The sequence below is a fragment of the Haliotis cracherodii genome, unplaced genomic scaffold (assembly GCF_022045235.1).
Source record: "Haliotis cracherodii isolate W230 unplaced genomic scaffold, xgHalCrac1.p SCAF_2, whole genome shotgun sequence".
Taxonomy (NCBI): Eukaryota; Metazoa; Mollusca; class Gastropoda; order Lepetellida; family Haliotidae; genus Haliotis; species Haliotis cracherodii.
Genome location: NW_027266275.1, coordinates 75,775,108 through 75,906,732, shown reverse-complemented (window position 1 = coordinate 75,906,732; position 131,625 = coordinate 75,775,108). Strand labels below are relative to the sequence as shown.

The 131,625-nt window shown below is 42.8% G+C and overlaps 2 protein-coding genes across 2 annotated transcripts; both read right to left on the bottom strand.

Annotated features, from left to right (window-relative positions):
- Positions 1-13,457: 13,457 nt before the first annotated feature.
- LOC139467806 (serine/threonine-protein kinase Wnk-like) lies at positions 13,458-32,268 on the bottom strand. Its single transcript, XM_071249312.1, has 2 exons — positions 30,148-32,268; positions 13,458-13,757 (listed from the first exon to the last, which is right to left on the bottom strand). The coding sequence occupies exons 1-2, from the start codon at positions 32,266-32,268 to the stop codon at positions 13,458-13,460; spliced, it is 2,421 nt and encodes an 806-aa protein (XP_071105413.1).
- A 34,658-nt stretch (positions 32,269-66,926) lies between these two features.
- LOC139468527 (bone morphogenetic protein 3-like) lies at positions 66,927-121,994 on the bottom strand. Its single transcript, XM_071250539.1, has 3 exons — positions 121,269-121,994; positions 84,748-85,730; positions 66,927-68,303 (listed from the first exon to the last, which is right to left on the bottom strand). The coding sequence occupies exons 1-3, from the start codon at positions 121,564-121,566 to the stop codon at positions 68,112-68,114; spliced, it is 1,473 nt and encodes a 490-aa protein (XP_071106640.1). The 5' UTR covers positions 121,567-121,994; the 3' UTR covers positions 66,927-68,111.
- Positions 121,995-131,625: the final 9,631 nt, after the last annotated feature.

Here is a 131,625-nt window from a genome sequence, read left to right as displayed (position 1 = left end):
GACCTGACAGGGAACAGTGACAGGGTGTTGAAGCATTGCCCGACCAGACAGGGAACAGTGACAGGTTGTTGAAGTATTGCCACATCTGGCATGGAACAGTGACAGGTTGTTGAAGCATTGCCACATCTAACAGGGAAAAGTGACAGATTGTTGAAACATTGCCACATTTGACAGGAAACAGTGACAGGTTGTTGAAGCATTGCCCGACCTGACAGGAAACAGTGACAGGTTGTTGAAGCATTGCCACATCTGGCATGGAACAGTGACAGGTTGTTGAAACATTGCCCGACTTGACAGGGAACAGTGACAGATTGTTGAAACATTGCCACATTTGACAGGAAACAGTGACAGATTTTTGAAACATTGTCCGACCTGACAGGGAACAATGACAGGTTGTTGAAACATTGCCCGACCTGACAGGGAACAATGTCAGGTTGTTCATGCATTGCCCGACCTGACAGGGAACAGTGACAGGTTGTTGAAGTATTGCCACATCTGGCATGGAACAGTGACAGGTTGTTGAAACATTGCCCGACCTGACAGGGAACAGTGACAGGTTGTTCATGCATTGCCCGACCTGACAGGGAACAGTGACAGGTTGTTGAAGCATTGCCACATCTGACAGGGAACAGTGACAGGTTGTTGAAACATTGCCCGACCTGACAGGGAACAGTGACAGATTGTTGAAACATTGCCACATTTGACAGGAAACAGTGACAGATTTTTGAAACATTGCCCGACCTGACAGGGAACAATGACAGGTTGTTGAAACATTGCCCGACCTGACAGGGAACAGTGACAGGTTGTTCATGCATTGCCCGACCTGACAGGGAACAGTGACAGGTTGTTGAAGTATTGCCACATCTGGCATGGAACAGTGACAGGTTGTTGAAACATTGCCATATCTGGCAGGGAGAACACACACCCGACCGGGAATACGAGGATATGTTATCACTGTTAAAGGATCTAGGAACATTTAGAGTCGTTCAGGAAATATCAATTCTACAAACACAAATGGTATTATGCATATCAATCTAACAGTTAAGTGCAATCTAATTACACAGAAGCAAATGTCACAGTTTCATAGTTACAAACGCTAGTCATTATCTGAAAGTAGGCTGATGACAGTGGAGGCCTTCATTAATTGGGTACAGGTGCGTGGGGTTGTTTCCGGAAAAGGCCATGCATTAACTCCATGCAACCCCATGCAATCTAGACCAAATGAATGAAAGATATACATAGCCGCCCGCTCCCAGTGTGGCAATAATATTTGTCTCACCATGATGCTAACACCCTTAACGTGCTTGCTGACATGGGAAAAAGTATATATTTTAAAGTTTATTCTACCATGACTTTGCAAAATACTCAAATTAATTCAAAGAAAAGGTAAGTTCCAAACACTATAATAGACCCCTGACTGAAGCAGGTTTTTTTCATACAAAACATGTGCAGCTTCACATCACAGTTTATGCCAACCGCTACAACGTTTTAAAGTTGTATACTTTTAAAATATATTATTCCTCAAAATGCAAGTGCCTTTTTAAGCTGATGAACACAAATGCAGTTGACTCATTTCCCAAAGTATTTGCAATGTTCTGATCGGACATTTTGACATTTGAAACACCCGGCTAACATCGTGGATTTCAAATAAATCGAAAATCAATAACATCCTCAAGTCTAAAAAAAATCATCTTTTATCCCCTAAATAAATCATTTTTATAGTCCCCTGCTCTCTACTTGATGGTGGCAACATAGGATGCCGTATGCTCATCATGGCGGCAAAACCATCATTGGTATGCAGGTAGCATTTACATGATTTTGTTATTTTTGAAAGAAACTCAATATTGTCCACAGGTGAACGTTACCAAAACTTTTAATGAGTTAAGCTACTCCCAGAAACAGAAGACATTTCATCTACACTACAACACACAACAACCGTATTAGCATTGCAATTGTACAGACAGTGTCCTCAGGTCATACACGCTCGTAATACGCTTATATAATGGAGCTGAACATTGTTAAAAACACATATGTGACATTATGACTGATAGCGCTTGTGGTTTATGTGAAATATTCAGATCATTCTTGATTTGTGCCAAAAGAAATGGATCTCTCTTTAAAAGTGTATCGACATTATGGAATACATAATTGCCAAAACGCCTTTTTAGTGGGAAACATTAAGTTTGATTTATACTGCTAAAGCTAAATAGCATGAGGTAAATTCAGCATATGTCTCCAGATCTGTCCCTAAGGAACGCATTCGTGCAATATGGATAACTAAACAACACGTCAAACAAATAACACAGACATATAGACTATATCCCTGTATTTGCTTGTATATTTCATGAGCATACAAGTATAACCAAATGGAATTCAATGTAACATTTCTCGCTCGAGGAGCCACTATATAAATTTATTTGCATTCAAACGAATAGCAACACAATATTGGACCACAACAAGCGTGGGTTCGAATCCTGGGTCTCCTAGGTTAGTATCATTGGTTTGTTAGCGCCTTACCCGTGCTCTTAGGTTTCACCGAAGTTTTAAAATTCGACTACTTGTATCTCCTCGGGCTTTCCTCTTTCCTTTATTAATCTAATTTAGCCTGCACTAGTGTGTACATCAATAGGTCGGATTCTATTCAGGGAGTCATCAATATTAAAATTTGGGTAAATATTTTTAAAGCTTGTACAATTCATGAATGTCCGTAAAGAGGCTGTACATACTGTTGATATTTTATAAAAGAAATAAACGACTCGAGGTCGTTGTTTATTGTACAATAAAACACTGCAGGGAGAATAAACCACTTGAGGCTGCGCCCTTCATGGTTAATTCTCCCTGCAGTGTTTTATTGTACGATAAACAGCTCCCACTCGTCGTTCATTTCTTAAATGTAGGTGAGACACGGGCGGCCCATTCATCCTAGGGGCAGCAATTTGCTGTGTTCCCTGGGAGTGGAAACCTAAACTTGCAGGTTGGAATACCACGGCGCCCTGATTATGTTTCTGGGTTTCTGGACACCAGATCAAAGCTCGTGGGTTCACCAAAGACCTGTATTACTTCCAACATTATGATGACACGCCTTGATGGGACTGAAATACGTTTCAAGTGATGTTAAACAAAACTCACTTACTCATTTCTAGCCTGGTGTCCACATAAACTTGCCCTGACAGGAAACAAGGGAGTACACATTCATCCTGCAGAAGAGTGTCCATGCTGACTTCAGTGCTGTGGCTCCTGACATCGACATAGGTCTCGTCATGTAGAGTGAGTGAGTGAGTGAGTGAGTGAGTTTTTACGCAGCTTGTATTAATATTCCAGCAATATCACGACATGAGTACCAGAAATGGGCTTTACACATTGTACCCATGTGGGGAATCGAACCCGGGTCTTTGGAGTGAAGAGCGAACGCTTTAACCACTAGACTACCCCACCCCCCCTCGTCATGTAAACGGTCGGTTGGGGTAACCTAGGGGTTAGTGTTGACTCGTCATGAGAAAGCCCCGGGTTCAATTTCCCAACAATGTGTCCACTCCATTTTTGTAATATGGCTGGAGTATTTAAATTGCTAAAAGTAGTGTATAACTATTTTCACTCACTAACTCACTGTGTCGCATGCTAGTGTTGGATGTGTTTGTTACAGTGCAGTCTGGATTGAGGCTTAGAATAAGCCCCTAGTTCTGTAGTGTGGGTCATTACACATGGTCAGGCGGCTAGAGGCGAATGGTCAGGTCAGACCCCTTGGAATGTTACTCTTTCTTTCAATCACTAGTTTGGCTGACCAAGAATAGATTATTTATAGACCGCCGTAAGATAGCTGGAGGGAGCTGAAACCAACATCCAAACAAATATTTACAGAGCAAGCCAATCCTTTGCTTTAGATCCATACACAACGCAAACAAAAATTCGATATATAGATGTTCCATTATATAACTATAGACGCCATTTGGAACACATGCTGCTTCTCCGTGCGACCTTGAAGATGTTTATGACAAACACGCTACCGTATCAGTTAACAAAAAGTCACAGTTGCAGGATTACGCTTAAAGTGCATAACTCTGGGATTGGGGATTTAAATGTCATGGGCAATTCTTTGTCTGGAATAGTTTTTAGAACGTGGCAATTATTCATAGAAACGCATCTGGACACAAAACCCCATTGCGTCAAACATTATTACCCAAATAATTCTTGCGACATCATACAAACACATGAATGCAAAATATTAATTTGAAATTCAAATATTATCTCCAGGAATATCAATGGTTAAAATTTTATTTCATTTGAAGCATTGCCAGCAGTTAAGAGCCTATCAATGGCACATTACATGGAGCCCGACGTCAGCCGGAAGGACAGTCATTTGTAAACAATGGTCGTCGTGTGGCCGTGGTATCCCCATGTCTATGGAGTAATGCAAATATCCAATCACTTGTCAAATTAACGTCAAATCCGTACGTGTAATTGCAGAGGAGATAACGACGGTGCAATAACAGCACGTGTGTGTTGGTCTTGATAAGATTTACGTAATGCACTGCGGGTTTTTTATTCCCGTATGTCAATGAAATGGAATCTGCATGTTCTGGAATGTCTTTAAGGGCACCGGTTGCATGAGATTAATGCTTAAGTTCCGTTCATGTCGATGTTGCAATGTGCTAACACCTCAATTACTTCTGGTAATTCCGTTCGCTGTCACTGTAATCCCCCATCCCCAACTAGCAGTGGAGGACTTGACGTATAAATCGCCTGTCGAAGAGGAGACTCAGTCTCAGGCATTTTGTTTTCGAATGGCCAGACACGCGACCAAGGCATGTTGCCGTTGTTGTCACGCCACTAACGTATTAATCGTCGTTGTTACACCGTCGTGTTGTCCCGGACGCCGGAAACACCACTGGTCAAAGGCAGCAACATTCAACACTCTCGTGTTGTCCCCGACCACGAAATCACCACTGATAAAAGTCAGCAACATTCAACACTCTCGTGTTGTCCCCGACCACGAAATCACCACTGGTCAAAGGCAGCAACATTCAACACTCTCGTGTTGTCCCCGACCACGAAATCACCACTGGTCAAAGGTAGCAACATTCAACACTCTCGTGTTGTCCCCGACCACGAAATCACCACTGGTCAAAGGCAGCAACATTCAACAACCTCGTGTTGTCCCAGACCACGAAATCACCACTGGTCAAAGGCAGCAATATTCAACACTCTCGTGTTGTCCCCGACCACGAAATCACCACTGGTAAAAGTCAGCAACATTCAACAACCTCGTGTTGTCCCCGACCACGAAATCACCACTGGTCAAAGGCAGCAACATTCAACAACCTCGTGTTGTCCCAGACCACGAAATCACCACTGGTCAAAGGCAGCAATATTCAACACTCTCGTGTTGTCCCCGACCACGAAATCACCACTGGTAAAAGTCAGCAACATTCAACACTATCGTGTTGTCCCCGACCACGAAAACACCACTGGTCAAAGGCAGCAACATTCAACAACCTCGTGTTGTCCCAGACCACGAAATCACCACTGGTCAAAGGCAGCAATATTCAACACTCTCGTGTTGTCCCCGACCACGAAATCACCACTGGTAAAAGTCAGCAACATTCAACAACCTCGTGTTGTCCCCGACCACGAAATCACCACTGGTCAAAGGCAGCAACATTCAACAACCTCGTGTTGTCCCAGACCACGAAATCACCACTGGTCAAAGGCAGCAATATTCAACACTCTCGTGTTGTCCCCGACCACGAAATCACCACTGGTAAAAGTCAGCAACATTCAACACTATCGTGTTGTCCCCGACCACGAAAACACCACTGGTCAAAGGCAGCAACATTCAACTTTCTCGTGTTGTCCCCGAACACGAAATCACCACTGGTCAAAGGCAGCAATATTCAACACTCTCGTGTTGTCCCGCACGCTGCAAATACCACTGGCCAAATGCAGCAACATTCAATACTTTCGTCTTTAGATCTGTGTATTCAAAGTGACAAAAGTCTATCCACATGAATGTATGACAGAGCGATAACTCCGCCATTATGTCGAGCAATAGCAAAGCAGCTCCAGTCTTTGGTATTTTGACTTCACAAACTTTGAGGGACAATCGAGCATGCAATTTCAGAGAAAATTTCAAAAGAGCGACTCTTTCTTAAAAGTTGTTTGATAAGGGTAACACATCCAACGCCTTACAAAAACATTCACACTTTTTATATGAGACATGTGGACGCCATTTCCAAATTTTACGCATCAGTGACGACAATGAGACCCGCTCTAAATTCTTAATTTTTCTAGTACCATATGTTCCCGTGTTTATGTTATGATGGGTGTCACGGGCGGGCAGGATACACTCATCTCTTACATACACCTGGTATCGCCAATTCTTGCAAGTGATTCATAAACACATGCTCATTATATAGTCGGAATCGTACAACGGCTTTTTTCCAGAGATTTCTTATGATTATGGAAAGGGTTTTGACGTTTTTTATTCCAAAGTGGAAGCATTTAATTTGTGCATAAATTGTGTTTGAAATGTATTGCCTAAGCTGCATTTATAATTGCTTTCTACGTACTGTTTCCACCATATCATCTTGCGGAAGGGTTACAAGTACACGGTCAACTGGATGGGATTTTCGAATTACTCTGCTTGCGAACCATGTGTATACCAGGATGTGATCAGTGTCAAAGACATGAGCTGCCACAAGCTTCGGCATTAGTAGTTGCCATTGTCCATAGCTTTACAGAACGTAGCTCTAAATGTGTTCCATCATGGAATCGTGTTGGCATCTCGGCCATCCTGTTCACCGTCAACGGGGGATATAAGGATTGTTGACTCATCCATGAAATACAAGAAGATGCATAGTGTTGGAATTCCCATCAGATAGAACCAGACATTGACTGTTACCAGGGAAGACATCTACTGCGTATATACAGACAGATAAGCTTTCAAGTGTTGAATCATTATTTATAACTATTCTCAAAAGAATGAAACATACATCTGGAGTTCATAACCCGTTTGAAAACTGCTCACAATAACCCAATCATGAAAACGATAGAATGAATCATTGTCACGTCGGTCAGTTATGCAGAAATTACAGAGATAGACCAACCAAGAGCCTGCTCTTGGACTTGAAAACTATCAACTTGTTTAAAACTGTTTATTTCAGGCACAAGTTGAAACAAGTCACGGATATTTCATAAAATATATTCTGAAAGGTTGTAATCGCGGAATAACCAAAAGCAATAATTCAAATTCTGTATATATCATACGTTGTTTGTATGTCAGTTGGAGATGCTGGCTTCAACGTAGACAGAGACTGTCATCGCCAGCTGCAGATCTTGACGACATCACTGCGACGTGTTTCCCATTTCCCACAAAGCTGTTGGCTACCGGTTGTACCTTCTGCCACCGAGACCCTGCCTTCCCCACCCCCGGGCACCTGTCTGACCCCACGTGACATCCCAATCTCCCCGGGCAGAAGAACTCTCAGCCAAATACTGCTATTCCACTCAAGAACAAAGCAACCGAGAAGGGAACAGTCTGACGAAGCTGGAGCATCACAACGAGGCTCCATCCTGGGTCAGAAAACATGGAGTATTCCTCATTATATTAGGCTCTGCACGCCCGAGGAAGCGCGGTAATAAGGAGCAATACAAACTATTAGTGGAGATTAGAAACTCTAATAGATATGGCCTTTAGTTCAGTGCCAGCTATATTGCCATCATCTACCTCGGTGAGCAGCCTCCTTGGCCAATGATTCACTATCCAGTGATGTTTCTACTTGGATGATAACGGAAATATGGCCATTTCCGAATTTGGAACACGTGATCGGCCAGATGACAGTCCCAATGCTAGCTATTGATTATAATGATTGCTACTTTATCAATTAAGTATAATTATTAATATACCATTTCACTTCACTAACACAGTATGTCGTGTGATCTTGGAATATTATTGTGGGAGGACATAGGATATTCTCATAAAATAGAATCTTATAGGATCGTAACACACGTCTCTCAGAGAGTGCTTATGAACTAGGAATGCAACACCGCTATTGGCTACCGCACATTTTGGTAAGGCCGAACTGGATTGGTTTTATTTGCGTCTTGTTTTTGCTTTTCTATAAATATTAAATTATTGAAAATGAAAATTCTTCAATATTTCATTATTTTGTATTGATATATTTTAATTAAGCACTTTCATAACGTTGGAGAATGCTCTAATATGATCGACGAATCTGAGGCCACATTTCAGATCACAGTAAAATGCTTTAGACTTAAGCACTTGCAATTTTTTCTCAATCCTTATCGGTGGCAGATTACTATACTTGTATTTACAAATGTAGGTTACGGATTTCCAAGTCATTATCTCTAAAATATTTAAGGTATGAATGGCAATACAGTTCAGGGAGAGTGTTAGGCATGCAGTAACCTCACAGAGTGAAAGTAGGCGCTCGTCCCCTTCCATTTGTCACGTCAAATGCATGAATGTATTTCTGGAGACGTTTAAACGCACCCCACATTAGCACTATTCGTTAAGTTGAATAATTGGCTTTGGCAAATGACAAACATGTCTAGTGTCTAGTGTTGTCCTCTTATGGTCGTGGTGTATCTAACGTTTGTGTAGGCAGTATTGACAACGCGTTCTTCTATGTCGCAGCCTTCTACCTGCCCGTTTTAATACATTTTCCCGAGGTAAGAGAGTTCACTGAGTATAAAAGTCCAGTTTCCACCCTTGCCGAACTAGGCTGGTATTATGGAGTTACATTTGGGCTGGACTAACGAGTCTATGCATAGTTCAATCAAAATCGCGCAACGAAATCGAAATTCGGTTCGTAAACTGTCGTGCCGATTTCGGTGAATTGCATGTGCACAGCCAAATCGTTGTCAACAAATATTTTCCAAATCTTTTCATTTTTTTAATCAAGTTGCTCACGTGACTTGATGCATTTCGCGTTAAGTAAGACCTGTTTTATCTCAATATAGACCTTGATTATCGATCAGATCGTCCTAACTGGGCGCCGCTGTTTTGTTTGTGTCAAATTAAGTGAGAGTTGGAATCTGATTGGTCCATAGGAGAGGTTTAGAAGGGACATAACTCGTAATAGCCACTGGTGGCGCTACGATCGAGCCCAGAAATTCCAACCTAATTCGGCAAGGGTGGAAACTGGACTTTTAAAGTCAGTTAACTCTCTTGCCTCGGAAAAATGGTTTTAATATGAACCCACAGTTGAATTAAGAACACATTCTCTTCAAGGAGCTACTGTGTACCGATGCCAAATATTTCTCCTGGTTCCTGAAGAAAATGGAAAATGTCGAATACGTTCTTAAAGTTGCCATATTCTTTGAACGTTGTGTAAATGTAATTATGACTACTCCAGAATGTCCAACAATTTGGGCAATCCTAGCACGTCGGTTGTAAATAATAGCTTTCTCACGCGCCCGGCTCAAGGCCTTCAGTCAACATCATCAAGGTCCACTAACAGTTTATACAAAAAATGATCATCAGTTCTCGGGCCTCTGCACTTTTTGAACCAATTAATTACACATGGCCTCGTGTACGTCGTTTGTAATGGGTGTCGCATAGTCCCGAGTGAGTGAGTGAGTGAGTTGGGTTTAACGCCGCTTGTTAACATTATTCCAGTTATATCTGTGAGCTTAATGTGGGAGGAAAGCCCGAAGTGATTCAGGTCTCAGATGTTTACCACTTCGGTGAAACCCACGAGCAGGGTTATTGTGCTGACAAACCTAGAAACATAATCGGGGCGAAATGAGATTCGAACTCATAAGCAAAGGGACACAACTCTGCACAGCGAATTGTGGCGCCTTAGCCCCGAGGGTACAACAGTGGCCCAGTGATATAGAGCGGTGAATCGTGATCCACCCTGATTACTGACCCTGCTGTGTCAACACCACACCCGTTCTCGTGGCACCCACGTCTACGATCCGCACAGTTCAAGCTTTTCGCCCGCATAAGGGGTGGCCGTGATATTCTGCGGTAAGGGTTGGGGTTCGGGTGGGGTGGGGTAGGGTGGGGGTGTTGCTGGAAAACATTATTTGTTCGATGTTTCGCATGAAAAAAGGAAGACGTGTTGGATGTTATGTGCTGGAGAAATAGTGTGTTGTGGGTATCAGAGAAAATAGAATTCTGTCTCAAATGAATATAAAATGGTTATTTCTCTCACCTCACAAGAAGGATCATAACTGAACTGTGTTGAAAGAGTCGGTTGAATGGGTAGGGGTGTCACTGGATAAGGGTGACATTGGTAGGTATGTGACTGGGTCATTGGGTACTGGTATGAATGCATAGGGTATCATTGGGTACTGGTGTGAGTGCATAGGGTATCATTCGGTACTGGTATGAGTGGATAGGGTGTCATTGGGCACTGGTTTGATTGCATAGGGGTGTCATTGGGTACTGGTATAGTGCATAGAGGCGTCACTCGGTACTGGTATGAGTGCACATGAGTGTAATTGGGTTCTGGCATGAGTGCATAGGGGTGTCATTGGGTACTAGTATGAGTGCATAGGATGTCATTGGGTACTGGTATGAGTGCATAGGGTGTCATTGGGTACTGGTATGAGTGCATAGGGTGTCATTAGGTATTGGTATGAGTACATAGGGTGTCATTGGGTATTGGTATGAGTGCATAGGATGTCATTGGGTACTGGTTTGAGTGCATAGGGGTGTCATAGGGTTCTGGTATAAGTGCATAGGATGTCATTGGGTACTGGTATGAGTGCATAGGGTGTCATTGGGTACTGGTATGAGTGCATAGGATGTCATTGGGTACTGGTATGAGTGCATAGGGATGTCATTGGGTACTGGTATGAGTGCATAGGATGTCATTGGGTACTGGTATGAGTGCATAGGGTGTCATTGGGTACTGGTATGAGTGCATAGGGGTGTCATTGGGTATTGGTATGAGTGCATAGGGGTGCCATTGGGTACTGGTATGAGTGCATAGGATGTCATTGGGTACTGGTATGAGTGCATAGGAGTGTCATTGGGTACTGCTATGAGTGCATAGGAGTGTCATTGGGTACTGGTATGAGTGCATAGGAGCGTCATTGGGTACTGGTATGAGTGCATATGATGTCATTGGGTACTGGTATGAGTACATAGGGTGTCATTCGGTACTGGTATGAGTGCATATGCATAGGGGTGTCATTGGGCACTGGTATGAGTGCATAGGCATAGGGGTGTCATTGGGTACTGGTATGAGTGCATAGGATGTCATTGGGTACTGGTATGGGTGCATAGGGTGTCATTGGGCACTGGTATGAGTGCATATGCATAGGGGTGTCATTGGGTACTGGTATGAGTGTATAGGATGTCATTGGGTACTGGTATGAGTGCATAGGATGTCATTGGGTACTGGTATGAGTACATAGGGTGGCATTGGGCACTGGTATGAGTGCATAGGCATAGGGGTGTCATTGGGCACTGGTATGAGTGCATAGGATGTCATTGGGTACTGGTATGAGTGCATAGGGTGTCATTGGGTACTGGTATGAGTGCATATGATGTCATTGGGTACTGGTATGAGTACATAGGGTGTCATTCGGTACTGGTATGAGTGCATATGCATAGGGGTGTCATTGGGCACTGGTATGAGTGCATAGGCATAGGGGTGTCATTGGGTACTGGTATGAGTGCATAGGATGTCATTGGGTACTGGTATGGGTGCATAGGGTGTCATTGGGCACTGGTATGAGTGCATAGGCATAGGGGTGTCATTGGGTACTGGTATGAGTGCATAGGATGTCATTGGGTACTGGTATGAGTGCATAGGGTGTCATTGGGCACTGGTATGAGTGCATAGGCATAGGGGTGTCATTGGGTACTGGTATGAGTGCATAGGATGTCATTGGGTACTGGTATGAGTACATAGGGGTGCCATTGGGTACTGGTATGAGTGCATAGGGGTGCCATTGGGTACTGGTATGAGTGCATAGGGGTGTCATTCGGTACTGGTATGAGTGGTTTGGGATGTGAATGGGTAGGGGCTACTACCTGCTTTAATTGTCAATATTTAGCAAGTAGGTGTGAGGATATTGAATAAATGTTAGTTATTAGTATATGTAAGGTACGAAATCCTTTGTACAAATGTGCAATAAAGACGTGATTCCCTTTGAACAACACTCTCACGCAACAACAAATCTAATGTTTCAACAAAAGTGTGACTTATCTAGCCTCAAAGAACAGCTATGCTAATTGAACTTCTCTGTCAAATATTTTTTGACACGAGCAGCGCTAATGACGTCATACCAGGCGTTAAAGCGAAGTTGTTTCGAACTCATTTGCAGCAATCGGATTTGTTCCTTGTTATGGCGAGATTACATCTATTTTTTATGTCATAAAACTATATCGTAATACACACACTTACTCATACCGTATTGAAATGCGTCTGAAAATGCAAAGAGTCTTCACGTGATACCCAAAAGCCTATGAAATAGTTCATGATTAAGGATTTTAGTCGTTATCCTATCTGAGCTCATCTTCAGATTTCTTCATGATCAAATTACGTATTCATGACCGGCTGTATGATATGGCTTCAATATGGCGTCCAGACGGAACACGATGAAACAATGTAATTACAGAATAACATGACCATTCCTGGTAATCCTGGCAGTAAGACCAGAGTTGTGAAGTCGGTGTTCATCGCGGCGGTTTCAGCCGCCAGCCGCGAAGGGGAGAAAAGTAGCACCATTTCTCTGAAGTTCCTATTCGACCCAGTATTGATTAGCTGTATAAAAGACAAACGATGACAGTTATGTGTCGGTGCCAATGAGTTAATCTCCGTGAGGAGCTCAGCCGGTCGGATAGGACTTGGGGAAGGATAACCGAAACCGGAAGTGCCTCATTCCTAGTCTTCGCTGGGGCTTTGTATGATCTTATTCTGCTGGAACTCTAAGAACACGGCAACAAGAAGCACTAGTGGTATACTTAAGAAATATCACATATTTTCCTTTGAAGTTTCAGACTCGATCCTGACACGAAATGTGTTGAATTCAGCGTGATCAATAGACAGCTTATTTCATCGTTCGTTTATGAACCTGTGGAAATGCAATGTAACATTTTGGAATGGCCCTGTTTGGAGGCGAGGTATTTAAGCGAAATTGCCGCTCATGCTCTCCGGGTTGTTGAGACGCTAGTGAAACTATCGCCCATATAAACTATCATTTTAGTTACACGGGAACCAAACCCTCGGGACCACTAAGGTTTCGCAACAAGGAATCCCTCAATATTGTGTCGGTGATATTGGACTCCTTAGAGCAGCTCTTTAATTACAGTCTATCGTTACTACCGCCAATGGGTGTCTAGGGAATGGACAGGACAATATGTCTTTACCCAAAATGAAGTCGGGATTGCGGATGTCACATCTCATGATCTCAGACCAGCTCTAAACCCATAGATAAAGAAGCAAGCATGAGCACTATGACGTCAGGTGCGATCACATTCACTTAGAATTAAGTAGATTGGTGAATGGCAAGAACGACCAACAACCTAATAAAGATGTTTCGTCATGTCTTGTCAAGCTACTGTTGGGCACTATTCTCTTGTCAGTTGTGAGAGCACACGCCATTGTGTAATAAAACTGTTCTGACGCATTTAGTTTGCGCATTGGCTTTGATGTGGAGGCGATGAAAGTTGCATGGACAGAGAATTGCTGATTGGTCTGAGCTTGATAATCTGATCTGAAAGACGCTCGTGGCTGGTCGGACCCAGCCTCCGGCTTCGCATTTGTACTGTTCTTCTGCTGTAATTATCCAAGTATTATGGTGTCAAACACACTCCATGTTTTGCTAAATTGTCCATTTATTCCACTGAAAGAAGATTTACAAAACATCTAAGCTTAGAAGATTGGAACTTCCACGTCTTGACAAGGATCCCTCTTAAACTGATGACAGACGTGCATAATGATACTCGTGGTCTTCTCACCGAGCGCGTTCATGCTTGTCGTGATATATTTAGCTTGTATGGAATTATGTAAAATTGCTAAATTGCAGTAGATGATAGAATCGTTTCTGCACCACTGTTGACATACTAAATACAGTGTCCTCATTGTCTCAAAGTTGATATACAATAGACGTGGTCCACACTCCCCAAAGGTGGCATACTATAGACAGTGTCCTACTACCCCACAGTTGACTGACAACAGACAGTGTCTCCACTACCTAACAGTTGACACACAACAGTGTCCCAATATCCCACAGTTGACTGACAACAGACAGTGTCTCCACTACCTAACAGGTGCCACACTACAGTGTCTCCACTAACTAACAGTTGACACACTACAGTGTCGCAATACCCAACGGTTGACACACTACAGTGTCCCATTATCCCACAGTTGACTGACAACAGACAGTGTCTCCACTACCTAACAGTTGACACACTACAGTGTCCCAATATCCAACGGTTGACACACTACAGTGTCCCATTATCCCACAGTTGACTTACAACAGACAGTGTCTCCACTAACTAACAGTTGACACACTACAGTGTCCCATTATCCCACAGTTGACTGACAACAGACAGTGTCTCCACTACCTAACAGTTGACACACTACAGTGTCCCAATACCCAACGGTTGACACACTACAGTGTCCCACTATCCCACAGTTGACTTACAACAGACAGTGTCTCCACTAACTAACAGTTGACACACTACAGTGTCCCAATACCCAACGGTTGACACACTACAGTGTCCCACTATCCCACAGTTAACTTACAACAAACAGTGTCTCCACTACCTAACAGGTGACATACTACATTGTCCCAATACCCAACAGTTGACTTACAACAGTGTCTCCACTACCTAACAGTTGACATACTACATTGTCCCAATACCCAAAAGTTGACTGACAACAGACAGTGTCGCCACTTCCAAACAGTTGACATACTACAGTGTTCCAATACCCAACAGTTGACTTACAACAGACATTGTCCTTACTATCCCAAAGTTGACATACTACAGACAGAGTCTCCACTACCCAACAGTTGACATAAATCAGACAGTGCCCAAAGTTACCCAAAAGGTTTCTACGTCCATATTATAATTACAATGGACGAAATATTTCACTACTATAATTCATCTCTGCGTGAATACTAGCAGGGGAGAGGAAAACCACGTTTGCTACTGAATTAATCCAAAATATATTCAGTCTATAGATTTTGGCAGCGTGTGTTTGGGGAACGTGAAGGTGACCTGAGAACGATTACATAGTTCCTCAAGTAAGTCATCACTGTCTGGACCATACGTTACCTATTACCCTGTGTTGGGCGAAGATCTATATGTACTGGCCTGTAGTATGCGATAACACACTACTAAATGTTAACATACATGGTTTATGATGAGGAAGGGTATTTTAGCCGGTTAATATTCTCAAACTGATAGCATTTTACAACGCATGGCCGGCAAACAGAATTGATCCACGCAGCACCATTTCGGCTACATATCTAAATCTTTTTGGCGAAACTTTAATTGGTTGGATTGGTTATCGATCAGGTGTCCTGTGAATGAGGTGAGAACACTCCTCCCTCTACACCCCCTCTCCTCCGAGCGCCCTCAGACCCGACCCATCCAACAATCACGTTCTCAAGCCTAGGTAAACACAGCCAGCTAAATTACACCCTTGCTTCTAGTAGCAATCTACGGAGAAATTTCCGGAGATCGGGCGAGTAAGACGTAAAGTATTAAACTGAGGCTGGCATAGATTCAATTACTGATCGGTCCCTTCTTTACCGATCTCAAATAAAATAGGGCCGAGCCATCTTCATTAGACGTCGTCTACTTTGAAGCGGTTGACCGTTCCAAGACGCGAGGCGCAGTCACCACTCTCCAAGATAAAAAGACCTTTCAAGAGCCTGTTTGAAGCTGTAAGTATCGCAATGGGACATACTCTCCCTTGTAATTCAGCTTCGTCGGGCTGAAAGAGTCTGATGTGGAACGCTCATGTCAAAGAAAATCCTTCAACTATTACTGACGCAATAGGTGATTCTATTTTCATGTTAAAGTGTTTAAGTCTATTGATAAGGTAATGACAGGTCTAGCGTGTTGTAGAGATCGTTGTTAGTTAAACGTAAACAGGAAAATATAAGACTAGGCGTTTTTTTTAATATCCTTTTCAAAAACGGGGACAATGCTCTTGTGATTCCCTGGGAGCCACCCTTTCAAGCTTGTATGTGAATCCCCGTGAAGAGGATGATGAATGAGAGTCTGAAAACATCTAAAACCTCGGCAACAACAAGGAAACACGGTGGTGCTTTAATGGTTTGTATCGTCGAAGATAATAACAGAACGCCTGTGTTCTTCGATAAGTGAGTGAGTGAGAGTAGGTTAACGCCGTTTTGAACAGTATTGCAGTTATATCACAGCTACATGTAAGAGGAAAGACAGACATGATGCCAGTCCTAGACGTTTACCGCTTTCGTCTCTCAACTGTAGCAACATTACATACAACCACACAGGCAGCATGGAGTGTATACCTCCCAGGGAACTGAAAATGAAAATCGAGTGTACAATGATCCAGTACAGGGATAGTATAATGAGTCATGAACATTCGCTTGGTGAATGGAATTTGGCTCATTATTAATTATTACTCCTAAGTAGAAGTAGTATTGTTGTTGCTGTTCTTCTTCTTCTTGGTCGGTCGGATAGCCTAGTGGTTAAAGCGTTCGCTCGTCACACCGAAGACCCGGGTTCGATTCCCGATGTGGGTACAATGTGTGAAGCCCATTCCTGGTGTCTCACTCACTCACTCACTCACTCACTCACCCACTCACTCACCAACCCACCCACTCACTCACTCACTCACTCACTCACTCCACTCACTTACTCACTCACTCACTCCAGCTATCTTACGGCGGTCTATAAATAATCTATTCTGGGTCAGCCAAACTAGTGATCGAAAGAAAGAGTAACATTCCAAGGGGTCTGACCTGACCATCCGCCTCTAGCCGCCTGACCACGTGTAATGACCCACACTACAGAACTAGGGGCTTATTCTAAGCCTCAATCCAGACTGCACTGTAACAAACACATCCAACACTAGCATGCGACACAGTGAGTTAGTGAGTGAAAATAGTTATACACCACTTTTAGCAATTATAATGTTCCAGTTATATTACAAAAATGGAGTGGACACATTGTTGGGAAATTGAACCCAACACTAACCCCTAGGTTACCCCAAACGACCCTTTACATGACGAGGGGTGGTGGGGTAGTCTAGTGGTCAAAGCGTTCGCTCTTCACTCCAAAGACCCGGTTCGATTCCCCACATGGGTACAATGTGTAAAGCCCACTTCTGGTACTCATGTCGTGATATTGCTGGAATATTAATAAAAGCGGCGTAAAACCTCTCACTCACTCACTCTTCTTCTTATTATTATTATTGTTATTGTTATTATCATTACAATAATACCTTGATTTGGAAGATCAAGTTCGTATTTACGCGTTGTCAATTTCAGAAATCGAACCGAGCTTTCGAGTGACGAGAAAACGAAATAAGAATTTCGTCACCATTTTTACATCACTAAAACTGATAATTGTCCATGGATACACATGCACGGATTGCTTTTAATAATCTAGATCCATTAATTTCATTTTAATACGTGCCTGTTTTATGTTCATCATAACGGTTCTAAAAAAGACAATATGAGATAGCGATTGGGTGTGCGTCATGAGAAGGCACCTTCCAATCTATACACCCATGCTCCACCAGACGTTCCTGCATTCGGTGTAATTGCAAACCATTCAGGCAGGATTCCTTGCTGACTAAATAGCAAGTTTGCGTGGAAAAAGTCATTATTGTTAAACTTGTATTAACCTTCCTGCGTTTTGAAATTGCATTTCGCAAGAAGCTGAATAAGAACTGATTAAATGAAATTGGGATCGGTAACATAGAAAATAGAAGATGACATGTGAAAGCTCACGGGAGTATGTTGAACACAATATCAGACCGTGATTCACGTCAAACAAATCAGTATCGTAACACCATATCCAGCCGCAGTTAGAGTCAAACATCTCCAGGCACGTCTAGCCAGGGTTATGTAAACACCATGCTTGGCCCCGATTTACGTCAAACATCTACAGTGGTGGATTTATACGGTGTCTAAACTCCATATCAAGCCCCGATTTACGTCAAACATCGAAAGTGGTGGATTTATAAGGTGTCTAAACACCATATCAAGCCCCGATTTACGTCAAACATCGAAAGTGGTGGATTTATAAGGTGTCTAAAAACACATAAAACCCCGATTCACGTCAAACATTGAAAGAGGTAGATGTTTCAGACGTGTCTTAACATCATATCTAACATCTTAAGAAAAAAAAAAAACTCTTGACGTGGCCTTGACTGTGAATTACTGAACACCAGTAAAGGACCGAGTGCAACTGAACGGTACGAAGGCTTCAAGGTTGTCGTCCCAAGTTGTTACCAAAGAGACATCAAAGCAGATCCATCGGCAGATGCATGACTGGAGTCTCGGAGTCGCCCCGGAAGTCTGGACGACTGGTCTGACAGGTGGTCAGTGATATCTGCTGGTAATTGATATCAGCATCACCGGGGCTTATAACATCAAGAAGGGATATCACCACGACCAGGGCTAAGCCTATTATAAGCCGTGGTGCGTGAGCAGTACATAATTGACACTTCCATAAAAGATCAATGTATTGATTTAGTCAGATATGTTTTGTGGTGGTGCAGAACAGTTCAGTGAGAGGGGTCCTAATATTTCCGAAATGGGAAAAATACTGATTTAGTAACATCATTAGTAAAAGGATGACATCCTCGATAAGCCAGTGTCTTATTTCGCCGTTCCAATACGATAAGTACCCTTGATCCATTCACCACCATGGCACCGTCTCAAATCATTAACACTGAAGTTCTTTCGCTCATTATTTGATTGGATGTCTATTTTTACCGTTATATCATTTTAATCGGACTTTTTGTTGGAGAATGTGTTTTTCGGTCAGCCCTTCAGGACAAGCCAAACAATATTCGTCGAACTACAAAACATTACTTATCAGAATACCTAACATGTCCTAATATCGAATGATCAGCACCCATCTACAATACTTACTTACTACCAACAGAGACCTTGATAATACTCTGTTAATTCAAGACTTAAAGATTATTTACGAAGACAGACTATTTAATCAAAATCATTAATCTTTGAAACATTTTTTTCATGTCTATTCAAGTAGCCGTCAAGAACTACGCCCGAACCCATCCTTCCTTGTGACGAGTATGTTTGAGAATTCCATCGCACGTATTGATCAGCATGGAGCGATGCAAGAATGTTGCTAGGTTTTTCATTACGAATATACAGGTAACACATGCTCTTCGTCAGTGTCACTGTCGACAAGACAATCAATACATGTCATTTTCTCAAAGAAACCAGTTTCTCACGCCAGCAACATAATATTTACGCTAAAACATAATATCGACTCGACAGTAAAAAGAGTCGTGTGCCACTGTTTGCTTACGGTCGAACTATTTTCTACTCGCTTAATGTCATCACGACCTTAAAAATGTGTTCGGTGAATTAAAAGTTCTAAACCGTGTAGCGATATTATGTAAACGCGAAGACAAACACCGCTAGCCGCCATTAAATGAACTGTGCACCACTCTCGCTGTGAAGACTTCAATTTCGGGTTCAAAGCTGACAAAAACAGGCAGACAAAAATCAATGTGGGAGCTAAATTGTAAACTGTTAAGCGAATCATGTTCAACCGAGTCAGGTTTGGGCACCAACTAAAGTAATAGGGATCGTCAAGCCTCTTCCCCTATCTGAGACATATGGCGGACCTACATGTATGCTCCTCCCAATGCTGTCGGCATCACCATGTTGCAATCAATACATGGCACACTGAGAGCTCTCGTGAAGGTACATACGCATCCTAATGCTCTCATCTCCACCACTAGTAACATTACTTTGCCGGTTTCGTGAAATTGGAAACCTTTTTATGTCCTTTGAAGTCAGCTGGGTGAATTAACGCATAACCCTTCTTGAAGCCTATAGGAATAGGAAACCTATATTACTTGCGTTATTGCCCATATAACTGCTAAAGTGAAAAACTTTTCAAAGTTGGTATGGAAGGAGATGGGGTTATTAAAACCTATGGTAAAAAAACTGTCCTTTCACTTTGGCCAACAAAAAACGGTTAAAAGAACCGTCATGGTTTTGTAAGAAGAACAGCAAGGTGAATCAGGTAAGGCATTTTCCCCACGGTAATTCGTTGCAGTAACTCCGACGCATACAACAGCCAACAATAGCCCAGTCACTCGTCAGGAAATAACTTGGTGGATCCGTATGGATTTTCCTACCGTGTAAAAATGATTAAGAGAAAAACTGTCTTCTATTTTCAAATTCGAATGATTGTACATCAGCAGTATAGAGAAGTCGCCACGTGAAACAATATTTACATTTGTCAGCCATTCCGGCAACCAAACTCTTTCATTGCACATTTCTGTTATCAGTATTTTCACTTCAACACAACATTCCCTGTGCTGTGTTCAGGCAAAGTATCACTACCCTGTGCATTTCAGCATAAGAGAAAATATCGAAAACAGTGGACTAATCCTTTGTAGGGAGCATTTTGGTCAATTTGACGTGTGTGTCAGTTACACTTGGCTGGTCAAAACGTTCATTACTTCGACAAATAAGGCAATGGCAAGAGATCTACAGCCCTTCAAAATTTGGTAACATTCTTGTGACGGACAACTTGAAGCTGATCCTTGCAATGGAACGCTCTTAATTCGAGCCTTTACCATGCTTTTGTATAACTGCTCCTCCTCTGATACTTCTCGCCTGATAAAGCTGAAATTATGAAGTTAATGTTTCTTCTTATTAAGACATCTCATTTTGTTTTATTAATTGTGAACCTATTTGAATGTTTTTTGGTTACAAATTGGGTTTGTTTTACTTTAAAATTTAGAAAAGGTTCAAAACGTTTAAAAATAATATCGTGAGGTACCACAATGCAATGAAAGCTGAAGCGGTTTATGAATGATAGTGTCCTTTAGATCTCACAATTGATGCATTTCTTTGTATCCTAAGTTCCTGTAGTTCAGGTGAAACTTGACATGCATTTGCATGTGTTTATAAGGGTGCCATCCTGGGGTAGGATACGCCCATTTTATCGCGAAAACCTGGTATCATCGCTGTTTGATTGTGATTCATAAACATATGCTTATGACGTAGTTAGAACCGTACAATGGACTCTGCTTTTAGCGGAGATGTTTTTATAATTATATGGAAAGGGTTTTGTCACTAATTGCACTGTAAAATCATCTCCTCAGAAACTGCTGTACTAATGACATCAAAATGTGTTTGAATCCGGTATGCAATACGACCACCACAGCAGCCATATTGAAAACCTATTTGTTGCCATTACTCGGCCATTTTTATTCAAATGAAACGAATTATTCTATAATTGTAGTTGGTAGATGATCCCAAAACTTATGTTCCGTTTTTTCGCAGTATCAGGAGTTGTAAACCTGTTTTGACCATGCTTTTAAAATAAATTTGTGACTTCTCTTCCCATTGTCAGACTGGGGAAGTTGACCTCTGGCATCTGTTCCTTCTTATGTTGACATCATATTTTGTTGGATTTTAGCGTGAGTTTTTATTATATTTTAAAGTCCTCAACAACTTTTGTCAAGTACCCATCATTGTATATTTGTCATTACATATTCAGGTGAGCTACAGTGTTTTTAATGTTATATTTTTACCTTGTTTTTATTCACCGATGTATTCACATGTATTCCACTATAAATTGTAAGAATCCCTGGTTCCTCCGCTCTCAGAGATCCTCAATGCCGTCAATGTAATCCGCTGACAAGGGCTTTAATGAATAAGAGGATTCCACTTCCTGTTTTGATGCTAATCTTCCTTTTTGTATAACCCTAGTTCCTTCGATTGAGTTTGTCAGAGATCTAGAAGACCGTGTATATGTGGTACATGACACTTATCTCCCTTGCGTCATTAGCTCCCCGGATATAGTTTGCGTGTAAAATTAATCGACCTTAACAAACGGAAAATCGGATTTCGAATAAAAATAATGTTGTATTGTATAACTGTTTCCGGGTGAAACGAGTCTGTCTTTGTTGAAAGTATATTCGACAACAGCAAGACATTGATCGGAGAACTGCCGTTTATCTTTCATCTTCTTGCAGACATAGACAAAACATTAAAAAATCACCGTTCCTGGATACTCAAGAAAATCTAATCATTCCCATAGCCGCCAATGTTTACTCCCTCAAACAAACAGCAATAGCTGGAAATTCCAATGTCAACTGTAACCCCATCACACAGATGATGTGGGAAGTTTGTCTTCAAAGGACGTGTTGATGATGAGTGTCCTCATCGTCGCTTTCCGTTTTTACAACATTTTATATGCATGGAATAATTGCCATTTCACAAAAATATGTGTTTACTAAAAGGAGGAAGCTTGTGAGGCATGAATCTTTTGATCAAATATTTATGAAAGGACTTCTGTATACCATCGATGTTCATAACGATCATCACAAAAACACAGGACATAGGGAGTGTTGTTTGTTTGATCCGAGGACCGCGAGATGGAAATTAGTTGTTTATTGTGTGTGAATATATACATCTACATGTTGTAACCTGAACTTAAAAACAATAGAATGTGCAAATAAGTAATTGTAGATTTCAAGACGAGTTCCGTGGTAGTTGTGTATTGATATAATTTTCAGTCTCATTTGATGGTGTGTGTGTGCGTGGTATTTGACTTGCAGTCTTCTTTTATTCTGATAAAGGATTCAGGATTCATGATAAATGTCATCCTCAGTGTTTGGTGACCAACTTTAGAGAGTGGGAGTCAGTGACTGGGTAGATGTTGGCTTATGCCCCCTCAGGCAACAATATTGCAGGAATATCTCGTGTTTTGGGGGTACGTTCGTGGTGTGTGTGTGTGTGTGTGTTAAAATAAATGTTCCCTCCTTTTCTTTCACAAGAGAAAAGTAATTGTTCGATTTATAAAACCAACTATATCTTTATCAAACATGTCAAACATCGAGACTAAATTCAAATACTTTTCTTGTGTGTCAATACATACGTAAACTCGACCGGCGCCTAATCAAGCTCCATGTGACTGCAACGACCTTACAGATTTTGAAACTGCCATCATTTATCGTTTCATCTATCATTTTACGCTTTTTTGGACCTTATCAGTTTATGATCGTTTTACATTTTATTACTTCATTACACTACCGCAATAAGTGAATTCCCGAATCATGTAAAAAAATCCTATTTATAATAACCAGGTTCTTGAATTTGTTCCTTGTTTCGAATGCCAACCTCACGCACGGGCACAACTCTTTGAAAAGTAAATGCGGATGCAGCAGGTGACGGTATTGGTGGATATGTTACTATAACACGACTATGGGGTACAGGTGGCCAAGTCATCTGAAGAGCGGAAATGACAGAGTTGTGTCCCTTAGGTGTACCAGGTGCCTATGGTCGTGGGTTCGAATCCCAGATTGTATGCCTCTTTGATAATTCCCGGTATATGAGTATATGACATTATGATAATTCCCGGTATATGAGTATATTATATCATGATAATATATGGGTAGATGGCGTTATGATCATACCTGGTATATGATTGTATGCCTCTTTGATAATTCCCGGTATATGAGTATATGACATTATGATAATTCCCGGTATATGAGTATATGACATTATGATAATTCCCGCTATATGAGTATTTGACGTTAAGATCATGCCTGGTGCATGGGTATGTGACATGATAATGTCTGGTATGAGTATATGACGTCATGATAACACCTGGTTCATGGGTATACGACATGATAACACCTGGTTCATGGGTATACGACATGATAACACCTGGTTCATGGGTATACGACATTATGAGTGTTGTATGACGTTATGATACTTCCTGGCATGTGAGTGTGTGCCATCATATAGTTCCTGGTTTATGAATATATGACGTTATGATAATATATGAATACATGACGTTATGATAATGCCTGGTGACCGGCTGGATAAGAAACAATAAACACCCAGTTCCTGCTCTCATATAACTTGTGTGTCAACTCACAGACGAGCACCTGCCCCAAGGTGTAGGTGACGCCACCCCCGGAATCAGTTCATCTACCCCTGGGACACACCCAGTGACGGGGCACACATCAGTCCAGCAAGGTGGAGATATATATTTTCAATAAATCTCCACGAAACATTAGCCACCTGTGTATTCGCCAAACACCGCATTGTCTGACGTCTCCTGCTGATCAGAAATAACATTGCTGGACTAAGCATACATCACCCTGCGAAGGAAATGAGCGCAACCTGCCTCCTGCCACCTGCCACCTGTAAACCTGGCTCCTGCTACTTGCCACCTGTTGCAAACCGACGCGTCCGCGTGTTGAATAGGTGCATATTTGCGTACGCGTGTTGACTGGATGCACATTTGACGTCCGCGTGTTGACTGGTTGCATAATGCGTCCGCGTGTTGAATGAATGCATAATGGGTCCGCGTGTTGACTGAATGCATAATGCGTCCACATGTTGACTCTCATGCATGATACGTCCGCGAGATGTCTGGATGTATAACGTGTCCGCGTGTGGACTGAATGCATATTTGCGTACGCGTGTTGACTGGATGCACATTTGCGTCCGCGTGTTGAATGAATGCATAACGCGTACGCGTGTTGACTGAATGCATAATGCGTCCGCGTGTCGACTGGATACATAATGCGTCGGCGTGTTGACTAGCTGCATAATACGTCCGCATGATGACTGGATGCATAATGCGTCCGCGTGTTGACTGGATGCATAAGGCGTCCGCGTGTTGACTGGATGCATAATGCATCTCCGTGTTGACTGAATGCATAATGCGTTCGCGTGTTGACTGGATGCATAATACGTCCGCGTGTTGACCTGATGCATAATGCGTCCGTTTGTTGACTGGATGCGTAATGCGTCTCCGTGTTGACTGGATGCATAATGCGTCCGCTTGTTGACTGGATGCGTAATGCGTATCCGTGTTGACTGGATGCATAATGCGTCCGTTTGTTAACTTGATGCGTAATGCGTATCCGTGTTGACTGGATGCATAATGCGTCCGCGTGTTGACAGGATGCGTAATGCGTATCCGTGTTGACTGGATGCATAAAACGTCTGCGTGATGACTGGATGCATAATGAGGACAAATGTTTACTAGATTCATAATGTGGCTGTGTGTTGACTGGATGCATAACGGAGGTAATTGTTGACTTCATACACAAACACGTGTAGAAATGTAGCACTCGCACCTCACACACGCGCGGGCACACACACACACACACACACACACACACACTTTCACTCACTCACTCACTCACACACACTCTCACACACACTCTCACACACACACACACACGTGCACTAATGTAGAGCTCGGACGTGATCTACACACGTGTACTAATGTATGTATGTATGTATGTATGTATGTATGTATGTATGTATGTATGTATGTATGTATGCTGACTATTGTGATGAATGGTTAAATGTTTCTATAGCAATGTCAATTACATGTGGAATATTTCAACTGAAACCGAAATAGAGGCTGAATGTCCTTTGTAATTAAGCGTTCAGCACTAATACGGTCTCGGCAGTCACTGAAGCTGTGGTACAATCTATTAATATTTCATTATTCATACATAGTTGAGAGTGACTTTCAATCAGCCCGTAGATTGTATCTATGTTGTGCGAGAGGTTATGGCAGTAGACGGAGGCTGATCTATGTGGCAAGTACTCTACCGAAACTATCAGGGGAACATTAGCCAATAATTAATGGCTTTTTTAATCCCGGTTCCAAACTGCACATTTAAAGTATGATCAATAAAGATGATGTATGTGTTGTATAATGCATATATACATTGCGTGCCTTTAATCATACACATTGTTTGGTAATTTCAAGTTTATCGTCTCACGATTGCTCTTTTTGTCCCCAGAATGGAGTCTCGTCACGCAACGTGTGGGATTATAGGGCCGATTCTCTCAGTTACTTGGGTACTTTGAATGCATTGTTTGGTGTTTATCTTCAGATACAACTTAATATTTTCACGGGGAGATAAAGTCTTCTTAGTAATGGATTTTTTTTCTCTCTCTCTCTCTCTCTCTCTCTCTCTCTCTCTCTCTCTCTCTCTCTCTCTCTCTCTCTCTCTCTCTCTCTCTCTCTCTCTCTCTCTCTCTCCAGTGTGCATTAAGTAGAATTGGCATTAAGTGTAGAGACCAAAAATATGTGAGGACGTTTATTTTATTCGGGAAGAGGTTAGATTTCTATCGTCAAAACTATGTAAAGAAAATATACCTCAATTCATTTTCTTGATTCTTTCACATTCACAGCAAAGAAAAAAAAACACTGCTGAACGGCAGTAAAGAAAAGTCTTTTCATTCGCTACTGACGCACCCAGAATGTATGAATTCACACTAGTTTCTATCGACGTCAAATCCAATAATGTAGTACTTAATCATGAGAAAAACGTTAATTACGTGCATGAAACAGTACAGATTAATTTGCCCTGTGTAAGTGTTGGCGCTATTACTGGTACCGAGCGAGGTCGCGTTGTTCAATAATCTGGCATCGATTTAAAGTGCATGTTTAATCATTTACTTGTCGAACCGCCCAGGCCGCGTGTGGTCATCCGTTACGCGGTGTGCTCTAAAGTTTCAACATGCGCACGGACTCGACCGCCATTTTTGTAACAATATCAATCATACTAATGTATTGTAATACTTTCACAATACTGATTGGTTTTGGAAAGACAGTAGTTAATGTTGAATCTTTTATAAGACGTTGCGTGACGCTAGAGTTGCCGTTAATATTAGTTCGGTTGAATGGTCCTAACAGCTTCAATCTTTCCTGATGAACAACCATTGGATGTGGCTAGGTTACGGGCAGGTGTGAGAATGCTGTCCACATAGATAGGTCTGTCACGACTCACCCAGCTGATTATGTCATTACACTGAGTGAGTGATCTTATTACACTGAGTCAGTGAGTGCATGAATGTGGTTTTACGCCGCTTTTGGCAATATTCCAGTAATATCACGGCGGGGGACACCAGAGATGAGCTTCAGACATTGTACCCATGTCGGGAATAGAACCTGGGTATTTTGCGTGACGAGCGAACGTCTTAACCACTCGGCGACCCTACCGCCCTTTCTAAACTAAGAGTGAAGAGTTGATATTAACAGCTGGATGTTTGATGTGTTCATATATGTCCGCTAGAGGGTGGTCTGGTTGCTGTGTCGAAAGAACTGAAATTACTTCCGGTCATGCGCACATCTTTGAAAAGCATCCCTTTCTGCCAAATTGTGCAAATGTCTTTGCATTGATCTGGCCATTATTGGGGTACGTGAGACCAAGTTGCTGTTACGTTGGCTTAACAGGCATCACATTGTGCTGCTGAGAATATTATCTCCTCCGGGAGACCTGGGCCCACTTGCACAAAGCGATCTTAGCGCTACAATTATTGTAAATCCTTAAGATCGCGATCTTAGGCTTCGGCTACAATCGTCATCCTCTTGCACAAAGCGATTGTAGGCTAAGATCATTGTAAGCTACAATCGAAACTTACAATTGGTCCAGACCAATCTTAAGTAGCTAAGATCGTTGTAGTCCCTGAATAAGCTTGACAAAATGGCGTGCAATGTTTGGTCTGTTTCACATGAATAATCTGCTTTACGTTCAAACATTGCCTCTTTATTTTGTTAAACTTTATAATTCGAATCGACACTTTAACAACATGAAGAACGCACCACAGATTTAACGTCTGACATATTGTTAATTACCATAGTTAAACACGTAACTATCGAGTCGATAGCTAAAGGAATATTCCCATCCGACTCAATACTGAAAGAAATGTGAAACAACATACCTTTTCGCTAAACAAGGGAAGGATAAAAACCTAAGTCGTCCCGCAAGCGATGTGTAACGTCCGTGACATTTTCGATAAATCAAGGGCAGCTGATCTTAGTTTATACTCTAGATCGGAGTGGTTTCCCTTTGTATAAGCCCGTATATCTACCTTACCCAGTGTATCAATGTTGTTGAATCGCTGAGCTCCTCCTATATTTCTTTTGGGTCACATTCGTGTCAGTTATTTTGTCTTTAGTTTATCATTACATTAATCTACAAATAAATACAAGCTGAAGAGCAAATCATACATGTTTAAATCTAAAATCAAATGGAACGGGGACAAGCGGTTAAATATCAGAGTTTAAAAGAAAGAAAATACAAGTATTCATCGGACAAGCAAATATACATTATGAAACATTTGAATTTTTTGCAAAATATCCCATAAATAGCAAAAAAAAAATTCACATTATTCATTAATTCTTATTTCCCGTCTATGCGTTTTTGAAAGTTCCCGTCTTTCTGTGTTTTGAAATGGTAGTCATAACATCCTTTGCTGTAGCAACGAAACGAAAACATGAAGGATATATTTAGGATTTTACGAAAAGCTCCCCCAAATAGATGACGCTCATGCATTTACGCGTTATGGTTTTAGGAAATATTATTATTATTATTTATTTTAATTTTCATAATAATTGTGTTACTAAATAATGTATTTAGATTCTGTTCGTATTTCAATACTTTGATAAAAACATGATTAGGTATTTATCTTGTTGAAATAGAAAACAATTCCTAAATCACGACAGTGTTAATGCCGACAAGAATATATGCCTTCGGTCTAGTAATCGTTTCCTTCAAATAATTGGGACCTTTCTTGAAACTGTGCAAAGTGCGATGGAGGGAGGTACGTGTTGCGTGTCTTTACCGGTTCCACTTATTGTATGCGCAGCAAACTATGCGCGTTTGCAGACAACTCTAGACAGGAGACGAGTTTAAAATATTCGTACCTCCACCGTTGAAGATTTCAATCTTAGCTAAGATCGCGATCTTAACTTCAAGCCGTCTTACAATCGCGTTAAGATCGGTTTGTGCAAGTGGAATAGGACAATTATATGGTGATTTTAAAGTTGATTGTAACCGCCTAAGATCGATTGTAACTAAGATTGTTCTGTGCAAGTGGGCCCTGGACACAGTCTGTTGTTATTTGTCAGTAGAATGTATTGTTAAACAATGATTGTAACTGTGTTACATTGTTTCTTTTGAAATTCAGTAGAGGTTCATTGCATTGTATTTGGACAATGATTAGTTGTCAGGAATATAGTACTATTGAATGTAAGCAGTGGTGAGGAAGTTATTATTATATTTAGATGCTCGAATTATATGTAACTTCCGGAATATCATGGATGGATGTCAAGCTTTATAGAAACATAGGGAATATTCTGTGATGTTTAAGTGACACTTGGCCGATTTGGCACTGTGTAGAAAGCTGGTTAGACTACATAAGTAGATCGGATGCGTCCCTGTCTCATCTCACATTTCATCTGACATTACATCAAGACCAGCTTTTGTGTGAAGATCACTTTTCACCCTGATGTCCAGCCTAGGCCTGTCTCGGAAGCTTTGCCACTGTTACGGTTAGGTGAATATTATTATTTGAATATCACTGAACTTGTATAGAATATTGTACTACCACTCTATTGCATACTACCATTGTTATTACAGTGCAATAAATTTGTATTGATTTGTATACCTAGTTAAGTTATTAATACAATTGTTGACTGTATACCATTTTTTGGTTGTTTGTTGGTTTCACACTAAGTTTTCTGGGTTAACATTTTGTTTCAATTTAGGAATCGACACGTAACAGAATTTGGGGTCTCGTCCGAGATCGTCATTTAATGTATCACAAACTATTTGTCAAAATTTTTGGACATGTTTTATTATTTAACATTTAGTGAAGAAAACCATCACTAAGGTGTTTTGTGTAGAATTCATTACCCAACCTTCAACGAAACAAGTCTTTTGTGCTAAAAACGTCTGAACTAGTCGAATTGGCCAAATATTACAAACTTGACATCACATCGGTTATGCTTCAGTCTGATGTCAAGAAAATTTTGATAACTTACCTGCTTGAGGAAGAAATTTTGGATGATGATGCTTTGGTTTTGATTGAAGAAAAAAACTGATGTTTTGGCATTGAAGAAATTAGAATTTCAAAGAGAAAATTGGCTAATGAAATTGCGAAAGAAATTCGGCTCACCAAATAATTCCCCTCTTCTATTAACTGTTGAGGATGGGGAGTGCACATCTCATACATTAACTGTTGAGCATGGGGATTGTACATCTCCTCTTCTATTAACTGTTGAGCATGGGGAGTGTACATCTCCTCTTCTATTAACTGTTGAGGATGGGGAGTGCACATCTCATCCATTAACTGTTGAGCATGGGGAGTGTACATCTCCTCTTCTATTAACTGTTGAGGATGGGGAGTGCACATCTCATACATTAACTGTTGAGCATGGGGAGTGTACATCTCCTCTTCTATTAACTGTTGAGCATGGGGAGTGTACATCTCCTCTTCTATTAACTGTTGAGCATGGGGAGTGTACATCTCCTCTTCTATTAACTGTTGAGGATGGGGAGTGCACATCTCATCCATTAACTGTTGAGCATGGGGAGTGTACAGCTCCTCTTCTATTAACTGTTGAGCATGGGGAGTGCACATCTCATCCATTAACTGTTGAGCATGGGGAGTGTACATCTCCTCTTCTATTAACTGTTGAGCATGGGGAGTGTACATCTCCTCTTCTATTAACTGTTGAGCATGGGGAGTGTACATCTCCTCTTCTATTAACTGTTGAGCATGGGGAGTGAACATCTCCTCTTCTATTAACTGTTGAGCATGGGGAGTGTACATCTCCTCTTCTATTAACTGTTGAGCATGGGGAGTGTACATCTCCTCTTCTATTAACTGTTGAGGATGGGGAGTGCACATCTCATCCATTAACTGTTGAGCATGGGGAGTGTACATCTCCTCTTCTATTAACTGTTGAGCATGGGGAGTGTACATCTCCTCTTCTATTAACTGTTTAGCATGGGGAGTGTACATCTCCTCTTCTATTAACTGTTGAGCATGGGGAGTGTACATCTCCTCTTCTATTAACTGTTGAGCATGGGGAGTGTACATCTCCTCTTCTATTAACTGTTGAGCATGGGGAGTGAACATCTCCTCTTCTATTAACTGTTGAGCATGGGGAGTGTACATCTCCTCTTCTATTAACTGTTGAGCATGGGGAGTGTACATCTCCTCTTCTATTAACTGTTGAGGATGGGGAGTGCACATCTCATCCATTAACTGTTGAGCATGGGGAGTGTACATCTCCTCTTCTATTAACTGTTGAGGATGGGGAGTGCACATCTCATACATTAACTGTTGAGCATGGGGAGTGTACATCTCCTCTTCTATTAACTGTTGAGCATGGGGAGTGTACATCTCCTCTTCTATTAACTGTTGAGCATGGGGAGTGTACATCTCCTCTTCTATTAACTGTTGAGGATGGGGAGTGCACATCTCATCCATTAACTGTTGAGCATGGGGAGTGTACAACTCCTCTTCTATTAACTGTTGAGCATGGGGAGTGCACATCTCATCCATTAACTGTTGAGCATGGGGAGTGTACATCTCCTCTTCTATTAACTGTTGAGCATGGGGAGTGTACATCTCCTCTTCTATTAACTGTTGAGCATGGGGAGTGTACATCTCCTCTTCTATTAACTGTTGAGCATGGGGAGTGAACATCTCCTCTTCTATTAACTGTTGAGCATGGGGAGTGTACATCTCCTCTTCTATTAACTGTTGAGCATGGGGAGTGTACATCTCCTCTTCTATTAACTGTTGAGGATGGGGAGTGCACATCTCATCCATTAACTGTTGAGCATGGGGAGTGTACATCTCCTCTTCTATTAACTGTTGAGCATGGGGAGTGTACATCTCCTCTTCTATTAACTGTTTAGCATGGGGAGTGTACATCTCCTCTTCTATTAACTGTTGAGCATGGGGAGTGTACATCTCCTCTTCTATTAACTGTTGAGCATGGGGAGTGTACATCTCCTCTTCTATTAACTGTTGAGCATGGGGAGTGTACATCTCCTCTTCTATTAACTGTTGAGCATGGGGAGTGAACATCTCCTCTTCTATTAACTGTTTAGCATGGGGAGTGTACATCTCCTCTTCTATTAACTGTTTAGCATGGGGAGTGTACATCTCCTCTTCTATTAACTGTTGAGCATGGGGAGTGAACATCTCCTCTTCTATTAACTGTTTAGCATGGGGAGTGAACATCTCCTCTTCTATTAACTGTTTAGCATGGGGAGTGTACATCTCCTTCTCCTCTATTAACTGTTGAACATGTGCACATCTCCTCCGCCGAGGTCGATTAATTATTACATGTCTTAAATTCATACTATTCAGGTTCGAGTCCCGCTGGCGACACATGCATTCCTATAAAATGTGAAATCATTCACTTGTGTATCAAAAGTAAAACAGTCCGTCAATTCCAGGAGTACATTAATTGAAATGTTGCTTCAAGATAATGAATAATTGACAACCAGCTGTCAACACATTGGCCCTTTTAAACAGTGGAATTGCGTCACAGATGTTTTTAAAACGTAAAAGCCGTCATTGTTCAATCATTTGTAAATATTTCCTCGGATTCTAGTTATACTATTGAAGGTCATGTTAACTTTAAGCACCTGTCAAGCGAGCTGGGGAGATTTTGTTGTAGTGTTAGACCAAGATCGTCCTTCGTCTCAATTGCATGGTACTTCAATGGGATGGTAAGACACAGAATAGCGCAGACACAGGGGTGAGCAGTGTTGTTTGGAAAAAAGATGGGTACAGTGTTGTTTGTAGAAAGGGGAGTACTGTGAGGGGTGGTGGTCGAGAGTGATGCACGTAAAATTCGTGAGCATTGTGCGCCTTTTAGCCGAAAATTAGTCAGAGTTAATGTTATTTTTGTTGAAGACACGTCACCAAATAATTTAGTGTAGTCAACATGTTGACTATGCTTTAAAAGGTTGGGAGTGTTGGGTGACCCCAGCACCCCTGCATCCTGGTGTGCACAGTATTCCCCTCGGCCCCAGGTCGCCCGAACTCCAATCATTACGCCTACTACTACATCGGCAAAGCTACGTGTACGTCTATAAGAGATTCTTAATCTTTTTCTCTTCACAATACGAAATAAAAACAATTAAATCGTCGCATCTCAAACCCCCAAGAGAAAGAAAGATTGTTCTAACTGATGTGCTTAAAACGGCGTGGTTCATAACCACATTTATTGGATTACTGAAATGATAGAAATCCATACAAAATCGGTGAATTATGACAATGAATCGATAATTTGAACATACATATCATGATGAACATTAATTTCGTCGACAGAGGGGCGATGGGGTAGCCAAGTGGTTAAGCGTTGGCACGTCACGTCATTGGCCCAGTGTGAAGACCATTTTCCGGTGTCCCCCGCCGTGATATTGCTGGAATATGCCAAAAGAGGCCCGAAACCATACTCACTCACTCACTCCGATAGATGCCAAAAGACTGTGTCAACTTTGTAAATATCGCTAAGCTGTAAACCACGGTATTACTATTGCAAACCTTTATATAAGTGAGTGTAGTTTTGAAATCAAATTAAATGAGAAAGGCCTTTAGGCCATCATCTCTGACACCAAGAATCTGCTGAAGCCATACATACATCTGAGTGGTAAAGACTGCCTCTACGTCTGACCACACTTCATGCCAGTGTGTTTTAAGCATGACATTGCTCCGTGTGAAGTAAGATCACCGACCCATTCATCCCCATGCAAGCGTTATCTTCACTGACATCTCTCAGCCTGCCCAGACCACGACTAGTATCTCTGCCAACACACAAGACAGCTAGTCGATACTAGCCAGTTGCACTTTCCTGGATCAATGGAGGCCTTCAGTCCTTGATATATTACTTATCCGCCGTATACAGATGACGTCAGCATCTCGCGCTTTCTCCCGGGATCCCTGCCTGCTTAATGTCAACAGCATGCTAGACTTAGTGTTGAAGGGAAAAGAAGTCAGAATAATCCTACCGCAAAGCTTTTAATAAGCACATGTATGTGTATGTAATTCGTAAGGTCATTATACCAGGCGTGTATTATATTTTCAGATATGCAGTTGCCCCACTTTAAATTTTATTTCTCAATGTTTAACACACTGTTCAAAGTTCACATTTTGGACAAAAAGTCCTTCCAGACATATCCTTCCACTCTTCGTTCAAGGCAGACGATTATTTCTTTCATTGCGTCGGTTGACATGGTACTTGTCGAAGGAAGGCTTATATTCAAGGCAGACGTTTATTCAAGGAAGGCATTTATTCAAAGCCGGCCCCTATTTGAGCCATGCGCTTATTCAAGGTAGGGGTGTATTCATGGCAGACGTTTATTCAAGGCAGGCGTTTATTCAAGGCAGACGTTTATTCAAGGCAGGCATTTATTCATGGCAGACGTTTATTCAAGGCAGACGTTTATTCAAGGCAGACGTCTATTCAAGGCAGACGTCTATTCAAGGCAGACGTTTATTCAAGGGAAACGTTTATTCAAGGCAGACGTTTATTCAAGGCAGGCGTTTATTCAAGGCCGGTCCCTATTTGAGCCATGCGTTTATTCAAAGCAGACGTTTATTCAAGGCAGACGTTTATTCAAGGTAGACGTTTATTCAAGGCAGGCGTTTATTCAAGGCAGACGTCTATTCAAGGCAGGCGTTTATTCAAGGCAGACGTTTATTCAAGGCAGGCGTTTATTCAAGGCAGACGTTTATTCAAGGCAGACGTTTATTCAAGGCAGGCGTTTATTCAAGCCGGTCCCTATTTGAGCCATGCGTTTATTCAAGGCAGACGTTTATTCAAGGCAGACGTTTATTCAAGGCAGACGTTTATTCAAGGCAGGCGTTTATTCAAGGCCGGTCCCTATTTGAGCCATGCGCTTATTCAAGGTAGGCGTTTATTCAAGGGAGGCGTCTATTCAAGGCAGACATTTATTCAAGGCAGGCGTTTATTCAAGGCAGACGTCTATTTAAGGCTGGCGTTTATTCAAGGCAGACGTCTATTTAAGGCTGGCGTTTATTCAAGGCAGACATTTATTCAAGGGAGGCGTTTATTCATGGTAGATGTTTATTCAACGCAGGCGTTTATTCATGGAAGACGTTCATTAAAAGCAGGCGTTTATTCATGGCAGATGTTTATTCAAGGAAGGCGTTTATTCAAGGCAGACGTTTCTTGTCGGCATGCATTTAATTCGGGCAGATGTTTATTCAAGGAATAACGGTATAAGCTGTCAACCTATGCATCGTGTCAGAACTTGCAAAGAACTCGGCTCCTTGTGAAGTGGGAGAAGAACTTGCAACACCACCCCACGCATCAAGAACCTTTAACATTTACAAGCTGCATAAGCAGTATCTGAGACAGTTATTTTCGCTTTTCTTTTGCTCGGCGAATGATGAAGTAATTGTTTGAATGAAACATGTTCATTTGAAATGCAACACCCAAGTAAATGAATCCTCAGAGGAAACCAAATGGATATGGCCTCTGGTAGTTGTAACTACTTGTCAGCACGTAACAGTGGCGTGATATGTAATTAACTTTTACTTTTAATAATGTCCTTCTAGGCCCACAGTTTATTGTGGCATTTTTGAATATTTCCAGGTTAATGGTCACCAACATGATGGCTGTGTAGGACTCTTGACCCGCATGTCCGATGTTGTATATATACTCAAGATGAAAAGAAACTATACTATATATTTTAGTGCTATCAGGAATATATTCGCTCATATACATTCGAAGGTTTCCAGAAGACTAACGTCTATGCATATTTGTGCAACTCAAATAAGAAAAGACACAGGGCCCACTTGCACAAATCGATCTTAACTCGTAACTCTTAACTCGTGATCGTAACTCCCATACTTTAACATAGGCTTACGATAGTCTTAGCGCTACGATCGCTTTGTGCAAGTGGGCCCAGGTGTTTTATGATGAAGCCAGCAAAATGGGTATAAAATCAAGCTATTCCGCCACAAAGTGACAAAAATATGAAACATCCACTCCAACAATCTCCATTATCAGCTGAAACAGATTCCATTGGCAGACTAGTAGTGAACATTATATGATTGGATCACCAGTTGTTCGCGAAAAGGGTAAGCATTGTCTGGTAGCACCCGCAAATCACACAATTAACTTAAAAAATAAGTGCTTGTTTGTAGCATTACGCCGCAAAACTGTACTCTTGCCACACAACGGCGGCCTGTAAAAAACTGACCAGACAATCCGGTGATGGATCAGACAACCAAGTGACACGATAGTGCGTTTTCTGATTGTGTTCAAACTGAAAACGACATGTTAATTTTGATTACGTCTTCTTCTTACAAGTGAATATAAACACTATCGAAATATGCTAAACTTTGAATGTGGATGTGATTTTTGTAAGAAGATATATTTTATCAGCTACTGCAGGAAAACATGTACAGTATTTAGTTATCTTATCTATGAGCCTAAATTCTTTCATTTTTAATAACATCTTGCAACAATATGTTTTTTGTTGTAGGCAATTTTCTTTATTTCATTGGTCGGAAGCATAATTCTATTTTTTCCGCATTTTCCAAGACAATTTTTTCTCTCGATAAAATACCCATTGCTTCTTCCTGACAAAAATAAGACAGACGGGATACCTTCGAAAGTCACGAAGGACATTGTGAGTGAGTTGGTGAGTTGGTTCAACACCGCTTTGAACAAAATAAACTGAGGGTTTAAATAAAATATACCGAGTTTGTATTTTATGTAATTGAAAAATGAAAGAATTGTTGAATTTAATTATGTTCATTTAACCATCACTCATGCCTGCAACCGTAATCTTTTGCTGGGTATTTTTTGTGAAAACACTAACAGGATTAATGGAGACTGGGGTAAGAAATGAATTTAAATGACCACTATCATGTTTGAACTGTTATAAATTTGTGCTGAAAAAAACCAACAATTTATTGATTTTCAAAGATAAGATGTCTAAGATACCAATCAGCAGTTGTGTATTATGCGAAAATATTTTTTTAAAGTTTAAAATCGAATTATATTTTAAAACTTAAAACATGTAGAAGTATTATTTGAGTGCTGAATAAGTGTCAGTGCAGTTCTTTTTCAGAATATAATATACACTGAAAGGCAAAAGAAACGTCACTTCTGAAAATACTGATAAAACTTAACAGACACTGGTAGTTACATGTTCTGTGGTCAATACACTCATTTATAGTTCTACTGCTTCTTTTTGTTGCTTTCAAGTCCATTAAACAATTGTGTTTAAAATGGAGTACTTTGCCCAAACGCAGCCTACATAGGTGCAATGGGACTCAGTTGAGGAAAAGTCTTGTCAAAAACATGATGCACGTGCATACCGTGGATGGTATGGGTATAAAAGACACCCAAAACTGTTAAGCTGGCTTTCGTTATTTCGATTCATCAGCTAGAGTGCACAGGTCGTTGCAAATGCATTCAATGTCAACGGCAGAAAGACATATCGTTTGCAACAAGGCCACAACACCACCAACACCACCGACGACCGACCACATAGTGGTCGTCCTAGAGTCACTACTCCCAGACAAGATCGGTTCATGATACGCCAACATCTGCAGAACCGATTCCGAATGGCCACTGAAACAGCTCGGCAAACCATTGGTAACCACCAGCGTGCCATCAGTGATCGTACAGTCCGACGTCGCCTAACTGCCAACAACATCTCGTGCCACCGTCCTGCTCGTGTACACATCCTGAGAGATCGTCACCGACAGGCCCGACTGCAATGGGCCAGGCAGCATCAAAATTGGCGTCAACAGCAATGGAGAAGAATCATCTTCACTGATGAAAGTCGCTACTGTGTTTCTGTGGATGGCAGAGTCAGGGTCTGGCGAAGGAGGGGCGAACGTTATGCTGATGCTTGTGTTATGGAACGAGACCCGTGGGGCGGCCCAAGCATCATGGTTTGGGGTGGAATCGGACTGAACCAGAGAGTGGGACCTGTGGTCTTTCAGAATATTGGTCCAGGCAGGGGTAATTGCATCACAGCTCTCCGCTACATTGACCAAGTCCTCAGACCCCATATCGTGCCTTTTTTTTCCCGTCATCAAAACCACACCTTTCAGCAAGACAACGCCCGTCCCCACACTGCCAGAGTCACCAGGGACTTCCTCCAGCAGCACAACATCCAAGTCATGCCTTGGTCTGCCCTCAGTCTGGATTTTAATCCCATTGAACACTTGTGAGATGAGATCCAACGCCGACTCAACGACGGACGCCCAAGGCCGACAACTGCAGCAGAACTGCGTGTAGCGTTCCTGAAAATATGGGCCCATATCCCAGTGGCCTTTATCAACAGGCTAGTCCACTCCATGTACAGGAGATGTGTGGCTGTAGTCAACGCCCGTGGTGGCCACACCAGCTACTGATTTTGAACCCCCCAGCTGTGATGTCTTCTGGTGCCTCCCCAATTTCACAATTCGCAAAAACATTCCCCAGACTGTTAATTTCATGTAGGTCAAACACTGACTTTTTCCGATGTCTTTACTTACATATATAAGCATTTGAAAATAAAGATATTTATATGATACATCCACATGACGTTTCTTTTGCCTTTCAGTGTAGCTAACTCAAGATATTTTCAATTGGAACTCAAACATATGATATAATCAACTGAGAGGTAAGATTGCTTTTGCTCCTGATTATACAATCCTTGGTGTCTACATTTCACAGTCGAGCATGCTCTTTCTACAAAGATTTCAAAGCGTCATACAGCTCTTGCTCACATCTTTTTAAATCAAATTTACAACATTCAAGGCCTCAGTAGAGCTTTCCAAACGTTTTGAGGTTGACATATGGAGGACATTTCACAATTTGACGCATCAGTGACAAAAATTTATGTGCGATGCAATTCCTTAATTTGACTTGTACCATATGTTTCCGTGCTTTTTTTTTCAGGTGAACAATTGACTTGCCTTTGAATGTGTTTGTGACGAGAACCACCGGTGGGGCAGGATACCCTCATCTTTTCGCGAACACCTGGTATCATCACTATTTGCTAGTGATTCATAAACATATGCTGATGATATAGTCGGAATAGTACAATCGACTTTGTTTTTGGCAGACATTTCTTATGAATATGAAAGGATTTGCCGCTTTTATTTATGTGGTGGTGACAAACTAACGGATCCGAACCCACGACTATATGTATCTAGCCTAATGGACGCAACTCTGCCCCCGTGTCATGACGAATAATAGAACACCGATATCCATTTTATGCTGCAGTTTTGAACACACCTAAAAGTCTGAAGGAATGAGAATCGTTCGTCATACTGCCATTATATCTTTCACAAGACCAGTCCAGACTTTTCAGCAGTCTATTGTATATGTGTATCCCCTAGGTATCTCTTTCTCAGCCGAGTATGGTAGTCCGACACTTGGCGTGTCGTCATCTACAAAGAAGGAAATCCCAGGCTTCATTACACACTTGCTATCTGAACCACTTCCCGTTATTCCCCTGGCAGCGTCTTTGAGACCACATGAATATGCTCCATGTAGAAGGAATCACTTCGCCCACACGTCTCCTGACCAGGAGCTCTACACAGAATAATGTCAATATACCTATACATATACACATACATATACTATATTAAAGTTGAATATTTGACAACTGTACTCTGTATTTTGTCACAAACGTGCCGAGAGGGGAACATTTTTACCATAAATTGGAAGGACGGGAAATAGCGTTTGGGAATTGTAATGAAAGCTATTAGAACTCAGGATTGGCGTTTATTCATCAGCTCGTGCGTGTTTTGGACTTCTAAACACGCTGAATTCAGAACGAACTTATAAAAATAAATCTTTTTATATATCTACAAATAGTTTAGTACTTGCAGAGACATGACCAAAAAAGTGCAACAATAAGGATGGAGAGAGTACATTCCATTATCTCATAAACTTGCATGTCTCGCGATAATCTAGCTCTGTTTGAAGCTGATCTACATATATTCTTGCAACGATTTGTGATTCTGGATGCAATCTGGTTTCAGTACCAAACAACAAGCCCGTTGCTAAATATGTGTCCATTTTCCAAAGGTCACAGGCCCCTGCCTTTTATACTGACTTACCATGGCATAACAATTTGCTCGGATGACTCCAGTTGTTTCTGCATATATCTCTATGATATGTAATGTCCACAAGAAAATATTTTACTATTACCCAATCCATTTTGTGGTTTGTTTGTTTGTTGTTTAACGACGCACTCAGCAATTTTCCAGCTTTTTGACGGCGGTCTGTAGGTAATCGAGTCTGGACCAGATAATCTAGTGATTGACATCATGAGCATCGATTCGAGCAATTGGGATCGATGACATGCATCAGTCAGCGAGCCTGACCACCCGATCCCGTTAGTAGCCTCATACGACAAGCATAGTCGCATTTTACGGCAAGCATGGGTTGCTGAAGACCTATTCTACCCCGGATCTTCACGGGCCCCATTTAGTTTGAGGCTAAGGACTTATCAATGGACCCTGGCAGATGTTGTATGTGGAGAAGCTCCAAGCATAGATGGTGCTGTAGGCGTGTTATGTCGGTACACATTGCCGTTCTTACGCGGATATGGTTATATCAAGTCAATGTTCCATATATATGTTTATTCCGTCTTTTAAACATCCCCACCCTTCATAGTGACCACAGGTTTTTAATTTCTCAAAGGTTTTTCTTGCAATAATACATGGACAATTATATTTTGAGTTCTTATATATTTAAGATTGATGTTTTGTGAACTTATGGCGATGATCGTATATGGACAAGAAGGGTGTGGATGGGTGTGAGGGTCGCGGGGAACGTTACAGTGCGGGATATCGTGAAGAGAAGGCCACAAGAGTAGTCTCCCCTTCAACAAACGTTCACACCCGCAGGCAGCAGCACATGGACCTGTGTCTCCGCGGTTGGTTGGTTGGTTTGTTGTTTAAAGCCGCACTCAGCAATATTCTAGCTATATGACGGCGGTCTGTAAATAATCGATCTGGACCAGACAATCCACTGATTAATATCATGAGCATCGATCTCCAATTGGGATCGATGACATGCGTCAGCGACCCTGACCACCCGATCCCGTTACTCGTCTCCTACGACAAGCATAGTCGCCTGTTACGGCAAGCATGGGTTGCTGAAGATCTATTCTACCCCGGATCTTCACGGGTCTATCTCCGTGGAGAGCTGTTGACATTAACAATGTGGATTTACTCACTCCCTATTTCATCAAGGCATTCTATATATAACATATTCATAATTATACAATTACCCATTTATAATACCAACCATGAATAACCTTCATGCCTTTATCATTCAACTGACAATTCAATTCAGTCGTCGATTACGGAATCGCTAGCTTTCGGTGAGACAGCCATTCACAGCACGTCATTGTGTACATGACTTGATACGTCACCTGACTGTTTGGACTACTTTATCACAATTTAGGAATGTATGGAAGCCCCACTATGACAAGTGATACTTACGTAGAGCAGTAATTAAAGTTGGTTAACTTTGTTAAAACGGCGAAACTTGAAGGGAATAAGGTTGGAACTCCTCCATACAGTATTAACAGTCCAAATATGAACGGGTTCTTTTCCAGCCTACTCTGCTGGTGGCCTGCATGGTGAGGTGAAATGGGGTTTAACGTCGCGTCCAAGATTATTGCACTTATATAGCGACGTGCATGCACGTGTGTGTGTCTGCTTGTACTAGTCCGGACTGATGCCGATTTATAGTGCTAGCTAACTGAAATACCATGCCGCAGTTTAACATGAATACCCCACTCAGACACAGTATACTGACTCCGAGCCGACCAGTACCCTCAATGCCGAGCGCCAGACAGGGTAACAACAAGCACAATCTTTTAACGTCTTTTGGTATGACGTGGCCGGGGATCGAGCCCCTGACCTTCCGCTCTCTGGGCGGACGCCCTACCACTAGACCACGGAGGCGGTTCGCCATCATGGTAGTACACGACCGGGGGAACAAACTGTTTCATGCCGTCTCGGTACACGATTGGGCACATGTGACCCATTAGTCTAATGGCGCCGGAATTCACTGTGCAGAGTTGCGTCCCTTGGGCACCCTGAAATCTATAATCGTGGGTTCGAATCCCGTTTCGCCCCGATTATCTTTCTAGTTTTGTCAGCACCAAACACCAAATTTGTAAACTTCCGAGACCTCGATCACTTCGGGCTTTGCTCCCAAATTAAGCTGACACGCCGTGATGTAACTGGAATACTGTTCGAAGCGGCGTTAAACCAAACTCATTCACTCACTCAGGACTCGCACGGGGGATGCATATTTAAGATGGACCCTGTGACTGAAACTGTCGAGCATCCATTGTCTCCGGAATGTCAATACTAACGATGAACACTGTGCAACCACCTCTGGTTGAAACCAGCCGCAGAAGCAGCATTTCTCGTCGTCATGGATGGGCGTGTCTTCAGTGTCACTGTCACTCACGTGCGCGTTCAAACCGAACGATCTAGGTAAAGGTTCCATATTTTGCTTCGAATTGTAGCCGTCGGATGCTTGGCTTTCCTTTCCTCGGTAGCTGGAACAACTTTCCTGACATACTTGACTGACAGACTCGTGTACATTTATTGCTATGAACCTGTGAATATCCGGGTTGAAATAGGTCTTCAGCAACCCATGCTTGCCGTAAAAAAGTGGCCATGCTTGGCGTAAGAGGCGACTAACAAGATCGGGTGGTCAGGCTCCCTGACTTGGTTGATACATGTCATCGTATCCCAATTGCGTAGATCGATGCTCATGATGTCAATCACTGGATTATCTGGCCCAAATTCGATTATCATCAGTCATATAGCTGGAATATTGCTGGATTCGGCGTTACACGTCGTGGTTTTCTTGGCTTCCTTGTAATGGTAGCAACTTGTCAGCACAGACACCATTCTCGTTCAGTTTGTCTCGCATTTCGAGATCTGAAGTCGGAACGTCTTCTGGTTGGATGGTGTAGAAGAGTGTTCAAAAACTGATCTGTAAATTGGGTTCAAATGGGAACACGCCCGTTCTCCTGAAAACCGTTTGCATATTCCACTGTGACGAGACTGCAACGTATGCGCGCGCCACAGAACAAGTGTTGTATTTGTTGGTGGTGCCCGAGTGAGATTTCTGATATTAATGACGCTCCAAATTGTAGATCAAACGGACCAACACACACAAGAAATCCAAAGATGTGGATGAAGAATCTCATCCGTGTAACGTTGTGCCGTTAAATTCCCAAGAAGTATGTTCAACCAGTGTAAGAGATGGCTGCCCACATCATCACACTACCACCACCAAATCTGTCGCATTCACGTATGCAGTTTCGTGCATAACGTTTCTCGCGACGCCTGTAAACATGATGTATACCATCCGCACGGCGACGCATAAAGCTTGACTCGTCACTCAACCAAACATGTCTCCATTGCAGTTATGGCCATACTCTGTGACGCTCCGAATTGTAGATCAAAACATCCAAAGTCCACCAGCTGCAGTACGTGACTTGGGTGGGTGGTAGGCAGGACAAGAAGGATAATAAAATGTGCCTTCGTCCAGTCAAAACACACGGCGACATTTTTGCTCTGTGCCTATCATACATCAGCAACAAAGGGTGAGCTTGACCACCTGGACCCCGACCCGGTTCCAACAGCCTCGTACCCGTGAAGATCTGGGGTAGAATAGGTCTTCAGCAACCCATGCTTGCCGCAAAAGGAAACTAAGCTTGGCGTAAGAGGCAACTAACGGGATCGGGTGGTCAGGTTCGCTGATTTGGTTGATGCATGTCATAGTATCCCAAATGTGTAGATCGGAGCTCATGAGCTCACTGGATTATCTGGACCAGACTCCATTATTTACAGACCGCCGTCATTTAGCTGGAACATTGCTAAGAGCGGCGTTAAACAACAAACAAACCATCAGCTCCGGCGGTACAGTCATCAAAAAGCTCAGTTTGCATCCTTCCTCCAGGAAACTCAACACTCCGGGGGAATCTCACTTCCCAGGCCTTCCCGTTTCCCAATACAGTCACGATAGAGCATCTTTCCGCAGATATATCATAGGGACAAGCGTCTTCAGCACCAACGGGGGAACGACGGGGGATGGGATTGACTGATACCTTTTTCATCGACATCATAGATGCGTTCTGGTTTTGATTTCAAGTCTCACTCGGTCAGGATTCTATCCAGTTCCCTGAAGTAACTGTTGACGCAGATATGGCCTTGGCCCGAAGTTCTGTAAGAGATTTTGCTTTCCGTACTTTCGAGCCGTGCCAACGGCCAAGGGTGTCATACAACCAATGGACAGGTAGTGGCTGGTCTTTGTCCCTTTTCTCAAGGTGTATAGCTCACTCAGAGACTGAATGATCTCTGCCCTGGCGTACCGTGTCCAATAGCTGCTTTTCTATGATGGTGACAATTCGTTTTTCCCCCTCCTCTTCGCAAATAGGGGATGCGACTGGCTTAACAGATTTGTGCAAATTCTCCCATCCTTTGGCCTCTGAGAATCTGTTCTGGCACAGAATGCTCCCAAGCTCACTTACATACTGAATTACACCAATACTTCCGTCCAGATCGAGCTGATGATGCCTAAAATATAGCGAAAATTATATAAGAGATGGTCCGAAAAGGTTTCCATACATATTAATTTTTCACAGGGTGTCACCTGTTTAATCATGTGATCTATGTTTACGGAAGTCAAAGCAAACAGATGACAGAGTGTACGTGGCCAGAGGCCTTCTTTTACGACACAATTAGGTATTTAGTCAGTTTGTTTATTTTTATTAATTACTGTTCCACGTGTGCCATATGGAACTTGAGTCAATGAAAATGGTGTGTGCTTATTTTGAACAAACGATTACATCTGTTGATTATTTATATGAAACATCTAAATGTCTTTTGCGTTTCTATTTTTTGCAGTGTATGGTGCTTGGTGCTACGTGGAAAAAAACCTGGCTACAGCTAAAGATGATTCTCCTGTCTGCATTAGCGTTGTTGCGTTGGGTTGGACTTCCGTCAGCAGTGGCATGTTTTTCCTGTTCACTTGCTGTAAGATTGTGATAGCATGCAAATCAAAACCCAACGTTTTCATAGCCCAACATGTTGGTGTGTTTCGGCGCCACGTCGTCGTGTTTTTGTGATTTTTCCATCTTTTCACCAAATTTCTTCTCTTCCACATTTGTATTTACACAAAACAATCCCAATCTATGTAGAAATAGCCAATTCATTTGTGGTATTAATTTTGTATTGATGTCGGCAAACCCTAGCAGATATTTACGGTTTTACTACTTTTGCGTTTCTTTCTTTTTCTTTTTTTTTTGCAGTATATATACTGATGAGAAGGGAAAACTCGTTGTGGTGAATTGACAATGTCCTTCTGTGTTTGCCTGTATGTATGTTTTGTATTTGTGTGTGGTATAATGCTCGCACTTATGGCTTTGTATATGGGTCTGAGGCTTTCATGCAAATAATCGTCAGCTCCTTCAATGTGCAGAATGGCGAGGATCGCAATGTCACCCGCCAGTTCAGAAAGCAGTGAGCAGTAATTTCTAGACATTTTACAGACACTTCAATCACTACGACATCTCGTCCGAGGCTTAGATTTACTCATTTTTACAACAATCTATAATATTGTTTGACAGGCATTACTTAGGAGTTGACGGATGACAAAGTGGACATAATTTATGGATAACAACTTCTTTAATTACTGTAAAGGCGACAACAGTATAAGTATCTAAACCGAAACTTCGCCTTTTCAGTAATTAAAGAAGTTGTTTTCCATAAATTGTGTCCACTTTGTAATCTATAATATACTGAACAACAAAAGTTCCTGTGACATTGAATAAGATTTAATGCAAAGTTAAAACAATTTCGGTTGGCAACAGTTAAATGGTTTAATTTGCCATACTGACTTCAGAAAATGCGTGATTTCATTAAAAAAAAACCATGAACATGCCAAAATCAAAATGCCAATTTACAAATCAATAGCGTGTGTGTTCACCTCTGGTTGCGATGAGAGTAATGGACCAAGCGTCGCACAAAGTCTTGTGATATATCTGTCCATATCTGCTGGAGCATGTTTCGAAGTTCCTGGAGTGTCTTTGGAACACGTGGTTGACGTCGAAGGCGCCGATCCATCTCATCCCGTGGTGAGAGATCAGGGGAGCGAGACGGCCAAAGGATGACATTCACGTTGTTTTGTTGAAGAGTATCCTAAACAAGTCGAGCAATATGAGGCCGGGCGTTGTCATGTTGAAAGGTAATGCCTGGGCCATGACGACGCAAACACGGTAGAACAACAGGGTCGATGATCTTGTCGCGGTAGCGCTGTCCATGGAGATTTCCCTCTACCACTATCAAACGGGTCCTCTGTCTTGCATTAATCCCACCCCATACCATAACGCTACCGCCCCCGAACCGATCTTTTCCATGACACAATGATTGACGTAACGTTCACCTCGACGTCGGTACACTCGAATCCGTCCATCGCTGTAGCTGAGGTGAAAACGAGACACGTCAGTGAATAGAACTTGTCCCCACTGCATGGCCGTCCAGCGTAGATGCTGTCTGCACCACTTTAGACGTGCTTGACGGTGTTTTCCTGTCACGTCTGGCGGCGTCTGACGGGTCTTCTGGCGACTATCCCTGCACATCTGAGGCGACGACGTATGGTTTGTGAAGATATTCGTCGAAGGCTAGGGATGCTTCTTGCAGTCACTGTTGCTGGCTGGAATCGATTTCGTAGGTGTGTTGTTCGAATCCAGTTGTCTTGTCGATTATTGGTTACGCGTGGCCTGCCACTCCGAGGATGGTCTCTGACTGCATTCGTCTGTTGCCAACGTTGCCATAAACACTAAATGGTGTTTCTGTGGACGTTAAATTGTCTTGCAACATCACGTTGACTCGATCCTGCTTCAAGCATACCAATGGCTCGCTGACAATCATTTTCGGACAGGCGTGGCATTTCTTCATGTTGAATAATTGCTTAATTTTGTTGCTTTCTGAGTGGTTGTGGGGTGGAGTGGAGTGGTTCAGCACGATGCTTAACAATGCACGTGGAATGCCGTTAACGCACATGTTTTTATAACCATTCTTGGGTAGTGAAATGCATGGGGCTTACATAAAAGTCAACTTTTGCATGGAATGCATGCTTTTCTGTAGCAGTTGCGTTTTTGTGACTTGATTCCATATATGTACTACAATATTGAAAACCAAACTTTACTTGTTTCAAAAACGATAGATGAACTTCATTTCCCTCAAAGATGGTAGATTTGGTGAAATTTGCTGGAGGGGGTGATAGATTGGGGAGGAGATCCCGATGTACACCCTGTTCACCATCACAATCAAGGGGAAATGTGTCCCGTGTAAATAATCGTCTTCACGTGACAGTGAAGAGAACAGATCTAACACACTTGACAGCGAGATCTAACACACTCGACAGTGAAGAAAAAAGATCTTACACACTCGATGGTGGAGAGAAATTATCTAACCCACTTGGCATGGGAGAGAACAGATCTTACTGACTTGACAGTTAAGTCAACAGGTTAACCCACTCGATAGCAGAGAGGAAAGATCTTACACACACGACAGTGAAGAAAAAATATCTTACACACCCGACAGTGAAGACAACAGTTCTAACATACTTGAGAGTGAAGAGAAAAGATCTAACTAGCCTGACAGTGGAGATAAAAGATCAAACACGCTTGACAGCGAAGACAACAGTTCTCATTTACTTGACAGTGGAGAGAAAAGATCTAACCCGCTTGACAATGGAGAGAACAGGACTAACACATTTGACAGTGGAGAGAAAAGATCTAACACTCCTGACAGTGGAGAGAACAGATCTAACACGCTCAACAATTGAGAGAACAGATCTACCTCGATTGACAGTGAAGACAACAGTTCTAACATACTTGGCTGTCAGGAGAAAAGATCTGACACACTCCATTGTGGAGAAAAAAAGTCTAACACACTCGACAGTAAAGAGAACAGATCTAACACACCTGACGGTGGAGAGAGCAGACCTAACACGCTCGACACGGAAGAGAAAAGATCTAACTCACTTGACAGTGGAGAGAAATTATCTTAACCGCTTAATAGTGGAGACAACAGTTCTAACATACCTGACACTGAAGACAAAAGATCTAACTCACTTGACAGTGGAGATAAAAGATCTAACACGCTTGACAGTGAAGACTACAGTTCTAACATACATGTCAGTGTAGAGAAAAGATCTAACCCGCTTGACAATGAAGAGAACAGATCTAACACACTTGACAGTGAAGAGAAAAGATCTAACTCACCCGACAGTGAAGACAGCTGTTGACATACTTGACAGTCAATAGAAAAGTTCTGACACACTTGACGGTGGGGAGAACAGATCTCACACGCTCGCCAGTGAAGAGAAAAGATCTAACTCACTTGAAAGGGAAGAGAAATGATCGAACACACTTGACGGTAGGGGAGAACAGTTGTAGTATACTTGACAGCGAAGAAAAAGATCTAACACACTTGACAGTGGAGAGAAAAGATCTAACACACTCGACAGTGAAGACAAAGTTCTAACATACTTGACAGTCAAGAGAAAAGATCTGACACACTCCATTGTGGAGAGAAAAAATCTGACACACTTGACAGTGAAGAGAACATATCTAACATACTTGACGCTGTGGAGAACAGATCTAACACACTTGAAAGTTGAGAGAAAAGACCTAACACACTCGACAGTGGAGAGAACAGATCTCACACGCTCGACTATGAAGAGAAAAGATCTAGCTCACTTGACAGGGAAGAGAAATGATCGAACACACTTGACAGTAAACAGAACAGATCTAACACACTTGACATTGGAAAGAACATATCTCACACGCTCGACGGTGAAGAGAAAAGATCTTACTCACTTGACGGTGAAGAGAAATGATCTTACTCACTTGACAGGGAAGAGAAATGATCGAACACACTTGACGTTGGGGGAGAACAGATCTCACACGGTCGACTGTGAAGAGAAAAGATCTAGCTCGCTTGACAGGGAAGAGAAAAGATCTTACACACTTGACAGTGGAGAGAAAAGATCTAACACACTCGACAGTGAAGACAAAGTTCTAACATACTTGACAGTCAAGAGAAAAGATCTGACACACTCCATTGTGGAGAGAAAAAATCTGACACACTCGACAGTAAACAGAACAGATCTAACACACGTGGCGGTGGGGAGAACAGATCTAACGCGCTCGACAGTGGAGAGAACAGATCTCACACGCTCGACGGTGAAGAGAAAAGATCTAACACACTTGACAGTGGAGAGAAAAGATCTAACACACTCGACAGTGAAGACAAAGTTCTAACATACTTGACAGTCAAGAGAAAAGATCTGACACACTCCATGGTGGAGAGAAAAGATCTAACTCACTTGACAGTGAAGAGAACAGATCTAACACACTTGACAGTGGAAAGAACAGATCTCATACGCTCGACAGTGAAGAGAATAGGTCTAACTCACTTGACAGGGAAGAGAAATGATCGAACACACTTGACCATGGGGTAGAACAGATCGAACACGCTCAACAGTAGAGAACACACAGATGTCGCATATAAGAAACAATTGACCCTATTCGCAGTACAGATCTCAGATCTAGTCTACAAATTTACAAATTTCCCAGTTTACAGCTGAATGGAGATAACCCAATGGTGAGCCATTCACAAGTCATTAAGTTAGATTTTAAGGCGCTTTAACCACTTTTCAAGTGCAGGAAGATACATCACTGACGATGGATATACGTACGTCTTCACAAATAGCGTAAAATGTTTCAAGCACAATTAATCTTCAGTCCTATTTGTTAATAGACCTACTCATTTTTCAGTTAAGATTAATTGAGAATACTCACAATGCAGATAATATAGAAGGGAGACAACTTTTGGTGCCCTCGGTTAAAAAAACCCACACGCAAATCACGTGTAAAATAATTTCATAATTCGCTCTGTAAATTCGTGCTTTGATCAGCATATGTATCTCTCTATGAACAAAATGGGATGTGGCTCAAGTTACACATGTTTAACAATGCAAATAATGTGTTCGCAAAGACGTGTTCTAGTATTTGAAGTCAACCAATGTTGTAAATGTAAATGATGTAAATCAATATTATACTTTCAAAAAGCGACTGCGAAAGAGATATATTTAGCCAGAAGAGTACTTCCGAACTTCAAAGAGCTGGGTTTAACACCAATCGGACTGGCTCACGGTCATTGTATTTACAGCGATTCTTATTTCTTCAAGTTATCTTGGAATGAAATTATTTTGAAAACGAATGAGAATGATTAATTTCTTGATAGAGATGTAACTAGCTAATGTGTGAGTTTAACAAGATCATCCACGAGCTCGTCAAATTATTGATTTAGTATCTTTAACATTCGGTTCATGATTTCTTCAGCAAAATGTGTTCTCCAACTGTGAATACCACTGACACGTAATTCATCAGGGCCGCTTCTGAATTAGTTCAGCTTTATCACCATTGATCAGTTGTCCTTGAAAGTGGCACGCGCACTGATGTGCCGGCACTGGCACACTCGTGCACACTCACACAAACACATGCACACGTGAGAACGCACGCACGCACGCACGCACGCACGCACGCACGCACGCACGCATACACACACACACAAACATACACACACAGATGGATTATTTATGGATTGGCAGTGGCACATACGCCTTGAATTTACTGAATAATGCTGACTGCGGCGTTACACAACATTCGATCACTCCCTCCTAGACATCTCACACATGTTACTAAACTTCTTGTTTCATTGTTCCATCCAGATTGCTCACTTCCGATATTCAATCAACGTTGTTGCAACAACCCCTGGCCCAAGTAGGCTGGTATCTATATATTGCTTGTGATATTAAAACGTCGACATAATGTGGCAGGGATATCGTTCGCGCCCATGTTCAATAGGAGATTTCTTTACACAAAGCATTCACACATCACCACATCAGACGCCATGTATCCTGGTACTACCGGTGTCAAATACATGGTTACATATGTCATTATTGTAGGCGGTGCTCGTTATTTCGGGGTATCAAACCATCACAACACCATCTACATCTTAAATCGGCATGGCAAAGACCACTAACCGGTATGAGTATTGATCCTGAGTAGAAACATAGCTCTTATTCAATAATGTTTCTAACTACAGAAGAAAGCGAGGCCATAAACAATTTCTTCATTTCCTTCCTCATAAATACTGGACGCTCATAAAACGCAAAAGTAGAATCATCTTTAATAATTCCCCTCATGTGCATGACAAATAAACTAGGATTGAGTTAGTTCTTTCCATTCAGATCACTAACACACGAAGCCGGCCGGATTTAACGCAATTGATCGGCCCTGAGAATTGAGTTATGTCGGAGCGAGTGATGCCAACTGAGGGGTGCCTGATATGGCGGAGCTACTTTACAAACACTGTAACTCGGTTACCGCGGAGGGATCATCGATGACAATAGGGTCGTGATTTGGTTCGAGATGTAGTCGTAACGAGCTGCTTGATGGGAAGCAGTGGTCACGTGGTCATTTAGACACGGTGGACGGGGAATTCGATTCATTCACCTGTGAGATTCACCGCTACATACCTGACAAGTCAACCCTGATCAATACTCCAGACACACGGAGGGGGAGGGGGGGAGGGATGGGGGAGAGGTTGATGGGGAGAGAAAACAAAAAAGAGAAGATCTGGGGGTGGAGAGAGAGAGAGAGAGAGAGAGAGAGAGAGAGAGAGAGAGGGGGACGCATTATTTACACACACGTGCTTGCGAGTGTGTGTGATATCATTTCTATGTTGAAAAACAAAATATACTGAACACATTATGTTATCATATTGTAGGTTATAAATCTAATATTTCCTGTTCGTTACTGTAATGTACACCAAGACTTTATCTCCCCGTGACGCTATTAATTTGTATCTGAAGATGAACACCAAACAATGTATTTCAAGTATTAAACGTCTCTGAGCTATTTAAACCGGTAGTGAGTTGTGAGCAGAGGAGAAGGGATTGGTATCGTTGCGTAAAGAGAAGGTAAAGGGAGAAAGAGAGAGAGAGGGCGTGTGTGGAAAGAGAGAGTGTGGAGAAAGAGGAGAGAGGGGGAAGATATGGAAAGAAAGAATAGGAGAGAGAAAAAGAAAAGGAGGAAAAGGTGGGAGGGTTTGACAAATAATATAGGTGAGTAAGATAGAGACATAAAAGGTAAGAAAGGAGAGAGAGAGAGAGAGAGAGAGAGAGAGAGAGAGAGAGAGAGAGAGAGAGAGAGAGAGAGAGAGAGAGAGAGAGAGAGAGAGAGAGAAATTAACAACGTGTTCTAGATCAGTAATACACCAGGACGTGACCGGAACGTTTCCACATACGCGGTCATTTAATTATTACGGTTGTCCTTGCAGATTGTGTTCACAAAATAGAGAACTCTTTAATTTCTCTCATTCGTATGTATCTGTTTGGTTTTTTAGTTTAATGCCGAAATCAGCAATATCCAAGTTATATGACGGCGGTCTGTAAATAATCGAGTCCGGACCAGACGATCCAGTGATTGACACCATGAGCATCGATCTACGCAATTGGTATACGATGAGATGCATCAACCAAGTCAGCGAGCCTGACCACCCGATCCCGTTAGTCGCCTCTCAAAACAAGCATAGTCGCCTTTTTCGGCAAGCCTGGATTGCTGAAGATCTATTCTACCCCGGGCCGTGTCTTCATGGGTTTCATTTGTTTGTAAATATTGATCATAACACACGGTTTTAGTATATATAGCGAGAGTTATTAATAGCAAACATCGATCATCATCTGCTCCTAGTTAGAAACCCACTCAAGACACTGCATTCACACAATGCCACAACTCATCGTGCTGGCAACACAGAGTTCATGTATTATTCTGTTATCACGGTAGAATGGGGGAAAATACACCATTTTGTGTTTTTGGCGAGTGTTATCTTGCGCATTTGATACCTCTAAATGTAGTTTGAAAAAGAATGCTCCAGCTTAAGGTTACAAATGTATATATCGGGTATCAAATCAGCAGTTATGACCACATACTTGTTTACACCCTTAGTTATCCACTCTCTAACTAGCTGTGGCCACGTGTTCGGTTGGTTCTGGGCCCACTTGCACAAAGCGATCTTAGCGCTGAGATGATCTTAACTCCCATACTTTAACATAGGCTTAAAAAAGTCTTAGTGCTAAGATCGTTTTGTGCCAGTGGCCCCTGGTAATGTCGTCAAGAATTTGTGAAGAATATTGTTTAAAATGCCTGTTTTAGTTCTAGTGTTTTGGTTAAAGTTCAGGGCTCGGTTCAACAAAGCGACCTTAGTCATAGGTCCATAGGTCCAACGAGCAGGGATTGTGATAGCCTTGAGACTAAACTTGTTTCGTTGAACGGTGGCACGTTAAACAGTACTTGCGAAATCAGATGAAGTGGTCCAACTGACGGGGATAAGGCACACGATACAAGATACAAACGTTCCATGTAGAAACAGTGATAATCTGCTATAAACTATATAAACAGGTACAAAACACAGTGATAAGTCAGGATAAGAATACAAAGTACCAATATAAAATCTTATGTTATGTTATGACCTTGGGTTATCTATAATAAGTCCTTCAGATTTTAATGAAGTTGTGTACGTGATAGCAGATGGTTTCTATGTTAGTTTGTTCATTATTTGAAAAAAAGTAGACTAAACATTTCTGTGATGATAAGGCTTTCAATATTTTTTTAAAGAAAGAGAATTATGTGAAGTGTATTTCATTTCGTTTATATTTTAGCATTACGTGGGTTTCTCAAGTCACGGAGTGTCCCAGTCGTCTATGGCGCCGCGATTCGCTGTCCAGAGTTGCGTCCCTTTCGCACGCCAGGAAACTATGATAGTGGGGTCGAATTCCGGTTGGCCCCGATTATGTTTCTAGGTTTGTCAGCACCTTACCCGTGCTCGTTGGTTTCACCGAAGTGGTAAAGTAAACGCCTGAGACCTGCATCACTTCGGGCTTTCCTCCAACATTAAGCTGACACGCCGCGATATAAGTGGAATACTGTTAAAAGCGGCGTTAAACCCAACTCACTCACCCACTCTCAAGCCACACTTACACACGTTTATCGTCCTGCATCCCAACCAACGAGGACTTCGATATGTAGAGAATATAGTTGGCCAAGTCACAGCATTGAGGTTCCGTCGGCTACACACATCAACACACACAGAGGTATCACAGAATCTGCGTACACTCAGTCTAGGCGGTTGTAAGGAGTTTTAGGAGCGACGTGGTACGTGAAATTCTCCGTGTCGGGACCGTTCTCACGTCACAATTTCTTTCATGGAGCGAAAACTTTTGATTTCATAATTTTAGGAGAAGTATATCACCATGAGAAACCGCCACCCTCACCGGTTATCTGGCTCACATATCTTTATTAGCTTTGTGTGCAAAACTGGGCTCCTTAGTTCAAATCTTTTCACAATTGATCTGATAATGATGCCTCTGTAAGCACTAAATAACCGCTATAAACCGCGCCGACACATAGCATAGCTCGCCGTGGTGAGACTCTTGATCACAGTGGCGAGGGACGAGTCGGGGTCGGGGGAGAGGGGAGAAGGGTAGGGTTGGGTGAGGTAGGAGGGGCGATGAGGAGGACGGTGGTGGGGGGAGACATCAGGAACACCTGTTTCCATCACTGTGCCCGGCCCTGGTTCATCTGTCACTTGCATCTTCATCGGTGCCATGTACAACTAGGTTTAGTAGAAGATGTATGTGTACTAGGAAAACCCTGTGGCCAGTGCATTCACAAAATATTCACAAGACATGCACACGACATTCACAAGGCATTCATAAGGCATTCACAAGGCATCCACAAGACATTCACAAGACATGCACAAGACATTCACAAGACATGCACAAGACATTCACAAGGCATTCACAAGACATTCACAAGGCATTCACAAGACATGCACAAGACATTCACAAGACATGCACAAGGCATTCACAAGACATGCACAAGGCATTCACAAGGCATTCACAAGACATTCACAAGACATGCACAGGGCATTCACAAGGCACTCACAAAACATTCACAAGACATTCACAAGGCATTCACGAGACATTCACAAGACATACACAAGGCATTCACAAGGCATTCACAAAACATTAACAAGACATGCACAAGACATTCACAAGACATACACAAGGCATACACAATGCATTCACAAAACATTCACAAGACATTCACAAGACATTCACAAGGCATTCACAAGGCATTCACAAAACATTCACAAGACATGAACAAGACATGAACAAGACATGCACAAGGCATTCACAAGGCATTCACAAGACATGCACAAGACATTCACAAGGCATTCACAAGAGCCTGGCTCGAATCCTCTCATATACAATACTTGAAGTTCCTTCTTGATTGACATCAGCATCTTAACCCCTCGCCCTTTCGAACACTCATCATACAAGCATTGTTGAACACACACTATAAAAACTGACCAAGAGTATCATTAGCATGCCGCTCTTCATGGTATCCAGTAGACACAGACAATAACATGCGTGCTTTAGACATGACAGTGTGACGAGGTAAGAAACATGAACATGTAGAATGCTGTGTGGCGGTTGTTTCGGATGTAAATACGTCCATTAATATGTTGTGTTGTGCCTGCGACCTTCTGTCATTAACACACCATCTTGGATATTTACTTCATCGAAAGTGAGTTTTGGCAATGATAATAAACAAAACATTTAAGTGTTGTAAGAGGCACTGTGTTATGTAATAAAGACTTGTTGGAACTTGGCGTGTTCTGGGAATGACAAAACCTTTCACGAGAACAAGTTGCCGGCACAGGAGAACAAACACATTGAACGAATATTTAAAATTCTCGCAATTGTTTGTTAATCAGTCGGTAATCGGCATTTATAAATCAGTTAGCGGTAGACAGGGACTGAAGGTGCCTGGCTGACTTAAACGCCGTTGACGCTGCTTGTTAGAGATGTGACCTATTGTCGAGGAGCCGTGGGGGGGGGGGGGGGGGGGGGGGGTGGTGATGCAGGGGAAGGGGTCTGATGGTGGCACTACTGTTACATTGAACAGTCATAGAAGGATGTATTGTAATGACATATAGACATTGTATTGTCAGATCCATTGTCTGATTGTCTTCTGATGATATACGATTTTATTGCATTGTCAGACCTGTTGAGTGATTGTTTTGGGGTGAAATACGCACTCATTGCATTGTCAGATTGATTGTCTGATTGTATGATGTACATAAGCAGTACTTTATCCAGTGTAAAACATGTAGAATAAGCTGTGTTTTCTCTAGTGTAATTTGTATAGCATAGGCATTGCTTTACCAAGTGTAATATTATTTTAAGCAGTGCTTTATTATTACATCCTCCAATATATATAGCAATAATAATAATAATAATAATAGTAATAATAATCATAATAAGGCTATCTGAACGACCACTGCATCGAGTTTATGTGCAGTGTGTTGAGAAGATCAGCAATCCTGCAGAGTCCTTCGCTTAGATGAAGTCGTCTGGCTTGAAAAGTGAAACAGAAGGCTTTCTGTTTGCTGCTCAGGACCAGTCACTTTCCACTTGAAACCGTCAATGTGTGATTTTGCATCAAAATGTAAATATAAAATGTAGATTACGTAATGAATTTAATGAGACTGCCCAACACATTGTCAGTGGATGCCCAGCTTTGGCACAAACACAGTATCCTAAACGACATGATGGTGTAGCTCGATCATTTTGTTACCGTCTTCGTCATGCTTGTTGTTTTGACACAGAGGTCCACCCACGTTACGACCCGGAATATGTAGAGGGCGTCATAGAAAATGATAAATGCAAAATTCTTTGGAATAGGCCCATTTACAAACCTGATCTTGTCCTTTTTGATAAATCCAATGAAATTATTTATATCATTTTATTTTCTGTTCCCTTTGAACCTAATGTGATTGACAAGACTGAGGAAAAACATGGCAAATTTGCGGACCTCGCTTTCGAAATGTCACGCTTGCATCCCATGTACCATGTTGTCCGACTCCCCATTGTTCTCGGTGCCTTAGGTTTGGTACCTCCCAATCTGTTGACTGGCATTGGGAGAGTACCCGGGTTTGCTACCAATTCTGACAATCTGGGTAATGCAGAAGGCTGCAGTGTTGGGTAGTCTTCACATTCTCCGAAAATTTCTTGGTGGGTTTGACTAGGCATCGCTTCCTGGGAGAAGTCCCATTCGCTGTCTGGGCTGCGTGTAGAGGGGTCAAGGGCCCTGAGCTGATGATGAGCCTAACAAGCCTGACTGTGCCAGGATCTCCCAAACCCTCTTTGCTGCATTTTCTATTTTAAATGATGATGATGATGATGATGATGATGATGATGATAATAAAAGCGACAAAACCCTTACCCCATATTTAATAGAAATCTCTGCTAAAAGCATTGTACGATTCCGACAATATCATAAGCATGTGTATATGAATCACGTTCAAGTAGTGACGATACCAGGTGTTCGCGAAAAGGTGAGTGGCACCCGTCACAAACACATGCAAAGTCAACTGTTCACCTGAAAAAAACATGGGAACATATTTTACAAGTCAAAATAGGGAATTGCATCGGACATCATTTTTGTCACTGATGCAGTGCTTTACCCAGTGAAAGCAGCTCGTCATTATCACACCCGCGCAATATGTATAGCATGAGCAGTGCTTTACCCAGTGAAACGCGTATGTTCTCACCTTTGCATTGTTGCACTCATTCCAATGCTGTGTTCCACCTGGAGCTAATGTGATAGTTCCAGCCATTGAGACCTCATTAAATGCTAGTTGTACCTGAGCGTCTCGCGTCAACGCCGAGTCTTTCTGTGATGTTGCCCTGTGCCGCAGTCTTGAAACATCCACTGGATCCCGACCCAGACAGATGATCTTCTATCCTACAACCCCCAGGTTTAACCCGGGATAAGGAGAGATGGAATGAGGAGGAGGAGGATGGGAAGCGGGCGGATGCCCTCAACTACCTCTAGATTGCATCTTTCCGTCTCCTACCCCAGATTTGACGAATACGCGCAACATACTTCATTTAGAAGATCTTAAACATGTCTCGCGAGACTGCCGCCTATTCGCGTGAATCCACGATGATCTGTCGCCACTGTAGTTTACCGGTGGTGACATTAAGGGCTATTTATTCCGCTCGAAAAGACGTTTAATTAAAACCTGTCATCTTTATCGCAAACATATTTCGTTAATTGATTTGAAAGGATTTGAAGAAAATATTTTATATGCAAAATAGTTGGGATGTAGACGCGTGGTTCGGGGAGTAAACAACCCTACACCTCCCACCTCCACCGATGTTTACACGCCCAGAATCCCCCCCCCCCCCCCCCCCCCAAAAAAAAATAGATTTAATTTTTTTTTAAATTAACAATAGTTGTTAGGACATCGACTGGTACATACAATTGCGTTTTTCCCCAATAGACGTGCTTCAATATGAATATGCACCTATGAAAAGTCCAGCACAGGTTACAATAAGAGGAGTGAGTGAGTGAGTATGGTTTTACGCCGCTTTCAGCAATATTCCAGCAACATCATGGCGGAAATGGGCTTCACACATTGTACCCATGTCGGAAATCGAACCCGGGTCTTCAGCGTGACAAGTGAACGCTTTAGCCACTAGGCTACCCGACCGCCCCTTACAATAAGAGGAAACGTGTTTGATAGTACCGAGAGCCTTGCCCAGTCGTCGAAGCCAATTCCTTGTGCATTATCGCGTCCCACGCCAGAAAACTATTATCTTGGGTTCGAATCCCGGTTCGACCCGATTATGTTTCTAGGTTTGTCAGCACCATATCCGTGCTCGTAGGTTTCATCAAAACGGTAAACGTCTGAGACCTGCGTCAGGTCGGGTTTTCTTCCCACGTCAAGCTGACATGTTCATTCACTTACTCCCAGATAGGCTCTTACAGCAAGCATGGCACTGGTCACCGATTCTGTCCCACAGTGGTACATGTTCCCGACTTAGCCCCAACAAGCGCTAAATGCTACCATGGTTCTCCACATACCCTCTGTTTGACATCATTGGTTTAGACCCGACCCGACAAGGAGGCGTCCATGTGTGAACCAGTATAGTATATACACATGCAATCCTGAAGCCTGGTACTCAGCAGTCCCGGAAATAAATGTGCATTGCTGCCATGCATCCAAGTGCAGTATCGGAAATAACACGGGCTATATTTAATATATCTCACTGCTTATTGGCACATCCATTGATCTACTCCCGGCAGGTGCGACACCGACTTCGTAACTGTATGTTACGTCACAACGCCCACCCAACGTCAGCAGTAATGGCAGACCAATTGCTGACCAAAACTGGACTAACAGTCTTTGAAATGAGACTATGTAACAGGAAAAACGTTGTGAAATTATCTTGATTCAATATAATAAAAATGTGCCCAGAAAACTCTCTTCATTTTCAGACCAGAACTGCCGTAAACCAGACTTGACAAATATTATAGACTTGCATGGGCGGTATTGGATATATTTGTTTCAGGGTTTCGCGTACAAGATGTGATGCAATGTTTACTGGAACTATTTTAGAAGGTCACTGACTTTTTATATTTTCCGTTTGTCTGTCTTGGTAAATAAGATATGCTACCTGCAACAACTATGTTTAACGTACATAAATAACAAAAAATCTAGCCAATATGTATGTGTGTGTGGCGGAAGGAGAAACTTCGTGATAAGGGTGCCTCTAGGTCTTCCGGCTAATCACCGGTTTGGCGCAGTAATATACACTAATAGAATCCTGATGTATTTCCCCTGGTATCAGGAAGTCACGATATATCGGTCACTGCAAAGCGTGTTATCACACACTTGATTATTTAAATACAACATGTTTATAACATACACTGAGGCATATCACCGTGCATGTAACTGTGTGTGGCGAACATCCATAAGAGGCGGAACTTTCAGCCAGCACGAGGGCCGTGACATGAATTCTCATGCTGGCTGATGTCCTCTCAATTTCGTTATATTACTGGCAGATATGATTAACCGCATTCCGGATGAGATCAGTTTAATGCACGAAATCTATTTAAAGAATATGTTGATACACGAATTACTAAAACGGAGTTTGGTTTCACAGTCTCGATGAACCAAATCATACCACCATATAACTTCGCCTTTTACATGATTATATTTCTGCTGGTGGAATCTTCAAAAATTGAAACTTTGATATATATTTAGGCGATGTAATTTTGTTGCCCCAGAGGAACCCTTACCGTCATTATGGTAATAACCACGTTGGGGTTCTGGTTCAGATAAGGTCTACTGTAACCTGTACTCGTCGGACGAGGTGATGAGATGAATCGGATAGTCAGGCCCGCTGACTTAGTTGTCAAACGTCATCGTGACACCGATCAGTGGTTTGTCTTGATTATTTACAAGGCCACGGAGGTACATTGCGACCCTAAGCAACTAACTATGGTGTTATATTGACATTTGCTTATCTCGAACTCCGGAAATAGCAATGTATGACCGCTGGGACCTATTGTCACAGTATATGCTTGAAGGATTAATGTTCGCACGGCAGCTATGGATCTTGTTTAGACGTAGTTTAAAATAACATGGCATATCTCATCAAGACGTTTAAGTCACTGACATTTGATGTTCGGATTTTTTTTTACTTTTTTTCATTACAGATTTAAAAAAAATTCACCCAAGGTTTTACAAAAAATAATTGGATGCATATCATGGATGTCCTGAAAATGTGTGATGAAAAATACTTTTATATATGTTTGAATGGTGAAAGAATAGCCTGTCTCGGGCAAAATCCCATACCAGAGTTGTCAATGGTCAGTGGCTTAAACTGTTTTCATTGGGCGTAAAAGGCGAAATAGCGGGGAAAATGATATTATGTCATATCATCAGTGATGTCACCAGATGTTCACGAATAGAGTAAGCCTACTGGTAGCGCCGCCAATCACACAGTTTTCATAGAAACGCACGTTTGTTGCCTGACACCGTAATAAATGCTTGGGAACGTCACTGAAGTTTTCTATGTCACACAGCCCCGTCTGGTACAGCCTTGCTTACTGTCCCATTAACCTTAATTGAGATATATCTGTCCATCGTGCTGACTAGCAGGTTGAACCTCTCGCTTACAATTCACTCCCATCCATTCACGAACGCTCCTCACAAGTTTTGCGAGCACCACGTGTTAATCCCTGACCTTCATCCCTGGCCAAGACGACGTACTTCAAATGCAACTCGGATCACTTGATCTGGTTTCCTTTAATAAATATATCTAAATCAAGCAGTGCCAATCCAAATTTGGTGATGCAATGTACTGACGTAGCCTCGGTGTTAACCAGACTTGCTGAATAGTTTGCGTTCTATACTGCGAAAACTCTTTAGGACCCTTCATTCTGACCAGAATTTATGGACGCAAAGTCGACGCCAGTAAGAATGGATGCATATATACTTTAGTTATATTCAGAAACCAGTTCCGAATTCTTGCTTCTAAGAATTGCTACTACTTCGAACAATCTGAAACCCATTGCAGTTGTTCCAGCTCTGGTCAGCCTTCATTCTTAACGCTACGACTACCGAGGTCAATGTAAGATATGTAAGAGTGCTGGTGGGTGTCTGTAAAGAGGTTATCGCGTGAAACCTACATCACTTCGGACTTTCCTCCCATTTAGTTGACTCGCCCTGATCTACCCTTCAATGTGATGTTAAACCAAACTGACGACTCATGCCCCGTCGGGGTTTGTTTACTACAAAGCCTTCCTGTTTAAGAATTAAGGAAGAGAATGTATGGATGTCAACCTCTTTATTATGAGGAACCCAACGTTTCGGAGTATATACTAACTCCATCATCAGGTGAATGGAGGAGTGAGCATATACTCCAAAACGTTTGGTTCCTCATAATAAGATGTTGACATCCATTAATTCTCTTCCTTATGTGTATCATAAATGCCTTTCAAAGACTTGTTTAAGAATTGTTCAGAAATTATTGAATCAAGCATGGTTGTTTATAAATAAATCTGAGGTGGTTTATTGACAATGCTTACAAAGATATGTCTACTTACAAATATCCAGAAGCAGTTTGGTCGATGTAACCAGTGGTAACGAACAATGGAACGAATAAACCGCAATAAATATCTGACCATCATAGAGCGCCATTAAGAGCTTGTTTTCCCGTATTTGTCCATGCGTTCGAGAAATTAAAGAGTTGTCATTAAAAGATTGATTCGTGCTTTTCTATGGGAGTTAGTTTTCTAACGTCTCTTGTTGAGTTAATGTGGCAAAGACGTCCTGAGATGACATCCAGCCTCAAGGGCCTGTCTGCACAAATAGACGGATAGGACCCTTTGTCCGCCCCGTGCCTACATTGCCTGTATGATACGATGACCTGGCATGAGGCAATGCTAGTCCAAAGTTTGATATCAATAAAATAAATGTAATGGGGGTTTTCTGAAGATTTTAAATGTGACCTCTATGAAATGTACCTACATTGTATCTACTACTCAACAGGGGGATTAAGAGCGTCCAGATGGAGGGGTAAATCTGTCCGGTTGTTTGGAAACGTTGCACATATACGATGCATGGGCATGGAGCTGACGAACGTTAAGCTCCATATCAAGCAATAATACACAAAAGTGAAAATATCTTGTTGTCTACCGACTTTCTTGTTAGTGTGTGTGAGTGAGTGAGTATGGTTTTACGCCGCTTTTAGCAATATTCCAGCAATATCACGGCGGGGGACACCAGAAATGGGCTTCACACATTGAACCCATGTCATGTGTGTGTGAGATTGCATATAGTATCTTTATAAGGAGTCTATTAGTATTGTTTTTGGTCACGTATTTTTGAGTGAATTTGAATCTCATTTCGTTGTCGTTTTGGGTGTAATGTGAAGCCTGTATGCAGCATACATTAATTTCTATCTATCCAGTATCTCAACACAAACTACAGTGGACTGAGACGGACACCCGGTGTTTAAACTATATAAAACCTATTGTTATGTGGCAGTATATATTGTAGAGAGAATATGTCCCAGAATGTCGGGCCTGTGGGGTAGCCGAGAGGTTAAAGTGTCCCCCGGGTTTGGCTCCCCACATGTGTACAATGTGTGAATCTCATCTGGTGTCCCCGCCTTCATATTCCTGGAATATTGCTAGAAGCGGCGTCAAACCACAATCACTCACTCATAGAATATCGTCAGCTGTTGTGACTTGGTATCTATTTGGTGGCATGCCCACGCAACTTGAAATTTAGAGTTACATCCCTCAAGCCTAGCTTTCATGCACTACTTTGCTCCAGGGGTAATGACACCCCATAGGGGTACGAAATTTGCTCCACCTGCCGAGTTTGGGTATTTAACCCCTTGGGGAAAATTTAAGAAACATTTTTCCCCCTGAGGTGAATGTGTGCATGTAAAAGAGCCTTTACATGCGGTCGTGTTCTGTTGTAGATTCATTTCCGTGACTGATTTGATTGTTCGAGCTGTTCTGCGAGGAAGCAGTTTCTAGAAGGCTGGCTGTTCATATATAAGTGAGAGACGAGGCGCATTCGAGCCCCCCTTTTTCGATCTTTCTTGCGACTTATCTACATTACCAGTGCGGTTGCGATTCATAGCGGTAAACATCGATTTACTGCCAGGTTCAAACAGCTTCTTTGATCCAAGAACGGAGCAAGATTCAAGACATACGACTGTGACTAATTCTGTTCATTCAGAAGTGAACCTGTGCTACATGACTGTACCACTGCTGCCACCTATTAGTGCCATTGTATTGATTTTATGATTGTAGTAAGTGAGTGGGTATGGTTTTACGCCGCTTTTAGCAATATTCCAGCAATATCACGGCGGGGGACACCAGAAATGGGCTTCACACATTGTACCCATGTCGGGAATCGAACCCGGGTCTTCGGCATGACGAGCGAACGCTTTAACCTCTAGGCTACCCGACCGCCCCTTTTATGATTGTAAACTTGATCCTATGTGTTTGCAAAATGCAAATAATATTCATTGATCTTGTGTGGTTATTTACCGATTTCACAATTTAGTTCGATTTAACATTCGCCTTTCAAATTAGAAAAACGCCATTGCGATATTGTCGAAATCTTCTAAACATCACACGCACGCACGTACGTACGCACGAGCACACACATCCACCTCAAGTCGGCTGACTTAAACTTACAGAAAGTCTGTCCTCAAATTGCCATTCAACAGTGCTACGTCGTATTTCTTCACCTGGCTTATAGAGGCATTTCATTCTTGTTTTGTGTTAGCATTACAGAGGAGAGAGGTGAGGTGAAATGGGGTTTAACGTCGTGTCCAAGATTATTGCACTTATATGTATGTGTGTGTGTGGCTGCTTGTACTAGTCCGGACTGATGCCGATTTATAGTGCTAGCACACTGAGATACCATGCCGCAGTTTAACCTAAATACCCCACTCAGACACAGTATTACGGACTCCGAGCCGACCAGTCCTTGTTTTAGCCCCTTAATGCCGAGCGCCAGACGGGGTTACAACAAGTACCATCTTTTAACGTCTTTTGGTATAACGCGGCTGGGGATCGAACCCCGGACCTTCCGCTCTCCGGGCGGACGCTCTACCATTAGACCACGGAGGCGGTCTCAGAGGAAAGAACATATTCAGGAATAAGCACCTCTTAAACACAAGTAATATTTCTCTAACAACAGGCTAATGCTGTGCTTGTATGTAACATGCAGAGCATGATCGTGTCAATATCCCCCAATTAAGTCCTAGGTAACAGGCACATTCCTCATACATATTAAGGCATCGCATGTAATTAGTGAAAGACCTCTTTTAGAAGATTCCTTTCAAACTACCATCGTGAGCGACGTACAATAACCTTTATCATGTGCCTCCAAGGCTGATATAAAACATGTTAGGTAGATACATGACTGCGATCTGACTCACGTGGCTTAACGGAAATTGATATGTTTAATCGCTGATAACGATCTAATGTTTTCTGGATTAACGTGCACATCAGCGTTACTCGCAGCATGATAGCAGGAGATACGGTGTAGGTTGATAGACACGTAGAAAAAGGTTAGCAAGTCCCTAGTGTAGACACTTAACGCCTCCAGTAGCCACCATGCAGTGGTAACACGGTCCGTACCATCGTGAATGTTGTCCAACGCAGTCCGTACCATCGTGCTTGTTGTCCAACGCAGTCCGTACCATCGTGCTTGTTGTCCAACGCAGTCCGTACCATCGTACTTGTTGTCCAACGCAGTCCGTACCATCGTGCTTGTTGTCCAACGCAGTCCGTACCATCGTGCTTGTTGTCCAACGCAGTCAGTACCATCGTGCTTGATGTCCAACGCAGTCCGTACCATCGTGCTTGTTGTCCAACGCAGTCAGTACCATCGTGCTTGATGTCCAACGCAGTCCGTACCATCGTGCTTGTTGTCCAACGCAGTCAGTACCATCGTGCTTGATGTCCAACGCAGTCCTTACCATCGTGCTTGTTGTCCAACGCAGTCAGTACCATCGTGCTTGATGTCCAACGCAGTCCGTACCATCGTGCTTGTTGTCCAACGCAGTCCGTACCATCGTGATTGTTGTCTAATCAGTCCGTATCATCGTGCTTGTTGTCCAACGCAGTCCGTACCATCGTGCTTGTTGTCTAATCAGTCCTTACCATCGTGCTTGTTGTCCAACGCAGTCCGTACCATCGTGCTTGTTGTCTAAATCAGTAAGTACAATTGTGCTTGTTGACTAAGACAGTCCGTACCATCGTGCTTGTTGTCTAAATCAGTCTGTACCATCGTGCTTGTTGTCTAAATCAGTATGTTCAATTGTGCTTGTTGACTAAGACAGTCCGTACCATCGTACTTGTTGACTAACACAGTCCGTACCACCGTCCCTCTTGACTGTCGGTGTTCGTATCTTCGTGCTTGTTGACTAACAATTCGTACCATCGGCATGTTGCCCAAAGCAGACTGAACCAATTTGTTTGTTGTCCAACGCAGTCCGTACCATCGTGCTTGTTGCCAAAAGCAGTCTTTGACACTGTCCTTCTTGACTGACGCACTCTGTACCATCGTGCTTGTTGACTAAAACAGTCTGTACCATCGTGCTTGTTGACTAGAACAGTCTGTACCATCGTGCTTGTTGACTAAAACAGTCTGTACCATCGTGCTTATTGACTAAAACAGTCTGTACCATCGTGCTTGTTGACTAAAACAGTCTGTACCATCGTGCTTGTTGACTAAAACACTCTGTACCATCGTGCTTGTTGACTAAAACAGTCTGTACCATCGTGCTTGTTGACTAAAACAGTCCGTATCATCGTGCTTGTTGACTAAAACAGTATGTACCATCGTGCTTGTTGACTTAAACAGTCCGTATCATCGTGCTTGTTGACTAAAACAGTCTGTACCATCGTGCTTGTTGACTAAAACAGTCCGTATCATCGTGCTTGTTGACTAAAACAGTCCGTACCATCGTGCTTGTTAACTAAAACAGTCTGTACCATCGTGCTTGTTGACTAGCCAAGTTTGTAACACAGTGTCACTAGAAGACCATACCAGACAGATTCAGTATGACAAAGTAGACACAATTTATGAATAACAACTTCTTTGATACTGTGAAGGCGACGTTTCGGTATAGATCCTTATACCGTTGTGAAGCAAGACTGTTGTTATCCATAAATTGTGTCTCTTTGTCATCCGTCAACTTGTTAGTAATGCCGATCAAACAAATCAGATCCAGTATGCTGTGTAATTCCCTTACTTTGACACTACAGACACTACAACAGTAGTCTATCAGAAATAACAAGATATACCAGTGTACAGATACTGACGGAAACGCTTTATTGACAACACAAATGCCATATCAAGATTTGTTTGGCAAATAAATTCAACCCGCAAAATGACAGAAGATAGGGTCACGTACGTAAAGTTGTTTAAATAATAGTAATTTTGTACAATGATAAATGTCGAGGAATATGTACATCACAAGTCCGACCTATCGGGTGTCACGTGACACCTTGAATTATGACACGTGAAACAAACTATGAAAACAATCAAACAAACATTGATTTCAAATACACCACGTCGTCCTGTACTGCGATTTATTCTGACCCAACTAGCTTGGTTACTAGCCATACATTAGATGACTGTCAGTGAATAACGCGGATGTGCTCAGGTGAGCTGTGATCAGGTCGTGATATGTATATTCATACACAACCTCAACTCTCATCTCGGCTTTGTACACAAATGCAAGCTACTGCTCGCAAAGAGATGAAAGTGTTAATGCAAGATATATTTAATAGTCTTGTGTGTCTGGACCTTGACCATAGGTCAAAGCCAAACAGTATATAGAGGTAGATGTGACTGACAGACAACTGTCCGTCTGTCCGATTGTCCGGCCTTTGCCGCAGGAAACGCCAGGACATATGGTCTGTATAGGACCCAGAAAACAGTATGTACACGTGGTGTAACGGCCAGTTCATGATAGATCCCCAACACGAGGGAGGGAATCAGGCAGCATAAACGCCCTCCTTACTCCATTTAACAGGTGCTCGTTGTTACCGCGCATGCGTAATGATCCCTCTTGTCCCAGGAGTACGTGTTTCTTCACAAAGGGGATTTCTATAGGCCTGCTGAGTCGAGCATCAAGGTCGCTTGGTTCGTGGTACTGTGCCTTATAATAGCATCGTGATGCTTCCATGAACATGCATCACAAAACATCGTCCTATCTACACACTTGTCTTCACGCATCCGGCGCTGACATCATGGACCGACCATCAGTAATTATGCAATACATACACTATGAAGTAACACTGCATAAATTATATGCCTATTATACATATATGTCGACCAACTATTACCAACAATTACAGTCTAACAGTCACAGCAGGATAACCTCTGTCTGCATCCCTTGCCTCTCCATCAATGTAGTACCATGGATAGTAACTGTTGATAACGTGCTCTGTGCAATCTTGGAACCGTCGACAGTAACCATGCCGTAATAACGCTTCCTCACGGCGCTGCAATCCGTGACAAGGTCGAAGTGATGACGTCACACACAGCGCCCCCTATCGACATGCGCACGACTGTACTGTCATCCCCGGGTAGTTCTTCAGGACGACGTTGCGGTTCTCGTCGAAGTAGAGCAGCGTTACAGAGGACATGGCGTCGGGGACGCAGCAAGGGGCAGGGACATTGGAGTAGATTCCTATAGCGTTTACAATGCTCTGTATTGTCGCATGGTTGGATGGTCGGAGGCGCTGAAAAGAGCAAGAAAATCTATTGTTAGACATGGGTTCACCCACAACTACATCACAAATAGAAGTCAAAAGTCAAAATGATAATTCAACCATAATGGCAACGGTGCGACTTGCCGCTTTGTGGGCTGTGAAAGGATGGGGCAATAAGTGAGGGATAGAGCTGGTTAAAGGGGAAACTATTGACTGGTTATATACTGAGGACAAAGACGACGGACAGTGACCATAACTCCGTTAACAGATGGTGTCGCAATCTCGTCGACTTCAACAACACAGTCGCCTTCTGAAGGAATGTTCTCGTTAAGAACAATTTTTCAACAACAGCCATTCTTACACACGTAAAGAAAGCCTTGAACTAATCGGAGAAATGTATGTCTCAATCACGATATCCACGGGAGACCAACACGATGTACTAACATCACATAAATAAAATTCCACTTTTCTTTGATATCGTACAAACGCGAACAACATTTAATTCAATTCATGCTTGATTTAGCACGCGCCATCCAACCAATATGGGTTTGGGTAGTTAAATCTGTTTGTTTTGAAACATTAATCAATGTACAAAAGTTTTTTTAAAACACTACAAAGCATTGTTATAAGGCTTGTCCTCCTTTTTCAATACTGGTCACATGTTTCCCAATTTACCACTCTTAGGTCGTAACGGTCTGGCGTGAATAAAACTGTGATGAAGTAATTCAACGCTAAGATTCATTACTCCCGAGGGTTCAGAAATAATTCAGTCTTTGAGCAATAACTATTAATTTTCATGCTTTGAAGCACGTATGAATACAAACGAGAACTGTTTCATTACAGCTGCGCAGTGACCTTGAAGTGACCTCCAGCATCTCGCGCGTCGTCTGCTACGCCATGGTGGGGCACGCAGAGCACAATGTAGAAAAACTTCATTAAAAACTACTCAAATATGGATAATATGTTAATCAAAACGTAGGCAGCGTGACACGTGTCACGGCAGTAGATAACAAAGGACATATCCCTCCGTGACCAACACATGATTCCCATCCTCCGCGCACCTGTTTTCATGTTACGAGTCTAATTCCCCCACTGTAAGCCAGTAATATCTTTGCAAGATCATTTAGTATAAGTATGTGCGTCTTAAAGGTGTTTCTGTGTCACATTAGGTATGCTGGCGTGACAGACCAAAGCCAGCTATTGTGAAACGCTCACAATAAAGGGTGACTGATAAACCTTTAGCAAGTGTTGGATTCTGTTTAAATACAGTGAATCTCTTAACACTGCCTTTTCAAACAATTACCTACCCACGCGGCGTTGTATTAACCATCCGCGCGTCAGGAATTCACCTATCTATGAAATACGACCCTCCAATGAGATCCCAGGGATCTCTTTGACATACGCGAAGCCACCGTAAGCCGGTTCGTCCAATATCATTGGGTTTAACTGAACCTCGCTCCTTCGTTGCCCTCTTCCCAGCCCTGCATTGTCCTCCTCACCCACAGGGGGCTCTCACACCAAAACATCAAGCTTACATGGCCTGTCCTCGCTAATACCCGAGGGCAAGCTAGAACCACCCGCATAGAAGCACAGCGAGGACGGGAGGGTCACAGACTGACGTTGCGATACGTCTCCATGGCGGAGGTAGGGTGTCTCTCATCTGGACACCTCCAGGAGACGGGCTGGCCACGCAATCTCTCCGTGCATTGTGTCACTAGACCTACAGACGCTGAAGGCCTCTCGCCAAACAAACTACACATGAAAACATCGGACCCGCGTTGGCGACGTCCTGCGTTCCTTTTGATTGAAATTAAACGATGATGGATCTGTGGGGCAAGCCACCAGGTGGGGGAAATCGTGCTGGCACCTGGCTGGGAACAGCTGACGGTGTCTACACACCTGCTGCAGAAGCAGTGGGGGCATACACAGAATGGCCTTGATTGTTATATCAACGCAATATGTAGCAGAGACATTCGTAAGAATACTTAAAGAACATCTATTGTTCGCAAGAGCATAGTGACGGGGAATACTGATCCACACACCCACTAAACGTGGACATATGTAAATTGCGCATGCACGACCCAAAACCACTCCGTATCCTGTGCAGTGAGTGAATATTTTTTTCAGCCGCAGTCAAAAATGTTCAGGCTGTATCACAGAGGGTGTAAAGACATCTTCCCGGGGCAAGGGAGTTAACTGACTACAAAAATCCAGTTTAAACCCTTGCCAAACTAGGCTGGAATTCCTGAGTTTTATTTTGGCTGGACTAACGAGTCTATGCATCTAAATCGCGTAAATCGTCTAAATCGCGTAACAAAAACGAAACCCGATTCGTAAAATGCATTGCAGATTTCGATCGATTGCAGGATTTGCAAAGCATGTGTACCGTCCACTCGGCGTTGACAAATATTTTCAAAATATGTTTATGCTTGCAATTCAGGTGCTCCAGTAATATGATGTACTTCGCGAGGTAAGACAGGTGTTATTACATTATTACCGATCTTGATTATCGGACTTCACTGGGCGACACCATTTTATTTGAAGCAAATGCAAGTGATATGAGAGGTGGAATCTGATTGGTGGAAAGGAGGGACACAGGTGGGACATAACTCGTAATAGCCACAGGTGGCGCTACGATCGAGCCACGAAATTCCAGCCGGTAGTTCGGCAGGGTGGAAACTAGAGTTTCACAGTCAGTTAACTCCTTTGCCTGGGGAAGATGCGGAAAGATAAATCTTGAGAAGGAAAACCAGTGAATAACAACTTGACCAACGACTAACATCATCGGGGCACGGTGATTCACACGATCGATACCATGCATTACGTTGTGGTGAGAAACATTCAGCTACGTACAATGGATGCTCTGTGAGAAGCAACTGGTTTCCAAAATGTGGGAAGAGTTGTACCAATAAAGATCGAGTATTTAATTCAACATACATATATAAAAAAAACTCAATAACATAAAATCAGATTAACATATTTGACGTTGGTGTTTCAAGGCCAGATTTGCGATTTCCATTGACGTTCGAAATAACAATAAGCCAGATACTGGCCAAAGATGGTCCAAGTGATAGCCAAGGTAATAACACTCACTATAGGATCACGATAAAGAGGTCAAAATGCGCGCAAACTACAAAAATAATATCACAGTAACCATGGTTATAGGTTATATTCCTCAACAGCGACCAAACTCATAAACATAAGCAGTAAACCAGTGGACAATCTGGGCGATGGCCTCATACCATGTGAGATATTATTTTTATGACTTTGTATTTCCAAGAAGTATTCCATCTGACTAAACACCTGTGGACAAGCCCTGTCAGAGCTATGGTTGTTGCCCTGGCCGTGGCATCCAGGTGGGCGGGTCGTGTCTGGCCAGAAACACAAGTTTCCAATCTCCCATAAACCACGTGATTAATACGCCACCTGGCGGGAGGTCCTCCATATTGCTACCGGAAGTACAGAACGACTGCTGGTATTTATAGTGTTTCATTTTCGGCATGTCGTGATTTTACGTCTTCTTTAACACGACTGAAGTCGGACCACACAGTAAAGGTGGGTAATGAAAATAGGACACTGTTTACTTCTTTAGAAAGCTGATGTCATAAACTTGGGCATAATTTAAGAAAACCACAGGCATCACTATCAAACGTATATCTGTTAACATGTGGCTGGTTATACTTAACATGTCTACGACCTTGACCCTAGGTGTATCATACTGCGTCAACCCCTAAGTGTCAGTGAGATATTTATCAACTTCTTTCCATATCGTGATTATGATGTGTCGCCGACAACGATGTTGTGTCATTCATGAAGTAGCACTGCCAACTGACTGTACTTGAAATCATTTTTCATTCCGCTAGAGAGCGCCACCTGCGGCTAATGATGAGGAGGACCTGTTGACTTGGGGATTTTCTCCGGCTTACCCGGACTGACCTCCGCTCTCAAGGTCACGGGGGGTTAAAGATAACGTCAGCCACTGTAGCACAACGTGGTTTCGTAGGATCGCCCAAACACAGGAACTTCCGCTCCCGGTTTGTCCTCCGGGTAACCGGGCCAGTTTTTGGCATGTTGTACTTAACCTAACACTACATAATCTTTGGAACAACACAAGGGATGACATAAAAACATGTGCAGATTACACATCTCCCGGTGTATTTAGTCAGATGGGGGTTTTCACACTTAGTCTGTCTAGATGTTTTGTGGCAAACGTCAGCAAACTGGTCTCCGGACCTCACCGGACAGTGGGTCGTTTCTCCAGTACACCGGCTCTGTAACTACCCGAGGTCGTCCAACTTTCTCACGGGGATGTACGCTTAACCAGCCTCTCCATCTGTCGTCCAACCTTCTCATGGGGTTGTAGGCTAATCCAGACACCCAATCCATCGTCCAACCTTCTCCTGGGGGTGTAGACGAATCAAGACACCCCATCTATCGTCCAAACCTAATTCCGAATTTATATGTCATGTCATGTGTCTATAAAACGAGAAATACAAAATGTTTACCTCACAAACGTAAATATTCAGTCAGTGCCTATGCTAACTCTATATTGATGCTAACACACCCTCGCATGTTGTTGTATGAAAGACATAGACCTAGGTATTATCAAATTGAACGTTTTAAATTCTCGTTCGTTCAAATTCTCTTTAAAACCATACTACAACGATTAAAACATATTCTATTACATGAAAGACAAAGGGATCCGACTGACGTCGCCTCGCTTGCATGACCTTCACCTTCCACAGTTAATCATGACGTTGACAGCATAATAGAAACAGAAGGAAAACAAGAGTATATACTATTTCAACAATACCATACATTGTGTATATGGAAGGAACACTATACACCCTTGCTTTGGACAGTTCGGAATTGGCAATATGAAACCTCACCACCAAGAACAACCTTTCTCGATTATTGGGTTTAATAGGTGAGGTGAAATGGGGTTCAACGTCGCGTCCAAGATTATTGCACTTATATAGCGACGTGCATGTACGTGTGTGTGTTTGTGTGGCTGCTTGTTCTAGTCCGGACTGATGCCGATTTATAGTGCTAGCACACTGAGATACCATGCCGCAGTTTAACATGAATACCCCACTCAGACACAGTATACTGACTCCGAGCCGACCAGTCCTTGTTTTAGCCCCTTAATGCCGAGCGCCAGACAGGGTAACAACAAGTACCATCTTTTAACGTCTTTTGGTATGACGCGGTCGGGGTTCGAACCCCGGAACTTCCGCTCTCCGGGCGGACGCTCTATCACTAGACCACGGAGGGGGGTTAACAGGCAAAAGAGCGGTGAACATTATAAGAATGGATCACTGAATATCAGTGATGAATGTTTAGAACGGAGCTTGACCTCTCAGATGATGTTGTCCATAATGTGTTTTCACGGAATAAATAGTTTTTTCTTCGTATGCCTGGAAAGAACAGGAAATGCAGGCTTTTTTCCACGTGTGAGGTGGCCTTTATTCTCAATTATCCTAAAGTCCAGTTGCTAAATTTTTACGACTATTCCGTAATGTTAATTGATTCGGATTGCAACGGATCTGGGATGGATTTATGTTGTCTTGTCTTGTCCAGATTATTGTCCAGGTGTGGATAGGTCGGAATGGTTGGAATGACAACATTTCCACTAGCCCTACCCCACAACTGGGGAACATCTGACTTAGATTTAACCACACGTCTTGATGATAAAATTAAGCAAGTCCAGCTAATATATCAAGCAATATATTTGTTTCCAAGTTTAAACAGAGAAATTTATTGTGTAATAAAAGATTTTACAGACAGATACTATTAGACTAGTCTGTCATAAAGACCCTAAAGCAAATACATGTACATCCAAGGAGTTACAAGTACCTGTACACTAGGTGGCAAGTCTAGATTACTGCAGTTTCTGAAAATGAAGAGAGTGTTTGGCTTCCTTTTTATGATGTTTTATTGGGATAATTTAATAACTGTCCTTTCTGTAAAATATTTCATTTCGGAATCTAGGTGTCAGTCTATTATTTGACCAGCACTGTGGGTCACCTGCAGGGACAGGTTGGAGCAGCCGTGACCCGGAATATGGCGACAGCGTGGCTCCTCTATATTCTTCACACTGACTGTCGGTCACTTTTATGTGTCCTGTAACCTCCCGTGTCCGACCCGGACTGAAACATCCCGTGTATGTCCAGCCCCGCATTCCTCAGCCAGCCAGGCCAAGCCGATACATTCTGCAGCATAGTTCCTCTATCTCCTATCATCGTGTAATCCAGCCTAGCTTGTATTCATTCCTGTGACATGAAGATCATGTTGTTTAAAGGAAAGCCTGATTCGCTGTCGACTAACCATATGCGTCAACTTCCTACAGCGCGTTATTACATAGCGACGCCTGAATGGACGTGGAATATAAACGTTTATGGCTTTCACTGTCTAAAATAGATAGTCATTCATATCAATCCCGCTCCCCTGCCGTATGTAAATAAGCAGTCATTCTTCCAGCCCGGCCCCTGGCTTACAAAGACAATCTGTTTCGCCGCTTGCTTTCTTAAAAACACACCTTTACCTTCACAACGTTGTATTCATAATCTTTATGATTATTCCTTAAACAATCTATTTATCTGATTATTGACCAAAAAAACCCCACAAAAGCCGGCTTGTCGGACCGTACAGACATCATGACGTCATGATGATTGACATGACGTCAGTTGCTAGACACGTAGCAACTGTCACACAGTATATAGATCTAATTGTTACACACACACACATTTCCCCGTAGATAGCTCGTTAAAATCGTAATAATGATATATGAGGTTGTGCAAGCCAATTCAGCTGATAAAATCCCGTACACCCATCTCATTTTATACCGAGGTCCACTGCCAAACTTGTACAATCCTTTACATCGCCCTCCACTGTCTTATATGTACAATTCTTTACATCGTCATCTACCCTCTAACATGTACAATCCTTTAAATCGTCCTCCACTTTCATATATGTACAATCCTTTACATCGTCCCCCAATGTCTTATATGTACAATCTTTTACATCGTCCTCCACTGTCTTATATGTACAATCCTTTACATCGTCCTCCACTGTCTTATATGTACAATCCTTTATATCGTCCTCCACTGTCTTATATGTACAATCCTTTACATCGTCCCCCACTGTCTTATATGTACAATCTTTTACATCGTCCTCCACTGTCTTATATGTACAACCCTTTACATCGTCCTCCACTGTCTTATATGTACAATCCTTTATATCGGCCTGTCTTATACGTACAATTATTTACATCGTCCCCCAATGTCTTATATGTACAATCCTTTATATCGTCCTCCACTGTCTTATATGTACAACTATTTACATCGCCCTCCACTGTCTTATATGTCCAATCTTTTACATCGTCCTCCACTGTCTTACATGTACAACCCTTTACATCGTCCTCCACTGTCTTATATGTACAATCCTTTATATCGGCCTGTCTTATACGTACAATTATTTACATCGTCCCCCAATGTCTTATATGTACAATCCTTTATATCGTCCTCCACTGTCTTATATGTACAACTATTTACATCGCCCTCCACTATTTTATATGTACAATCCTTTACATCGTCCTCCACTGTCTTATATGTACAACCCTTTACATCGTCCTCCACTGTCTTATATGTACAATCCTTTATATCGGCCTCCACTGTCTTATATGTACAATCCTTTACATCGTCCCCCACTGTCTTATATGTACTATCCTTTACATCGTCCTCCACTGTCTTATATGTACAATCCTTTATATCGTCCTCCACTGTCCTAGATGTACAATCCTTTATATCGTCCTCCACTGTCTTATATGTACAATCCTTTACATCGCCCTCCACTGTCTTATATGTACAATCCTTTACATCGTCCCCCACTGTCTTATATGTACAACTATTTACATCGCCCTCCACTGTCTTATATGTACAATGATTTACATCGCCCTCCACTATTTTATATGTACAATCCTTTATATCGGCCTGTCTTATACGTACAATTATTTACATCGTCCTCCACTGTCTTATATGTACAATTATTTACACCGTCCTCCACTGTCTTATATGTACAATCCTTTACATCGCCCTCCACTATTTTATATGTACAATCCTTTACATCGTCCCCCACTGTCTTATATGTACAATCCTTTATATCGGCCTCCACTGTCTTATATGTACAATTATTTACATCGTCCCCCACTGTCTTATATGTACAACTATTTACATCGCCCTCCACTGTCTTATATGTACAATTATTTACATCGCCCTTCACTTTCTTACATGTACAATCCTTTAAATCGTCCTCCACTGTCTTACATGTTCAATCCTTTATATTGTCCACTGTCTTGCATGTGTAATCCCTCCTATCGTCCACTGTCTTGCCTGTGTAATCCCTCCTATCGTCCACTGTCTTGCCTGTGTAATCCTTCCTATCGTCCACTGTCTTGCCTGAATAATCTTTCCTATCGTCCACTGTCTTGCATATGTAATCCTTCCTATCGTCCACTGTCTTGCATATGTAATCCTTCCTATCGTCCACTGTCTTGCCTGTATAATCTTTCCTATCGTCCACTGTCTTGCCTGTGTAGTCCTTCCTATCGTCCACTGTCTTGCCTGTGTAATCCCTCCTATTGTCCACTGTCTTCCCTGTGTAATCCCTCCTATCGTCCACTGTCTTGCATGTGTAATCCCTCCTATCGTCCAATGTCTTGCATGTGTAATCCTTCCTATCGTCCACTGTCTTGCATGTGTAATCCTTCCTATCGTCCACTGTCTTGCATGTGTAATCCTTCCTATCGTCCACTGTCTTGCATGTGTAATCCCTCCTATCGTCCACTGTCTTGCCTGTGTAGTCCTTCCTATCGTCCACTGTCTTGCCTGTGTAGTCCTTCCTATCGTCCACTGTCTTGCCTGTGTAATCCTTCCTATCGTCCACTGTCTTGCATGTGTAATCCTTCCTATCGTCCACTGTCTTGCATGTGTAATCCTTCCTATCGTCCACTGTCTTGCATGTGTAATCTTTCCTATCGTCCACTGTCTTGCCTGTGTAATCCTTCCTATCGTCCACTGTCTTGCATGTGTAGTCCTTCCTATCGTCCACTGTCTTGCCTGTGTAATCTTTCCTATCGTCCACTGTCTTGCCTGTGTAATCCTTCCTATCGTCCACTGTCTTGCATGTGTAATCCTTCCTATCGTCCACTGTCTTGCCTGTGTAATCCTTCCTATCGTCCACTGTCTTGCCTGTATAATCTTTCCTATCGTCCACTGTCTTGCCTCTGTAATCCTTCCTATCGTCCACTGTCTTGCCTGTGTAATCCCTCCTATCGTCCACTGTCTTGCATATGTAATCCTTCCTATCGTCCACTGTCTTGCATGTGTAATCCCTCCTATCGTCCACTGTCTTGCATATGTAATCCTTCCTATCGTCCACTGTCTTGCATGTGTAATCCCTCCTATCGTCCACTGTCTTGCATATGTAATCCTTCCTATCGTCCACTGTCTTGCATGTGTAATCTTTCCTATCGTCCACTGTCTTGCCTGTGTAGTCCTTCCTATCGTCCACTGTCTTGCCTGTGTAATCCTTCCTATCGTCCACTGTCTTGCCTGTGTAATCGCTCCTATCGTCCAATGTCTTGCATGTGTAATCTTTCCTATCGTCCACTGTCTTGCATGTGTAATCTTTCCTATCGTCCACTGTCTTGCCTGTGTAATCCTTCCTATCGTCCACTGTCTTGCCTGTGTAATCCCTCCTATCGTCCACTGTCTTGCATGTGTAATCCTTCCTATCGTCCACTGTCTTGCATGTGTAATCCTTCCTATCGTCCACTGTCTGGCATGTGTAATCCTTCCTATCGTCCAATGTCTTGCATGTGTAATCCCTCCTATCGTCCACTGTCTTGCCTGTGTAATCCTTCCTATCGTCCACTGTCTTGCATGTGTAATCCCTCCTATCGTCCACTGTCTTGCCTGTGTAATCCCTCCTATCGTCCACTGTCTTGCCTGTATAATCTTTCCTATCGTCCACTGTCTTGCCTGTGTAATCCCTCCTATTGTCCACTGTCTTGCCTGTGTAATCCCTCCTATCGTCCACTGTCTTGCCTGTGTAGTCCTTCCTATCGTCCACTGTCTTGCATGTGTAATCCCTCCTATCGTCCACTGTCTTGCATGTGTAATCCCTCCTATCGTCCACTGTCTTGCCTGTGTAGTCCTTCCTATCGTCCACTGTCTTGCATGTGTAGTCCTTCCTATCGTCCACTGTCTTGCCTGTATAATCTTTCCTATCGTCCACTGTCTTGCCTGTGTAATCCTTCCTATCGTCCACTGTCTTGCATGTGTAATCCTTCCTATCGTCCACTGTCTTGCCTGTATAATCTTTCCTATCGTCCACTGTCTTGCCTGTGTAATCCTTCCTATCGTCCACTGTCTTGCCTGTGTAATCCCTCCTATCGTCCACTGTCTTGCATGTGTAATCCTTCCTATCGTCCACTGTCTTGCATGTGTAATCCCTCCTATCGTCCACTGTCTTGCCTGTGTAATCCTTCCTATCGTCCACTGTCTTGCATGTGTAATCCTTCCTATCGTCCACTGTCTTGCCTGTGTAATCCTTCCTATCGTCCACTGTCTTGCCTGTGTAATCCTTCCTATCGTCCACTGTCTTGCCTGTGTAGTCCTTCCTATCGTCCACTGTCTTGCCTGTGTAATCTTTCCTATCGTCTACTGTCTTGCATATATAATCACTATGCCAGATGGCTTTTAGAATACAATGGCCGGGGACACCAGGACGTCCCACAGCTGGATGGAAACAGAAGCAGGCTAGCACACTGCCCACTTGGCTCCTCAAGCACCCCCTTACTCTAGTCATACCATGTCTAAATCTCTTCTGATTCCCTTTGTCAAAATCTGGCATACAAAGACAAATATAACATTGAAGCAGTTGTTGAAATATTTTTGTTTAATCTTCCCCAGATTGGATTGACTCACGGTATGTAATGAGATATTTCATTGATTCTACAAACCAACGAGGGGACAGTTGAATGCCTAGCTGATCTCGGGACATGGGCGTTGATTCGGGGACTGAATGTTTAAATATTAAAACACATTACTGATGACTGAGTTCCGTTCAATCATGAGCCGTCTTCCGTGGCTTTACACTGCCAGCCATGTTTAAACGTCGTGTAATGAAATTCCCGTAATTCCAAACTGTGTGTGAGATCCGTTTAGCAGTGAATATCATTTGAGCGCTCATCTAGTTTAGGATCGCAAATAATTGAAATTTTGTGCCTGACAGATTTCTAAGAATAACAATAATTGCTAAAACGCCTTGTCTGTGCGTGCCTGAGGCGTGTTCTTAACATGATAATCCCTTTTCTACACAATGAACATGTTCTACACATGAACGTGAAGTTTCGTCTCCTTGTTAGAAAACTTCTTTTTTTTCAGTCAGTCATAACATTTACATTGCCAATATTTTCGGAATTGACGTAGAGTTCATTTGAAGTCGGATGCATGAAATATTAAATAAACGTACTCTTGTAGGGCAATGTTTCTACCGTGCCTCTCTAAGCACCTCTTATCATCCTGACAGTGGCAGACAGACACTAATTCTAGAAGTCTACGCCCATTAAACCACGGCATGACAACCACTTACAATACACTGGCCTAAATCAAAACAAGCACCGGTGCATCCCCACTAATTGCCTTGCTTGAAGAACAGCGTAATCTGCAACCTTTTGCCATTACCTATCGAATGTTCTTAATTACGCTTACATATAACAAATACGCTTACGCCTATTAACTCCCAAACTACCATTTGTCAGCATTGTCGGGATGGTGTGTGGGAGTAGGAACCGATATGGTAAACACGGGAGAAAGAATCCAGGGGGGTGTTGTAGAGGCTGTTTGACATGAGAGGCTGTCGGCCTAAGCCTGCTGAATCCTTCTGGAACCTGCAGGAGCCACTGTGTCGTGACAACAAGCGAGGTAGTAGAGTCAGAACAACATCAGCAGACACCAGTATCCACAGTAGCATCTGTGTCGTGAAAACAAGCGAGGTAGTGGATTCAGAAGAACCCAAGCAGACACCAGTATCTACAGTAGCATCTGTGTCCTGACAATAAGAGACCCGTGACGATCCGGTGTAGAATAGGTCTTCTGCAGCCAATGCATGCCGTAAAAGGCGACTATTCTTGTCGTAAGAGGTGACTAACGGGATCGGGTGGTCAGGCTCGCTGACTTGGTTGATGCATGTCATCGTATACCAGTTGCGTGGATCGATGCTCATGATGTCAATAACTGGATTGTCTGGTCCAGACTCGATTATTTACATACATATAGCTGGAGTGAGTGAGTGAGTGAGTGAGTGAGTGGGTGAGTATGGTTTTACGCCGCGTTTAGCAATATTCCAGCAATATCACGGCGGGGGACACCAGGAATTGGTTTCACACATTGTATCGATGTCGGGAATCGAACCCGGGTCTTCGGCGTCACGAGCGAACGCTTTAACCACCAGGCTACCCGACCGCCCCCTCACATATAGCTGGAATATTGCTGAGTGCGGCGTTAAGCAACAAACAAACATGACAACAAGATAGAACAACAACGCCAGACACCCGTATCCTACGGTGCCAGTGAGTTTAATGCCGTTGTCAGCAATATCAGCTGCACCAGGGAAGCCGACATACATGAGCATTATAAGATTATTTAGGGGTAAAAACGATGCAGTATCTTCCAAAAAGCGATAGCATCTTAAAGATTAACGAGCCACACAGTGAAAGTAATAAACCATTTAGAAAGCGTGAAAATATGCTGACACAGAGGTCATATGACTGGATCCTCTTGAGATTGTATTCAAGATTGGAGTCGCTGTTGAAAGACGCACAGTACATGTTTGACACAACATGCATGAAGAGGACGGGCATAGAGACATCATTGCAGGATTTGTGTTCCTGTCAGAGCTCGTAACCCATGTGATGGCACTGTCTTGAGAGACTCGAGGGCTCCTAGGCAGGGCGTGTTCAGTTCCAGTGGAGTCACTGTCTTGAGAGACTTGAGGGCTCCTTGGCAGGGCGTGTTCAGTTCCAGTGGAGTCACTGTCTTGAGAGACTTGAGGGCTCCTAGGCAGGACGTGTTCAGTCCCAGTGGAGGCACTGTCTTGAGAGACTTGAGGGCTCCTTGGCAGGGCGTGTTCAGTTCCAGTGGAGTCACTGTCTTGAGAGACTTGAGGGCTCCTTGGCAGGGCGTGTTCAGTTCCAGTGGAGTCACTGTCTTGAGAGACTTGAGGGCTCCTTGGCAGATCGTGTTCAGTTCCAGTGGAGTCACTGTCTTGAGAGACGTGAGGGCTCCTTGGCAGGTCGTATATGGTCATTTGGAACCAGTTTTGAGACTTTTTGATGGACTGAAGGGGAATTATTTTCCCGTGATCCTAACAAGGCAGCTTCATGGTGCAACCAAACATTTTCTTTCCACTTAACCACAATGAACTTGTGCATTACTTCAATAAAATCATTTCTAGGATCACCATCCTCCTCCCTTGACAAAGCTATGGTCATGTCTCTACCTGGCTAAAGGGTTTCTCAAATCAGATGGTATACAACTTCCTACACACAGTATATAAATATAATTGTTCAAAAACAAAAATGTTCCTTGGACTAACGCCTCTTTGCACAATACTTCCGTTATATCGCGACGTGTCAGCGTAGTGTGGGAGGAAAACTCGAAGTGATGCCGGCCTCATACGTCCCTCGAGGACGGGAGTGGTGCTGACAACCCAAGAAGTTAATCAAGGCGAACCGGGATTCGAACCAATGGTCATAGATTTCTGGCACGCTTAAGGGACGCAACTCAGAGGCGCCTTTGACGACTAACCCCCAGGCCCCGTCACAGCATATGTTTGTCGAGAGATGGGACTAAATAGAAAGGGATGTCAGCTCGGTGACTTGGTGTGGAATCTTGTTCATAATATCAATCACTGGTTTGTCTGGCCAAGACGCGATTATTTAAAAACCGCTGTGATATAGCAGAGGTATTGCTGAAATACTATTGCTGATGGCCACCATTCTCAGCTTCTGTTTAAAACACCCATACACAGACGATAAAGGTATATATCGATCACAAACGGCTTGAGTGTGGAACAAAAGCACAGGGCACTATACTATGTTTACTCACTTAGTCCCTATTTGCGGGGTACGTTTTATCAAGATGTCATGCTGCTATCGTGAGCACAGAGAGAATTCAATATGACGATAGTCAGGACACGTGTTACATTAGGTCTTCCAGCCTTCTAGTATGGCTCGATGACGATCTCAAAAGAGGCGTAAATGTACAATAACTAACGTTCAAAATGCAGCATATCCCTATGGCTTCGTCGACATGTGCTTGGTTCGAAACTCGGTTCGCCCTGATAATTTCAGCTCGTGGGTTTCAAAGTGGTAAACGTCTACCTGCCTAACTTTGGGCTTTCCTCCTACATAAAACTGACACACCGACATATATGAAAGGAAATACTGTTCAAAGCGGCGTTAATCCCAACTCGCTCGTCGACATACGCGTTGCGTTGACCATCTTTGACATATGAGCAAGTATCAATGGGCAATGCGCTTTATGTACAAGTTTCCACAGACCCCCGACTTCAGCCGAGTGTAAGCTGTATGTAAGCTCGCTCCGCTACGATTAATATAGACTTCTGCACTACTCACTACGTGAAAGCGAACAGCCAGGAATAGGTTTACGACAATAACAGTCGCCGGAGCATCCCCCAGTTCCAAAAACAATAGCAGAATGGTGCCACCGCAAGTGTCTGCAATTTACGATCAAAGGCTCGCATATAGGTGCGACAACGGTCTTCCACACACAGAGGTGCATTGCGTGCAGTGCATTGTCGTGTTCAGAAGCACAGGGTTCTGCAGATAGGGCGTGCTCTGTTGTTCTCATCAACACGTTACCGAGTTCTGTCATAAGTCCAACATCTTAACCCACTCTATCAAGTATGTAGACTTTAATATGCAGTGGATAGACTTGCATCTAGAGTTAAAGCACATGTAAGGCTTTTATCATGACCTACATCAAAGATCAGACTTTAATATAGATTTAGATCACAGGTAAAGCTTTTATCTAGACCTATGTCACAGATCACACTTATTATAGGTTAAGAACACAGGTAAGGATTTGATCTAGACCTACGTCACAGATCACACTCTAATACTGATTTAGATCACAGTTAAGGCTTTGATCTAGACCTACGTCACAGATCACACTTTAATATAGATTTAGATCACAGGTAAGGCTTTGATCTAGACCTACGTCACAAATCACACTTTAATATAGGTTTAGATCACGGGTAAGGCTTTGATCTAGACCTACGTCACAGATCACACTTTAATATAGATTTAGATCACAGGTAAGGCTTTGATCTAGACCTACGTCACAAATCACACTTTAATATAGATTTAGATCACAGGTAAGGCTTTGATCTAGACCTACGTCACAGATCACACTTTAATATAGATTTAGATCACAGGTAAGGCTTTGATCTAGACCTACGTCACAGATCACACTCTAATATTGATTTAGATCACAGGTAAGGCTTTGATCTAGACCTACGTCACAGATCACACTTTAATATAGATTTAGATCACAGGTAAGGCTTTGATCTAGACCTACGTCACAAATCACACTTTAATATAGGTTTAGATCACGGGTAAGGCTTTGATCTAGACCTACGTCACAGATCACACTTTAATATAGATTTAGATCACAGGTAAGGCTTTGATCTAGACCTACGTCACAGATCACACTTTAATATAGATTTAGATCACAGGTAAGGCTTTCATGCAAACGTTTATCACATCCAGACTTTCATCTTCAAGTTGGGCTAACAGTTATTGTTTCAATTGGAATAATATCACAGGTCAAATGTACCAATATCCTTATCAAGGTCAAAATGTAAGCTTCCAAAGTTTATCTTATACCAATTTGTACATAGTTTCAGTGATTTGGCGGTAAGACATTTATATGTCGGAGGAAACCAACGTTCTCGTCTTTGGAGTGGACAGACAAAGGATCATAATCTCATCGAATCTGGGATTCGAAAAAACCAGCGGATCCTGGTTTAGCCATAGTTGCAAAGACAGTTGTGGCGCCTAAAACCAGACGACCTCCAGTGTCGACACGTTCATACACTTCCAGAACCGGATTAACTTCAATGCCCGCCCTTTCCAGTGAACCTTGTTGTGAATCCACACACCGGCCGTTTGGACTTGAGGCAATCAGAAAGAACATGCGTCACGTTATACAAACCATATGATCTACTGATACATGCTTAAGGCTCCAGTAAATATAGGCCAAGAAATATTTGCACATGATGTCCGAATGATAGAACTCACATTTCCCCATGGTGCCTATCATATTCTGATGGCCGAGGGCAGTGATGAGACGTAAAAACAATGTGAAAGGTTAAATTGGTAACGTACCTTTGTCAGAGGGAAGGGGCAGATACCGGCACAGTAGTGAGCTTCAAAGGATTTCGGGGAAATAATCCACTCTCCCCAACCGATATCGGCGAAATCCACAATTAGTTTTCGTTTACTACACACATTATTAGGGCTGTTGTCAGTGCTGGCTGTGTTGTCATGGTAATCCTCCCATTCTTCCGGAAGCTTCAAGCGCCGCTTATTGGGCTTCTTGTTCTTCTTCCGGTTGCGCCTTCTGTGTTTCCGCTTCCGCTTTTTGCGCTTCTCGGAGGGATAGGGGATTAGCTGATTGTCCGTCAGCTTCGTGTGGGTCTCCTTCCTAGCCTGCAGAATGCCAGGGTGTGTTTGTGGAATGTTGAACTTGGTGTGTAAGCGGTTATAATCGGTAGCCTCCTCTGGGATCTCGTTGTTGAAGATGGACCTCTTGGCTCGGACTGCAGACTCGTGTCGCGGACTTTCGGTTCCAGACACAGACTTCAAAAGCGGAGAGCTCTTACTTGGAGCAACTGTTGAATGTGTAACGCTGTGCCTCTGGGTTTCTTTGTTTTTAAGTGACTCTGCAAGTTTATCCAACTGGTCCAGATTAATGCTCCTCGTTTCATTCGAATACACAATAAGAAACGGCATAGAATGATGCCGAACAAATCTTTTTAATGCAACTGTCCTTTCTTTGCCGTTTGATTTTTCTGTTTTGAAACTTAGGGCAAAAAGATGAGGGCGTGGCCGCCTTGCGGCTAAGCAACTAAGCACAGCGTCCGTAACGTCATACCACTGCCAGCCATATGCTGAGTTTCTCATTGTTATTTTGCCATTTTGGCTTAAATAATGTGGGGCTATTTCATATATATGCACATCAACATCTGTCTTTTTGTGCCAAGGTTTCGACCTTCTTTTATATAAATGCACTTCTGCACTCAAAACTTTTTCTGTTGGTGCTATTGATGATAAGTTAAAGATGAACATGGCCTCGTCATTCACTTCACCTGAAACACAAAAATTGGAACGTTACAGCACGTGGATATATTTAGTATGCAACATATTTGAAACTGTACTGGACTCAATAGACTTAAATTGGTGTATAAGGTTCATTCTTTGGTTATAATCACATTCAATCACGGTAGAAAAACCGGCTTGGCAGTGTTAATTGCCAGGGTCTTATACCGATCTACCAGTGTAATGCTTCACAAAGTGCCAAGAAAACACGATAACTCATTTTGTTTCTAAAGATATTATTCATACGACTGGGTCAGATTTTCATGTGAAACTTTCCTATCTCTGAATCTCAGCGGGTGGCTAAACGCACGCTCAACACGCAAACGCAAATCATTATAAATAATCCCAAAATGTCGTATCTTATTTGATCGGAGAGGACTGAAAAGCGCTGAAAATGTCTGATAACATGGCACGAGTTTTGCATGACGCCGGAGACGTATGTTGGAAGATGGCACGGTAAGCGTGGGGCTCCCCTCCTGTCGCGTGTGAGAAGAGATGGCCAACATTTGCCGGAGAAACATTAGTCGTGTCGGTACACAAAGTTTGCTATCAACGGAAACGGAAGTCCGCCATTTTGATATTGACCGCTTGATTAAGATCAGAATCATTAACCTTCCTATCTGCACGTTTACGGTCGCAACCTGAAACTGCTTCAAGATTTCAACTCCAAGACGATGTAAACTACTTTTAGAAAATAATGGGCCACTACCTCAATCGTCGGAGGGACGGTGATAAGGGAGAGCTCTATAACATAAGAATTTCTTTTTCATCTGGCAATATATTTTTTGTCAAAACGGCGAGAAAACTGGTATTTTCAGTTTTTCATGGGCCAGGTTATTTTTGTAGGAAACATTCCAGCTCCCCAAAATATAACAAATTGCCGATCTTACACCTCAACTCCCCGGGGAAGGAGTGTATTTTGTTTCAACAACGCTGCTTTTGGCTATTAAATCATCTATCAGAATTACTGAAACCTTTGACCGCGTGTACTGACACATGAAACCATTATCTGTTCATATAAATGTATTCTCCAAGGCCACGTGGATGCTTTCTTAGGGCCCTCTTGGCGGTGCCAAGAATAATCTTTTCCATTAATCTTCTCGTAATTTGTCGGGTTTTTTAATCTGTATATATATAAACAAGTGATAAGATGTCATCTGTCTCCCGAGTCAATGCATTACAGCGTGCCCGGGGCACTTGTTCTGGAAATGAATGTAGTTTGCATGTAACATACATCGTTGTCATTAAAACGTTGGTAATTACATGCTAAACAACCTGTGAAGATCCGGGTCAGAATGGTCTTCATCAACCCATGATTGTCGTAAGAGGAGACTATGCTTGTCGTAAAAGGCGACTATGCTTGTCGTAAGAGGTGACTAACGGGATCGGGCGGTCAGGCTCGCTGACTTGGTTGAACCATGTCATGGTATACCAATTACGTAGATTGATGCTCATGATGTCAATCACTTGATTGCTGGTCCAAACTCGATTATTTACACACCGCCGTCTGCAGTGCGGTGTTAAACAACAAACATGCTAAACACGTGCTCATACTCACCAGACATGACTACTAATATATGCCAGTTTTCCTAAACATATTAAAGTTTTCTACATATGAAATTGTAGATGTCGATTTCGGTTATATTTCGAATTTCCAGATCTCGATTTCCGTGATATATCAATGTTTTACGCAATAAGAACTTCTAGATCTCGATTTCCGTGATTTAGCAATGCCTTACCCTAAATGAACTTCTAGATCTCCATTTGAGTGATTTATCAATCTACTAGTCTGTCTTACAGACCCTGATACAAATATATATCAAATACAGCCCATGCAAGTCTATAATGTTTGGCAAGTCTAGATCACTGCAGTATCAGAAAATGAAGAGAGTCACTGGGCTCCTTTTTATTATATTTTTATTAAGATAACTGAACAACTGTTTTTATGTACGATATGTTCATTTCAGACACTAGATTTTAGTCTATCAATCTACAGAAGCGTACATTTTAAGTTGTAATTTATACAAATCACTTTATGTGAATGTCGATTGCCGTAATGTATTGATTTTGTTCTACATATGAACTTAAACTAGACCTAGATTTGTGTTATAGATCAATATTTCGGCGATATTATAAGAACTAGATTTCCATGAAACATCAAATTATGTTTTACATCAAGATCTTGATCGTCATTTTTTTCTCAGTGGTTAATTTTGACGCGTTGCTGTGAGTAACTTTATTTATAAAAAAAATAAAGCCCAGCCTAGCTGGTGCATAGGCCAGTAGTTTGGGAGATAGAGAAAATCTGCCGATACACGTGTTAATCTCGAATAAACCAGGTTTGCTGAATCAACAGTAACTGGACATCAGACTTTTACAATCTGAATGCCACTTTCAATCAGTGCGATTCACACCAAGCGGCCTGCAACGCATGGGTGTTACTGGAATGTTCATATTTTGTTTGAATCTCCGGAAATGAACGATGACATTTAATGAGAATCGCACTTGGAAATACACGTGGCATGCTGCTGTACTTCAACGCCAGGTACGTCATTCTGTGAAGGATCCTCTCGCCTACCGCCTACAACACCATACTAAATCTATATTCGACCGGAGACAAAGTTACGGGACAGAAAATAATGTATACATTTGTTATCATGGTGCGCATTCGTCTTATCCAGTAGCGGTAGTGGTGACTCTGCCATGATAGTGCCACCAAACCAGCCTAAACATCCGCATTGCTTCAGCAGCAAAAAAACAGATGGAGAGCCAAACAATTTAAAGATATAATTGACATAAGACGATGAAGAACCTGTGTTATGGGTCGCTAGAAGCTAGAAATGGCTTATGAGCGATCTCCCATTACGTTGGTCCGTACGTTATCTGATGCTAATGCAGTAAGCCTCGAGTATGGCAACATCACGGCGCTGATGTAGCAATTACATCGTTCAGCGACATCGTGTCCCCAACGACTACGGCATAACACATGTGTTATGTGATGGATGCGTGTTCATCTCGAGACAGACATGCCCCACACCTCCACACAGGTGCACGTCATCAGTAATGAGGATATCCCTCCGCGCTCCGGGGTGCAGCACTTAGCTGTAGTTAGGTCACAGGGTCATGTCGTGTGCGCCTGACTCTACAAAGTAGATCATCCGTTTACCAAGCAGGATATGTATGTATACCGAAAATCACGAATAGTATTTCTCTGTTGTCTTGGACACGAACCAAATAGTTTCTTGCAACGATTTGGCACTGGTGGTAAATTAGCACCGCAGTGCATTGTTCACGAGCAGCGCTATCGCCCTTCCATATTCTAGCTGTGAGTTCGAATCCTGAATTTAGCTTGATTACGAACCACGGGCTCAACGGTTCACAGGAGCCGTTAAAGCTCATCTTGAAAACCTTTCTCATAAATGGATCTGTATTTCTTTTCATATTTGCAAGATATTAGAGAAAATGCTAATTGATATCAAACAAACATTTGAAAAGATCAACCGTACACATTCACGAAAACATTATAGATTTAGAGGCTATAAAAAAATACATAAATACTGAATATCAAAAGTCAAAATCAAAAGACAGTACATAAGTAGCTGAGAAAAACTGCAGTTTCAGGTTGCAGAGCTAGATTCTAGATTATAAAGAACAAGTCGACAAATGGTGACAGGCGGGTACACTGTGACATAATATCGGTTCAGGTGAGCTAAAACACCCTGGCGTATTCGTATAGTAGACCGCGAGCCAAACACTTGGTATTGGTGTGTGGGAGGCGAGAGGCTCTTATTTGCTCTTGGGATCAGCCATGATCAGCGCTACAATACCGTTATTTTCTTTGAAAAAAAAGCCAAACCACCACCACCTATTTCTTTCCGAGTATTCAGCATGATACATTAGTTTAACTTGTTACCATGAGGCACTATACATTTGTATAACTTGTTACCACGAGGCGCTACACATTAGTATAACTTGTTACCACGAGGCACTATACATTTAGTATAACTTGTTACCATGAGGCACTATACATTAGTATAACTTGTTACCATGAGGCACTATACATTAGTATAACTTGTTACCATGATGCACTATCCATTAGTATAACTTCTTACCATGATACATGTCAGAATCAGCACGTAAACAACCGCGATAGATTCAAGGCCCTCTGTACCATGTTATTTTGCATGTCTCGTACATGTGTCTTAATATTGGACGACAACCATATTTGACAGGAGAATATAATAAACATGGAATTCAAGGCTCATTCCTCGAGAAAGTCAACCTATCTGCTACTAACTAAATTTTCATTTTCCACCACATGCCAGCCTTTGTTTTGGCGACCACATATTACTTTCATTTAGATGTGAACATGTTGGCTCAAGATTGGCGTTATTGATGTGAGCTCGCGGAGTGACCAGGGCCGGGAGTGTGCCTTCCATTTCTCCCCCGTCGGTGTGGCAGATCTAAACACCTCCAGACGGGTAACAAGGCAAGCGTTTGATGGTACCCTGTAGTCTAAATCAGAACCAGGCCCTAGAATGTGCCTTTAACAAAACTCTTGACACAGTTGTCGCCAATTTTGACCACATGCACTTCCACGGCTGTCAGGCCAGGTTCAACGAGTGGAGTGCGGCTTCGTCGACCTGGGGGATGTTGAGGGTCCTGGATGGACTGAGGGATTTAGGGGCCTCGAGGGGTTTAGGGACCTAGAGGGACCTGGGGATGAACGATGGGGGGGGGGGGGGGGTTAGAGAGACCAAGTTGGATCGGGAGAGTTTAGGTCCGAGAGAGATCTAGAGAATTCTAGCCTCCAAGTGATATCTTGAGAAATCTAGGGCCTGAGTGGTATCTAGGGAATTTAAGGGTGCAAGAGAGATCTGGAGATTTTTAGGGTGTAAGAGAGATCTAGAGAATTCTAGGGTGTAAGAGAGATCTAGAGAATTCTAGGGTCCAAGTGATATCTAGGGAATTCTAGGGCCCAAGTGATATCTAGGGAATTCTCGGGTCCAAGTGATATCTAGGGAATTCTCGGGTCCACGTGGGAGCTAGAGATTTTCAGTGACCTGTAGGAGGACCTGGCAATAAAACAGGGACCAAGACGGTAATCAGCGACTTCATCGTCGAGTCCCCGGGGTCGGATGGACATAACTAGAGGCATTTACTGCACGGACAGCGTCAAGATACCACTAATTTGCAGTAACTGTGCTCAGAATGTAGAACCTCGACTTTTAGTGCAACAGAAAGGATCTCTGAAGTTATAAAGCGGTCGTTACACGCCATTGAAATACGGCACAACTATGTTCTCACACTAAACTGTGGCCATGTCGCCTCTTTTCTGGATTCTGCACCAAGAGTTATCTCCAGAGCCGCGGCATTTCACTGGAATATTATTGCTTTAGACGTACATATCAGCTCTGGGACAATACGCATAAAATAAGAATCAAAGCCGTTATTATTTGTTAGATGTTGTACCAACCACACGGGGTGCTCGAGATTGATTAACACACTGAGATAAACCTACCCCATTGTTTTGTATTTCAACACAGCAGCGCCACTCAGTGCATACAATCATAGTTACACATCAGCAGGTCAACTGTCGAGTGTATACGCATTGTATATACAATATATTGCATGTCAGTGTAGGAAATGACTCGGAAGGCGCCTTTAATCTTTCTCCGATATACCAGTAACAATGATATATGGTTTACGTATCTAGGAGAAATGTTTAACAAATTCTGGGAAGTATGATCATAAAATCTCGTAACCTTAAGTGACAAGTTACCAACGTAGCTAAGTGTCAATCAAAATATATATTTGCAAATAAAATGTTAAAATATCACTTAAATTGTAAGTCTGGTGTTTTGTCTGTTAAGCCAATGCAGTGTAGACTTGCAAAAGTCTCCAAGGAAATGGTTATCAGTTTAAATCATATCCAGACAGATTGCATAAATAATAAGATCAGGTTGTCCCTATAACAGTATAACGGACTGACGTCCCGTACTGTCGTCTGATCTAGACTTGCCAATTATAAGGATAGGGTTGCTATATATCCACGGACATAAATCCAGTAAAGCCTTGCAGCAAGGCTTGTGGCAGTGACAGGGTCTGGGATGGGATGCCCAACCAGGTAGGTCCCTGATGATCGCGATGCGAATAGGCTAAAATGCTTGGCGGGTCAGGAGCCAAATCTGCAGACAACCATTTAATAGTTCTACAAATAAGCACCTGACCTTTATGCCTTTACTTATAGAACAAAAATGGCTAAGAATCTCTGTTCATTATTCCCTAAAGAACAGCGTCAAGTGCCGCTATGACTTCCACATTGTGAGGGCGTGTACCTCACATGTGTACTGACATCTCTTCATGAGCGCTTGTTTTACATGACTGGTGAAAACAGTTGTATGGAAACATGTATCTCTCCCGTGATATCTGAAGATCCCGGAAAAATATATGGTTGTGATTCAAGTCGATGAGTAATCGCATGCTTAAATATACGATTCCGGAACGTGTTTCTAGCAAGATAGATAATATTTATTGCAGAATCGTTCCATTACGGGACAGATGCAATTTTAAGAGACAAAACATTATGATCAATATAAACATATATACAGACATACATAATTTACATTCCTGTAGACACAAACAAAATAATCAATATTATATATGTGATGATATTCTTTTTTATACATAAAATTGTCAACGGTTGATTATGGAGGGGTATTTATTGTTTGAAATTATAGATGTGGAAACAAATGCAGTTGATATTGACTGCTTCATTATTTGATAGGATGTATTGAAATAATTTATCTTCATGACTGTGGACATTTACATTTACATTTTGTCTAGATAATTTTCCAAAGAGTATATTTCTTTCTCGAGTGTGTTTAATACAGTGAAGTAAGTAATGTTTTTCGTTATCAATGATTGAACATGTAGAGCATAGCCTCTGATGTAGTGGGGTTGGTGGCTTTGTGTGTCTTCCAAGTTCAATATTTAATTTATGGTTACTTAATCTTAGTTTAGAAAAGTGAACTCGATATTTTTTTACTTTACAGTGACTGAGATAAGGTTCTAATTTTATTTCATTTTTAACTATCCTATATGTCCTAAGTTTGTTTCCTGTGCCTCTTGTTGTATTTACATCTTGGAGAGATTCCTTGAAGAGGGAGTTGAATTTAGATTTGATTGTCTCTTTAAATATCGGTGATAGGAAAGCTGAAATGCTCAAATTGTGTTTTCCTAAGAATAGATTTAGCTGGTAAACCCATCCTAATCGTTTTTTCACCAAATATGTACTTTCTGTAAAAGCGTTCTGAAGTATTATGTTTTTGGAAGAACAGACATGGTGATAAAAATTTGCTATTTTGATTAATACTGTGTAGATAAGGGGGTAGAGTCCTAGTTCAGCTCGGCTTGCCCAGTTATGTGTTGTTTTGTTGACACCTAATATGGATTTACAAAATTTGAGCTGCAGTTTTTCGGGGATAAATGAATCACAGTTGTTCAGTAGGATTGATTCTACACCCCAGATTTCACTATTATATAAAATTACTGGCTCGATTAGTGTCTTAAATAGTTTGCAAGCAAGAGCTATTGGTATATCTTGGTTAAAAATGGTGGACTGAAGCTTGTGGTAGGCCCCTAGGCCTTTTTTCAAGAGAGGTTTAGCGCTGTTTTTAAGTTTACCATTTGCTTCGAAGCGTATTCCTAAATAGTTATAACTATTTGTAACTAGTATTTTTGTATCACCCATGGTCCAAGTATTCTTTTCTTCTGTTTTAATTGATTGTCCAAACACTACAACATTTGTTTTATCACTATTAATCTTTAGGTTATTTGTGGCACAAAATACGTTTAGTCCATCAAGTAACACTTGTAGTTTTGGGGGGGAATCGGCAAATAGAACTAAGTCATCGGCAAACAACAAATGACAAATGTTGAAACCATTGAGTGTTATATTATTGCTATCAGATTTGATATAATGTGGAAGGTCATTGAGGAATATATTAAATAATGTGGGAGACAAAATGCACCCTTGTCGTACTCCAATGTTGGATTTAAAGGATTGTGAAATGAAACAATGAAACATGGCCAAAACTCATAATCCAGGTATGCGGAAATGTTGCAGAATTATATTTTTCAATGGGAGTACGTCACGCTGGATTGTCACAATCGTGACGTTCATTGTTTTGGAAGTATCTTTGGCCAAATAGCGCAGCACTTTTGGGTTGATTGGAATGCATGCATGCTGAAGGGCACGTTAAAGTGAACAAGTTTACAAGTGATTGTAATCAGAGGCCATATAGTGTCCCTGTACAGAGAGTTGTAACTTATCAGGGCATATCAGGGCATTTAGTAAATTGTAATAGGGCCGAGGCCATAGAATCTTAAAGCTTTCAGACAGTATACGATATAACAGATGTTATATTTGGGATAACACTTTCTTCGGGTTGAGTCCTGTCCGGTTTTCGAACCCACACCGCCAAAGTGAGGCACCTAATCACCAGCACACAAAGTCAGCGATCTAACCCAGTCAGCCACCGAGGCTTCCACAAAAATCAAAGTCCGACAAGTATATATATATGTTAGCAGCTAGATGTGTTGGATGGCACATTGGGGTTTCACTCACAAGGAAGTATTTAGTCACAGGCTGATGACACAAGAACCCAATGTAATACACGTGTACTGTGCTGGCAGCTCATGGATCATAATCGGGATGAATCAGTGATGTTCGAACCCACAACCAGTGGATCCTGCAACGCAAGGACGTAAGGGTACGCGGCGAGCTTCACAGCTTGCGACCTTTGACCAATGGATTCCGTTGCTCTCTAGCACGTGGATCGGAGGTCAAGCAGTGTCTTGGCTGGTTGCGTGCCACAGCAACCAGACAGCAGTGAGTGAGTGGTGTTTAACGCCGCTTTTAACAGTATTTCAATTATATCTCGGCGATTAAGCTTAATGTGGGAGGAAAGCCCGAAGTAATGTAGGTCTAAGACGTTTACCACTTTGGTGAAACCCACGTGCACGGGTATGGTGCTGACAAACCTAGACACATAATCGGGGCGAACCGGGATTAGAACCCACAATCATAGGTTTCTGGCGTGCCCAGGGGACGCAACTCTTCACAGCAAATCGCGGCGAGTTAGACGACAGGGCCACCCGTTCCCTAACAACATGGATCGATGCTAATGTTTTCTTTGACTGGCTTGTCTGGTCCAGACTCGACTATATACAGTCAGCCACTCGTTATGAGTATTTTAACATAGCGATGTCATATATATTAGGTATATCGTTCATACTATACATGTTCATGTGAAGGCGTTGACACACTCTGTCATAAAAACTACGTTTCAGATATGTTCACCATTGTTGTTCACGCTTTGCATCATGGGACGCCAATTTGTCAGATATAAACATAGCACACCTGATGTATTGTAGATTTGGTTCTACACAGCACAGGGATATACTCTGGTGTGTCCTCTATGTCGGCGCGGATTCGTCAGCATGTTTCCTTCACGGGCACACCCCTGCGATGTGTTTACCGTTTACTCTCGTGAGAGTGACGCGAGAATCTTCACATTCCCAGAATGCAATAAAGATGCGCTTTATGTCGCGCGCTGCTATAAAACCTCATAAAGCCCGGATGTGGATGTAGCAAAATGGCGAACACTGGGCCGATTTGTCGGCTTGATGTTATCATCCCTCGCCATCACTGCTTCGACGCCATGGCGGCACACCGCAAGACTCCGACCTGACGGCCATATTTCATACACTTGCTTTTGTTGGAATCAGTTACACTGGGTAGCACATCAAAGACGGAGACGACCACACAGGAAACGTCTTCGCCAAATAGTTTCGGTGATATACGGTGTTTAAATATATCAAACTCCACGCTGAGACTTTATTTGTAATCATTGAACTTCCGGCTACGTTGTATTATGGGTAAAACTTGAAACGTTTAGTATTCAATGAAACCTGCTTGCGAGGGCGTTGTGATGTTATCACATTTATATACTCGCTGTTGAAATGATAAACTCAGGAACACAATGCCTGAGTGAATTAAAATAATATCCCACCCCCATCCCCCACCCACTCCCAACCAACCCCCTGCGACAGTATTTGAGCCATATTTCTCTGACAGGAGACGCGAAACATTATTTTCCCTCAGCGCATTTTCAGAGCATCCACCATGTCAAGGGAACGACTTTTTTTCTTTTGTAATTTTTTCATCATTTTTTAAATCAGATAATATTTTTTCCAAACAGACCCCAATCATCATCCACTCCTCAGAATATTAAATAGTCGGCCCCTAAACAGTCGTTGAGTACACTTACGTTGAACGGGTATTGTTAAAAGCTCATCCGATAATAAAGGATGCATAGAGAACAAATTGACAGTGAGGGAGGATGTTTTGTTCCAGCTAGTACCTAAACACTACAACCCCATGTCTCTCACTGGCCATTACAGCCCGTTATACACCGGGCAGTTAGTAATTGTTGGTATAAACACTGCATTACTGGTTGCGGTAATTACTATTACTGAGCGGTTATCTGTACAGGGGACCTATTAGTTTCCAGAAGAAGACAATATATTGCCGGTAGGTGGCGCCTAGCAGAGTACACCAGTACACAATATTTAGACAAGACCGGGTCTACCAAACAGCCAGCACAATCTCCTCACATCAGTTATTTCCTAACCGATACCGACCCTGCTGTCGAGCCTGGTTCAAATGATTGAAATTCCATTATCTTTCATAATCAGCAATCGTACATCTTGCCAATTTAAGTATTATATCGACACATGAACGGATGAATGGGTTTTGAACAAGTGGGGTTTTAATTCGCCTGTATGAAGAAAGAGTATGCGGGTTAGCTGTAATATAGGGCTCATTAAGGGGAATCTGGCGGAAAGCAGCAGAGGGCTTTACTCTTGGCGGGGCTCGTGGCAGGGCAACACCGCCTCAATCTCCCATGTTAATAAACGTTGTTATATCTGTCAGCATGGTGCCAGAGAATGGCTCCACTGGTTCCACCACAAGTATAAACGCTGATGAATCACGTGATTACAAAGCACTTGATGATAGTACCCTAACAACTATAGTAGCTAATCGCCAGGGTTAGTCGCGACGTTCCACTACATAATCAATTTCTGAGACAATTTAGGCAAATCCTGGTCGAGTGGGAGACACCTGGTTTTTTTTGGTACAGTCTAACCAACATTGAAGTCTCCATTCAGAGTACGACAAGGGTAGCACATCTTACGATGGTCCAGTTGTAGCGCAGACGCGTTAACAGACGGCTGGATGAGTGGAAGAGACACTCTCACTGAGAAGCAAGCCTTGGCTGCAACTGTCGCCAAAATATAAGATATGATATAGAGACGCGCCTTGTCTACGGGTGTTCCTCAACCCAGCCCACTCTACCTCCAACGCTCTCCACATTACTGGACGCCAGAATGTGCCTGGATCTTGACTGTTTGAGGGTAGGCGGCAAGGCCCAATCTCACAAGCAAATGGCGACTGCCTGAATCACTAAACTACTTAATGAGTCTGCCCTTCAAACATAATATTTACTCTAATTTTACGGTAGGACCCGTTTAATCTGCCTTGTCTATGGTAGCCGGTACATGCGAGGCAAGAGGTGGAGCTTATCTTGTGTTTACTGTGGCGAGACTCTCCGTCCTCGCTGCCAGGTTCCAGCGGACAGTCGCTGCCAGCAAACACGCTTTTTCAAGTGGTCATTGTGAGACGGACAACAAAGCTATAAACTTCAGGGGCTTAACCCTCCTTAGGCGCCAGGACTCTCCCCTGGGTGCTCCTGGCTTAGATAGGAGACTTTAATACTCGCCAGAACACCGCATGGTCAGAGGACGGCAAACACTGGACCCTGAGCGGGAGGGGGGTTGAGGGGGACGATGGTAGCCGGGAGACAGTTGAGAGATTCAGACGATAGAAGCGGCCCTTCTACATTAACCGCTATCAAAGACGGCGACTCTTTACTGAGTGTCTTGTCTCAGCTGTTGTGGAGTTTAGGGGGGTTTTATGACACGGGTCTAGTTAGAGTTCCCTTGCTAGTTCAGTTCGTGTTACAGTACGTGTATTGTGCGGCTCGTGTTGTGAACAGTCAAATCATGTCAAGTATACCTGTTGCCACAGTCCCGTCAAAGCGTTGTCTTCAAGCTAGTGGTTGGTGGATGACGGATGTTATGTAGCGGGCTGATTAAACATGGAGTGGCCATTTACAATGGCCATGAAAATTAATACTACTCAAAATAGTAAAGGATCCTAACTATAGTCAGTTAGTAATAGGATAAACAAAAGAATCCGGTGATCCTTAAGGTGTTTGAGTAGCAGAGTAGACAATCGGTACCATAAACCGATATTCGAATGGAAGTTTAAGCAATCACAATTCGATAGGTGAGTCAAGTAGGTACAGATATGTTGTGTTTTCTGATTGGCTGTGTCATGGCAGAGCATGGGGCAAAATGCATACAGGTTTCTACAGATATAAGCCCCTTGGTCCTTCCTACATTACTTGTAACGTGACGTTGAAAGTGCCAATGCGGTATTAATCTGAATGTGTTACGGAATCGTTACGGTATATCCAGGGACTTGTTTAAACTGAAAGGGTCAAATGTATATCAGTGTCGGTACAATATTTATTTGATCTAAACCTATCTATGTACATTGTTGGTTAAATGTAAAGATATCGTGGTACAGTGTCAAAGCGTCGAATGCATATCGAAAACTACCAAGGTACAATGTGTGTCAAATGAAACCGCTTAAGGTTAAATGTTTCTTAAATGTACTAACCTATCTGGGTGTAATGTTTGGTAAATCTCACCTATCTAGGTGCAATGTTTGGTAAATCTCACCTATCTAGGTGTAATGTTTGGTAACTCTTGCCCATCTAGGTGTAATGATTGGTAAATCTCACCTATTTAGGTGCAATGTTTGGTAAATCTCACCCATCTAGGTGTAATGTTGGGTAAATCTCACCTATCTAGGTGCAATGTTTGGTAACTCTCGCCCATCTAGGTGTAATGATTGGTAAATCTCACCTATTTAGGTGCAATGTTTGGTAAATCTCACCTTTCTTGGTGTAATGTTTGGTCAATCTCACCTATCTAGGTGCAATATGACTGTGTTAAATGTAACCATTCTAGGTGTAATGTTTGGTAAATCTCGACTATCTAGGTGCAATATGTGTTAAATGTAACTATTCTAGGTGCAATGTTTGGTAAATCTCACCTATGTAGGTGCAATGTTTGGTAAATGTAAACGACAGCATCATACTTATTCGGGAACAATGTTTCAAACGAGATATTGTTTGATATCACAAAGTACAAAGAGTTGCCCTGATCCCATTGTTTGATAACAATTCATAAAGAGAAACGGTCCCTGAAAGGAGAACGATATAATCCAAACGGGACAAATATTCGAATTGAATGTACCGTACAAATGACAACATTGCACTACTAGTATTCGATTCGAGAACGAGACATCCAATATACGCCGGTGCCAATCGAACAGTGCCCGCCTATCACCGGAACATATTGACAAACCTGGATACCCGTATCACTCTGAGGGCAAATTACAATGGCGACCCTTCCTTAGAGCACCCTAATTGATTTTATATTGTTATCTGCCAATGTAAATCAATATGATTTATGAATTAAATTGATCGGAGCACTTAGCTTCAGCTTAGCTGGCGACTTGGAGAGGCCACGACGCGGAATACAAACATGGTTGTAACACAGTTGCTCTTGTCCGGGTGCGCTGGGGTGGGGTGAGGGTGGTACTGGAGCGGGTGAGAGGCTCCCCGGCTAGACGGGGTACCAAGAAGGAGCTAACACGTGTCCTGTGGGCCAAGAAGGTTCATTGGCAGAGACGCGGCCTCTCTAGGTAAAAGGTTTTTGGTAAACTTGACACTAGTGATGTGCGTAGAGGGGGTTCAATGGTAGAGTTAATACGGCATCTCTGGTTAAATGGGATTTTATGGTAGAGTTGACACATGTGATGTGCGTAAAGGGTGTTCAATGGTAGAATTTTTTTACGGCCTCTCTGGGTAAATGTGGTTTTATGGTAGAGTTGACACAGGTGATGTGCGAAAACGGGGTTCAATGGTAGAGTTAATACGGCCCATCTGGGTAAATGGGGGTTTATGGTAGAGTTGACACAGGTGATGTGCGTAAGGGGGTTCAATGGTAGAGTTGACACGGGTGATGTGCGTAAAGGGTGTTCAATGGTAGTGTTGAGACGGCCCCTCTGGGTAAATGGGGGTTTATGGTAGAGTTGACACAGGTGATGTGCGTAAAGGGGGTTCAATGGTAGAGTTGACACATGTGATGTGCGTAAAGGGGGTTCAGTGGTAGAGTTGACACGACCTCTCTGGACAAATGGGGTTTTATGGTAGAGTTGACACGGGTGATGTGCGTAAAGGAGGTTCAATGACACAGGTGATGTTGGCGAAGAAGGTTCAAGTGTAGAGTTGACACGGGTGATGTTGGCGAAGAAAAATTAAGGGTAGAGTTGACACGTGTTCTGTGGTCGATGAAAGCTCAAGGGTAGAGTTGATACGTTTTCTGTGGTCGATGAAGGTTGAAGGGTAGAGTTGACAGGCGTTCTGTGGGCGATGAAAGTTCAAGGGTAGAGTGTACACGTTTTCTGTGGTCGTGAAGGTTGAAGGGTAGAGTTGACAGGCGTTCTGTGGTCGATGTGTCACAACAGTAGAGTTGGTACAAGCGGCTCTGTGTCTGTTGTGTGTGCGGCTGCTCCATAAATGGGTACCGGTGGGGTCCGGCACATTGGTATGAAAGGAGCGGCTAGTCAATACTGGCGCCAACATGGGCAGTACTATAAAAAAAAACAGCAACATTGCCCACCACTGAATGTTCGTAGCATATCTATAGTGCTATAGGCACGTGGTCATTGTGCTATTTCAAGAGTATGATCAAGACATTGCCAGAACTTAACACCGCAATTCAAATACACGAATTACTTGATCCTTTAGATCACTTTCCAGGAATACCGTTTCATTAATAATCATCCTTTGGTGGTACGAAGAGTTACCGGACCTCAAATTTACACAACACGCCTCCACTGAACAACGCTGTTCGTTCAACACAGGTTGACGTTTAGACCCCAAAACCCAGTTCCCTGTATTTGAAGTCCGAAATAACAGTATTTATATTAAGAGGACCAACAAATGGTTGGTTTGCCAGGCTATGACCTACAGGCTTTCATTGTATGTCACTGGCCATCGTGTTTGCACGGGGAACGCTGGACTGGCTTGTACCATAGCGGTGTTGTCTTTAAAGCGTGCACTGAATGGTTCCTGGGGCACACGCCCATCACCGGCTCCTCCTTGGGTAAATTTGTCCGTCGGAGAGTCACGGCCTGCGTGCTGGCCCCACGCCGGCCACTGTTGTACCACGCGAGGTGAGCTTGATCAACAGAATGGTGAACGCACATCCCCGTTTTTCTGTAATTAACAGGTATACGCCGGTTTCATCAACATTCTGGCGTTTTTTTAATATGTTTGTAAAGATTTCATCGTTTTGTGTTATCGCAACTTGTGTATTACACAATATAGTCTCTACCTTGGTGGGAGTGAGAGTGGATGCGTGTGAGGGTATGGTTTTACGCCGCTTTGAGGAATTGTCCAGTAATACCACGGCGGGGGACACCAGAAATGGGTGACCCATGAAGGAATGAGCCGTGCTACGGAAGGAGTGATATTTTCCGTCAGGTATTATGGTCACATGGGCTTGTAACGCAAAATATAGCAGCAAGAACCCGGAGCTTCGGCGCGACGAGCTTTAACCCCCGTTAACCATAGATCACAATTTACCTCAACCCCATACTGCTTTTTAAAGCGTAATCGGTGCCTACCCACTCACTCACTCACGAGGCTAAACACAAATATAAGTAAATGGGAGGTCACTAACATGCTAAGCCTATGAACCCGAGCGACTGTGTTGAATGCGTCTTTTGCATACAACATCGTCTCGGTGGCTGAAGCTTTGAAGCGAGGCCCCTCCGTGTATAAAGCCATCATGTGAACAATACGGTAGATCACGGCGGTAATTAGTCGTCATTGGAGGCTGTGTGGGGAGGCTTGGGTATCAAAGACGGGCGGATATGGAGGTAGCTGGGATGAGAGTATCTCACGGAAATCACGGACAATGATGAGATGACATCAAAGATGCAGATAAGCTCAGACACAGCCTGGATGAAATCATTTGCCTTTTAAGTAATTGAACAGCACAGTCTTGTCGTGGCTTTTTTAAATATATATCTATTACAGGGTCTCGCTGCCTACCGATCGGGTCTGGTACTAATTACTGACTTATTGCTTCCAAGAGGAGGATAGCAGTATGATACCCACCATGTGTATACAAATGTCGCTGATGGAGAAACGTGTAAATATCTTGTTCCTAACTAGTTGCTTCTGATGTGTGTAGAGCCTGAACGAGTAATTTCACTGAACGAGATACTTGGTGCCTTTCATCACTCGGTTCTCCGGTGCTTTGGTTGGGCTTCCCCAGCAAACATATTTAATTAACTTCCTATTGATGGCATACACAATACGGCATAATAATTTTAGTAGAATTTTATAGTTATATATTGTTTATTTATAATCATTGCAAAAAGAAATCTTATCAATACATATAAACTTGTTTGAAATTATGAATGTTCGATATGTTTTTTTTATTTATTTAAATCGTTCATTTCATTCAAACATATATTTTCATAAGCGAACAGAAAATGCGGGTGTCGGTGAAAGGCAATTGGTTGAAACAATGACGATGTTGCTGCGAGGTCGACGATGACGTGCTGCTGATTCTGGCGTTGCTGTTCATAGTAGTTGCGTTGCAGACTTCCTTCGTCTCAGCTCTGTGGAGTTTAAACGTTTCTAAATGAGCTCTCCGCCATCTTCCAAAGCGTATTAAACCAGGTATTGCGAGCGTAACAAGTTCTTTTTGTGCCACAAGAGTGTCATGGTGATGTTATTGCAGAATGGAACTCTATTAGTTACTAAAAAAAAATTAGGCCATCGATTGTGCAGACAGGATTTGGCGGGAGATGGTGGTACAACACAGCGCGGAGATTCCGTCACCTTCCCTCTGCCGCGGCTAACCACCGTCTGTCCCGACCTCAAACAACGTGTTTACTCTATACTACGTAAGAAAATAAACTTTCTTGAAGAGAAAAACGCTCCTCACTATACTCAGAGCCCCGGCATTTCAACGGAGGCGAGTCAGCGCCTGTAGTAATACTGTGTCGATATACAGGAACACTGTATCTTGATTCATGGTTCCACAAACATGTAACGGAAGCTGGTGGACAAGTTTTCGTGACACAAAGTCCGATATTTAAACTATTGACGCTAAATGTACCATTTACACAAGGTTCAATGTTAGGTTAAAGTTATTGTACAATATCTAAATTAAGAAACAATTCCATACAAAGCCCAGTTTCGACCGAAAGATGCCACCAGAATATAGGACTTCACACATTGGGCTGGCATTTTATATGAAGGTATTTTTACATCTATAAGACTGATTGATAAACTGTAGACAAACCGGAACTTTGGACTGTGGACGTCCCGGGACTTTTCTCGTGGCTACTGATTGTTAAACTGTGGACGTCCCGGGACTTTTCTCGTGGCTACTGATTGTTAAACTATGGACGTCCCGGGACCGTCCTCATCGCTACTGATTGTTAAACAGTGGACGTCCCGGGACTCTCACACTCTTCAGTGATAAGGATGTCGCCTGGTACACTGAGATATGCATCTAGTCCTAGATAATAACAGACTACTGCGAGAAGCTGTTTAGCTAGATCAGCTTACAATATCGAAAATAATTAAGTGAATTAGCCCTACGCTGTGCTTAGTATTACAACAACGATATGGAAGTCGATCATGGCCTCTCTGACTGACAAGGGACGTGCAATCATGACACAGGAAACTTCAACCGTCAATTTCCTCAACTGAAATACAGTCCTTTTTATCTCAAACGCAGCAGGATTTCAAAGATACCTTCTTAATAGGCCCTACTCATTTCAATACTATACGTCACGTGATGTATTATCATGTGCACGTGACACGTGCAGCTAACTGACAACCATGTCAGGATTAGACCTGATTGACGCATGCCCAGCACGGGCAGGAAACACAGTGACACATACAGCACTGATAATAGCGAAGGTGCAGGTAGCCTCAAGGGTGCCTGTTAGTTGTCATATTACATGACAATTAAGACATCCCAGTTCACCGAACGATCGGACATTGAATTAGAAATCCCTACATTCCCTGTTTTTTCTTCAATATTAGGTCACAAAAAGTTAAATAAAAATGTATCATCGCACAGGTTATGTAAAACATGCCAAGCGAACTATTCAGGGCGAGCCTTTGCTTTTGGTTTTGACCGGTACACACATCGGTTCTTGTAGATTATAAATTGTCCGGAATTTACTGATAGAGTTATCTTTCTTTGCCTAAAATGACGCCATAGCATTTAGTTGGAAGTAGATATCTTAACGAGCTAAGAAAAAACCCGCGTGGGTCCGCTTGCACAAAGCGACCTCAGCTACGACTAAAGTATTTCAGCTACGATTAAAGTACGATACATTGCCGTTGCGAGGTTAATTGTAACTCGCTGTTTGTTGGGAAACATGTATTTTGAGTTCATGTCTAACTCGGATTTGGTTCTTGTGTTTTAGTGTCAAGGATGCAGCCTTGTAGTGGTACGGAAACATCTCTTAATGGGGATTTGATAAACGAGCCTTGAACAGCGAGAAAACACATTACCGTCTTTGATACCAGGGGGTATGTTCTGGCCCCAAGCTCGCAGCGTGTTCCTCGTAACACGTAAATGAAGACGGTGATATTCACACGAAATTTGATTGACACCTGTCTGTTACATGAGCGTTAAGGAGCAGATCATGCTTGTACCTTGCACCATGTAAATTACACCAGCATCAACCTCCGCCTGTCCTTGCTTGGTCCCCGACATGCCGAGCCAGGAGGCGTGGTAGTGGAGGCATATACACAAGCAGAAGCGACATCACAATGACTGTTGTCACTGTCCACGTCGTTATCTGACACATGTGTCTGATATGTGACAGCACGTCGACGTCCACAGTTTAGCCACTGGCGGCTCACATATGTCATATTTAACAATTACGGATGCAAATAAACATCGTGACACGGAGCCCAGTCGTGACATCATCGTCACGTTCCACATCCTTTTCATAGTATCATACTGCATAGTTACGTGACATTCGCACCAGGAGGAATAACAAATTCCGCATTTATGCGCACGCTTTACATCGTTTTTCAAACGAATCTATTCTCCGATGGTATGTCATTGAGATCGTAAATCCTATAGCATATCGCTAGTTTACTCAGGCATACGTGTGATGACAACTTGTGGCCCGGATGTATTTAAAGGGGTTCGGCTCAGACAACGAGGCAGTCCCAGTGGGTTCGATTTAAGTATTTCACCACTTTGTGTAATATTTTGAATGTAATTATGTTTAGTCGTGTATGGATAGTTATTGCTTACTTCATCACACATAGACAGTGTCTCCGCTTTACACATGACACTTATACACGCCTCTAAAACCTGCACTGCAATGGTGCCACGGACCGGGGAGCGAAGACCCCCTTTAAACATATGGGAATACAAAAAAAATATGAAAACCCCCAAATAAGTCCTTTCTGTTACATTTGATAGATATTTTATCACAAAAAGACAATTGAACAAAATAAATAGTCTCATGTCAAACTAAATAATAATGTACTACTAAAAAGCATGACAGAATTATTAATGAATTGGGTGGTCTTCAGCTGTTTTAGACATATATATAGTATGTCATAGAGAAAATAATTGAAAGAAAAATATTTCAGAGATTAAATGTCGGTCATTCTTTGACATGAAGAAGTGGTATCCATCTAGTTTCTGCCCAGCCACCATTTCACTACTGATTAAAGTGCCTGTGTTGTGTCCATATTATCACATGCTGTATGAACAGTGTTGTTGAAATGGGCGTTTAATACAACTTTCATCGCATGGGTGAGCGTTCCTGGCCCCCAAAGAGTAACAGGACGACGCTGGGATCCCCTTGTGATGTCGACGGAGCCATTGTTCTATTGAAGAACAGGAATTACAAAATCGAATCACAAGGCCCATATTTTATCATTCTCAAGAAAAGTGTACGAGTGAAGAAGAGAAAATATGCAAATGCTATTCTTGTGAAGCTAGCGACAGAATTGTACCAAGCGTGTGTGAGAAACAAGAACCTTGCCAGGCTTTCGTGGTTGAGACACGCTACCGGCCTGGGCCCACACTTCATAAAAGACCTCGAAATTCCTTAAACGCAATTCACAGAGACCCTCTAAGCTCCAGGCAAGCCTTGCAAAGAGCTCAGTGCGATGTTCTTTCAACTTTACAGTCCCTAAGGTTCATTTGGCACCGATGCAGATTTGATTTGCGATTTGTCGTCTTAAAAAACGGAAGCCATGTTAGCTGGTGCCAAAGTGAGAGTTGTCATCACATTGTTGTGTGGGGGACGACGCGCTCGTGGCAGAAGGAATCCAGGCGGCGGTGTGCGAGTCCCCCTCGTACCTGAGTAAACCCCCTAAAGACGCCCGGCGTTGTCGGTCCTCTATCTTGCACCAAATCAAAGGCAGCCCAAGCTTGTGACTCAGAGCGATTCGTCAACAAGCCTACAGTAAACAGTTTACTTTCGCCCTCGCCGACAATAGCCAAATTGACAATTACCCCTTGGCAGCAAAGTGCAAATTGTCTTAAGACGTTGATTCGGCCAACAAGGCAATCCCAAGCTTAACGTTGATGTCGCAAAACCACAATGATCTTAATGGACGATTCCATACATTTAAAGCGTTGCAAACACAGCGGTGCTGTTATCCAAGAAGAACATCCTTGACATGCCGTGACCTCTGATAGCGTTACTGATCTTACTCACCCTTATCTATTGTACTAGTATAGTAAACTAGATATATTAATTGTTTTAGGAAATGAGTGTGATTTCATTGATCTTGTTCACCTTTACCTAGAAATATTGTACTTCAAAGTAAACTAGATGTATAAAATTGTTTTAGAAAGTGAGTTGATTTATGCCGAGGGTCCGAGTGAAGGGAGTCATATGTGAGATACACTGAAATACAGGCGAGAACAGAGGAAGTAAGGTAAGAACAGGAGATAAGATGGCGGGTAGAACTGCTATGTAGTAGTGAAATACAGGTGAGATAAAACGCAATACATGTGAGACAGGTAAGAAAGACGTGAGATATAAGTGTGAGACAGGTGAGAAACAAGTGAGATATAAGTGTGAGACAGGTGAGAAACAAGTGAGATATAAGTGTGAGACAGGTGAGAAACAAGTGAGATATAAGTGTGAGACAGGTGAGAAACAAGTGAGATATAAGTGTGAGACAGATAAGAAAGACGTGAGATATAAGTGTGAGACAAGTGAGATATAAGTGTGAGACAGGTAAGAAACAAGTGAGATAAAAGTGTGATACATGCAAGATAAAGGTAGAACAGTGAGGTATAGGGTAGTAGGGAAGTGTGGTACAGTGAGATAAAGGTGATACACAGGTATGACACCAATGATACACATGTGAGACGTGTGGTACAAGGGCGTCAGAGTGAAATGAGATACACGAAAGATACAGGTGTGATATAATCTGATACAGTACGAAACAGTGAGATACAGGTGTGATACAGTGAGGTGATACAGAGGTGAGATACAGGTGACTATTGAGGGGTGACGATTAAGGAGACACCCATTACTTCACGTGGTGCAAGATCAGGATGACCCATCGAACTGAGTGGAAATATCAGGCCTTAAAGCAACTAAGTCGAACTAAGCTAATATTTACAAATGTCCAAAAATATGGATAATTTTGGCGGCCATCTTGGATTTGGCGGCCATATTGGAGGTTCACAATTTAGTCAATAAGCAGCTCCGCTATAGGAAGAATAGACGTGTATGAAACGTATGATGTGAATAATAGTCCACGATTTAAAAATTGTAATTTTTAAATATGGAATATGAAAGAGGTATACTAAGTTATGATAGTTCACCCGATCTATTTCATCATCGGTGACGGCGACTCGGATCTTTGCTCCCATTTGCTTCCATTCTCAATTATTATGCACACAGGACGCAGTATTACGTCCGGTAAAACCCTGCTTTGTAAACATCATTACAAGCATTCATAATATCAACTAATGTCTACAGTACCTAATAACAGTTACTGAAGGCAGTGTGTAACACGCATGCTGGGGTATTCTAATTATGGTAAGTCTCTCTTACAAATCCTAACCGAAAACCCCAGAAAATACCCAAGCAAGTTTTCAATACTTTGGTAAGTCTAGATTTCCTAAGGTTGGGTAACTAAATAAATTAATAAATTCCCCGGTCCCCTTTTCTATGATGTATTAAAACATAACTGAAAACATTTTTATTTCATTTCAGTGATTAAATGTTAGTCAGCATTCTTGTGTGAGGTTTAGGTATTCTCAAGGCTTTGGTGGCAGTGTTCTCCACTGGCTAACGCTCAATCGATAACAGAAAACGTTCGGTATCCCAAGAAACGGCCACAACACGTTGAGTACTGAACATCCTAAATCAAACTACATTTTCAAAGGCTCCCTTGAGAAAGGAAAATATCGACATTCATCACAAAAAATACAAGTCGACACATTTGATCTCGCATCGATCAAATAATTTTATACAAACATATTTTTTGTGAAGAAAGTATACAGCAGGAACGCGTGATCTGGTTGTAGATGGCAACACAAAATGCTATCGGTGTCTTTCTGATATACATTTATTATGCTGAGAGTGTGTTATGTCTTTTCGAAAAAGTCAGCTAATGCGTTTAAGACTACAGTAATTATTATCTTTCGCGCGTAATTTATTTCTGTGTGTATGTCGACATCCTACGTCGACTATTAACGCGCGTGTGTGGCTTTGTTGATTGTTTACCCAGCGTATATAGGTCGGTGTTTAATGCAGCCTCGCCGTTCTATTTGCAACCTCCTGATGGGTTCAGCGTACTGTTCCGATGTGTTAAACCCGTCACCTTACCATCCGGGACTTTATCTGCTGAAATTATAATCAACGATTCATTTCTGTGATTCTCTCGAGACTTTGGGGCCAGCTTAACAACGGTAAACATGCCCTGGAATGTTGGCTTCTCCCCCGAAACACGGTATGTGGAGATACATCCACGAGACACATGAAACGTTCCGAAATTTAACGTTTCGAGATGAAAAATATGATCATCGGTACAGTGAACTTTATCAGTTGAAAATTAAGGAGAGTGTGTCATATTAATTACGTCTGCACGTTGTATGGAATGAATTTAAATAAGTATTACATCTACAGCATTGGGGTAGTCTATTTGTCATATTGATTGAACATAATAAACTAGTTTGTTTTACAAATATAAATGGATTTCCTGAAAATATGAGTTTTGAATATGATATGGCCGTCCATTGCTGCAGCGGACGGAGATCATCAGTGTTTATTAATATGTAGGCCCACTCATGTGTGACATCAGTTGGTGTCAGTCTTCCCCTGCCCATTTGGCATAAATCGGTATCATATAATAACTCTCTGCCCAATCTAAGGGACAGCCATCCCTGTCAGGGCGCCTGTATGCATGGCGCTAACGGCAGCACGTTAATATCCCAACACCCCTCACCCTTCTCCATCCCGCACCCACAAAAATTTCGCTATCTTTGATACATGTATCCCTACCCCAGACCAAACCATGCTTTCCCTGATACACGCCTCCCTAACCGCGACCAAGCCCTCGCCACCCCTGACGCCTCTCTATCCCCGACCAAACCCTGATACACGCCTCTCTATCCCCGACCAAGCTCTCGCCACACCTGACGCCTCCCTGCCCCCGACCAAACCCTCGCTATCCCTGATATACATCTCCCTACCCCTGACCAAACCCTCGCTATCCCAGATACACATCTCCCTACCCCCGACCAAGCCCTCGCTACCCTGACATCTCCCTAGGCCCGACCAAACCCTCGCTACCGCTGACGTCATCCTACCCCCGACCAAACCCTCGCTATCCCTGATACACATCTCCCTACCCCCGACCAAACCCTCGCTCTCCGTCCCGCCTCCCTAATACACAGTTCGAGGGTATCCTGAGTCTGCCCTGGTCTGTTTTACACATCTCTGTTCCGTCAGTACAGTTCAAGTACAATGTTCAGACTTCAAACAGCCATGGTATGTTTGAGATGTTCCCTAGAGATCATGAGGCGAACATCAGCCACTAACAGTGTTCCCATCTCAGAGTTGTGTAGCGTAACACCTACGTTGTGCTTAACCAGATAATGCTAGGTCCGGCCTTCCATGGCGGAGGGGCGGTCGGGTAGCCTTGTGATTAAAGTTTTCGTTCGTCACGCCGAAGACCTGGGTTCGATTCCCCATATGAGTACAATGGTGAAGCCCATTTCTGGCGTCTCCCGCCGTGATATTGCTGGCATACTGCTAAAAGCGGCGTAAAACAATACTCACTCACTTCCATAGTGGCCTTGAGTCGTGTACGTAACGGGATGCATTGCTGTACATTTGAAACGTTAGATTTCATCATGAACTAGAAATCATTAAAAAAAACTTACAATTTGTATATCTATTATGCAGTTGGTATTTTGCTAGTTATTATAAAGTAATAATGAACAACATACATAATGCTCTTACTGGACGCCACTGCCGACTGTCATTGCCCATTGATCTCAAGTTGTACTGTGTTGAACTTTAGCCTGTTTCTGACAATCTGGTGGCAAAATGGAAACTACCCACCGATCCGCAAATAAATAATGACTGCTTTTCTGTGGTGTGGTCCTATAAACCTTTCATATTTCCATAATATGTCAACAATTGACGCGACTTCCTGCATCCGTGAGGCCATTAAAGATGGTAGGTATCGCGGCAATACTCGCCACAGCGTTCTTCCCTACACTCCCTGTGTGGAGCTTGTGTGGTCTATAGGGGAAAGCTGATTGAAGAGCTTTAATCGTATAGTGCGAGACATCATTAAGCACTAAATGTTCTCTTTGAAAGGTTTTCAGCATGACTTAGGATATTTATATCCCAGTGTCACTGTGTGATAGTTGAATATTCCAATAGTCCGTGAATAACACATATACATGATTTAACTCTTACATTCGATTATGACTATCAATGTGTCGCTAATGACATACCTGTCCATCCTCTTTTTAGATAACATTCCCTACCTACCCTCACAAGCAATGGTCATATCCATCTTCCTGTATACCCCGGTACATGTCATCGGGGTGATATATTCCTGTATATCTCCCTCTATCCTGATGATATAAACTCACCCCTTTGGTATAATCATATATTCCCCCAAGCCCTGACAACGTACCCGTATATTTCCCATTACCACGTTGACACCTGTATATCTTACAAAACATCATGATATACCCCCACTACCTATGATGATATACCCCTATATATCTCACCAACACTGATCATATACAACTGTATATCTCACTAACAATGATTATTTACAGCGGTATATTCCGCAAAACCCTGATGATATATCTCCACTAACACTGATGATATACCTCCACTAACACTGATGCTATACCTCCACTAACACTGATGCTATACCTCCACTAACACTGATGCTATACCTCCACTAACACCGATAGTAAGCCTCTGCATATCACACTAATATAGACAAAGGCCTCCTACACTTGTCAGATGTTTATATGCACTTGAAGGAAGGGACTTTGTCCATCAGTCAGGTGTTTATATGCACTTGAAGGAAGGGAGTTTGTCCTTCAGTCAGGTGTTTATATGCACTTGAAGGAAGGGAGTTTGTCCACCAGTCAGATGTTTATATCCACTTGAAGGAAGGGACTTTATCCATCAGTCAGATATTTATATGCACTTGAAGAAAGGGACTTTGTCCTTCAGTCAGATGTTTAAATGCACTTGAAGGAAGGGAGTTTGTCCACCAGTCAGATGTTTATATCCACTTGAAGGAAGGGACTTTGTCCTTCAGTCAGATATTTATATGCACTTGAAGGAAGGGAGTTTGTCCACCAGTCAGATGTTTATATCCACTTGAAGGAAGGGAGTTTGTCCTTCAGTCAGATGTTTATATCCCCTTGAAGAAAGGGACTTTGTCCTTCAGTCAGATGTTTATATGCACTTGAAGGAAGGGAGTTTGTCCACCAGTCAGATGTTTATATCCACTTGAAGGAAGGGACTTTATCCATCAGTCAGATATTTATATGCACTTGAAGAAAGGGACTTTGTCCTTCAGTCAGGTGTTTATATGCACTTGAAGGAAGGGAGTTTGTCCACCAGTCAGATGTTTATATCCACTTGAAGAAAGGGACTTTGTCCTTCAGTCAGGTGTTTATATGCACTTGAAGGAAGGGACTTTGTCCACCAGTCAGATGTTTATATCCACTTGAAGGAAGGGACTTTATCCATCAGTCAGATATTTATATGCACTTGAAGAAAGGGACTTTGTCCTTCAGTCAGGTGTTTACATGCACTTGAAGGAAGGGACTTTATCCATCAGTCAGATGTTTATATCCACTTGAAGGAAGGGACTTTATCCATCAGTCAGGTGTTTATATGCACTTGAAGAAAGGGACTTTGTCCTTCAGTCAGGTGTTTATATGCACTTGAAGGAAGGGAGTTTGTCCACCAGTCAGATGTTTATATCCACTTGAAGAAAGGGACTTTGTCCTTCAGTCAGGTGTTTATATGCACTTGAAGGAAGGGACTTTGTCCACCAGTCAGATGTTTATATCCACTTGAAGGAAGGGACTTTATCCATCAGTCAGATATTTATATGCACTTGAAGAAAGGGACTTTGTCCTTCAGTCAGGTGTTTATATGCACTTGAAGGAAGGGAGTTTGTCCACCAGTCAGATATTTATATGCACTTGAAGAAAGGGACTTTGTCCTTCAGTCAGGTGTTTACATGCACTTGAAGGAAGGGACTTTATCCATCAGTCAGATGTTTATATCCACTTGAAGGAAGGGACTTTATCCATCAGTCAGGTGTTTATATGCACTTGAAGAAAGGGACTTTGTCCTTCAGTCAGGTGTTTATATGCACTTGAAGGAAGGGAGTTTGTCCACCAGTCAGATGTTTATATCCACTTGAAGAAAGGGACTTTGTCCTTCAGTCAGGTGTTTATATGCACTTGAAGGAAGGGACTTTGTCCACCAGTCAGATGTTTATATCCACTTGAAGGAAGGGACTTTATCCATCAGTCAGATATTTATATGCACTTGAAGAAAGGGACTTTGTCCTTCAGTCAGGTGTTTATATGCACTTGAAGGAAGGGAGTTTGTCCACCAGTCAGATGTTTATATCCACTTGAAGGAAGGGACTTTATCCATCAGTCAGATATTTATATGCACTTGAAGAAAGGGACTGTGTCCTTCAGTCAGGTGTTTATATGCACTTGAAGGAAGGGAGTTTGTCCACCAGTCAGATGTTTATATCCACTTGAAGGAAGGGACTTTATCCATCAGTCAGATATTTATATGCACTTGAAGAAAGGGACTTTGTCCTTCAGTCAGGTGTTTATATGCACTTGAAGGAAGGGAGTTTGTCCTTCAGTCAGATGTTTATATGCACTTGAAGGAAGGGAGTTTGTCCTTCAGTCAGATGTTTATATCCACTTGAAGGTAGGGACTTTATCCATCAGTCAGATATCTATATGCACTTGAAAGAAGGGACTTTGTCCATCAGTCAGCTGTTTATATGCACTTGAAGAAAGGGACTTTGTCCTTCAGTCAGGTGTTTATATGCACTTGAAGGAAGGGAGTTTGTCCACCAGTCAGATGTTTATATCCACTTGAAGGAAGGGACTTTATCCATCAGTCAGATATTTATATGCACTTGAAGAAAGGGACTTTGTCCTTCAGTCAGGTGTTTATATGCACTTGAAGGAAGGGAGTTTGTCCTTCAGGCAGATGTTTATATGCACTTGAAGGAAGGGAGTTTGTCCACCAGTCAGATGTTTATATCCACTTGAAGGTAGGGACTTTATCCATCAGTCAGATATCTATATGCACTTGAAAGAAGGGACTTTGTCCTTCAGTCAGGTGTTTATATGCACTTGAAGAAAGGGACTTTGTCCTTCAGTCAGGTGTTTATATGCACTTGAAGGAAGGGAGTTTGTCCATCAGTTAGATGTTTATATGCACTTGAAGGAAGGGACTTTGTTCATCAGTTAGATGTTTATATGCACATGAAAGAAGGACGTCGTACTCTGGAGTCAGATATTTGTATGTATATTAGCCAGATATGTATATGCACGAGAAGGGCACGCTGGTATATCGTCAGAATACAAGAACATTCACGCTAGATATTTTGAGATGTGCGCGAAGCTAACATTCTCGCTACATATACTACCTGGCATAACCACAAGGTTCGCAATGGGAATCTGCTAAACCACAGCTTCTCGCCACCTCGGGTGACTAATACCATGTTGTGAAGACGAAGGGTATTGTTTCACACCACCACGAGTCCTCTGACACCATCGTGCTATAGCGGGGTGTTTTGTCCCTCCCGTGACAGACAGCGCACACTGACACGGACCCAGCAGTCGTACACGCTCCCCACCCGACTAAGAGTGTCCTCGCACCTGTACATCACCCTAGTTACGACTGATGTCCAGCTTACCTGGTGGACTCATACGGCGGTAGGCCTATAGTCGTTAAAGCATTACACGACTGTTACATGGAGTACGTCTTAGCTACAAACAGGTGTTAGGTTAACTGCGCCGTCACCAACCAGTAGTGTCAAACGATGCACAGGTGCGCTGATACGCTAAAAAACTTTCGTTTGAACTGGCGGATAACATTATATATTCTAGGTATAAGTTTGTTTTTGTGAGAGCAATAGCCTCTAGTTTATATAGTAGCTGTAATAACTAGCTTTTTGATAAAAGTAATGTTGTTGTCGACGGGTAATAAAAAGAACATTAATACTAATATTTCCACCTAATTCCGTCCCGATAATAACTAGGCGTGTTGCCTGATGGACAGGTAAACAGTGGGCAGGTGTTTCTGGTTCATGACGAAGTATTTGCTGACGCTCAGGTAATCACCTCATCCTCACTTAATACCCAGGTCCCTGAAACCTACACCTGCTTCATATAGGTAACATGCAGGTGTTCTGATAACCAACCGTGAGGCAGGGTCGTCCTGTGTGACAGTAACATGGATCTCACGACACAGGTGTTTGGTGATTTCCCGGAGTCCCTGTCGGCCTTGACCCCTGTCTTCTCACCGTTGCACACACCTGGCGATGGCGAGCTGATCTGTGAGTCTGGGTATAACACCCACACAAACCTGACTGGGGCGAGCTGATCTGTGACTCAAGGTATAACACCTGCAAACACCTGACTAGGGCGAGCTGATCTGTGACTTTGTGTATGACACCTGCACACACCTGACTAGTGCGAGCTGATCTGTGACTGACTATCACACCTGAACACACCTGACTAGGGCGAGCTGATCTGTGACTCTGGGTATAGCACCTGCACACACCTGACCAGGACAAGCTGATCTGTGACTGACTATAACACCTGCACACACCTGACCAGGACGAGCTGATGTGTGAGAGACTGTAACACCTGCACACACCTGACCAGGACAAGCTGATCTGTGACTGACTATAACACCTGCACTAACCTGACTAGTGCGAGCTGATCTGAGAATCTGGGTATAACACCTGCACACAACTGACCAGGACGAGCTGATGTGTGAGAGACTGTAACACCTGCACACACCTGACTAGGGCGAGCTGATCTGAGACTCTGGGTATAACACCTGCACACACCTGACCAGGACGAGCTGATGTGTGAGAGACTGTAACACCTGCACACACCTGACTAGGGCGAGCTGATCTGTGACTGACTATAACACCTGCACACAGCTGACCAGGACAAGCTGATCTGTGACTGACTATAACACCTGCACACACCTGACTAGGGCGAGCTGATGTGTGAGAGACTGTAACACCTGCACACACCTGACCAGGACGAGCTGATGTGTGAGAGACTGTAACACCTGAACACACCTGACTAGGGCGAGCTGATGTGTGAGAGACTGTAACACCTGAACACACCTGACTAGGGCGAGCTGATGTGTGAGAGACTGTAACACCTGCACACACCTGACTAGGGCGATCTGATGTGTGAGAGACTGTAACACCTGCACACACCTGACTAGGGCGAGCTGATGTGTGAGAGACTGTAACACCTGAACACACCTGACTAGGGCGAGCTGATGTGTGAGAGACTGTAACACCTGCACACACCTGACTAGGGCGAGCTGATGTGTGAGAGACTGTAACACCTGCACACACCTGACTAGGGCGAGCTGATCTGAGACTCTGGGTATAACACCTGCACACACCTGACCAGGACGAGCTGATGTGTGAGAGACTGTAACACCTGCACACACCTGACTAGGGCGAGCTGATGTGTGTGAGACTGTAACACCTGCACACACCTGACTAGGGCGAGCTGATCTGAGACTCTGGGTATAACACCTGCACACGCCCGACCAGGACAAGCTGATGTGAGATCTAGTTAACAACAGTCCACCGTATTGGGAGATCGTTGTTCTGAGCAGCAAGCTCCGGTAACATACGTGATGCAGTCCGCTTGATAACCTACACATAATCATGGTTGTCGTTATTCTTTAAGCTTCACTGACGACAAAGCCTTTTACGTGCACCTCCTGAACAGCTCACTGTACGCACGCTAGTGCTCGGGTCCCTCATATGTTAATGTACAGGTGAAGGGTAAAGACAGATTATACCAACGTTAGCCTCTTGTGGTATGTCAAGGGGATTAAGGTATTTGATAATTCATGCGGTTAGCTACCTTATGCTTCTGTATGGTTTCCTTTGGCGGCAAATACCAGGACCAAGTCTGGGTTATGGTTGCTAATTTCGGTGAGGTTTAACATGTGGTACTGTGGTCGGGAACAGGGGTTTTACCAACGCCATTTGCAGGGGAAAGTTTGGGACATTCCGTGAGAAATGTGGCATTGTATAATTGCATGGAACAAGAGGTTGATCAACACCATGAAGGGTAACGGTTGAGACTATCAATGAGACCTGTAACACGGTATTGTGGGCGACGATACACGCCAACAGCAGGGTAGCGGTTGAGACTATCAATGAGACCTGTAACACGGTATTGTGGGGGACGATACACGCCAACAGCGGTGTAACGGTTGAGACACCCAATGTGACCTGTAACACTGTATTGTGGGGGCGATACACGCCAACAGCGGGGTAACGGTTGAGACTATCAATGAGATCTGTAACACGGTATTGTGGAGGCGATACACGCCAACAGCGGGGTAACGGTTGAGACTATCAATGAGACCTGTAACACGGTATTGTGGGCGACGATACACGCCATCAGCGGGGTAACGGTTGAGACTATCAATGGGACCTCTAACACGTTATTGTGGACGAGGATACACGCCAACAGCAGGCAAACGGTTGAAGCTTTCAATGAGACCTGTAACACTGAATTATCGGCGAGAACAGGGGTTTCATCCCAACCACAACACGGGTAATATGTATGTTAGTAAATACCACAACAATTGCCGCCTTTGGAGGTGTTTGTTTAGAAATGAAATCCACCACAGAACCAATAGCAAAGGAATGTGTATGGTTAACTGGGTTAAGTCCATTCACCGTTTCAACCTCAATGTTTGTAAACTTCGATTCCATAGATAAATACGTTTTTTTATGAATACCAGGAGCCAATATAAACAAGCTGTGTAAAACTTCATCTGGCCAGCCTGTGTTTGTAGGTGTATTTATATCGTGTTTAACTGCGGCGACTTCAGTCGCCATAAGGGCAGTCAGCAGCCTCATCCCTTCCCCTCAACATCAACAACTGCTATAAGGCCATACGCGCTTTCCCAAGGTCTTGAGGGAGGGGAAAGGTGGGAAGATGGCTCTAATGAAAGTAAGAGCTCGGACTTCCGAGGGGGCGGTGGTGGAAGGGGGGACGGGCGCACTCACCCACCCCCGAACCACAATGGCACCTAACCCGTACCATATGCGGGCAATAATACGCGGCAAAGTGCCCAAGCATAAATCATATCTGCTTTATGGAATCATAACTGCATAGAGTCGTAGGGACAGAATTAGACAGGACTTCGCATGACCCACCGCCACCCCTACCCTACCCCATCCCTCACGTACGCACGCCCGCACGCGCGCGCGCACGCACGCACGCACACACGCACGCACGCTCGCGCGCGCGTAGGTGTAACCGGCGTCATATTGTGACGGAAGAAGAAACCAGAACCTTCCAGGGACAGGAAGTGATGAGTCGGTTTAAACCGTCCTTTTAAATCAAGACAAGAGAAAGTACACGTTTGGACCATCCGGTCCTACAAGACTCAGAAGTACCCGCAATTGCCATCCGGTCCTACAAGACTCAGAAGTACCCGCAATTGCCATCCGGTCCTACAAGACTCAGAAGTACCCGCAATTGCCATCCGGTCCTACAAGACTCAGAAGTACCCGCAATTGCCATCCAGTCCTACAAGACTCAGAAGTACCCGCAATTGCCATCCGGTCCTAAGACGGTCAGAGGACAAAATCGCCAGATCTACTCGGCCCTACAAGGCGTAGGAAGAAACAACCGATACGTTCCTTGAAGACAGAGGAAGAACCCATCTATCCACCCAGCCCTACCTGACAGAGGAAATATAATGCTAGTCCACCCGAACCCTGAGGACACCCGGCCGTTCGTGCACAGCGGCGCGACAATCCCATTGGTTGCGATAAGCGAGCCACACACTAAGGTAACTGTTTCTCACGCAGGCTTTAACACACACGCACGCACGGACGCACGCACGCACGCACGCACGCACACACACACACACATACGCACGCACGCACGCACACTACCCCATACCTCCCCCTGAACATACAAGTTTAGCAACATAATGATCTCCGTTATATATCAACGTGCAGTTTACCTTAAAACAAATCCAACATCTGTTTTATTCAAATCTGTACAACAGAACACTGATATAGAACACTGTGTCCTTTCAGTCGCCGCTTTACCGTTTGCAGTTTAGGATTCATAAGAATATCATACCTTCCAACAACCCCGTTCAGATATATTGTCGTTACCTGTGCACACCTGAGCCTTCAGCTATGCTACTTCCTCAGCCATCTGTTCCACCGGGCCTGTCACTCACAGTAACATCAGATATAAACACATGCACTATCTCCACTTCATGCGTTTATTTACTGATTACCTTCATCCCGACAACACTTCTTGATCGTCATGTCAGAAGCTGCCTTAATCAGCGTTACAAACACGTGCGTAGCTGGAGATTACTTTATCTATCAAACCGTTTTTTCTCTAATCAACTAGACTTTAACACATCTAATGCCCGTCAAAGAGTGTATATTTTAAACACGGAGATTCCTTATCACATTTAATGTTATTTTCTGCTATACCTACACAAATTGGATTTTAATACGACAGCTTATTTATCCAGATTTCTTCAGCGATTTCCACATCTGCAACGGTCGTGTAGGCGTCATTAGCTAAACGGTTATATTAAACACGTGCAGCACGAGACAAGCTCTAATTATTTGGAATATTTGACGGGGATTTATATTCGATGAAAGCGATACTGGGAAAGCATAAAATACGACATCATAATTCATGCACAATCGTCCTATCAACCATCTCAGTGGAGGAAAAAATTCTCCGGCGCTTATATCCAAGTCGACAGATTTGCAGCGGTTATGGATATATATATTGACGCCGTACTAATTTTTAAGAAGATAGGATCATTGGGTATGAATTGTAGGTTCGGTGCTTGTTGTTTTGCGACAACATGTCGTTTTCAATTTCCTTGTCATAATGCCGTCTCCGTTGAGGGTATCCCTTGGGCACGACTGCCTATAACTATCATAAGTACACTGGTGCCTTGGGGGCAGGGGAACGCAGACAGACGAGGCCGCACGGTGGAAGGGGTGGGGATTTGACACAGTCGGACTACAACAAAATGCGCAGGGATCTTTCTTCTGTCTAGTCATCTTTCTCTTTGATGGAGGAAGAAAAAATGTTTCAACCTTTGTCAGCAACAGGCGGTGATGAGTTATGTTACTTGATGTGAAATATCAAAAGTAGAATTACGCATACTGATATTAAATTGACAGAATTATTCAGAAATACTATTCTTATACACAAACAATTTTTCACTTAATTTTACAATTTATTGTAAAAATCAAAAATCTCATTTAATAATCCTTATATGGATAATTAGCATGTGTAAATTTCATTTATGTCAATGTGGCACATTTATTAGATTTTAAAATAATATTTTTTCAAATCTATTCAAGAAAACGGTAAATCGCTTTATGGTAATTTTGACATATGATTATCTAAAAGAATATTAATTAAGTTTGATGGAAAAATGTAGGCTAACTTTGAAGTGTTACAATATACTTTGAATCTAATCTGTATTACTAATTCCACAGCCCGGCTCGCCGGTAGAGAGTGTGGGGTACACTTCAAAGAGACTTCGCATCAGGCAGGTAATACATGAACAAGCAGTGGATGACTGGTTACATTATTCAGCACCTGGGGAAATCGCACTGGATTAAACAGTATGCATCATCGACTCGGTTGCTTCTCAACAAAACACAATTTGCGTAAAAAACAAGTTTCAATAAAGACACTTGAGGACAAGTACACATCTGTGACAGGAAACCATGTTGTAACGAACACACGCCGTACTCCTCCGTACGGATGGTTTACTAATTACCACGTACGTATATTTTAACACCGGTCTTTCATCGTTTAACCGTATAATATTTTTAAAGGATCCACTTGCTGTGAAATTAAGACCCCAATTACGTATATACTACATTGAAGAGATTTATACACTAACGAGACATCTGGGCTGTGTGTACTTGTTTTTTTCTACGGTACCTTTTGACACATCTAAAGTACTTGCCATCTACCCCCTGACACCCGATTTGTTGGGTTGCTCTGATAGGAGTGGGGGACGGGTACGTGTACAGCCCACTAATCTTCGACATTCAGTTTCTACCACACATTGGAGCCCTTAACGTTCTCACATTACAACCGCTAGATTCGGAGAGGAGGGAGGGTAACGCTCACGTGAAAAGAAACATGACCCCCGGGGGTCCGTGTCGCCGATTTACTCCAAAGTGTTCATCTCCCTTATAATCACCCCCACCATGTGGACGAGCATCTGAAAAAGTGTAAATCCTGCCATTCTGTTGGGCTTACACACCGGCAAATTGTCAGTGTTAAATGAACGGAGTACAAAGGTAGGCAGATAGGCCTGTAATTAGCCCGTCATTAACAGGTGTAATGTGGAGCCGTCGGTTACCACTAAATGAGCAGTTATAGAGCTTGTTACAAACCTATTTCTGCGTGAAGGCTCCTCACAGTGTTCCCCAGCAACTCTTCTTGGTGACTCTCACTGAATTTGTATTTTTCGTACAGATCCAAAATGTACTTGGGTGGGTTGGTTTCTTTTTCGTATGGATTTGGTATCTTTCTGGATGGCTTTGGGGGGGTGCTTGTGAAGCCGAGTAGCTTCCTCACGGCCTCGTGCAATAGAATGTTTTTCCCTGCATCGATGTTCGATCCTTGATCCTTAGTCACAACATAGTGAAATAATATGTACACAAAAATCACCAAACACGATGGATTTTTCATTTTGAAAATTCAACAGACTTCATCCAGTACCATAAAACATAGCAAGAATCTCCTCATCCAGAAACAATTTTCCTGGTGGACAAAGTCGCCCACAGCGCTTAGTACATTTCACGTCACAATTAGATTGTGAGATTTAGACATACTGTGTATGCGGTCTATTAGCTGGCTATTTGGTATGCGTCCATGGGGAGAGAAAAACAACGTGTTTACTCCAGGTGGGTTAATCTCGAAATTTGTGAATCAAATTCTAGACGTTCACAATTTAAATCCTGCGCGTCCAAGTTGTCAAAACTTGAGAAAAGTTTGCACGTAACGACTGAAGCAGCGAAACACCTGTCCCGTGAAAAAACAATAGAGAACCACTTTTCTTCTCGGCACTTGTGAGCCTTACTCCTTACTCCTCCAGTGGCGGCCTACTATGCTTCTTTTACACGTCAAAAGCTGAGTGAATGCGCCCAACGCAAGCCCCGCCCCCTCGCGGCCAGTGGCGACAGTGAGAACGAGAGCGGTTTAGCAGCACGGTAGTAAGCATACGATCTCTGCAGCAGGAGACGAATGTGTGCTGTAGTCGGCTACGGCCGCCCAAGCATACACTCGCTATCTCCGCAGGCCAGAAGACCAGCCGACGCACGGCGTTTATACGTTAGGCGACGGACGCTGAAACAGTAATGTAGGTAGCGAGCACGGTCTGCATGACTGACAGAACACACAGCTAAAGCTGGCATCTGTCTCTCTCCGAGGACAGCGGATCCTTCAAGGTGTAGTCCAGCCTACAGTTTTATGGCAGGGCTGTAATCCCTGCTGGTGTTTAATAGAAAACCTGGTGGGTTGGAAAACAATGAATGTGTTTACAGATGCTGACGCTGGCTGAACTGAGAGACTGCTTTTTTCCTGATAGTATCAGTAAGGGGAATGTTTTCTAAAAGGGTTGTGTAATTTCCCCTCTGTGTACTATATGTTTCATCACCGTATAGAAATATTTTCATTTTCTTAAGATAATTTTCCCGAGCATCAATGTGGATCCCGTCATGGCATAATAGAAAGTCTAAACATGTCTGGCCTGGGTGGAAGGTGTATGGCTGGATCAGAGAGCGTCACTCCGCACCCCCTCCCCGGGGAGACTCGCTGTCACCGTACATGGTCCAACCCACTACCACCCAACGCTCACCACAGCGCACGACTTGGAAGAGAAAAAACTTTTCATGTATCTAACCTCGGAGTTGTTTGCTAAACAAATCTTACTTCAGATACCAAACGCAAAACATTTGTAAAACGTCAAGATAATCATTGTTTGATTTTTTGTTTGTAATATATCACACGATAATGGCACATAAATAGGTAACTGGTGGGTATGGCGGTACAGGCTACCTTTCTGTTATGAACGCAAAAATGACCTGGCGTTGATTTTGCGCCAATCTCGCAGTCACATTATCGTGTTTGCAGTCCAGTGATATCAAATTTACGCTCCCCCGAGAGATAACATGTACGTTATTCAATTGTATAAAATTGGTTAGTCCTGCCAATTAGAAGACACTCGGTTAAGTACATGTCACTGGGAATAGTCTTCGTGGCATGCAATGCCCTCATTTATTCGTTGTGTTCCTCCCCGTGGGAATCCGGGTTACAATAATTTCCCAGTGACATATGCTTCTAGGAGGCGACAGAATGGATCGGGTGGTCATGCTCGGCGACAGGCTGATAGCGGTCAGCGTACCCTGACGGCGTGGGTGTGCTTATAATATCAAACACTGGTTGGTCTCGTCCAGGTTCGATGTTTCACAGGCTGCCCCCATATAGTTGGAATATTGCTGACTGCGTGCGTCTACTCTCACTGTCGATAACATCACAACTGATATACTGCTGCACATCTAGCCTCTACATTCATAGCCTCTCACACTGTCAATCCTGGCCAACCCTTTCCCTGTCTCCTGTCAATCCTGGCCAACCCTTTCCCTGACTACTGTCAATCCTGGCCAACCCTTTCCCTGACTACTGTCAATCCTGGTCAATCCTTTCCCTGACTACTGTCAATCCTGGCCAACCCTTTCCCTGACTACTGTCAATCCTGCCACATCCTTTCCCTGCCTTCGGCCAATACTGGCCAACCCTTTCCCTGACTACTGTCAATCCTGGCCAACCCTTTCCCTGACTACTGTCAATCCTGGCCAACCCTTTCCCTGACTACTGTCAATCCTGGCCAACCCTTTCCCTGACTACTGTCAATCCTGCCACATCCTTTCCCTGCCTTCGGCCAATCCTGCCTAACCAAACTCTTTTCCTGCCTACTGTCAATCCTCCCAAACCCTTTCTCTGCCTTCTGTCAATCCTGCCCAACCCTTTCCCTGCTTAATGTCAATCCTGGCCAACCCTTTCCCTGCCTACTGTCAATCCTGGCCAACCCTTTCCCTGACTACTGTCAATCCTGGCAAACCCTTTCCATGCCTACTGTCAATCCTTGCCAACCCTTTCCCTGCCTACTGTCAATCCTTGCCAACCCTTTCCCTGCCTACTGTCAATCCTTGCCAACCCTTTCCCTGCCTTCTGTCAATCCTTGCCAACCCTTTCCCTGCCTACTGTCAATCCTTGCCAACCCTTTCCCTGCCTACTGTCAATCCTGGCCAACCCTTTCCCAGCCTTCTGTCAATCCTGCCCAAGCATACCCTTTCCCTGCCTACTGTCAGTTCTGGCCTAACCCTTTCCCTGCCTTCTGTCACGCCCGTTAATGTTAGCAAGAGCCGATTAAATGCTAAACTTGGGGTATGACAATGTGAGATCTCACTGATTGTATAACCGGAGCCCGACGGTTTGCCCGTCCAGATTCAGTCAATAACAAGGCCTTGTAATGCTGAAACGACGTTCATTGAGTAACTCACTCCTTCAGACGGGCACACCTGGCAGCCACCCTTCTCCTCCTCCCTCCCTCCCCCCTCTTCCCCACAACCCGACTTCCCTCTACCCCCCCCCCCCCCCCCCCCCCTTATTGATCTGACTACAGATAAACATTGTCCACAGCGTTCCCAGTGTCTTACGTCTATCTCTCTCTACCTCGTAACCATGAACCTTCCAGTCAACCCCTACCTCAATTGACGTGACATCCCCTACTCTCATTTGTCTCCCCACACAACCCTCCTATACTTCCAGACAAGAGCCAGTTCATTCACAAATAGTTGTTACATGATAAAATACGATATTTATTCGGAGTTAGTGGAGTCGCTGCACTTGGACAAACGTTATCAGATGATATGTCTTGAGGATATGTCCCTAAATCAGCGCTGTCTAATTTGAATAATTTACAATTGAGGACCTATATAGGTGGCGCCTGCACAGGAGGCCGTGTCTTGTGCTCTGTCCTACCTGAGATAAGCGTTTAGGAACCGACCATTTAATATCCTGGGGGTGGCGGGTGGGGTGGATGGGATTGCTTTCTTTTATAAATATAATCAATTTGCCTCAGGTTTTACCCACACAAAATGAAACTGTTCGCTGTTCGCTGTTCGCTGTTCGATTGGGTATAAAAGATGTGTTTTATGATATGACAATATTCGAAAACATATTTTGTCTCTAACGAAAATAATAGGAAGCAGCTATCCCAAACAAACCCACCAAACCTAATCCCCACCCCTCCCTTGCTCAGCCCCATCCCTCTGAACATGGTCGGGAAAACAAAATTTAACCATACTTATCATACAGCTATCATAGAGTGTGGTTAAATGTTTGACATTGTTGACGCAGATACCTTTTACAAAATATTCATTCCGAAATGTCATTTTTACTGATAAGATGTCTGCCATGGTGATCATTAAATCACATTGTTATCAATTTTCAGTTTCGTTAGCTTTGATCACATTTATTCTGTCATACCCCTGCGGAGGTAATTCACAGGCTGGCGACTCAATTCCCGAAACTCGGTCGGCCACTTTTCTCTACCTTGCTGTCACGTTCTCTATAATTTCTTGAGTGACCCAACTTTGTGGGTTACACGAGTACATGGGTCCTAGTTTAACAAGTTTTCCTCAAACGAAATGTGAACTATGCGCGAGAACAAGACCAGCCAACATCAACTCATCCCCGGGATGGAGAATGTAGAACAACTTGGCCTTCGACACATCAGGTCAATTTACTGATCATTAAATCTTCCATGGACGATATGTTTTTAGAATACTCTACTGAACAAACAGATAGGGACAATATGTTTGGAAATATTTCTTACAGTGACGACTGAACACATATTATCATAAAAATATCCCCAAAAATATCCATGATCCCTAATGTTTTGTTCAGTATATTATTTGCTTAGTAAGACAGCTTATGGTTATTAAAAAGGTACACGAACTCACATTTATAAATGTATGTGGGGCTGTTTCAAACCTTGTGCCGCACCTGTGCAATAGGTCTTCGTTGGTACATTAAAGGAGTAGTACGCTCTGCCAATTTGGCTGCCCCATCAAGTTCGATTCAAGTCGTTCACACAACTATTGTTTGTCTGCTACATCAACATTGTATTATGTCTATCAGTACCATATTTACAAAGAATCAATAATCTATCTTCACACATGGAACCGTCTACAACGTGTGATCTAGACTCCACGTGGGCTTCAGACTGTGACAGTCTCTGTCAAAGAAGCGACTACCTTCATCCGGTGGTGTATGACAAAATCAACCTTTTTGCGTTCATCTGCATTTGACTCTTTGAATACTCGACAATTACTGATGAATACTCGAATGGTATCAGACAGCGTGATGATTCCACCTGCCACCGACACACCTGTTCACGTGTCTAGTCTGAACATTTTAGCATTATTACGCGAGGTCACGTGACCATACGCGTGCGGCTATGGAATATTAATGTTATATATTTTGGGGTTTTTTGTTTGTTGTTTAACGCCATATTCAGCAATATTACATTACATGACGTCGGTCTGGATCAGACAATCCAGTGATTGACATCATGAGTATCGATCTGCGCAATTTGGTATCGATGACATGCATCAACCAAGTCAGCGAGCCTGACCACCCGATCCTGTCAGTCGCCGTTTACTTCAGGCAAGGGTTGCTGAAGACCAAACCTACCAGGGATCTTGAGTAATAACATCACGTGTTACCGAAGCATGACTATCGAGTTGAACTTCGGCCCACTCGGCTAATTCCGCTAGAATGATTCTTCGGGCAGCAATGAAGGTGCAGTGATGTGAATTCAATGGAAACCACGTAACGCCGCATTTATTTCGTATAAATGAACAACCGTCTTTTAACATCATATATGGGTTTTTTTAAGAACAAAGAAAAAGGAAACAGTTTGAATAGTTATTTAATAAGTGTGAGGTTCACGACTTCTGCTCATGTGATCACGTGATCGAGTTCCAATATGGATTCCTGTCAGTGTTGGCCGAGGTCCGAGAGTCGGACGGAGCCGATCCTTCTGTATCGATGTTCTATCATTCAGAAGATACACACATGTAAAGGACAACTGTCGCTTTGTGAAGTAAATGTCGTCACATTAATTCTCTGGATACCCTCCGCTTTACAGTCACAACCAGCAGTTCTAATGGCATCCCCCGAGTCAAAATTAGCCTCGTCCGCCGTTGATGACGTCATGACCATACAGTGCGTCGTATCACGAATAACAAGTAAACATATAAACAGGTGATAATGCCAACAAATACCAGGCCAAATGGGATATTTCACATGTTCAGAGCGTCGCGTTTTTCACGAAAATATTGTTCAGTGCAAATTCTCGAAAGGTAAATATTTTTGTTCAATATTGTCTTAGATGGCAGAGATTCTCTTAGATACTCTTTCTAAGAGCTGAGAGTACACCCAGGACAGAAAGACCAATCCCGGGGAGTTGGCGGGGAAGCAAAGATGAAGAAAGTGAAAGGTCACTTCCGTGCTGTAATAGACTTGCACAAGTCTCCAAGGCAATAATTATTCGTTTAAATCATAAGTTCTAGATTATTAAAACAATAAGAACAAGTTGCCCTTAGAAGAGACTGGAGTCTTTGTACTATCCACATATATAGACTTGCCTATCATAAGGACACAATTACTACACATCCATGGACCTTTCTTTCAGTACAGTCTTGGAGCAAGGCTTATGCTGTACCCGCTATACCCAATGTCAAAGGTGCTATAATTACAAAGAATCCAAGCCAGTTTTCGTTTTATGTAACAAATGGTAAAATAATCAATATGTGGGTACCCGAGTGTTGAAATGGACTTTTCTGAAAGGCATTGAATTTTTCAAACGGAGACGTATATAAAGCTACACTGTGACGATTGTCTGGTTTGGCTTAATCATCCCTTGGAGCAAAGTAAATATATTCGAAGCACCACATTTCTATATATTGTTTTCCTACTGATTGTCGTGATACTGTCATGATGACCGGAAAGGTTACAGATCTATCGACCGAGCCTGGCACATACATACGTGTGCAAAGGAGTGGAACAGGTGCGTGTTCTGCATGCAACTTCGATACAAGGCTGCCCCTGATTAACCTGAGACGGATATGGGTGAACTCCCTGTGAACCTAACAATTGAAATGAGATGCACATTTGGGGACTTTCATTGACACCGAAATAGCAGTTTCAACACCCTAAACCGGAGATTCATTCTAATTTTCCAAAGAGGGTTGGGAGTGCGGGAGAGTGCCTTTAGTATACAGTGAGTGAGTGAGTGAGTGAGTGAGTGAGTGCGTGAGTGAGTGAGTGAGTGAGTGAGTGAGTGAGTTAGTGGTTGGGTGGGTGGGTGGGTGGGTGAGTGAGTGGGTGAGTGAGTGAGTGTGTGAGTGAGTGAGCTGGGTTCAACGCAGCGTTTGGAAATATTTCAGTTACATCACGGGGTGTCAGTAGCCTACCTAACTACTTGTATCTATCTATATATGTTCTTAGGATGTCTGTAAACGGCCAAGGGATGTTAGTGGCGAGAGCCATACATGGTCCAGGGCTGTATATATTCCAGCGTCGTTGATGGTCTAGGGCTGTATATATTCCAGAGTCGTTGATGGTCTAGGGCTGTATATATTCCAGAGTCGTTGATGGTCTAGGGCTGTATATATTCCAGAGTCGTTGATGGTCTAGGGCTGTATATATTCCAGAGTCGTTGATGGTCTAGGGCTATAGATGACCAATGGTTGTGGATGTTCTTGGGCTGAATATATTCCAGGTGAGTGGATGGTCTAGGGCTGTGTATATTCCAGAGTCGTTGATGGTCTAGGGCTGTATATATTCCAGAGTCGTTGATGGTCTAGGGCTATAGATGACCAATGGTTGTGGATGTTCTTGGGCTGAATATATTCCAGGTGTGTGGATGGTCTAGGGCTGTATATATTCCAGAGTCGTTGATGGTCTAGGGCTATAGATGACCAATGGTTGTGGATGTTCTTGGGCTGAATATATTCCAGGTGAGTGGATGGTCTAGGGCTGTGTATATTCCAGAGTCGTTGATGGTCTAGGGCTGTATATATTCCAGAGTCGTTGATGGTCTAGGGCTATAGATGACCAATGGTTGTGGATGTTCTTGGGCTGAATATATTCCAGGTGTGTGGATGGTCTAGGGCTGTATATATTCCAGAGTCGTTGATGGTCTAGGGCTATAGATGACCAATGGTTGTGGATGTTCTTGGGCTGAATATATTCCAGGTGTGTGGATGGTCTAGGGCTGTATATATTCCAGAGTCGTTGATGGTCTAGGGCTATAGATGACCAATGGTTGTGGATGTTCTTGGGCTGAATATATTCCAGGTGAGTGGATGGTCTAGGGCTGTGTATATTCCAGAGTCGTTGATGGTCTAGGGCTGTATATATTCCAGAGTCGTTGATGGTCTAGGGCTATAGATGACCAATGGTTGTGGATGTTCTTGGGCTGAATATATTCCAGGTGTGTGGATGGTCTAGGGCTGTATATATTCCAGAGTCGTTGATGGTCTAGGGCTATAGATGACCAATGGTTGTGGATGTTCTTGGGCTGAATATATTCCAGGTGTGTGGATGGTCTAGGGATGTGTATATTCCAGAGTCGTTGATGGTCTAGGGCTATAGATGACCCAGGACTGTAGATGTTCTTGGGCTGAATATGTTCCAGGGCTACAGATGACCCAGAGTTGTAGATGTTCCAGAATTGTTGATGGTCTAGCTATAGAGCTATAGATGACCCAGGGTTGTAGATGCTCCAGAATTGTATATGGTCCAGGGTTGAATATGACTCACGGCTATAGCTAGCCCAGGGTTAAAGCTGGTTCAGGGTTATAGTTTTGTCCAGGTCTGTAGAAGTTAGATGGCCCAGAGATGTAGGTGTTCGGGTTTTTAGATGTTCCGGGAATGTGTATGTAAGTGTACCGGATCTGATGCAATACCGTACAAAGAAGCCTTTCACATCACATGTGTATACAGGAGAATACAAATAGCGTCTTATGGTCGAACAGCAATCCGTGATGTTTCATGTTCACTAATTCAAAATGTTTTTTTCTGCAAGTTTGGCAATTACATCTCTGAACACTGACTATCTTGACAATTTCAACTGTAAATTAATGAGTTGACGCAAAACGTTTTCGCCTTATCCAATACACTGTTGATAATACCCCCCGAGGGCACCCCTGGAGTCAGAAAGGTAGTGCTATCATAACCTGACAATGAGGACAATCCACTTAATAAGATTGGCATTCTTACGATACTGAATAACTTCTTCAGATAAACTCACTCAATTACTTTCAACTACGGTGCAAGGGCAAGTATAAACGTTTGTCAGTACGGCCCTCTTTGTACGGAAACACTCGACTGTCGCTCGCTACACCATCCGCTTCATAAAGAAAACACAAAAATATGTTTTATGTTTAATATACAAGGTATTAAACCGCACACTTTGTCGCATACCTGAAACCGGTGGTCCAAGTCCTGCTTGAGAAGGCTCTTGCTTCAGCGGGGTGTCCTCATTGAAGTCACAGAAAGGCCTGGTTGTTCGGTACTGAGATAATCCTCACCTGCATTAATCCGTAAATGAGCTGACTATTAGCATTTCTATAGATGTTCCTTTCACTTTGCTCGAACATGCTCATTTCGAGATGCATTTCCCAGGGTACTTTGCGATCCGTTCCCACTCGCTACTTAGTTTCTCAGCGGGAATCTGCGATTGTGGCACAGTACAGCTTGGCTGCTCGGCGGGTTCTCGTCTTATTGGTATACACAAGATATAATTGTTGGGGTGAGGTATCCCCCTAGAGACATCAGCCCAGTCACTCACAAATGATGTATCTGTGGGAGCCGCACATGCAGCTGAGTAGCCGCATGCGAGTGCGTGTCTCCAATATAATCCCTGCTCCCGACTGTTTTATAGCTATCAAATGAACAGCAATTTCCTTGGCACTCAGTAAAAAAACTTTTAGGTGCACGTTAAGGAACCTCATATCAAAAGATATTCTTTATTTTTCACTTATTTCCCACAAACATACATATTTTTCTTTTTGTTAATGGTGTGTCGTCGCCACATTCCTTCCGCATTTCTATCCTGACTTGATATTTTCGAAGCCATTTTTCAATTCTACGCTACTACAATCTGGTACAGGAACAGCCCTATTCCTGCTAGTATATAAATCTTAAATAAGGTGGTTGGCCACCTTTATATGGATGATAGTTGCTGCATCCTCGCCGAACAAAGGCAGATGGATAGCGTGGTTGTCAGTTTGTTCGCTCGCCACGGGTACATTCCGGGTTCGATTCGCAAATGTGTAGCTTCTCTATGGTGCCGTGATAGTGTGCATTGTGTGTCTTTTGATTCACACCGCACTCAGCAATATTCTAGTTACTTTACTACGACCACTTTCCAATTGATCCGTGAAGATCCGGGTTAGAATAGGTCTTCAGCAACCCATACTTGCCGTAAGAGGCGGCTGTGCTTGTCGTAAGAGGCGTGTAACGGTATCGGATGGTCAGGCTCGCTGACTTGGTTGTTGCATGTCATCGTATCCCAGTTGCGTGGATCGATGCTCATGATGTCAATCACTGGATTGCTTGGTCCAGACTCGATTATTTACAGATATGCGTCATGTAGCTGGAAAAAGTGCGGCG

Excerpts from the sequence above, each read along its gene's own strand:
- LOC139467806 (XM_071249312.1), bottom strand. The coding sequence starts at position 32,268 with ATGTACACTCCCCATGCTAAACAGTTAATAGAAGAGGAGATGTTCACT. Across the intron at positions 13,758-30,147 it reads TAGAAGAGGGGAATTATTTG|CAGAAGAACAGTACAAATGC; the intron begins GTGAGCCGAATT and ends GGATAATTACAG.
- LOC139468527 (XM_071250539.1), bottom strand. The coding sequence starts at position 121,566 with ATGAAAAATCCATCGTGTTTGGTGATTTTTGTGTACATATTATTTCAC. Across the intron at positions 85,731-121,268 it reads GAGCCTTCACGCAGAAATAG|GTGAAGTGAATGACGAGGCC; the intron begins GTTTGTAACAAG and ends TTTGTGTTTCAG. Across the intron at positions 68,304-84,747 it reads GCCCCTTCCCTCTGACAAAG|CGCCTCCGACCATCCAACCA; the intron begins GTACGTTACCAA and ends TGCTCTTTTCAG.